Source organism: Mercenaria mercenaria, chromosome 9 (assembly GCF_021730395.1).
Source record: "Mercenaria mercenaria strain notata chromosome 9, MADL_Memer_1, whole genome shotgun sequence".
Taxonomy (NCBI): Eukaryota; Metazoa; Mollusca; class Bivalvia; order Venerida; family Veneridae; genus Mercenaria; species Mercenaria mercenaria.
Window position 1 is genome coordinate 30,951,810 of NC_069369.1, and position 134,899 is coordinate 31,086,708.

A 134,899-nucleotide genomic window follows, 5' to 3' on the forward strand; every position below is an offset into this window, starting at 1 on the left:
CTATATAGATCGGTAACATTTTTGTAATGAACAGCTTTGAATAAGTACTATATTTTACATATTGCAGGTCGTATTTTGCGGACAAACCGTTGCCGTTTGTACCCAAGGCGTTCCTACCACCAGTGACAGACAATATACCTCGTGTGTTGTACGAGGAAAAAGAGATGGAGTGTCAGGCAAAGGAAGAAACAATACAGGTAGCGCTTCTCACATTATTCAGAATCATTGGTTACAAAAGGGTTAAGTTCTCTGTTTTAAGGGACATGAGCTGATTGATTATTAACCCGGAATATTCTGTATTACATTTCGTTTTTTTGCCGATGCATCATCTAGAATAAGTTTTAGAAGCAATTTCTAATACTAAGAGGATACTTTCTCTACTTCTTAATGTCAGAGTTAGTTCAGTATTCTGTATCACTTATGTCATTAAATTGAATAACAAAACATGAGAAAATCGTGCAGTTTCGATATGTGCTGGCTTCATTATAGGGAATTGGGCAGTAAGATATTTTTTCATTCCGATCCTGTTACATTAACATGAAATTTAGCCAAATGCTTTATTCATGGCCTGATAACGGATGTCAAAGACGCATGTGGATTTCGGAAATAGCCTATATCCCGTATCTGATTGTAAACAAACCATGCAATATTGACTACCTTTAAGACCTGCTTATGATCCTACTCAATCCGATTTATGTCAGCAATGCGGCAGCCATTTCGTATAAATTGAAGGAGGGCCGTCAACAAGTGTTATGGGATCATTATCTTTAGTATCGTCTTTACAATACCAGCGTTACTTAAATTCTAGATTTATTCATATTATTGTCTAGCCATGCACATGTATTTCAAGATTATAGGCATAGTCTTTAAATATCATTCGGATTGTTCGGTTTTTGTCACAGATGCAAGGTGCGCGTTACGTCATAGCTAGTCGTATTGTGCGTTATGGAATTATCAGGTCAAAAAAGACGTCTGTTCGCCAACAGAAATGCCAGAAACATAAAGGAGTGATGTAAAATGTAATATATTTATTATATTTATTATCATATACAGATACTCAATGCCAAGATACGTCGATTGGAACATCTGCTGCACTTAAAAGATGTGAGAATAGAAGACTTACACTCCACCCTGCAACATAGCATAGGCCTCGGATACTCCACTAGGAAGAGATAATTACCTCCATGTTAACAACATACATATTGTATATTAGCATAGACATCTTTTGTTTCTACACCTATTTTTCCACATTGTTAAAGAATCTGTGATATTTTTATTAGTCGCGACGTCTTTTGCACCGTCTTCATAATATATGCTAGGACATTCTTTAAGATAAGGCTTACAACAATATTGATGAAATAGACATGTAAAACAACTGATATGAAACAAATGATTCTGCAAGAAAGCATTTGTTATAGAAAACAGTCGTTGACACATCAGATTGTATAGACCCCACATTTACATATAGCAGAGCTTGAGATCTGTGATCAGAGCTGATGACTTAAGTTTTACGGAAACTAGGGCTCTATGGCTTGTATGTTTTAGATTTGGGTGTCTTGGATTTGAGATCCCGAAATTACTTGCTATCAGTCCGAATATACCTCATATTTATTTCTGAAGTTCAGTATTTTTTTAAGAAGCCATACCGGTATCTGATCTTTGATCTTGATTTTGGCAAGACTGTTGCAAAACTAGTAAAGAATTAAGATGTGTCATTGTCTTCTTTTGTATGGTAATTCTTTTATGTCTCATTCTGGGACGTTGCGACAAAATTATATGTATACATACATTAAAATTTATCGACATTCTAATGTATATCCACCATGTATGGAAGCAATTCGAAGCTTTATTCTGTGCAAACGAAATGTTCAAAGTTTGTTTATTAATTGTTCATTGTTGCATGTTAACCACTCTTTTCATTATACTAAAACAAGATACCTTTATACGTAAATTAATCTAAAGCTTTCGTCCATTGTGTTCCTTCATATTAACAGTAGATCTCGTACTAATATACTTCCATGACTGTGACTGGTCTGCTGTATTTTGCTCTAGATGTAAACTGTATGCATGGCATATTTTTGTATTGCCACATATGTTCCCTCGGTGTGTATTAAAATCATAATATAAGCATAATATGAATTTATTTAAAAATTTAACGATCAAATGTCCGTACTTTGCCAAAAAGAACTTATAACATGATATTTAAAGATGCTGTTGCTTTAAGGACTCTTATCACAACGGCATTAAGAATTCATGCAAGACTTTTTTTCAGTATCTTATCATTGTCGCTTGCAAGCAACTTGTTGATAAGCGATGAGAAAAAAAACTGAGATATGACGATAAATGTCTTGTTGTTGGTTATAGGATGTTGTAACAGAATTGTTCGTCTGTCTGCTTTTCCGTTTCGGTTTCGTAAACAGAATGTGACGATTTAAAGGTAGAGGAATTGTACAAATAGAAATAGGTAAATTCTTCATTGCAGAAATCAGACATTGTAGCTTAAGGAGTGCATGCTATATTGAAACACTTAAAAGATATTTTTCTGAATTGCACTAGCGCTAATCAGCGAGATGCTTTAGCTAATTACACGTCGGCCATTTATTATGACGGTACAGATGATGTCATAAGTGATGTTATAAGTTGGGTAGAAGATTATATATACTAAGAAGTATGTATTTCAACATTTAACAAATTTTGAGAAAAAAAAATCTAACTAAATCATTCCTTAATCTAGTCACTAGTCTTATCATTAACTCATTATCTCCCTTTGCCTTCTTTGCTATTTGTACTTCCATTTTTCTCATTCGGTGTATATCTTCTTGTTATCTCCCGTTTCGAATCGTTGCCTCTCTTTGTATTCATCATTTTGTGACGTGTCTTGTCATTTTTGTTTTCATATGTAATACTCAATAAACGTAACACTGGATTATAGGTCCATTCTTTTATGATGTTAGGTATCTTTTGTTTATTTTATCACATGTTTCATTAATATAGATAATGATGTAGATGTTTTTACTTTATCTAATATTTGAACAACTTTGAGAAACTTGCCGTGGATACATCCTGACAAGACGTTGTATTCTGTATATCACCTTTGGCAATGCTATTTTTACAGAGTTTTGCAAAATATTGTATAGTGCAGAATGCGTTTTATGTTTTATACTGGACATTTATGATGCACTTTGTAGCTGTGATACGGTATATCGACATTCGGCGATTTCCGTTGGATTACGCATTTTCTGCATGCGACTTTTCGGTATTCCTCGGGTGATACGGAAAGCCATGTATTCGTTAAGACCGAAAAAAGCCGAAGAAGCATGCGGCAACTCATAATTGAACGGAAATGGCCGATGGTCATTATGGATGCACTTCCTTAACTGTGATATGGAATAAGGACAATGTATATAGATGATGTTTGAAAAACAATCAAATGTAAAATGCATAATTGTTGTTATACAAACACATTTTATTACCTATAAACGTGTTTTAGATACATGTAATCACTGGCTTTCGTATGTGTTTAAATTTTATTTTTTGTTACGTATTGTGCAAAAAAAAAATCAAGTGTATATTGTTTTTAAATGAACTAGGAGAGTATTGAAACAAAACGAAACAAATTAAAACTAAAATTATGATACTTTGGTTTTGAACTTTTCTGTATAAATATAGTATTTATTTATAACTTAGTTGCTACAAACTGCCAAAAAAAAAGTCGGATAAGTAACTTGTGTTTAATGTACATAATATTTATGTAATATACGTTTCTTTAAATCATTTAACCCTCATTTTATATTATAAGAAAATTGTTTCAGTAAACAAAAAAAAATGTTTCTCTTACAAAATATTCAAATTTGTAATCAGTAGACCTTGCCCAATGGGTGGGGATTTAAAATATGTGCAACCTATAAATCCAATAAACGTGACGTAATGATTATGCTGGTGACGTCATGTATCCTGTATTCGATTACCGTAAGTTTATATTATGAGTTATTCCATTTCTTTAGTTGGCAAAGTCAAGCAATCAAAATTCTAACATATTGTTATATATAAAAATGTTTTTTTTCTATGTACATAATATAGAATTTTATTTTTGTATTTATGAGACTTAAGTCATGTTTTGTACCATAATTATTGAGAATAATAAAGTAATAGAGTAAGACATTATTTCTTTTATATTTACGCAACTACAAAGATTTTGAGGAAGATTTCCTAAAGAAAGTCACTTGTGTTTGAAATATAATGCTACAAGATCGAGTCAGTTTAAGCGTAATTTCAGGGGCCTCCTTGGCCAAGAGGTTAAGGTCGCCGACTTCAAATCACTTGCTCCTCATCGATGTGGGTTCATACCCCACTCAGGGCGTTGAATTCTTCATGTGAGGAGTCATCCAACTGGCTTACGGAAGGTCGGTGGTTCTACTGACCTGGGGTCTTCCTCCACCCTCAAAGCTGGAAAGTCACTATATGACCTATGATTGTGCCGGTGCGACGTTAAACCCAACGTAATAAAATAAATCAACGTAATTTCAACATATATTTCGAGTTGAGCGCAATATAACATGGCCAAAATGGTCCAAGCGATAGAAACAACCAAAATCAACTGAATGCATACTCCTCTACAGAAATGCATATGTGAATGTGTATATCACGAGAACATACTCAATAATATATAAAATAAAACTTCTAATTAACGAGGACGAAAAAAGCAATTAATGGCTCACACTGTGGAGCACCGCTCAAAACGACCTCACAGGCAGGTCGTTCTGAGCGGTGCCCCACTGTGTGAGTCTGGAGTGGGGTGTGGGTTAAAATAAATTGTTTACCTCACTCAATCCTTGCCATTTTATAGGACCGGACGGTGTAAATAAAAATTGTTACCGCAATGTGAATTCTTTGAACACGTAATGGTAACAGTAGGCACGGTATGAAGAACAAAATCAAATTATATACAGTTGACATCGTACATGCCACCACCTTTATTAAGCGACTTTTTCATTTAACGACCGTTTCAAATCCCACCCAAACGTTTTTACTACATACATGCATTCTGTTAAACGACTTTTCCATTACGTGACCAGCGACCATACAACATATACCAGGTAACCTATTGAGCGGTTCTGTTATTTTCACATCGAACAATTTTAACAAATATATACAGAAAACTATCAATCAAACAAACATTTCTCGGTATCCTGACTGTTTTTAAATGCAAACTAAAATTAGAACAAAGGAAAACCCAAACTATTTCAACCAATCAGAATTGGATATACCATTCGTTGTATAGCCATTAAAATGCTGCTCAAATGTGACATATCTTGATAATTTGCATGTTTGGATATATTTCAATTGTAAAGCCTATCGTTATGATTGTACATTTGCCTGTTCTGAGATAAATGATTGTCTTTAGTAAAAGTAGGAGAAAATCCGAGCTCTTGGAGTAATTTATCACAAAAACAGCCAGATGTTTTCTTTGTTATTACGTTAAGCGAATGCTATCAAAAATGACATGATAACTGGTCTTTGTTTTAAATTCAATATACGCATGTATTCAAAGCCTTGGCCGAAGGCATAGCATCGCTAAAAAGACCATTAAGGCCACGACGAAACTGACCAGAAGACAGTTACCAAAGCAGCTCGGACACAGTGGCATTTAAAACAGAAAAAGTAGAAACTCCACATGTCGCCCAACACGACAAAAGGCTCGGTTTGATTGAGCCTGTTCACGGACGGTAGTGGAAATGGATGCTACCGTCCACGCTCTCTAGCCCCGGGTTGAGCAAAACTCAAAATTTACACATGCTACAAGTATAAAAAAAACAATTTAGAGACATCCACAGATGTGTTCATACGGCGTTGCGTATGGAACCTTCAGTGATTATTATCTAAAACATGTGACAATATATTAGTGTTATAATTTACAGGTAATAACAATCATGACTTTCTATGCCATGCTTATATCAAAGATCACATTACACATCTCTATTTCGCTTTTTATATTATCCCTGGTATTGGTGTACATGTCCTTGTGTTTTCTTCATGCTTGCCTATTTATGTTTTTATGCATCATGTTATTACCGTCATGTTGTGCTCACTTTTTACCGAAATGAATCTTTCTTATCTACCTAGGAAATAAAACCAGTTGTCCTAGCATGGCAGTTTACTAGTAGTTGTCCGCCATCAGCTATGTCAACAACTCTAGTCCATTCTGTCTTATTTTTCTGTCTTATTCTTATAAGATGCGTCGCAATATAAGGAATGCAGCGTATCAAATTCCTTAATTCATTGTACAGAATCATACAAAAAAATATTCACTGGTAGCAATCCTTGTCAAGTGCAAAATGTAAATCGCACTGTCCGCCCGTCCGTCCGTCCGTGCGTCCGTGTGTGCGTTTTTTAACATTATGTTCCCTTTCTTTGGAGAGTGGAATATAACATCTTCATCTACAATGCACCTACATCGTTAATTATGCCTCTTTTGGTTTTGTTTGTGTAGTATTTACACGGTCATGTTTTGTGTGTTTTAAATATCGAGCTATTTATGTAAGAGAATCACATGACGATCATTACTTTATTAACAATGTCCTTTATTTCTGGAGCGTGGGCGGAATAACGAGTGTATGTAAACAATTTGTCCGGTAAAACTCTTCATGTTTTTTACCACTACATTCCAACAAGGCGATGCCCCAGTGTCTTCCTTTATTTATTTGTTATGTCTTCGTCGTTTGTATGTTTAACTTCCTTTATGTAATTTTTGTTTGTATATATCAGTTATACACACGTCTATAGGTTTCTGTTTAAAAGGGATGCGTTATTTGCTACTAAATCTTTGTCTTTGTATTTGTCCATTTCTTGTACAGATGCCCTGCTAATGTTTTAGTATAAAGTTGTAAGTGCTAAACTGTGCTACCCTAACGAGGGGGGTACCGACCAAGTAAGCAATACATCTTTGATGGCGGTGTTTGTGGTCAGACAATGAAAGATTATAGCGTTAGATGTTTGTCTATCTTTTTGTGACTTTTTAAAAGTTAGGTTGATGTAAAATAAATAAAGTCATATGGTCGCAAAGTTTTGTTTTGAAACTTTGATATGTTACCAATAGAATAGTGTTAACGGAAGTCACATTTTAAAAATGTTTTGTTTAGTTCTAAAGATACAGTATAATTGATAAAATGGCAAGTGTTGTGTTGGAGTTTAGTGTTGACCAAGCAGGCACCGTTTCGAAGACATTTTCGACCACGAATTAGTTCATCATGTGGTTCATATCAGCACGTGGATCTCCGACGGCCACTTTTAACAACGAAGATACATAAATGTTACGACCATTATCATTGTTGGGTTTGTTAGTTACCATCCATGGAAATACTAGTATGTTTGGTCAGTGTGATAAATTGGGGTCGGGTCGTTAGCCGGCTGCCCATAATTACCTTACTGACCGCAAAATGTTCCGTTCATGAGTAATGTCATTAGATCGCATTCTCATCTACATGTTTCAAGTGTATATGTAACACAATCATTGCTGGTGTTGATTCAGGTTCAATCGCCAACAGGTGATTGTACCGGAAAATGAGCGGGTAAATACATGTAATGCTCATTGTAGTATATATTTGCAAGAAATCAACAACGTTTAATGTCTGTACGTTTGTGCCATGACATGATAAAAGACATTCAACATAGTTGTGATGATTTTCAAAAAAAAAATAAAATAAATAAAATTTGTCAGTCGTGCACATCTTTACGCACAAGATACATCGAATTCTTTCCCCTGGACTACTACTCAATGTTTGTGACTACTGAATGTGTATTATGCAAGTATTTTAAACATAAGATGCCCAGTTCGTATTTAATAATTGTGTATATTTGCCGCTTCTAATATATATTCTTCAAATTATTCATGTCTTCTCCAGACAAACTATCTATTGTCACTTATTAACTACTTCTTCCATAACGTACTGCCTCTTGTATCCTTAGCCTGCTCTTTCTCTGTATTAATCCTCCGCGCACGTGCTAGTGCCATATTCAACTTATCTACCTTTTTCTCGAGGACTTGCAGTTTCGCATGTTCGGATAAATCCTTAGAAGCTGAGACCATGTTACTACTTAATGGATTATCGTTCGCTACTAGCTCTATGCAGCACATTTCGTGAAGGTCTTTTAATTGGTATTTGTCGGCAAGACCAAGGTGGCGGATTGTTTCGTCTGTTGGTACGCAGCCTGCTCTGCGACCCCTCCTCTTTTTGAGAAACGACTCGGTGACGGTCCGTTCTGATGCCTTCTTCAGAGGGGCAATATCGTACTCTTCCGCTATAGGGAGCAATCGAAAAGCATCCTCATCTGTAAAATAAGGGTTGACTATGACAGATTAGTCATTTATAATAACGATTTCTTTGTTCCTAGGAAAGTTGACCTCTAAATAAACGATTGAGAAAATGTTTTCAACATGCGTGGACAAAAACTAACGTCAGAAAATAAGTGATTTTACCGCAACCACCGACTTAATAGTAAAAGAGCATTTCTATCATGCTGCTAAAAAATGAGACATTATTCTATTGTGGTTCTAAATCAACAGGCCTGGAAATATGAAAAAATCCAGGTGAAATAGATGTATGTGTAAAAAGGATGGAGGGAAATAGCTTTTAACCCAATAAATCAAACTCTTCCAGTACGAAATAATAACTTTCCAAATGTGACTCTTTTTTTGAGTGGGGCAGTCTTTTTAAGAAAAGTCAAACTGCACGCAGGAGCTGCTTCCCTTCAACTTCAGAAATCTCTACCTATATGTAAGGGAAATCACTTCGTAGAAGATTAAAGAAAAGAACTATTATTTTATTAGTTTGATAAACTTATTTCTAAAGCATCAACTTCAAATACTTATGCGGCATTATCATTAATTTAACACATTTAAATGCACAGCAACCGAAAATTGCTTTTATAAAATATTCACCGAAAACATACCATGTGCTGTAAGTTACGCATAATGCCACTTTAATATTCTTTCACCTATGGCTATGCCAGAGCTTTTACAAATAACTAGCGGATAAACTATAACGTATAAAAATATTATAATTAGTTCATATGTTAGGTACAGATATTTAATAATATATTCCTTATTAAACAAGTTAAAGCATAGTAAAAGTTCCTTCTAGGGCACATCAATATGAATATATAATGATCATCTTGTAAAATTTTGGTTGTAATGTCTGTTTTAAATATTGGTCATCAGCGTGTGGAATCCCAGGGATCTCAAGGACAATATACCATTATATCTTATTGACAAATATCTTCGCTTTATTTTTTCTTTTTATTATCCTATTGTAGTGATTTGATGCGCTTAACAGTCTACGTCCCTGCACACAAAAAAGTTACGGTAGTCATTGATCACACGGGTGGTAAACGCGCAATCCAATTCCCACTGGAATACGCTTAAAATGGGTTGCGCGACATCCGGTGCTGGTGTTGCGCGTAAAAAAGACGAAATTGAGGTATGTGAAGCTATGATTTTGCTTAGTATGAGACAGGAATAATTTTTCTCGAAAAAAGCAAAATGCTATTCGACACAAATATGATAATACATCGTATATGTACGTTACGATTCGGCTCTATTATCACAAAAACTCTGGCGACACAAGGCGGTGGAAAAGTATGAAATCAACAAAAATGGCAGTGTCTGACCTCATATGCCTAATCTTAGGACATCTGATGCTTTTTATGATAACTCAACTGTTATAAAGTAACGGATATCAAAATTATTTGCTTGAAATCCTGCTTACGGGGACATAATTGACAAAAAATCATAGGGAATGGGGTTGCGCACCGGGAATGGAGTTGCTCGTATACATCATAATGCATATAATGTATACGCGCAACTCCATTTCCTGGGCGCAACCACATTCTCGATTATATTTTGCCAATCTTTCCCCCAAAAGCAACATTTCATTCAAGCCTATGTAATATTCATGACTGTTTTACAGGTGTTTGATCTTTAGAAGCGCCACATTTCTAGAAAGAAGGCACAAGAGTTAGAAACTTTGCATTTTTCATGATTCCATACTTTTTTGACGGTTCTAGCCAGCAGAGTTTTCGTGATAACAGGGCTGATTCTTAAATTAATAAGTTGGTATTGCACACATAATTATGATCTTTATTCATGTTTGTGTAGAATAGCATTTTGCTTTTTTTTCTAAAACACTCGTAAATGTGGCATTATTTACAAAAACAAAAACCCACCTACCTCGATTTTTTATATATTGATGCGCAACACCAGCACTGGACGTCGCGCAACCCATTTTAAGCGTATTCCCAGTCTGAATTGGATTGCGCGTTTAACACCCGTGACGTAATTCACGGCTATAATTTAGTAGTATCTTTCCGAAATCTCGTGAATGAGACATCCGGTCGTTCGAAGCGTGAATTTGTTGCGCACAATGAGAGGGTCGCTATGGGGTTTGTTTTCACATAATGTCCGTGCATTCGAAGGTCACGACGTATGTTAACCTTTGTGATAAATAAGATGTTTTGGCATGTTTCAACAACACCGCTTTTCCATCCTCAGGTTTAGTAATATGTAATCCGCGGAGCGCGATCAGCCAGAGAGTCGCCTCAATTAGGAAAGCATAATTTTAACGTCAGAGGTTATTTCTAAGGTCAACTAGTTTGATTGGCCAGCTTGTAATTACAACAGTTTGCGAGGTCAGTTGCGAGGTCAAATGTGACTTACCAATTCTAAATGTTCTTTCTCAATAGAAGGAACAATAAATATCCTTCTATGGAGTGGACTTTTAAAAAAAACATAGACATTCCTGACTCCTGGAAGGGGAAATGTCTCGATACCCTCAGCTCCTCTAGATCTCAATATCAATATACCTACTCACTTATTAACTGTGACACCAACATTAAATCGCCCTTATTTGATGTACACACGTATTGAGTGTACAATATACTGACTAAAGGTTAGGGTTAGGTTTAAGAGTGTACATTCAAAACAAGGATAAATATAAAACAGGGAATGCCACGTTCCAAAAACGCAGCTTTCCCAACACGAAACCCACAGCCCGCAGATGTGCACACTTTAATACACTCACTTAAAAAGCAAACACACGAAGACAAAACAAACAAATAAAGGAACACAGCGGGGCACCATCTTGGAACGGTCAGTGGCAAAAACACCTGTAGGGAGCTTAAACCGGTATATCGTGCGGATCCAACCTCACTCTTGCCGCCACCATGTTCCAACGTCATGGGACAGTGTAAATAAAGGTAGTTCCCACCAGGTGAATCTCTTACACACGCAATGGAAACAAAAGGCATGGCATGTCAAACACAAAAATGCTCCTGTATTAAAAAGAAAACCTTAAGAACCAAAACTGTATAACTCAATACCTTTGCAGAGAGCAGTGCATCAAGAGAAACACCCTTAAGGGTCCGGCGAACCAGACCAATAGACAGAAATCAAAACAGTTCAGTCAAGGGGGATTTAATAACTGCTTATTATAGAGTCCTCCCACTCTTCCTTCAGACACAGTCAAAGACGGAAGCGTAGTGGCCTCACTATAAACGAGTTGAACACTAAACATGAGGTGTGTCTCAAAACAGCTGTGTCGTAACCTCTTTTGATAAACGTTCTATACTTTTACCAAATACAGTTGGAAAATTACCACGACTCATAATCTTACGAAGTTTGTAAATCAAATCCCCATTAAAATCGGGTTTTGAAATATTTTCTCGCAAAAGTATCTTTAAATTACAATTGATTTTTAAAACCAAATTAGAATTATGATAGTAGAATTTAGCCAAATATTTACGCAATTTGTAATAACGTTAGCCTTGCAGAAGAAGTTTATTGTAATATATTGATTACATTCATTGAAATCCTCAACATGACTACACGCTCTGGCAAACCGAATTAATTGAGAAATATATATCCCATAACATGTAGCCCGAGGTACATCCCCATACAAATGGGAAAAAAATTACAATACTAAAATTAAAATCATCATTTTTTCATACATTTTGGTATGTATATTGACATAAAAAGAGAGATGTAAATATAAAAAGAAGCAGGAGTATCCGAATCGTTAATTTTATATAACTGGAGGTCCCGGGGAAAGATAGTATCCACCAATTGAGCAAAAAAACGGATTATCCCTATTAAGAATATCATACAGATAGCGCGATGTATTATTAAAAGCAATAATAATGTCTGCCTGCGTATCTGGAGAAAGGCTCAACATAAAGTATCTTGAAATCATAACAATATAAAAACAAATCTGCAACAAAGGGTGCACATTTTTCCCCACGGGAATACCAAGTACTTGTCTGAAAACTGCATTCCCAAATCTGACGTAAATGTTGTTCAATAAAAAGGAAAGGGCTTTACAAACTTCGTCACAGGTCCACATTGTATAATGTTTAATAATACAGCTAGTAAAGAATGCGTGCATTCACTTAATGCGGGAGAATTAATGCTGAACTTACCTGTGAGGTCGTAAGGTACTCGAGGGTCAATGAATGACAACAGCGCGCATACGTCTCCAAAGGTATGATGCGAAAGGTCAAGGTCTTTACTAGCAGCAGTTTTGCCCTTTCCTTTACCGACATTGTCGTCAGATAGCACCTGCATAAATTTTGATGAATTGTACGAGAGTAAACAGCTATTAGAATATAGTTGTTTGTCTCCGACCTGTAAAATGAACAGAAAGAACTTGAAAATAAATTGTCTCAAACCCGTGAAATGAACGGAAAGTACCAAAACAAACAAGTTCATTTTGACAGCTCAATGAACATTAAAATAAGTTGTCTCAAACCTACGAAAAGGACGAACAATATGTAAATAAGTCCAAACCTACAAAATGATCGGAAAGTATACAAACAAGTTTAATTAAAAATATTTAAAGAACGTACAAGTAAAAACAATTTCTTAGTGGTGTATTACAGAAGGCCGGTGCGCTATGCTAGATGCCAAATGCTAATTTTTTATTACCAAATTCTTAATACTAAATAGTAACTGCAAAATATTAAATGCAAAATGCAATGAATGTCATATGCTCGTTACTTAGAGCTTATTCGGAAAAGGACGCAAATTAGCACAGTGCTATAGGAAAGGAAGAATCATTCTTTTTATGTTCGTTGGCCTCGAATCGATTGTCTCCCTAAAACAATTTAACATTCATACGGCCGGTAGAGCATGCAGTTGCTTTATATCATACCGACAGCTCATGAAATGAAGTTATCAAACCTATATAAAAAGATACAGATTTATTCTCTTTAAAATTTTAAAAAGAATGACAACTTGCATTTGGTTTTCAACATACGGCATTAATCATTTTACATGTAGCGCTTATTTTGACTGGTGCAATATGTTTCTCTACACAATCACCGTGTATATCCAGTAACACAAACATTCGCAAATAACAGATCATTCGCGCAAAATATAACACTAGAATGCGCAAATAAATGGCGGAAATCACCGCAGAAAGTACACACGTTGAGTAAACTGGCCAATGTCCTTTGTACTAATCAGTATGGAAATAATTGAATACGTGCAAACGGCTGAGAAAACATTGTGTTTCAATCGGCAATAAGTAGATGCTCCAGAAAACCATTGCTTTTTAAGATTATTCGTGAGAATGACGATCTGGGAACCGTTTTGAAGGTGAATTTTGTGTTTCGTCAGCCTTCATTGATACAGTAATGCATATTTTACCTCATTTTATTGACAGTCTGGTGGTTAATTACATGAGTCGAACGACTTGTGACATTTAATAATGAAAGGGAATAGATAAAATGTGTTCCATGCACTTTTTATGAGGTAACACCGATATGTGGGAATGAAGGATCAGCGTAACACCAAAAATAGAAATTTTGAATATCAAAATATTGAATTTTTACAGGTTATCGTCATCAAATTTCGGCAAAGTAGTAGCTTTAACTTGAGTAAGCCATATGCTTAAAGTATCTTTATTCATGTGAAGTACGACTGTATATTTTAGACGCAATTTGAGATGGTTTGATTTATTACTATTGTTGTATCAGGGTTGTTGTGTCCTTCCAAGGAAGTAGGTATGTCGATAACATTATCCGGAAATATGTTTGCAGTCTTTCCTGCATACAGACACAGTGGCTGACTGAATTCTAAATTCATCATTTGTTAAGACTAATAGCTAATGGTCCGGGGGCTAAGAGGACACATTTTCACCGTTTTTATACTTTTCGCCGAATGTATTTTTAAAATAATAGTTCACAGTTGTAAACTTCGAAAACGAAAGTTGAATGTTTTCTTTTGGCAATTCTATAGCTGATTTGTGGGCCGCTAGCTACAGTTTCACTCCATATTTTGAAATGAACTTTTTGTTTAGATTTTGTGAAACAAACACAATATAGATGTATGGCGGAAAATAGGTCTATAAAGAAAGTACTGAAGGGACTAAATTTTACATGAAACAAAGAAATAACATTGATTTCACTTTCAGATCTGTTATAAGACTGGGTTGGCCGGCATTTCCCAGGGAATTTCCGGCGGTTTTTTCAGGGAATTCACGTCCTGGGAAATACTCTTAAAATTGCAAGAAATGGGAAACAGTGGAAAATATTGCAAAATGACTCCAAATTGAAAATGCTGTTTATTGTGACAAGATCAAATATCTTAGTGATAATTTACATTTAAACGAGCACCGGCATGCGAAAAATACTGTATATGTATAAGTACTTAGCTCATTATTCAACATAGTTCACTTTTGAGAAAATGGACTCATTTTTACATAGTTCAACCATCATAAGACTCGATGATATCTAAAAACATTCGTGCAGAATCCATAGGTTGCATTTTCACCCCTATCAAATGATAAAATTCTGTCTGAGTTAAAACTGTGTACATGTATTTAAATTTCATTAGTATAAAACATAATTGAATAAATGTTAGGGCTGAATTTCATGTTTTCTTGAATTGATTTTATCTTTCACTCAAAATGACCATATTGAATAATGTAATATTTATTTTGAGTCAACACAACTAGAACTGGTGAACATAAGCACTTACAGTTTTACAACCGTCCATGATAAATAGTAGTATTAATATAAAAAGTATAATAGGCTGTAAAAAAAGAAGTGTAAGAATGATCTGACTTGAAATAGCAGTCAGCTGACACAACTTTCAGACACTTTACTCTTTATTCAAATGCTAATGAAATATGTATGGATGTCAACAATGGGCTGATAGAGATTTTCAGCTTACTTCGACGCGTACTGCGGACCATGGACTGCGAACTTACTATAGGGGTTTTCTCAAACTGTATAATTATACGTCTTTTTATGCAAAACTGAACAGCGGCATATTTAGCATGTAATACTATCCGAGAAAAGACAGTTATAAGATTTATTAATATCCTTTGTATTGTATATATGAATAACCGATATACATGTATTTTGTCTTACAAGCATTCTTAACAGCATGGGCGCATTTTAAAAAATATCCTTTTATCTTTTGTATCTTTTTTTTATTAATGTATCTATTCAAATCTTTCGACTACCGTATTTATAAACAAGACATCGCAAACTTATTCGTTTTATGCCCCTCTTCGAGAAGTTCCCCAAAGCCGAGTATCTACACATACCATATGTATGCATGTGTACGAAAAGGTACCCGACTAAGAAGGCTTTGTCAATAATGGTAAAGGTTAGTCTCGATTACTAAGCTGGTTGTATCAAATGACCACACAGAATTGCTCAAATGGTGTCAAAAATATAATTTCGTTGACAATTCTATGCATGCACTGATTATAAAACATTTTTAATATGATCTGAATTTGACCTTGGACACGTCCCATGCCTAATGTTCACGAAACAAATTTCGGTCTCCGCTAGGTTTTAGATCGACATTTTCACAGCCAGTTTTAATAGTACTTAAAGATTAAATTCCTGTTGAAACTGATAATCCATACTGAGTAGTCACTTTAAGATAGTAAATTTAAAACAACTTTTAACATGCAACTCTGATATCAGATTATGAAAATACGAAGTGGCTATTTCCTTTGTTTATTTCCAAATATGCTGATACACGACTAATTCAGCATGTTTTAGCTAAAATATGGTAATGTATTGGATCTCGTTTCGACGGGGTTGAAAGATACATGTATGAGAACTTCCTGTATGTTTAGACAAAGTGTTGAACTAAATCATTCAAGATATTTCAGTAAAACTTCTATTTTATCTAACATTAGATACAATTACCAAAATTAATGAAAAACAATAACCTTTTTCGTTCAGAAGTCTACGAGAACACGGTATTTATACTGTGCAACAAAAATTAAACGGACTTTCATTTCATTTAGAATACTTTATTGTTATTTTTTTTTTCACAATAATATTTTGTACCGCATTTTTTCTTATTTTGTTGCTAGGAAAAACTAGTCTAGGAATTGTATGGACGGACACATATTAAAACCAGGAATGGCCGTTATCTTCAAATCCATGTATGCATGAACATATTAAGCTAAGGTATTATAGTAAAGTAGGTTCGAAACTTCACATGTCATGTCGTTCGATTCGCGTGGAGGTTAAGTAAAGCCAGAAATATCTCAAAACATAAAAACAAAATGCTAAAGCATACGGATAATTGAAGATCCTGCTTAACGCAAGCTTTAAGTAAAATGCGACAGAGTATTTAGATGACATCTGAATATTGCGATTCCGTGTTTTAAATGTAGCCTGTTCACTGTCCATATATTTTCAAACGCGGATATTGCATAAAAGCAGATAATTATATCACAATACACTAATTTGTACAACGAAGGCAAAGGTTACTACACATATAGGTAAAAGAATCATATATACCCTAAGTATGTTTTCTTTTTTGCGAACCTTTAAATATTTTGAGAAAACCCCTACTGTAAGTGCGCAGTCCGCTGTCCGCAGTCCGCGTCAAAGTAAGTTGAAAATCTCTGATAAGACATATGTCATACCTAGTTGAAAGTTTTGAGAAATGAATTACTAAAGTAATACAAACAGGTGCTATTAAGGTGTTTGTAGCATGTGATCTTTTCAACCAGTCAGTACCAGATGCAATGCATTACTGATCACTGTCAAAAGTCATAGCAAAGTAAGTATATCTATCCTAAGCGTTAGACTAACTGAGGAATACGGGCACAGGCCTATTCAACATCGCAGCATGATTTTTTTTTATTTCGAACGATTATAATTTTCTTGACAATTTGTTAATATCATGTTTTATTACTATTTTACCTATATGTAGTTGAGCCGGACTGAAAGAGTTCAGAGATTTTTCTCTATGTTAGCAGTTGCTTATCTGAGAGTAGCATTTATAAAATAAATTTTATATGATATTGTTCAGGTATGTAGTGTTGTGTTATACATTTTAGCTCGACTTTTTTCGGTGTGTCTACTACTGTAAGTACAGTGTTACATGTAAAAAAAAGTTAAATTAAGCATCTGCATAAATGTTAACACAGGAAGGCTTTGTCAGTGGGCTGTAGGCAGGAAAGACTGCAAAAAATATATCTGGATAATGTTATCGACATACCCCTGCTTGGAAGGACGTCACAACCCTGGCACAACAATAGTAATGAATTAAACCATTTCAAATGTCATCTAAGATATGACAATCGTACTTCACACGAATATAGAAATCTTAAGCATCTGGCTTACTCAAGTTAAAGCTACTACTTTGCCGAAATCTGATGACGATAACCTGTAAAAATCCAGTATTTTGATATTCAAAATTTCCATTTTTGGTGTTACGCTGATCCTTTCTCATATCTCGGTGTTACCTCATAAAAAGTGCTTGGAACACATTTTATCTATTCCCTTTCATTATTAAATGTCACAAGTCGTTCGACTCATATAAATAGTCACCAGACTGCCTACGAAATAAGGTAAAATGTGCATTACTGTATCAATGAAAGCTGACGAAACACAAAATTCGCCTTCAAAACGGTTCCCAGATCGTCATTCTCACGAATGATCTTGAAAAGCAATGGTTTTCTGGAGCATCTACATATTGCCGATTGAAACACACTGTTTTCTCAGCCGTATGCACGTACTGAATTTTGCACCGTGTGCACCTTCTCCAGCGATTTCCGCCATTTATTTGCGCATTCTAGTGTTATATTTTGCGTGAATGATCTGTTATTTGCGCATGTTGGTGTTACTGGATATACACGATGACAATGCAAGACAATAGTATACACAGTCTCAAGGATGGTCTATACAGAGGAAAAGTCATTTAGTACAGTGTTGAATTTGAAAGTCGTAGCATCTTGGACAATCTGTGTTACAGGCTCTAAAAGTACACCCTATGTCATGCATTAAAACAACAAATCAAGTTAATAGAAATGATAGGAACCTATTAAAATACGTATTCACTAATATGGAATCCAGCCTAATAAATCTGCTCCTAAAACAACTTGGTACACTAAGGCAATCAGGAAATCAGTCTGACAAACAATGACAATCAGCAATTAGGACATCAGTCTGATAGACTATGACATTAAGCCATAAGAGACTATGACATTCAGCAATAAGGATATTGGTCTGATAAACTATGACATTCAGCAATTAGGATATCGGTTTGATAAAAATATGACATTCAGCAATTAGGATATCGGTCTGATAAAGTATGACATTCACCTTAAGGATGTCGGTCTGATAGACTATGACATTCGGCAATAAGGATATCGGTCTGATAAACTATGACATTCACCTTAAGGATATCAGTCTGATGGACTATGACACTAACCCATAGGAGACTATGACATTCAGCAATAAGGATATCGGTCTAATAAACTATGACATTCGGCAATTAGGATATCAGTCTGACAGACTATGACACTAAGCCATAGGAGACTATGACATTCAGCAATAAGGATATCGGTCTGAAAACTATGACATTCACCTTAAGGATATCAGTCTGATAGACTATGACACTAAGCCATAGGAGACTATGACATTCAGCAATAAGGATATCGGTCTGAAAACTATGACATTCAGCAATTAGGGTATCGGTCTGATAAACTATGACATTCAACAATCACGATATCAGTCTGATAGACTATGACACTAAGCCATAGGAAACCAATCTGATGGACTAAGAAATTCAGCAATAAGGAAAACAGTCTGATGGTCTATGACATTCAGCAATTATGATATCAGCCTGACAGCCTATGACATTAGCAATAAGGTTGCCATTCTGATAAACTATGGCATTAGCAATAAGGATGTCAGTCTGACAGACTATGACATAGCACTTAGGTTGTCAGTCTGACAGACTATGACATCAGCACTTAGGATGTCAGTCGGAGAGACTATGACATTAGCAATTAGGATGTCAGTCTGATAGACTATGACATTAGCAATTAAGATGTCAGTCTGAGAGACTATGACATTAGCAATTAAGATGTCAGTCTGAGAGACTATGACATTTGCAATTAGGATGTAAGTCTGAGAGACTATGACATTAGCAATTAGGATGTCAGTCTGAGAGACTATGACATTAGCAACTAGGATGTCAGTCTGACAGACTATGACATTAGCAATTAGGATGTCAGTGTGATACACTATGACATTAGCAATTAGGATGTCAGTCTGATCTCATAGGCTATGACATTAGCAATTAGGTTGTCAGTCTGACGGACTATGATATATAGCAACATGCGTCTTAGAGACGATGACATTCAACAATTAGGAAATCAGTCCCAAATACTGTGACAGTCAGCAGTTAGGAAATCTAGTACGATATCGCGATGAATTGCGTTTAGGGAAGTTTTGACCTTTGACGCGGCTGACCTATTGATTATGTATTCTTTTCTTTGCTTCGTCTTGACTCTGCCTACATGATATTTTGTAATTCAGTATCACACTATACTCACACTGTGTTGGTGACTAAAGTTTCATATTTCTGGAAAGCAATTGTGGCGTAGTTGGTAAAACTTTACGTATCCTAAAAACTCATTTACATTCTTATCAGTATCGAATAGAACTTAAAAACCAAGTAGATCTTTGTGTTACACATCGCCCAATGCAAACAAAAATGAGAATGATATATAGTCAGTTTTGATTGGCAATATTTATGATAAAATATAATGCTTCTTGATTTGTAGTGGTTTTATTATGATGAATAAATTTTCGCAGATTAATTTTTTCATGAAATGAAACATGATTTGTATTTAGCCTTATGCCATTCAATGTAAAAATTATTTTCGCCTATCAGATTGATATGAATGGAAAATATTAAATTACGTATAGAAAATATTCACCTTATATACTAATCGTACAAAAAAGAGTGAAGTGTTTGGTTCGATTAAAACTTCATGCGATACATTTTATATCGGTGGGTTTGAATAAATAACACATGAACTTAAATCATATTAATTTGTTTAACCGTTTTAATGCAAAAAATATCTCCACGCACTGGAAATTACCTCACAATATTTCTAGAAAATAAGTGCATTCAAGTCAAATTCTATTAATGGTTTTAGAAGCTTAATTTCATTTGCCTTGAATGATGATAGTGACTATACCGAGTTCGTTAATCTAGTAAGATAATTGTGTATAATTGTATTCATTTTTGTTTGTATATTCAAGTATTTGTCTTGAAAGGTGGTTGTTTATATGCGGAATTCATTTGCCGTAAACTGTGTGAGGGCTTTGAAAGATAATTTAACTCAGTAAGGAGTATATTTGTCTCGAAGTGATTGTGTATACTAGTATTATGACGTTATTTGACTTGAACTGAGAGTGTTTCTTTTTATAAGAATTAAGTTCTATTTTGCCTTTATACGGGTTTAAACCATATTGGGACTTCCTGTAAATGCATGAATCGCGATAGCGATTCTTGGAGGATGATTTGCAAGAAGTCCCAATAATGTGATTTATACCTGTATAAACGTACAAAAATCGCAGTCAGTTCATATATTTACATTTATACAATAGCTTGCTATAAAAAATAAGTGGTTTGTTTTCCCTGAAAAGTAGAAAATCAAAGTAAATGTCAGTATATCGATCTTTTCAATGCCACGTTCAGTTGTAATTCATCTTCCGATAAAAATATAGTTCCTGGTTTTTATTTAGAATATCTTTAAATCTAATGAAAAAGTACATAGTGTCGTGTAGATTCAATTTTGATCTTTACAGTGGGAAAAAGAAATAGTTAAAGATATAATTCACTATTCTTTTTTGTAATTCTGGTGTCTAATTTTGAAATAATTGTGTTCATCCTTGAATCCTTGATAACGCTTTTTTCTCTCAATACAAAATATATAGTGACTGTAATTTTTTTATGTATTCAATTGCATTGAAAGATGATTGATTATTTAAGGAAGTTACTTGCCTAAATGTTAATTCAGTATATACAGTGTTTATTTGCCTTAGTGTTTGCATTTTTGTTTTCATTGAAATATAATTCCTTATGCTTATATTGCATTTCATTTGCCTTGAAAGATAATTGTGCACACGCATTTATACTTTCCTTGGTGGGTAATTTATATAAATGCATTAGTAAACCATGTGTACATTAGTGGTCGAATTTTTTTTAGATATTTGGGGTTCCTTGAAAATGTATTAAATTTATTTTAAAGAGGTAATACTCTGCGAAATCAATATGCACTTTCATGTACCTAAAACAACAGATGCAAATATATGGCTACGTCTATAAATATATGGCTACGTCTATAGATCCAGCCCGCCCGCTTAGCTCAGTAGGTAAGAGCGTTGGTCTACGGATCTCGGGGTCGCGAGTTCGATACTCGGGCGGGGCCTATGTTCTCCGTGACTATTTCATAAACGACATTGTGTCTGAAATCATTAGTCCTCCACCTCTGATTCATGTGGAGAAGTTGGTAGTTACTTGCGGAGAACAGGTTTGTACTGGTACAGAATCCAGGAATACTGGTTAGGTTATCTGCCCGCCGTTACATGACTGAAATACTGTTGAAAAACGGCGTTAAACCCCAAAACAAACAAACAAACGTCTATAGATCCATAATTTGTGTGAGCCATTATATTTGGAGGCAGATTTGAACTTGGCAGGCACGGTCTATTCTTTAGCAACATAACAGTAAGTGTCTTTAACCTGTTTTTTTCTCCTAAAACTCACCGACATAGACACTTTTCTTAGCAGAGTTTTGCACCCTAAGTGTTGATCTATATGAAAACATCAATTATTAGTACCATAGGATAATTTGTGTATGGAAAGAATAGTGGAACCACTATCTTACCCTTGCATGATCGTAAATGGTGGCTAACAGGGTCTGAACGTTCAGTTTTGCCGTATCTTCGTGCTTCCAGCAGATATAAAAATTTTGATTTAATACCTCTTCCCCCCCCCCCCACCCCACCACCACCATGTAAATGAGATGTGAAAGTAAAATTTTTAGTTATGGTTAGTGTCATACTACCTGTCCTATACCGGTGCTCTGTAATCAACATTCATTGTATTAATCGATAAAATTAATAGTTTACTTATCAGTACATGGAAGACTCGTATATAAGCACTTCTTGTTCACATTAACCAATTAAAATTCAGCGTACCACAAGTGTTACATCGTCGAACCGGCCCTTCTCAAAAAATGGAAGCGTCTTATCCGGGCTTTTGCCTCGTTTTGGTTTCCCTCTCGGTTTGCGCTTCGGTTCCGCGCCACGGAAAGACGATATTTCGCTCTGTCTGCGTGGGGAACCAGGCGGACTTGACATATCTGTTGCTGAAAACATTTAAGCAAAAATCTTGGTTAAATGTATCAAACGCCCAATTTTCAATTTTAAGAATAACTTGAGAACAATTATTACAAGATATCTATGTCAGACTACAACAAGCATTGCGTAATGTTTAAAATACTACACATTTATGATACCTTTAAGGTATGATTATGGATTAACAGTAAAACTTTATAAAAAAAAATGACGCTTAAGTACAACTGCAGCTCTAAGTATACTTGAATTTATATATTTCTCTAAATACGAAAAAATAAATATATATTTGATGAAGATTATCTTGATTTAAATCAATATCTAATAATAACATAGTTAAGTGAAAGACATTTTGGGTATATCTTTAAGCCTAAATGCACTGACTATTGATCAACAACCCATGTCAATACACTTTTTGTTTGATACAAAACGTAAAATGATAGAAAATCAATGCCATTTTATCATGTCAAAATAAGTCATTTTTAATTCAAAACATTAACTGGCGTTGCGATTTAAGCGAGTTTTTTTTTTTTTTTTTCCATGTTAATATCTTTTCGAAATTTTCACTTTTAAAAGTAAAACGCATGATATTTTCAAAACTGATTTTCTAAATGACGTAATATTAAAACTTTCAGTACAAATATCATTGTCTACATTATAAGTACGCTTAATTCCTTTTTGTTCAAATGGCAGCTGGAGTAGTATTGATATATCTCTAAACATTTTTTAAAAGGATATATTCAGTTATGTAATCGGCCGTTTAGTAAATAAATTTATCGAAAAAAAATATTATCAAACAACAAATGTATAAAGCATACTCACTGTTGTTTGAAATATATTCCAAATTGTCTTAACAAAATAAAAATGTTTAGAAACAACTTATCTCAATGCTGATCAATAAGAATCAATCACATTTCGTATAGAGGAGATACTGAATAGCAGTGGTTGCTAAGTCCATTGATTTTAGTGTTTATTAAAACCTTGTTTACTTTCAATTCCTCTTTAAATGCAAGTAAATATAATCTCTTTCAGTTATACTTCATTTCAGATTTCGGTCCTACTTCAATTTGAAGTGTCGTCCTCATTTTATGAGTTTATAACGGGTGGATGATGTCGAATGCAAACTATTTCGATTTCAATGAAGCCTATTTAAGCCTAACATCCGATGCACGTAAGGTCCGTATTTTTTCAATACCATCGAACTCTACTTTTATGACTTCAATCAATATTTATTTTTTCCATGCCCTCACATACTGTAATCATAATAAATCATTTAGATATGTTATAAATTATATACAATATGACATAAAGATAATCATACTTTTCACTCGTTTCACAAGTAGTTTGTCGGTAAAACAAAAAAAAAGTACAAAATTATTTGACTGAAACCTTTAGCTCAATATATTTATTGTTCTACTTCAATGTGAGAAATAACATTGACCGTTATACTTGTAATATCAATAATTAAAATGATGATAGTATATTTGAATAATGTAAATAATAGTATGTGACTATAAAACTCATGATGATGATTATGATGATGATGATGATGATGATGATGATGATGACGATGTTGATGATGATAAGGTCGCCATGTGACCTATATTTTTATCGGTGCGACTCCACAAAGAGTCATGATGATGGTGATGATGATGATGATGGAGTGCATTAGCTCAGTTATCACTTAGAGAACACAACGCCCCAAGTTCGATACCCGGGCGAGGCAGTGCTCCCCGTGACATTCCGGCAGAGTCATTACATCTGAGGACAGTTGTCCTTAACCTCAGAGTAGTCAGTCAACTGGAACGTTCGCTAGGTTAACTTACAAACGGTACGTAAATATCTAGTGTTGATGAAATGGTGTTAAACCGATATAAAAAAAAAAACAGCTTGTTTCCTTAAATGCAATAATTTTGTTACCAATTACATATTTTTGTCCAGATGGATATTTGTATGCGATTCGCAGTACTAAACACAATTAACAAACTATTTAAAAAAAAAAGAATTTTGGACATAGATAGTTGATAAAAATTAAAATGTATGATTGGCCTTATATGTAAAAAAATATTACATGAGATTTCCACAGCTGTTTCCTGGACAGATATATGCAGAACGATCCATTTAATTGATATTTACATTGCTGTCACGTTTCTGTTTCAACATTGACGGACTTGTTTGCCTATGCAAAAAAAAAAGATCATTTGTAAAATAGTTTGTAGATATCTCAAACTGCAGTAACATTTGTTTGAAAAGGATTTTAATTAGCCTTTTGTCGAATAGATGAGTGCAGGCGTATCTCCTGAAACCAGGGGCGTTTGCACTGTTTATAATTCAATTATTGATATTGTCGCTATAAAATTTTCTTCAATCTACATTAAAAATGCATTTCTCATATATAAATGATAATTATGTTAATCGCAACATGAATATATTAAATTTTATTTGTTATCGATATATCACAACATTTAAGGCAAAAAGATGTGTAAAATGGGCACTGGTTACTCAATTTGTATCAATCAAAACTGATTTCTGATGCTAACAACACCGTTAAAGGTCTATGCACAAGTAACACCATCCTTAAAATTGACACACACATTTGACTTACTGATTGCAAATTCCTACTTCGACAGCATAGTTTGTCGACATCCACTAAGCTTGCTCCTTAATGAAATGGCATCAAGTTATGGTGCACAAAGACGAAGTGTTTTCTGTCTATTCCTAAAGCTGACTGGCAGCAATTATACAGTCTCTATATTTTGCAAATATATAATGCTCTGTTTAATCGCCGGTCCATAGTTTGTACTATTGACCAGTCTATGTTATGTTATGGGCTAAAATCACATCTGACGTCATGTAATAAAACACGTATTGAATGGTTTGCCGGTATTCGTCGGACCTCGGGCAATAGATTTGACTACTGAGCGGCAAGTCATTCAATATGTGTACGATATAAAATATGAAAGAATAACAACAGGGGTCCAAGGTAACCAGAACTTTAGACACTAGTCACAGAACACAGCTGCGCCACTGTCCAGTTAAACACTCAACTCAATATCAGCTAGTCAGAAGCTTGAGTTATGCAGCCAGCAATGCATGTAATTGTAAAATTGAGATACATACAGTCTGATAAATGTCGCCTGTTTGGCCTTTAAAAATGGTAAAGAAGACTATGCACCAGGTGTTCCAGTTCCTGCAAAATATCTTCTTTTCTTTAGACCAAAAAACTCTCTTGAATAGTTTAAAAGTATGGTGGCGGATCTGTTACATCTTTGACTATCCTCCAAACGTCCAACGATGGAGGAATCGCCCAAATGGGTAACCGATGTATACCATAAGATACACACCTGGCGCTATGTGTATTCTATGTCTGTCAGACCTCGTTCGGGTATATACTACAATTTGACATACAATATTATAACTAATAAGTAACACGAGATATTACTGAGAATTTTTTAATTTATTAAATATATCAAATCTGTAACATTCCAAGGTGGGATGCTCAGTGTTCCGTCACTGCAAATATCTCAAATCATGTAATAATATCACTTAATAATTTTGCGCATGTATGACATAAAGCTGAACACAACTTTGAAAATGAGTATAAACATGATCTATACGTATGAATGGTTATTTATATTGGTCGGGTAGAAAACATTTTTTATATCATGCTGTATGTTTTATAAAAGCAAGTGCATATCTCTTTATTTACCTGCAGTAACAATCAAACGATTAACAATTTGACAAATTCAAAGAACAGGAGATCAATCGCGGTCGATCAACGAAGTTCAATATCTATGTCTCACATTGACTGATAAAGAAACCAAGGGATAAAAGTTTCAATGTCACTCTCCGTATTTCGTTTCACCTTTCTCTGTACCCTGAACTATTTGTGACAGTTAATTAAAGCAGAGCTACTTTTCTACTGTTGTGGTATTATTGTCAAACTATTGTCGGACTGCTGTCAAAAAGAAGCTTTTTGCAATGTATAATGAGCAACAGAGCACTTTTCGAAACGAGGCAGTAGGCCTACATTTGAACGTAAGCACATGTGGCATTTAATGTCATGTTCTAGCACTGGCAGCAAGGTTTGCTTATACTTCAATACTTTCAGCTTAAAATTTGCTTGACATGTGCTATTTGTTGCGCTTTAGGTATTATTGTCCACAAAAGAACTTTCCGTACAACTGTAAAACTCTAAATCAGTTCAACTAGTGTGTAATGTTTTCAACGACAGACATGCTTCTTTGAACGACTCTTGTCAAGTCATTTTCATAAAGTAATCCAGTTTTGATTACTTTCATGTAATCAATATCAGAAAATACGAAACTATTTGTATCACTCTGAATGATTATCGCCCCCTAGCGGTTACTTTATTGTGAGGGAGCACAATTGCGTATGAATTTGGCACGATTGTTTTAACAAACTTGTCAGACATTTTTTTTTTCATATCGTCAATACGAACCACATTCAAAATCTTCTTAAAGGAAGGCATAACACAACAATGGCGTCAAGTGATGGAGTTAATGACCAGATCTTAAAATAGATCTAGTTAAAGAGCAGGTCGTTGAAGCAGCTAACCAAGCCGGTAATACTGGTAGAGTAGTTGGTGGTGGTCCTGACAACCTTCATCCTGTCAGCACGCTCGAAATTAGATTTTACCATCTCGTAGTATTCGCCGTCACTAAGTGTAAACGATTTCAAATGTGGGCATCGCAATCTGAAAAACAAGATCGAATATATCAAATTTGAAAAGGTTTGCAAATGATACATTCTCATTCTATATCAATATGTATCAGCATAAAAGTATGTTGTATATACATGTACTAAAATATTTTTGTATGCTTTAAAGCGGCCTATTCCTTCTTTAGCAAAATTATAACAGATGTGCACGAATATTTCAAAGCTGTATTATTTGAGAACAAAAGTCTGTCATTCTCCTTGGACATACGTTCAAATGTCAACGTTGGTGGCATGAAAGAAGGAGTTGCGTGTTGTCTAATTTTCATTCTGTTTCATAACTTTTTTTCTGTTATTTCTTTCATTAGAACAAATGCATTGCACATGAAGAAGAATTTACGTTTTGTACATTCGTGAGTGTGCCTTATTCTGGAAAGGATCTTTTGGTGCTATCAATATGTAACTCGACCCATATAAGTTGATCCATTTGATGTTAAAACATGTAACTCGGCCAATCTGCAAGGTCAGACAAGGACTTAAATTGGCATATGCAAAAAGTGAATAATATGTGCAAAAGTGACATGAATACTGGTTTGAGCAATTTAAAGCAAGATAGCAAAAATTGGAAATAACTTTTCCTTTGAAGGACCCGCAGCAACTTCTACCCATTTAGCCCATGAACCAAGAGAGGTTGCTCAGTTTCGTTGCAAATTGTTACAGCTTTCTGTTCAACTCCTTAACTAATGTTTTGTAAATGTCTCATGAATTTCTGAAATAAAATATGTTTAAACTAGTTTCGCTACAAATCACAACCTACGAAGGGAACAAACTCCATCAGACATAATTCGTCTTAACTACAATTACCTGATATGATCGACAAATTTGTTGCTCTTGTCGCTGAAGCGTATAGTATCTGGGTCCCACTGTATCTCTAGCCTCATTAGGTAGGGACAATTCTGGGCGAAACCCTCAATCACCTGATCGATATGAACCTTCGTGGTGAGCTTGAGGAACCAGCCGTTAGCGGTACCCAAAACACATACCCTGCAATAAATATGTATACAAGTGTGATCGGTGTCATAAAAGAACATATATCGACTCAGTGTCATAAAAATACATATATAGACTCTGTCATAAAAGAACATAATTATATCGACTCAGTGTACATATATCGACTGTGTCATAACAGTACATATGTAGACTCAGTGTCATAAAAGTACATATGTCGACTTTTCTTCATTAAAAGATAACAAATAAACAAAAATTAAAAAACAAAACAAAAAAAAAACATCTTTTACAACCATTGTACAGATGATATAGATTATGCAGATCAGGTTACATATAATGCTTTATGAAATTTTATTCGCTAATTATATTCAGAAAGCATATAAACCTATATATTTCTGGAAAAGACTTTTAAATCTCTAAATGAATACAAATGAAATGTAAAACAAATCCAATCATTTCAATTATGATTACAGAATGACATATATATATACTATAATAAAGACTAAAAATAGGTCGCTAAAAGAAATAAATTGTTTAACCTAATAAGTGTTTCTTGACAAGTAATTGACAACTTTACTGTGCATACAGCTCTGAGGTTAGCTTAGGTGGAGAAAAATGACTTTTGACATACAAATATCTATCAAATTATCACGAAGAAAACTGTCTTGCTACGAGATCGAACTCATGACCTATTTAACACCACCTGCTTATAAATCTACTTGGACGAGCTTGGTTAGCTTGTTCAAGTTGGTGTCCGTCTTACTGGTCTTAAAACACATCATTAAATCGTCTCTTTAATTCAAAACTAACTTTACAAAATAGGTTAACAAATACAAAAGCAGCCAGACATAAATATCTTTGAAAGTCAAATCGCAAAAGACAATACTTAATCAATCTGGACCAAGTAAAAAGTAACTGTATCATGAAGAAGACTGGTGAATTTATTTGAAAACAGAATTCCGGTAAATTCTTTCCACAGAAGCAAGCAACAATGAATTTCTAATATCTCCTAACGGAAACCAAACCAGGAAAGGCTTGTCCTATACATCAAACGACAACAGACAAGCCGTTTTCTCTATCTATTTAATGTAGTTAACTTGTGATAGCTGTATATCTCAAGCATTCAAAGACCCGTATTGATTTTACGTCGGCATGGAGAGCATTTCTCGGAGAAACTATACGCTGAAGGCAATAAAATAATTCCCGACAAATTTGAAAGCTCCTCATAAATGATGCAGATGTGGTCTCCTAAGGTTAAAGTCTATAGGTCTGTAAGCGTGATTTAAATTCTACGATGAGCTACTGTAGCTGCAGAGGTCAAAGTGGTCGTTTTTACTTAAATATCACCTGGTTATCTGTATTGTTTCTATTTAGCCCAGTATTTTAACAGTTTCGCCTCTGATTCACGTGTTACTGATGGAAAATAAGTATGCAATGGTGCAGAATGCAGGAGTAATTAGCAGTACACTTAACTGACCGCTGTTACATACCATTAAGCTAATTGGTGTTGAAACAATGACTATAACCTCAGAGCAAAGAAACAAACCAATTAAACTTTACTTAAATATAATCTATGGTGTCTAATGCGGTTTAAGATGAATATTTAGGGTATGTTTTGCAAAAAGTTTATTACAAATGTGTCAAACTCGATTTGAACAAACAATTAAAAGAGAGACTTACTTGTAATTAACTCCACAAATATAACAATGTTTAGAATACTTTTTACATATTGCAACCAAAGCTAACCCTGAAAAAATATTGTTATTCTACTTTTAAGTGATCGTTACCTCATTAAGAATATGACTTTAGGGGTCCAACAAAGGGATAAGTATGTTCAGTAATACAAACACACAATGTAAATAGAGAGTTTAATGCGAAAGAGATCTAAGTGCATATAAATAAAGAAGTACTTAGACTTCTTTCGCAGTCGCCTCTGGAAGAATTACCTGATGTTGGGTAGGAAGCCAATCACATTGAGCCAGAAGTTTTCTGTGAGCTTCGGTTTCCCGGACAAGACCAGACCGAGGAGACGGCGTCCATGTAACTGGATAAATTGATAGATAGTATTCTCAGACAATCCTGGTGTGGAACTGATGTCTATGGCACGTAATTGCTTAAACTTCCCACGCTGAACCATTCCGTCCAATATCTAAATAACAGAAAAATATAGGATCTGCATTTTCATAAATACATAGATCAGCGTATAACTAGTAACCCTTTAAAGAGTGGAGACAAATTCCGCGAGCTTTGTAGGGGGTAGAAAGAAATAATGATATATCAGCAAATACCATCCTAGTTCCTGTTAATGTTCTGTTTGTAAACATTCTTTAAGTCTGATCAAATATAAATACAGGAAGACGAATATTTAATCAATTATTAAAAGACAACGCTTCAGTCCGGGTTGTCAGCAAACATTTTGAGATTTAAAGTAAATAATGAGTTGAATTTAAGGTTTCGGCGTTTTTCGCTGTATGTCCCACTAGTTGTCATTTGCGAAAGCAAATCCCCGTTGAAGTTTTGTAGCAATATAAATGGTGTTTCTTACAATCTGTCGTATGTTAACAGTTATCATGGTACATAGACTAGCCACTAGACTGATAATAACTGTATTTCTATATTTTTTTTTTGACGAATTCAATTTCTTATAGATAAAAGCCAGTCTATTTTAGAGATTTTCACACGGGACTGATGTTGAAATTATCATGATATATGATATTGGACATAGGATAGAGACTGGCTCAGTTAGCTACATTCAATCATAAAAATGTAAAAAGATATATCATAGTCTAGGAGCTACTCTACATGGTACATTAAGAAGTAAAAGGTATGAGGCCTCTCGATAGGTATTACAACCTCTTGAGGCAGCTTTTATGAAAAGCTATTAAAACAATCGTTTCAAACGTCAGATTATATTAATGTCTTACAACGCTAGGAACTATAATAATTCTAAAACAATTTTTTTGCATACGATCTTTGATATGTCAAAGAACAGAAGGTCATATTTCCCAGTACCGTGATCTCAGGCGTAAGACAGTGTCTAAATGCGGAAAATTACAAAGTTGCGATGAGCAATCCAGACAACTTAGAGCTACATCGGGTTATATATAGACGACTTGCGAAAATAAAATGTCACTATTGATATTTCAAAATGATCATATTTGTGAGAACTGAAAAGTTCCCGATTGGCAACGTAAACGTAAACGTTCTATTTGCTGCTCTGAGTGCATGTGACTTTTAGAAAATGAATATTATAATCTCCACTACAGCTTTACAATATTGCATACAATCCAACATATACATGCATTTCAAATATCTGATATTGCGTTTTTTTCTCTACATACCAGTAGGCTATATATCTACAAGACTCAAATAACCTGTTTGTTCTTTCATAACTTTTTACTGAACCCTCTAAACTCATGAACAGCGTCAGAGGAAAGATAATTGAGCCGCGCCATGAGAAAACCAACATAGTGCGTTTGCGACCAGCATTAATCCAGACTAGCCTGCGCATCCGCGAAGTCTGGTCAGGATCCATGCTGTTTGCTTTCAAATACTATTGCAATTAGAAAAAAAAATCAGCGAACAGCATGGATCCTGACTAGACTGTGCGGATGCGCAGGCTGGTCTGCATCCATGCTGGTCGCAAACGCACTATGTTGGTTTTCTCATAGCGCGACTCGTATGATGTAACGAAAGAGGAAATTGCTACAGTTGTACGTTGATTGATATATCAACCATACCAGCATAATAACCCTACATCAATAACTTATAAAACTTCGGCACTTGAGAAAAAGCGTAAATATATCTAATAATTAAGCTGTGAATTTTATTAAGCAGAAATAAAGGGGCACACGTATGTAGGAAAACAATCAAAAATTGCAAAAGTTGAAAACACATATACCTCATATTTGTATTGATTCTCTAACACCAGTAGCATGTACTATCAAACAATACGTCAATGAATTTGCTTTACAGACAGGTCAATATAAAGCAAAGCCATATGAAACAAACAGAAGTTGCTAACATGTTTAGCTATTTACGAGAGTAAAAATATGGATGGTAGTAATTATGATATGAAAACATGATTAACAAAAAACTCTGAAGAGATGGATTGAGTATGGTGTAAACCACTAATAACAAAATGTGATAATGACAGAGAAAATCATAGCGAAAAGATATCACTTATGGTTTGAACAACAATGTTACATGCGAACTGAGATTCCACAAACCTTTTCAACGGAATGGTATATACCCAAAAAGCAATATTAATTTCAGTGAAGAATATCAAAATAGTTGAAAAACTCTATGGTTTCATAGTCTGAGATAATACAACAAATCTTATGAGCGAATAACTGCCATGTCTTTGTCCACGGTTTGTGGTCAAAAAAGAAGACAAACCTTGACGAAAAGTGAAGAACTCGAAATGACTTGATCCAACGTGTGTAACAAGAAAACATACTATTAATGTTATCAGAAGACACTTGTACAAGATGAATTAGTATATTCAGTGGTACAAAAAGAAAACTGATTTCAAAGAAGTGTACAGAAATTCCTCCGAATTTTCAATGTTACATGCGCACGGAATTTGAACAAACCTTGTCGGTGAAGAATTCGCAATGTCCTAGACCAAGATAAGTGAAGAACGGTATGCGATTCAAGACATTTTCCAGACAGTCTGACGATAATTCTGTGGATGTCAAGTCTAGCTCGTGAACTTGCGCTGTTTCCCAGGGAACATTTACCATGTTCTCATTCTCTACACCTAAATAAGATATAGAAACAGATGAATTTTGTAACGTCTTTAACCTTAACAGAATATAAAACTGCAATATGAAAGGTTTACGCCTTATTTAAATATTTTCTAGGACATAGATTAGATTTATGAAAATTTGAGATCTACATATAAATCAAACTTTAAAAAACAGGAGTGTTCTGGGATGTTCTACACCTACAGAAGCATTTAAAAGTTGTTGTTACCGTAATGCATGTGTAAGAAAATAATGGATCTTTACCTAAATCAAATGCATAAACAGAAGAAGTTTGAAAAGTTCTAAAACTTCTAAACAAAAGGGGGTTGAAAGTGTCTACATATTAATCTTCTTTTTTTTAAAAAAATGAACGAGGTTAAAGGTCATAGGTAAGTATAAAATCCATGTTCAAGACCTCAATCAAATGCAAGAACAAAAACAGTTTTAGGCCTAAATTAAATATAAAACAGACAAACTTTCAAAAGTGTTAGATCTATGTCATACATAGTGAACAGACGCTCTGTGACATTATCTACATCCAGAGTCCATCTAAGAAGAACATTGAACAACTAAGCTTTTCCATTAGAAACTACTTGATTTGTCAAACTATGTGGGAAACTTTCATAAGCGTTTGAAATTATGTTAACAATTGTATTATGGAAAACGTAAAGACTCCCGAGGTCGTTCAACAAAACAAAAATGAAAATGTTGTCTCACAAAATTCTTAGCTTTAAGAGGAATAAAATACAGGTTAAAGACTTTTTTCACCTTAACAAGATTAATATGATAAAATGTAAATATTTGACCAGATATTTTTATGCAATAATTTTAGAACAATTGCTCAGGAATAAAAGGAGTTGCGGGGGTGGGGGGTCATTTAAACTCGTCTAGGTCTCCAACATAATCAAATGTGACTGTTTTATATAGTATGAAGTATATGCAACCCATAATGATTTGCATGGAGATGTAAATGTGGACCGAATTCTTTGAGTTACCTGTGTGCGTCAGAAGAAGGGTCTTCAGTTTCTTGCATCTTTGTATGAGAGTTTTGAATGACGAGCCTTTCACTCGGAGACAGTAGTTAAGAGCTAGACATTCCAGATGGATACAGTTGGATGTTAACAGCTCTATGTGGGAATCATCTATGAATGTTATACCGTACATGTTCACCACACGTAGATTGGGGGTGTGTGCTTTGATCTTGCCGATGTTTACCACCTCATAGACATCTTCGTCGCCTTCGCTTGTCATTTCAAATGTTCCTGTCGAAAAAGTTTCTAATGTTAATTTAAGACATACAAATAAAGATTAATTTGCAAAATTTGTTTGTCTTACGTATAATTTCCTTGTTGAACAATATGACAGAAAATGATAAATATTTTACGTTAAAAAAGTAATATTTTTTATAGAAAATTTGAAATCTTCGAGGAGCGATCAAGTTTCAACTCCTAAATATTGAATTCATACAGCAAAGAGAAACTTGTAGCGACATCTTTGTTGACTTAGTACTAAGAAATGTACTGCCAAAACAGTTTATGGATATGGAACGGGCTACTCTATAAGAAATAATTGATATCCATTAAGGACTTCTCGTGTATCTATGACAAATAACTTCAAACACAGATAATAAAGTAATTTCCGACTTTATGAAGTTTTCTGTGGCGAAAAGTTAAAAGATTGGACAATGCTCAAGTAATACCTACCTATCAGATGAAGGACTTGCAGAGAGGATAAGCAACTGTAGATTCTTCTCATGAATCCTTCGAGAAAGATCACCTCAGACAGACATATGCACAGACTGCGAAGATTGCACGGGAAGGAGGTCAAGTCATTAAAGTCATGGAGTTGCATAGCGTTAGAGAAATCTATTGTCATAAACTTTAAAGACGGGCACTTATTTGCTAACTCATGTAATATTGGTGGTGTGACCAGTTCACATGGAAGTTCAATGTATCTCAAAGTCGGTCCGAACCGAACGTTAATTAGCGCCATCAGGTTCTCGAAACTGTTGACGTAGAGACCATTGTACTCCGGGCGTAGTGATACCACCTTCCATAGCTGGTTGTTGTACGCTAAGAGGCGCCACTTCTTGCAGACACGTGCTAGCTTTCCTAGCTCCCTCTGGTGGAGAAACGAAAAACTGTGCAACAGACATTTGTCCGGTAGATTGTCTATAGTGCAGGTCTGAAAATATAAAAGTTAATAATGAATTAAATGATAAGAATATGACGTCAAATGTCTAGTCACAAAACTATTACATGATCACACAACTACTTTACCCTAAGATTATGTTTAGGTTTCATTTGTTTGATGTTAGGAGTTAACCAAACATGGTCAGTTCTATTCAGTTTTGATTAACGGTAATACGTTGAGTGATTATTCGCAGGCCAATGTCAGGAACTTTGAAGTCTGTGCAACTGAGCTAAATAATATATCATTGTTCTCTGTTCTTCCAAAAATAGATTGAATGTCTGCTTTTGTTCTCAGCGGTTTCTCATTCTATATTCGAGACACGGTGGTAACTATGGCAACCGTATATCTCTATGGGTACATATAACATTGAATGGGCTAATTTAGGAATATGTAATGAAGGTCAAGCTCAACAATATACTGATATATCAAACTTATGAAAGGTCGACAACAAAAACGACTATTAAACAAATGCCCCGCTAGGTGATGGAAAGACGCATAATGTGTGCCTTGAAAATAATTGAATTCTAACAATACACCACGGCCTTGATCCTTTGATTGTACGAAGCGGCACACCGTCTTATCATCGACTACGCAGATCTAAGCAGTTATAACGGTAGTTTATATGAGGAAAATGGACCATTATGACTCTCAGAAACGTGCCATTGACCTCTAAGTTGTCGACATGTCTCTTGCATGCAACGCGTCTTCCTCTTATAGGAGAGGAAAACCTGAAGCTAATATAGTTTTCTGCCCAGTTCCTGAAAAGCTATTTTGTAAATGTTTCATGAATTTCTGAATAAAAAATATGTTTGAAAGAAAAACGTTTTGATGTTTCTGTTGGAAAAGCTAACAGGGGATTAGGAAGGATCTTATATTTGTGTTTTTCACATTAAATCTATTAAACTCATTGATTAAAAAGATAAAATGCTTAAATTTTATTATTTTATTCAACTAGTTTAATATAATCGACACACCCATGTAATATCGTCTTCATACAGAATTGGAAACATGTTCAAATGTATTAAAAGACTTTTACCACAGTGACTGGTATGTTCAATATCATTGGAAGCAAAACACACTCGTTTCTTGGAATCACATTTTACTTCAATAGCAGAAAACATGAAACGGTTGCTATGGAGATGATTTATGGATAAAGAACAGAGGATAATCCATGATTCTCCAGTAATGTGTGCAGCTGAAATGTTTTACTTTTCTCTAAAGAGAAATATACCTGAAATATTATATTCCTTATCTGGTGAATATAATATGTTGCGCTGCCCCTTTAAAGGTAAAAGTATTTTGGCCAAATTACAAGCCAAAATAAATATATCGCATAATTGATTTTGCAAGAAAGTATGAAAGTGTTTAAACATATTTGATTGTTTGCTATAACATTAGTGAAAATGATATTTTACCTGAGAATGTAGATAATGAACAAACTTAATTTTAAGAACATACAGTTCATAAAAAAAGAAAATGTTCTGTAAAACAGTTTTGCAGAAACGGCAAAAGAGTCGACGATCTAAAGAAAGCAAAGAAACAATATACAGATAAGATATTACTAATGTGGTTCCGAAGAAATGCATCTCGACGTCAAATGGTGTGATCAAATATGAATTTTTATAGTAACGTATTCTGTATAAAATAATCTCATGAACAAAAGCCAGAATGCTTATCAGTGATGTTCAGTGCACTGAGTTAACACAGATATTCATAACTATTGGGAAAATGAGGCATACTGCCATGTGCTTATTACAGGTATGGAACCATCTGTGTGTACGCAAGAACACGTTTATAAGAAATGCCAAACAAAACAGCTTAATTCGCACAAATATTTTGATTCTGCACGTTGGTATAAAGAGACAAATTTATCTTGTTGCATGCCAGTATTATCATTATATGGTCTCAAAGAGGCTAAAAACAGAACAAGAAATGAGTATCCGAACAATTCTAATAATGTTACGGAAGTTACGGAATAATATTATTTATGCAGACAAGTATCGTAGATAATGACAATGAAGCAAGAAGTATATTAGACTGGCTTCAAATAATTTTTCATTCTATTCCTATTTGAAACAAAGACCATCAGTGAGATATGCTTAACAATCATTTCGCGATTTTATTTCGTTAGTGTCATCAAGTCAGATCAGAAAAATGGGAGTCACGTTTAGACGCTTAAAAAATGTGAGCAGAACCTGTGAAACTGTATCAGCCTTACTGAAAACGTCAAAGTCACAAGTACTGAGTCAGTATCCTGAGCAAATTTAATACAATTATGGCAAATGTTGTTACTTTTGCTAAAAATCAAGTGCAACAGAAAGAATAAGTTTTTTTTTTTTTTGTTTTTGTTTTTTTTTTTTTTTTCGTTTTTCTTTTTTGTATCTCGATTGTAACGTAAACATCTGTACATTTAGCATGTAATTAATCTGAATTAGTATGCACTGACATGATTTGTAACGTAGCATTTACATTTAACTTTCAATTTTGAAGGTATTTAGCATTTCCATAAAGTCTGATGTTAACGAATATGCTCAAAATGAAGTGCCATTTCACTAATAATGACCTTAATTCTTCTTTCTAGACGCGTGATTTTCTGTCGTTAATCTTCAAATTTCCTGTCCTGTCACAATGTTCGATCAGCTATTGCCGCAGATGTGTTTGTAGACTTTCCAATGTCTAAATAAAATGAAGTCTTGGGAAGGCAAAAAAAAAAAAAAAAAACAAAAACACGAAACGTCATAATTAATGAAAAGGGAGGTAATTTGAAGGATATTCTGTATAAAAACGGAATGTATACAATACGCTGCTATTTATCAAATGAATCTTGATTATTTAGTTGTAATATTAGCCTACTTTCTTTCTCGTAAGCGGGGCGCCTTGTTTTACATTTCCCATTGAAGAATATGATACTATTGCTTTCTTGTAACTAATGTTTATTATTTATAGCTTCTTTTCATTAATAATATATACCCTGGCCTTATTAGACGTGTAAATTTCATTGAGCAAGCTAATATAGGTAAAAATCATATTCCTGCGTTGAAGACCCGTCACAGCATAACAGTGTCTTCCGGAACCTCGTTAATGAAATCAAAATATTTTGATATTTGATTAGATTATCCCTTAGGTAGTTTAACCAAAAGGTTAATAGTTACAAAGCATTAATCACAGAAAAGCAAGGGGTACGTAATGTACGAACCGTTGCACACTGCTCTATTAAAGCATAGGCATTCGGCGCATTTGTTTGGTAAATAATGGTGATATATATTATATTAACATTTATAGACAGAGTCCAGAGCCCAAAAATGACCAAAACAATGCGCCGAATGCCTATGTATAAAAAGTAAGGAACAGTCATTTAGAAATCGTCTATATGAAATAATCAGTTTTAATCTTACATTATGGATGTGATCACGGGTCAGTGACCTTCATTTAGTTTCAGTGTACTTACAGGTTCAAGTCTCTCTCTGTCCGACTTATGTGCTGATGCAATCTGAGAAGCATCCTGAGCTACGTCATAAATAGTAGAGTGAAATTCCATTGTTTTATCAAAGTATTCCCCAGTGAGTATTCACAAAGAATCCCCTAAATCTTCTTTCTGCCCATGATTCTTTAATACAGATTTCAGTTTGTAATTCTCTAAAGCGTACAGCAACAAACAATATCCATGATAAGTCAGCCTAAGTCACGAGTCAAAAATATCCATTTACAAGTCAGCATGTTCACACTGAACTAGATCCCCAAATATAACGTAACCAATCATTGGATTGGCGTCTTTTAACTCAAAATAAATAACTACACACGTATTTTAATTTCCAATAATATAAAGCAATACCAAGAACAATTTTCTCTAAAACGGTGTCGTACAACCTTGATTAGAATATAGATCAAGTGTGGTTGCAAGTTTTGCCTCTTAGTGTTTATACTCTTTTACCGATATTTTTATGCCGTTCGCATATACCTTTGAATATAGCATAGTTCATCTCTGTTAACCAATTCGCCTGTTTTAATAATCTTTTATAACACATACTTGCATCTTATTTTCTTTGTATTCTTGCATTAAAAAATGCCCCAAACCGGAACAAATGGTGAAAGAAATAGGTTTGTCTTCATATTTAAAAGCTGGTATTTATATGTACCTTCCAATTATTATTTGACTCAGTCATTCAAAGTAAATATGATTTTAATTATAGCGTGTGTTCCGCGTAAAGATTCCTGGTTGACCAGCGGTAAGACAGTCTTACATAGTTACAGTGCAATATCTTTATACTCGTTGTATTTATACACTTAAATGTTAATCAATAGAAAACACAGCTTGGTTCAATAGCTACAATAAACATTTTCCTGTCAGAATATTTCTCAGAAGAAACTGATAATAAAATACTGGAGGATTATTTTCCCCGTGAAAGAGTATTTCAGAAAATCACCGATTCTGTAATCGAAAACCATCCAACGAAGTGATTGCAGATAATAATTTAAGAGCTTATAGAGAGCAGATGATAAATTAAGAGCGCATGTTAAACGATTTATGTCTTAATTTCAACAGACATTTTCTGTCGGGGGAATTTATCGGTAGAATCTGCTATTTATAAAATACTGGAGAGCATTACCTTTAATTGTTGAAAAAAATTCTATTTGTAGCAATTCAAAGTGGGAACTTAATTGTTTGTGTGCAGATGAAACTGCCAACAACTCTCGGTGCCATGCCTTTTTTGCCGCTATGGAACGGGTACGTTATTGTTGAAAAACTTTATATAAACTCTTAACTTCATTACCCAGCATGATCAGTATAATTTAGAACCTTTAACATTATGCCTACTTCCTTTCTCATAAGTAGGGCACCAGGTTTTACAATTCCAATAATATTCAGAATTAGATACTGTAGAAAAATTCCTATTGCTGTCTTATAACAAGTATTTTATTGTTTATGGCTTCCTTTCATGAATAATAAATAACTAGCCATGACCTGTTTAAACAGTGAGGTAATATTTTGCAGGTATTTGGGCAATATAATCAAATTCCGTGCCGATACGATTTCTCATATGTCACATAATTGTTACCATATGTCTTTATTACTAAATGAGTGTCCGGGTCACCTTGCTACTGTAACAAAACTATTTTGACCTTGATTCGTCAGCCTTTTTACAGTAGAAAATTATTTGGAGGTTGAGAGACACAGGGAACGGTTTGTAAAAAACATCTTGACCACAAAGAGGAGTAGTGTCACAATTAAGTGTAAAAATGATGTATCGGAACTATAATATTGTCAACATTTAGGAAACTTAATTTGACTGTCAGATCACGATTAACTACGTACCCCGTGCTACTGTATTAATTCTCAGTTAACTTACAGATTCAAATCTTTCCTTGTCGGTCTTATGTATCGAGGCAATCTGAGAAGCATCCTGAGCTGCACCATAAATCGTAGAGTGAAATTCCATCAATATAACAAATTATTCCCTGATGAAGTATTACAACAAATGTCCTTAACGCCTGTTTCTGCCGGTGTTTACCTACTCCAGATTTTTAGATTCTAATTCCCTAAAATGTTTTGCACCAAACAATGTCCATTATGTTATAAGTCAAACATATCCAGTTTCATACTGAATTACTCCACCCAGTATAACAAAAATTACAAATAACATTAAGAAAAATTAAAAAAAGGAGCATCGCAATCATTTTACAGCCAAGATATGAATACTGACCAACTGTACTTGCAAGTTTGGCTCAATATTGACTCGATTAGTAACACATGTAAACTCTCATACCTATATTTTTTCTGCTGACTGAAGTATACCTTTAATATATCATTCCAGTGCCAAAATGTCTTCTCTCCTGACCTTTTGATATACTTAACAGTTTGTTTTAATAGTTTCCTCCGATACATATATCTACAACAAGGTATTTATAGGTAGATTACATCATCTCCCAACGTACCCAGTGCTTCAGGATATAAGGATCCCTAAAACAATTACTGTTTGCTTTGGTTTTGTAGATTAACAATGCTTGATTAAATTCTACGTTGAAAGTCAATATAAAAAAAACATTTCAAGTATATATGATTATTATGCAACATGTGCGCAGTTAAATAAGACTTGACAAAGGCTAAATACTAATATTGTATACGACTGAATTATGTACAGCAAGCATAGACTTTCGTATCTTTTTCATTCAACATTTTAAGTGTAATTCTATTCCTCATCAATTTGCTAGTATCTTGCATGATTATGTTGCATAATCAGAATAGATATATGCAACTTGAACGATTCTCTACACTTTGAAACACGTGCTGTATATACATTCACATTTCACAACCAGAATCAGTGATTCATGTTACTCGATCGATCCCATTTATTTCTCGCCGGCCCCATAACGTATCATACTTTCTTTCCATCCTCAATACATACATATACCTTTTTCTTCCTCAATTCACTAAGGACTTACTAATATATTAAATTTTCTTTCTCGCCCTCAACTTGCACCGGGCCTTATGATATGTTACCATTTCTTTTCCTCCAGCGTTGCCCTTAACAAAAAATGGAAATATCAAATCCGCTTTCCGTCGACACAGGGCCGCCCCCATGCTAAAACGTATCTCCATACAATCCTATAGGCTACATCGGCGCTTATTTGTGGTCAAAATGCTGTCTGTATACCGAAGAGGTGTAAGTCCACCTCTAAGCACTTAACTGGCCTTCATTCTATTACATTCGAGAGAAAGCATATATACGACCAATCAAAGTCTCTGGGATAAAACAACAAATTTAATAGTTGTGAAAACAATTAAGATAGTTCCACTTTCACCATAACAGTAATTGTCAATATCGGATGGTCAGTATTCGTAAGTGACTGGCCCGCAAGTCCTGTTTCTTTCTTGAATAAAGAGAGCCTAATGTCAAGATATGCAAAAGACACTATGCAAATCAACCTTCCTAACAACGCTGAGATGAATAATATGTGTTTGGTGTAAAGGGGTTGTTCTTATGGAGAAATTTATTTAGTGCGAACATTATTAAGTAGGAACTAATTACTAAGAACATTGTCAAATAGGAAATCATCTCCCATTGTAAAGAGGTGCATTCTCGTCTTTATAATAATACCGCTAGTTGGTTTGTTAGTTGATATTTGACTTGCACAAGACACTTTATAAGAAATTCTATCATTTGATAAAATAGTTTATTAGAATTGGAACTAAGGAACAAATCAATGGGTATAAGCCAGAATGCTTATCTGTAATTGTTTGTTCACTGACAACGTAAAAACTCAATCAGAAAGGCCATTTAAAACAGCTCTTTCCTTGGTGTTGACCGTCAAGGTATTGTTCAGTTTTGCCAGAATATGTTGATTCTGTTATATACATTTGCACGGCTACAGCAGCTAACAGCCAAGTTAATCATAATTCATGGTGCATGATAGCATATGCACGGGGTAAAGAATAACCTGAATGGAAAATGAAACTACACATTGAACAGTTGTTATAATGCAGTAAAAGTTATAGATGAAACATATGTCTGCAGAAACCTATTGTAAATACGGCGGACTTTGTAACTAACCAAATATTAGACTGGCTGCTTCAAAAAGAAACAAAAAGTACATCAGTGATTTATTCTGATAAAATTGCTTCCCGATTTTTCTCATTTTGGGTTGGCGTTGTCGGCGTTGTCACGTGTGGATTATAAATACTTTGCAAAATCTCCGTAATAATCTTATACAGGTCAATAAAGGCTGCAGGAATCTGTCTCGTGTTTCGTCTGTTATCTTTACACATCTTCTTTATTTACAAAACTTAATTGTTAATCAATAGAAAATCCAGCTTGGTTCGAGAGCTACAGCAGACATTTTCTGTCAGAAAAGTTCTCAGGAGAAACAGGAAATAAAATACTGGAGAATTATTGTCCATGAATAGACAAGTTCTTCAGAAAATCACCAACTTGAAATTAAACACCACCATCCGTCGAAGCGATTCCATGTGGTAACTTATGTGATTACATGTATGCGCAAGTAAAAGCTTTTTCTCTTCATTTCAATGATAATTTTCTTGTTGATTATATTTTATCATTTAATGTGTAACAATTTATCCCGACCATCTACAACATGCATGGTACCTTCACATCTCAATACTTCGTACATAAGGCTTTTATTATTTATTATTTATTGTTTTCATACCAAATGGTAACGCAATGCCTATTTTTCTTGCGTATTGGGCGACCCATTTTACACTTTTAATTTCTTTTCAAAGTCTAATACTGTAGACAATAATTTATTATTTATTTTTCACGAATATATTACGTTAACGCTGTAATAAGATTTTGTACAAAAACTTGTATCGTTTAATTGTCGTATTAATTTATTCATCGCCTATTGCATCGTTTTGTGAATAATAAATAAACTGACGTGGAAAGACGTGTTAATTCAGGCGAGCAAGCAAGCATTTTACAGGCGTATAAGCAATATATATTCGAATTCTGCGTGAATTGTTTTCCCATAAGCCGCATGTATGATTGATAAGTTACCAGGTATATCTGGAGTTTGAGTTCGCCTTACCTCGCTAATGAAATAAAAGGGTTTACGGTTGATTCGAAAGGCCATTGATTGACAGTTTTGCAGATAGAAGGAATAAGTGAAAATGATTTGTAAAAGTCTACTGCCGTAGAAAAGTATTGTAACATAAAGGTGGACGGGGCAGAGATTGGGGATATGGTAGATATGATGATTTATCAAAACTATATATTCCAAATTTGATATATTTCCTCTGATTAGTACAAATAAATTCTACTCAAAAACAGTTATATTCTTGAAATTCTTACACACAGAAAGAAATCTCTAATATATCGCATTACACTGCATGCTTTTGAGGAATCAAAAGGACTCTGAAATAAAGGTTAAATAGGTCATATTTAATTTCAGTTTACTTCAAGGATCAAGTCTTTCCCTGTCGGTCTTATGTGCCGACGCAGTCTGAGAAGCATCCGGAGCTACGTCATAAACCGTAGAGTGAAATTCCATCATTTTATCAAATTACTCCTTAATGAACATATAGATATTTCCTAAAATTCCCAAATCCAAATTTCAGCTTGTATATACAAAAATCATGACAGAAAGAGCATAATTAGACAAATACCTTCAAACGTCACATAGAGCACCAATCAAGAGCAACTCATTCAGACAGAGCAAAGCGATTGGGTTTTTTTAAGTATTGATCAAGAGTGCTCGATATTTACTCGATTAACTGCATGCACAATCTTCTCTACAGATATTTTTGGTTGATCGCTGTAACTAAATGTAACACCATTGTCATGCCAAAATTCTTAACCTTTGTCAGGTATTACACTTCCCTCTAACACAGATAGCTCAAATATATAAAAAGGTAGGTACAAGGTATTTGTAAATAACCTATACCATAGTGTACCAAGTGCTCCAGGAATAAAATCGTTTCCAAAGCAATTATTGTTTTGTTATGTCCGTGTTTTGGTTCTTAACAAAAAAAAAAATGTTTAATACATAATAAAACAAATGGGGTTAGGATTTTCTCAAGACAATGAAATGCAGCGTTAAACAAACAGCGTGTCTTTCTATCTCATTCAATTAAAGATGTAGCCATTACACAGAAATCATAGATGGAAGTTGATATATTAATGATTCCTCTTAGGCATTGCATGGTGGCCAAGAAATTTCTCCATTAACATTATCTGTTTGACCTGTAACGAACACTGCTGAGATTACTAAATATGTTTGTTGATCAGGTGCAATTAATTTTCCAATGGGAAAGATATCTGCCTTTGTAGAGAGGCCTTACCTATTTGGGATTACTAGTAATACAGCCGAAAAGTGCAAAATATTGGTTTCTTTTTTTTTGTAATCACATAACAGACACGAATATTAAATGATGACTGATCTGTATTCTAGTACAATATGACCTACCTTAATGTACCATCTTATAACAAAATATTCTGGTAGTACTGCTACTTGGGCAAATTGATCAGTTAACATAATTTATTAATGGACTTGATGAAAGAGTAATATTTCATCTGTCCATACAACAGAAAAATAATAATTTTCAACCCTTTTCTGCCAGTGGATCAATGTGGGATCAACTTTGTATAAATATTTTGGATTTAGTTAAACACACTAATCAATCAACTTGGAATAAATGAGACATGTAAATGTTTAATTGTTATGTCAAGTTGGTAGTTGAACTGCATCAGACTTTTAAACGTGAAATGTTTAGATGACATACATTTTTATTTACTAAATGAGATAATAAACCAGGTTCAGATGCCACAATGTTGTAGTCTCTGGTGTCAGTTTCTTAAACAAATGCCGACACCTTTGGTACATGTTACATATTCTAATGTTTAAAGGGACACAACTCCAGCATCCTTATGATTATGTTCTTCATACTAGATTACTGTTACTTAATATATATATATCGCATGCCTCTATGATTCAAGATTATTCTATTGTAAAGCTTACTTCAATAAACATGTATTAACATACTTGATGTTCATCTCTTTATACCAACAAAGTATAACATGGTGTCAGAGTCAGTAAAGGACTAACATGCTCACTGTGGACTAAATGTTAGATATCCAGTGGAATATTAACTTAAATTTGTGGCATTTATATCAGTTTGTTCATTTTGTGCGACGTTTTGCTGAGGATTAATTTCATTACCATTGAATAAGATGGATTCAAACAATCTAAGCAGCCAACTACTCCAAAAATGAACTGGGAGACAAAGGACTTGCCTAGTGCCTTCAAAGCATTTAAAACTCATGCAGAGTTCATGTTCGGAGGACCGTTAAAAAAGAAAAGTGAAGCTGAAAAATGCAACTATCTCATGCTTTGGTCTGGAGACCATGGCAGGCAATTATATTCCACATGGAAAATATCTGATGAAGAAAAGAACTCTCTCGACACATACTTTAACAACTTTGAGCAATACTGCCAACCGAAATCAAATAGAATTTACGCACGTTATCGGTTCAGATCGAGAACCCAGCAGGAGGGAGAAATGTTCGAACAATATGTTACTGACCTGAAAGTTTTACTTAGGGACTGTGGCTATCCAGTCGAAATGAACGAAGACCTTGTTCGTGACCAGATAGTTTTCGGGATACGATCACAGAAGATTCGTGAGAAACTGATAAACGAGGGCTCAGACTTGACACTACAGAAAACGCTGGACATTGCTAGAACTGTAGAGATGAGTCAAGTTCAATGTCAATCAATGACAAAACAGGACATTGATGCTGTCAAGTTGAAAACAAAAGCGCAGCAACCCAAATCCTTTTGGAGGAAAAAAGAAGCAGCAAGTTCGAATCCACATGTGCGGAATCCAAAGGGGAATCAAAGTCACCAAATGAGCAAACAATGCGGGAACTGTGGTAGAAAAAGTCATGCCAAAGGAACTGTGTGCCCAGCATATGGACAAATTTGTTTATCATGTAGGAAGCCTAATCATTTTGCTAAAGTGTGCAGATCCAAAAGGAATATCAGTGAACTGCAAGTAAGTGGTCTACTTCCAGATCTAGAAAATAACTTTATCGTTGATACCATTTCCCTTGACCAGACCCAAAATCAAGCCTTCATTACAATTGAAGTAGGGCCAAAATACAAGGATGTCAAATTTAAGCTTGATACAGGCTCACAGGTCAATATCATCCCAAGGTCAATTTGGAATTGTCTTGGAATACATGATCCCTTGAGACCCACAGACAGAAAGCTCACTGCTTATGATGGGACTTACCTCAAAGTTGATGGTCAAGCAAACTTAAAGGTCAGACATAAAGATACTGCCGTAGTCAGTCTTGAAGAATTTTACGTTGTGAACACTAGTTCCACTCCACTTCTAGGTTTAAAAACATGCATTTCCATGAATCTGATCATGATTAATGTTGACAACTTAGATATGGCATTGAATAAGGAAGATGTTCTCTCTAGGTACCCTGACATATTTCAAGGTATTGGTCAATTGCCTGGAGAATGTGAGATACATTTAAAGCAGGATGCCATTCCTGTGATACACCCCCCTAGGAGAGTACCAGTAGCGGTACATGATAAGCTCAAGGCTGAATTACAAATGATGCTAGAAAAGAGGGTCATTCAAAAAGTATCAGAGCCCACAGAATGGGTAAACAGTTTAGTTACTGTAGAGAAGGGGAACGGTAAATTGAGAATTTGCCTAGACCCCAAGGACCTTAACAATGCCATTAAGAGACCCCACTATCCATCTAAAACTCTAGATGAAATATTGCCTGATCTGGCGGGTTCTTCTGTTTTCTCTAAGCTAGACGCGAGAAGCGGATATTGGTCTATTAAACTGACTGAAAAGTCGTCTTATCTGACCACTTTCAATTCTCCATTTGGGAGATTTCGTTCCTTAGGCTACCGTTTGGTCTTTTATGTAGCCAGGACATGTTTCAGCAGAAAATGGACGAATGTCTGGAAGGACTTCAAGGTATCAAGACAATTGTAGATGACATTGTAGTTTTTGGTAAGGACAGGGCTGAACATGACCGGAATTTTGACAGACTTATGACCAGATGTAGTGAAAAAGGTATCAGACTAAATCCAGAGAAAATGGAGATTGGAAATCTCAGATATCATTCTTTGGACATTTGCTTACTTCTGATGGACTTAAGATGGATCCTTCCAAGGTCAGAGCAATCAAGGAGATGCCACCTCCTACTTGTAAGTCTGAACTTGAAACTGTATTAGGTATGGTGACCTATTTACAGAAATTCGCTCCAAATCTTGCCGAGTTAACTAGCCCTTTGAGAGCTTTACTTTCCAAAGACGTGGAATTCTCCTGGGATAAGCCCCAAATTGAAGCATTTCAGAAAATTAAAGAGGTTATCACACAGAACCCTGGTCCGGTTTTGGTCTATTTTGATCCTAATAAGGAAATAACACTCCAAGTAGATGCCTCAAAGAATGGCCTAGGTGCTGTACTTCTGCAAGAAGGAAGGCCAGTGTGCTTTGCATCTAAGTCTCTTACCCAAAGTGAGAGAAACTATGCCCAAATAGAGAAGGAACTCTATAGTATAGTTTTTGCATGCAAGAGATACCATAATTACTTGTATGGTAGACATGTGAATGTCCAATCCGACCACAAGCCCCTGGAGGCTATATTTAAGAAACCCTTGCATAGTGCACCCCCACGTTTACAGCGTATGCTATTGCAATTACAGAAATACGACCTAGAGGTCAAACACATCAGTGGTCGTGACATTCCAGTTGCGGACACTTTGTCAAGAAAATTCTTACCCGACACTGATACAGATTTATGTCCAGACATGGATATACATGTACATGCTGTTATGTCCAATTTCCCAGTCAGTGATCAGAAAATGAGACAGATCAGAGATGTTACCGAGACAGACCCACAGTCACATACCCTAAAACAAACAATTTTTGAGGGTTGGCCTGACCAACGAACAGACTGTCCAGAATCTATCACAGAATTTTGGAACTTTAGGGACGAAATGTCTGTTGTAGAAGACATTATTCTAAAAGGGTCGAAAATCTATATACCAAAAGGGCTGAGAAGCGAAATGCTTGACAAAATTCACAGTGCACATTTAGGCATTGAGAAATGTACACAAAGAGCTAAGGAGATAATGTTTTGGCCAAAAATGTTTAATGACATAAAACAGAGAGTTATGGAATGCCCAGTATGTCTTGAACATCGGTCAGAAAATGTGAAAGAACCTATGATTCAAACACCTTTGCCTGATAGACCATGGCAGACAGTTGCAACCGACATATTTACATGGCAAGGTAAAGATTTCATTGTTCTAGTTGATTACTACAGTAGGTACTTTGAGCTTAGTCAGTTAACAAGCACAAGAGCTCAAAATATCATCCAGAAACTGAAAAGCTACTTCAGTAGACATGGAATACCTGAAACCCTGATAAGTGACAATGCTAGCTATTACACGTGTCAAAGCTTTGCTGATTTTGCTAGAGAATGGGATTTTAACCACAGAACGTCAAGTCCAACGTACAGCCAAAGTAACGGCCTTGCAGAAAAATTTGTTTCTATTTGCAAAAATCTGCTTACTAAGTCCACACAGGCGGGTACGGATCCCTACATAGCACTTCTTGAGTACAGGAATACCCCTTTAGCTTGTGGTAAGACACCTGCACAGTTGCTTATGTCTAGACAGCTTAGGTCAATTTTACCAGTAATGGATTCAAACCTTGAACCCAGAATACCAGACAAGTCGAGTGTCCGAAACAAAATGCAGAACATAAAAAACAGGTCAAAATTTTACTATGATAGATCTGCCAGACCCATGAAATCCCTTGAAAAAGGTGAAGGTATTAGGATAAGACATGGTAAAACTTGGCAACCAGCTGTAGTTTCTAAACAGGTTAATGATAGATCTTACATTGTGAAGACAGAGGATGGTGGTATGTACAGAAGGAATAGACGTCATTTATTAAAATCGCATGAGAAACCATTTGATGAAATTGATTTTCCATCACTTCCAGCTACCCCACCAGCTCCACCCCTGAATTTTCAAACTCCACAACCTTCATGTCCTAAAATTTCTCCAGATCCAATTAAGCAGGAAAATGTTACAAATTATAACTCTAACCCAGATTCACCTGCCCTTTATCAAACTAGATCTGGAAGAAATGTGCGACCACCAGATAGATTAAATTTGTGAAACATAATTAGCTGAACAGTGCTTTGAGATATTCTACTTATGATGTTGATAATGTAATTAGCTGAGGAAATACCTAGACATAAACACTTACATTTATTAGATAACAATTATGTGAAAACTACTAAGCTGGAAATTGCTGTGACATTTTGATAACTTGAAACTGGGATTATTTGTGTTATCTGAATTTTATTACATTTATCTATAATGGAATGTAACAGACCCACCTTGTCGTGTGAAACTGAATTTCCCACACACTACTTTCAAGTATAGTGCTGAATCAGAAAAATGCCATTCATAAAATGATATCAGCTATGTATTATTATTTTTTTTATTCAAAAGAAAGGGGATGTTACATATTCTAATGTTTAAAGGGACACAACTCCAGCATCCTTATGATTATGTTCTTCATACTAGATTACTGTTACTTAATATATATATATCGCATGCCTCTATGATTCAAGATTATTCTATTGTAAAGCTTACTTCAATAAACATGTATTAACATACTTGATGTTCATCTCTTTATACCAACAAAGTATAACAGTACACTACAAATCATGGGCCCCCTGGCCTTTGACCCGTTTAAAATCTTGACGGAACGCTCTGTTTCTGTACTGGAAGAGACGTATGAGTGGCAACCTTTGTATGTAAAAAGGTGAAACATCTTTGTATGTGTTTTGCATAAATAAAATGCTATACAAATCTGGTATAATATAATATAGTATATAATTGTATGTATGAACATATAGGTAAAGGCAAGATCAATGGCAGTGACCTCAAGGAGATGCTCAAACTAACACTAATGAATTATTATTGCTATGGACGAGAGAAATTCTAGTTGTTTTACAGGTGTTATCAAACGGTGTTATCAAGTATAAAATGTATAGAACAAACAGATGGTATGAGCAAGAATGCATATCTGTAATATTTGGTTCACTGAGTTAACATAGGTATTCACAATACCTATTTATTATCGAAGATAATCGGGCTTATCGAAGGTATGGAACAATTTGTGTAAACTCAATAAGAAAGCTTATAGGTTAAAATCAGATTTCTGCGTTAAAGGTCCACTACAGCATAACTGTGTTAATTCGCACGGAACCTCGTTAATGAAATCAAAATATTTTTATATTTGATTTTATTATCACTTAACAGGTAATTAAAACAAAATGGTTAAGCTATGGAGGAAAAGTGAATGGTTAATATTTACAAAACATCAATCACAGAGTGGAGTAGAGTCAAAAGCAAGGGGTACGAAACGATAACCTGGAATCTAAAGATAATGTGTGTACTATCGAGTACAAACCGTTGCATACTGCTCTATCATAGTAAGGAAACGTCATTTAGAAATTGTCTATATGAAATAACCAGTTTTAATCTTACATTACTGATGTGATCACGGGTCAGTGACCTTCATTCAGTTTCAGCCTACTTACAGGTTCAAGTCTCTCTCTGTCCGACTTATGTGCTGATGCAATCTGAGAAGCATCCTGAGCTACATCATAAATCGTCGAGTGAAATTCCATTGTTTTATCAAAGTATTCTCTAGTGAGTATTCCACCACAAAATCCCTTAATTCTTGTTTCTGTCCTCGATTCTTTTATACAGATTTAAGTTTGAAATTCCCTATAGGGTACAGGAACAAACAATTTCCATAATTCAGATTTGCAGATAAATTGATAAGTCAGCCTAAGTCTCAAGTCAAAAATATCCTTTTAAATGTCATCATGTTCACACTGTACTAGATCCCACAGTATATTGGACTGGCGTCTTTAAACTCAAGATAAATAGCTACAAACGTATTTTAATTTACATTAACATAAAGCAATACCAAGAACAATTTACTCTAAACCGTTTTCGTACAACCTTAATTAGAATATAGATCAAGTGTGGCTGCTAGTTTTGCCTCTTAGCGTATATACTCTCTTACCGATATTTTCTCTTACCGATATTTTTATATACATATACCTTTAAATATAGCATATTTCATCTTCGTTAACCTAATCGTCTGTTTTTATAATCTTCTATAACCATGATAACACATACTTGCATCTGACGATAAATATAGTTTTTTCTTTGTCTTCTTGCAGTAAAGTTTCGTTCGTTTCTTGTATAACAAAAACATGGCCCACAACGGGAACAAATGGTGAAAGAAATATTTTTGTATTTATACGTACCTTCGAATTATTATGTGACTCAGTCATTCAAAGTAAATATAGTTTCAATAGGAGCGTGTGTTCCGCGTAAAGATTCCTGGTTCAACAAATTACATTGCCACGCACACTTTATAATTATTTTGAAATGTCATCTTTACCATAATCATTAACAGCTGTTTAATTCATCTGTAATAAGGTTTCATACAGTAAATGTCAATAAACCAGCAAGAATGTCTTACGTGTTCTTTTATCTTTATATTCTTTGTATTTATACACTTAAATGTTAATCGATAGAAAACCCAGCTTGGTTCAATAGCTACAATAAACATTTTTTTCTGTCAGAAAATTTCTCAGAAGAAACTGATAATAAATAAAATACTTGAAGATTATTTTCCCCATGAAAGCGTATTTCAGAAAATGACCAATTCTATAATCTAAAATCATCCATCGAAGGGATTGTTGGTGATATTTTAAGAGCTTATTTGCAGGTTAAATGTTTTTTGTTCCTTTTTTCAACAGGTATTTTCTGTCGGAGGAATTTCCCAGTAGATAAAATACTGGAAAGAATTACCTTTCGTCTACAGAAAGGAATTGTTGAAAAATCAGTATTCTTAGCGATTCCAAGTGGGATTAACTGTTTGTATGCAGATAAAAAGGGATATGCAACCTACACAGTACCAACACCAATTTTGTCACCATTGTCACGTCTGCGGTAAAAGTATGCTATTGTTGAGAAACTTTATATAATTATAACTCTTAACTGAGTATAATTTCGAACTTTTAACATTATGCCTACTTCCTTTCTCATAAGTAGGGCACCCGGTTTTACAATTCCAGTAACATTCAGAATTAGATACTGTAGAAAAATTCCTATCGCTGTCTTATAACAAGTATTTTATTGTTTATGGCTTCCTTTCATGAATAATAAATAACTTGTCATGACCTGTTTAAACAGCGAGGTAATATTTTGCAGGTATTTAGGCAATATAATCAAATTCCGTGCCGATACGTTTTCTCATACGTCACATAATTGTTATTATAATTATGTCTTTGTTATTAAAAGAGATTTCGGGTCATCTTGCTACTGCAACAAAACTATCTGACCTTTGATTCTTACAGCCTTTTTATAGAAGAACATTATTAGGTTAGAAGACACAGGGAACAGTTGAAAATAGTTTGTAAAAAATAGTCTTGACCACAAAGAGGAAAAGTGTCACAAATAAGTGTAAAAATGATGATGTATCGGAACTATAATATTGTCAACATTTAGGAAAATTTGACTGTCAGATCACGATTAACTACGTACCCTGTGTTACTGTATTAATTTTCAGTTTACTTACAGATTCAAGTCTTTCCCTGTCGGTCTTATAAACCGATGCAATCTGAGAAGCATCCTGGGCTACATCATAAATCGTAGAGTGAAATTCCATCAATTTAACAAATTATTCCCTGATGAAATAATTCAACAATTGTCCTTAACGTCTTTTTCTGTCAGTGTTTCCCTACTCCAGATTATAGATTTTAATTCCCCAGTGTTACCAAACAATGTCCATTATGTTTTAAGTAAAACATATCCAGTTTCATACTGAATTACTCCACCTAGTATTATAAAAACAAAAACTGGAACTGCCACTTTAAATTACAAATAACATTCAGAAAATAAAAAGGAGCATCGCAATCAGTTCACAGCCAAGATAAGAATACTGACCAACTGTTTTTGCAGGTCTGGCTGAATATTTACTCGATAAGTAACACATGTAAACTCTCATACCTAAAGTTTTCATCTGATTGAAGTATACCTTTAATATATCATTCCAGTGCCAAATTTCTTCTCTCCTGACCTTTTGATAGTCTGCTTTTATAATTTCTTCTAATACATATATCTCAAATATATAACAAACAGGGTATTTATGGGTAAGCTATATCATTATTCAACGTATCCAGTGCTCCTGGATATCAGGTGTCTCTAAAACAATTATTGTTTGCTTTTGTTTTGTACATTAACATTGCAGAATTAAATTCTACTATGAAAGCCAATTGCCGAAGAGGTGTAAGTCTACCCCAAAGCAGTTGGGGCCTTAATTTTGTCACATTCGAGTGAAAGCACACGTACGACGAATTAGATTCTCTGGGATCCAAAAAAAAAACAAATTTAATATTTGTGAAAACTTTTAAAATAGTTCCGCTTTCACCATAACAGTAATTGTCAATATCGGATGGTTTGTATTCGTAAGTATCTGGCCCGTAAGTCCTGTTCCTTTCTTGAATAAAGAGAAGTTTTTTGCCTAAAGTCATGATATGCAAAAGACACTAGGCAAACCAACCTCCCATGAATAACATGTGTTGGTTTAAAAGGGTTGTTCTTATGGAGAAATCATAGTTTATTTATTGAGAACATTATTAGGTTGGAACTAATTAAGAACATTGTCAAATTGGAAAGCATATCCTATTGTAAAAAGGTACATTCTCGTCACTATATCTATAATACCTCTATTTTGTTTGTTCATTGATATTGGACTTGCACAAGACACCTTATAAGAAATTGTATCATTCAATGGAGTAGATTATTAGAATTGCAAAGATCCAAGTGAACTAAGGAACAAATAAATGGGCATAAGCCAGAATGCTTATCTGTAATTGTTTGTTCACTGACTTAACGTAGGTATTTATTATTAATGAACGATAATCGGAGGTAAACTGCCAAGTGTATTGCAGGTATGGAAGCAGCTGTAAAAACTCAATTAGAAAGGCCCAACAAAACAGCCCTTTTGGTGCTGACCGTCAATGTATTCAGCATTGCCAGAACATGTCGATTCTATTGTATACATTTCCATATAATAATCATATTCATGGTGCAAGATAGCATATACACGGATAAAGAATAATCTGAATGGAAAATTAAACTACACATTAAAAAGTTCTTATAAAGCAGGAAAAGTTATAGATGAAAAATGTCTGCAGAAACCTATAGTAAATACGGCGGAATTTGTAGCTAACCAAATATTAGACTGGCTGCTTCAAAAAGAAACAAAAAATGCATCAGTGCATTATTCTGATAAAATTGCTTCTTTGGGTTGGCGTTGCCGGCTTTGTCACGTGTGAATTATAAATACGTTGACAAATTTCCTTTACAGATATTTTTAAAATGGCTTGCACACTTAAAACATGTCAATAACGGCTGCTGTTTCATCAAGCAGGAATCTATCTCGTGTTTCGTCTGTTATCTTTATACATCTTCTTTATTTAGAAACTTAATTGTTAATCAATAGAAACTCTAGCTTGATTCAAGAGCTACAGCAGACATTTCCTGTTAGAAAAGTTCTCAGGAGAAACAGGAAATAAAATACTAGAGAATTATTTCCCTGAATAGATAAGTTCTTCAGAAAATCACCAACTTGTAATTAAACATCATCCGTCGAAGCGATTCCATGTGGTAACTTACATGCTTACATGTAATAATTTTCTTGTGGATTAAATCTTATTATTTTGTGTTACAATTTATCCCGACCACCTCAGCATGCATGGTACCTTCACATCTCAATACTTCATACACCGTTGCCTTACTGAATGGCTTTTATTATTATTATTTATTGCCTTCAAACAAAAAAAAACATAACGTTAGGCCTCTTTTTCTTGTATATTGTTCGACCAATTTTACACTTATAACTTTTCAGAATATAATACTGTAGACAAATATTTATTTTTCACGAAAATATATCGTAAATGCTGTAATAAGATTGTGTAGAAAAACTTCTATCGTTTAATTGTCTTAATAATTTATTCGTCGCCTACTGCATCGTTTTGTGAATAATACATAAACTGACCTGGAAGGACGTGTAAATTCAGGTGAGCAGGCAAGCATTTTACAGGCGTGTAAGCAATATACTCGAAGTTTGTGTGAATTGTTTTCCCATAAGCCGCATGTACGATTGATAAGTTTCCAGGTATATCTAGAGTTTGAGTTCGCCTTACCTCGCTATTGAAATAAAAGGGTTTACGTTTGATTGGAAAGGCCATTGATTCACAGTTTTGCAGATAGAAGGAATAAGTGAAAATGATTTCTAACAGTAGACTGCCGTAGAGCAGTATTGTAACAGAAAGGTGGACGGAGCAGAGACTATAGGGATATGGTAGATTTGATGATATATCAAAACTACATAAAGATAGTTTAAACTTAATACGTCCATTGACTAGTACAAATAAATTCTAATCAAGAACAGCCATATTCTTGAACTTCTTGCATTAACCTTGTCTTTCATCTACAAAATGTAAAAAGTCTCTAATATATCGCATTACTCTGCATGCTTTTGAGGAATCAAAATGAATACGAGATAAAAGTTTAAATAATTCTTATTTAACTCCAGTTTACTTACAGGGTCAAGTCTTTCCTTGTCTGTCTTATGTGCCGACGCGATCTGAGAAGCATCCTGAGCTACGTCATAAATCGTAGAGTGAAATTCCATCAGTTTAAGAAATTACTCCTTAATGAACATATAAATATTTCTAAATTAAGCCTGTTTCAGGCAAAAATTCCCAAATCCGAATTTCAGCTTGTAATTCCCTAAAGCGTACTAACAAGATATTTCCTTAATACAAAAATCCAGGCAGAATGAGCATGATTAGACAAATACCTACAAACGTCACATAGAGCACAAATCAAGAGCAACTCCCTCAGACAGAGCAAAGCAATTGGTTGTCTTAAAGCTAGGATGAAAATATTAATCAAGAGTGCTCGATATTAACAGCATGCACAATATTCTCTACAGATATTTTTGGCTGTTCGCGGTAACTAAATATAACACCATTGTCATGCCATAATTCTTAACCTTTGTCAGTTTTTGCACTTCCCTCTGACACGAATAGCTCAACTGTATAGAAAGGTAGGTACAAAGTATTTGTAAATAACCTATACCATAGTGTACCAAGTGCTCCAGAAATAAAAACGTTTCCAAAGCAATTGTTTTGTTATGTTCGTGTTTTGGTTCTTAACAAAAATGTTTAATACATAATAAAACAAATGGGGTTAGAATTTTCTCAAGACAATGACATGCAGAGTTAAACAAACGGCGTGTCTTTCTAACCCATTCATTAAAGATGTAACCATTACACAGAAATCATACATGGAAGTTGATATATTAATGGTTTCTCTTAGGCCAAAGAAATTTATCCATTAGCATTATCTGTTTGACCTGTAACGAACACTGCTGAGATTACTAAATATGTTTGTTGTAAAGAAGTTGTTGATCAGGTGCAATTAATTTTCCTATATCTGCCTTCCCTATTTGGGATTACTAGTTATAAAGCTGAAAAGTGCAAAAACATTGGTTTCTTTTTTATAATCACATAACAGACACGAATATTAAATGATGACTGATCTGTATTCTAAAATAATATGACCTGCCTTAATGTACCATCTTATAACAGAATATTCTGGTAGTACTGCTACTTGGCAAATTGATCAATTAACATAAGATATAAATGGACTTGATAAAAGAGTAAAATTTCATCTGTCTATTCAACAGAAAAACAGTTTTTTTAACCCTCTTCTGCCAGTGGATCAATGTGGGATCAACTTGGTATAAATATTTTGGATTTAGTCAAACACACTAATCAATCAACTTGGAATAAATGAGACATGTAATTGTTTAATTGTTATGACAACTTGGTAGTTTAATTGCATCAGACTTTTATACGTGAAATGTTTAGATAACATGCATTTTTATTTACTAAATGAGATAATAAACCAGGTCAAGATGCCACACTCTTGTAGTCTCTGGTGTCAGTTTCTTAAACAAATGCCGACACCTTTGGTACACTACAAATCATGCGCTCTCCTGGCCTATAACCTTGGTTCATAGGGCCAGGTCAGGTCAAGATCATGCCCTGTACATCTTGACGGAACTCTCTGTTTCTGTACTGGAAGAGACGAATGAGTGGCAACCTTTGTATGTAAAAGGGTGAAGCATCTTTGAATGTGTTTGCATAAATAGGATGCTATACAAATCTGGTATAATATAATATAGTATATAATTGTATGTATGAAAATATGAGTAAAGGCAAGATCAATGGCAGTGACCTCAAGGAGATGCTCAAACGAACACCAATGAATTATTATTGCTATGAACGAGAGAAATTCTAGTTGTTTTACAGGTGTTATCAAACGGTGTTATCAAGTATAAAATGTATAAAACAAACAGATGGTATGAGCAAGAATGCATATCTGTAATATTTGGTTCACTGAGTTAACATAGGTACTCACAATACCTATTTATTATCGAAGATAATCGGTCTTATCGAAGGTATGGAACAATTTGTGTAAACTCAATAAGAAAGCTTACAGGTAAAAATCAGATTCCTGCGTTAAAGACCCACCACAGCATAACTGTGTTAATTCGCACGGAACCTCGTTAATGAAATCAAAATATTTTGATATTTGATTTTATTATCTCCCAACAGGTAGTTCAAACAAAAGGATTAAGCTATGGAGGAAAAGTGAATGGTTAATATTTACAAAGCATCAATCAATAAGTGGAGTAGAGTCAAAAGCAAGGGGTACAAAACGATGACCCGGAATCTAAAGATAATGTGTGTACTGTCGAGTACAAACCGTTGCACACTGCTCTGTCATAGTAAGGAAAAGTCATTTAGAAATTGTCTATATGAAATAACCAGTTTTCATCTTATATTATTGACGTGATCACGGGTCAGTGACCTTCATTCAGTTTCAGTGTACTTACAGGTTCAAGTCTCTCTCTGTCCGACTTATGTGCCGATGCAATCTGAGAAGCATCCTGAGCTACATCATAAATCGTCGAGTGAAATTCCATTGTTTTAACAAAGTATTCCGCCGTGAGTATTTCAACACAAAATCCCTTAATTCTTGTTTCTGTCCACGATACTTTTATACAAATTTAAGTTTGAAATTCCCTATAGGGTACAGCAACAAACAATTTCCATAATGCAGGTTTGCAGATAAATTGATAAGTCTGCCTAAGTCTCAAGTCAAAAATATCCTTTTAAAAGTCACCATGTTCACACTGTACTAGATCCCACAGTATACTGGATTGGCGTCTTTAAACTCAAGATAAATAGCTACAAACTTATTTTAATTTCCAATAACATAAAGCAATACCAAGAACAATTTACTCTAAAACGGTTTTCGTACAACCTTGATTAGAATATAGATCAAGTGTGGTTGCAAGTTCTGCCTCTTAGTGTAGATACTCTTTTACCGATATTTTTATGCCGTTCGCAGATACCTTTAAATATAGCATAGTTCATCACTGTTAACATAATCGTCTGTTTTTATAATCTTCTATAACACATACTTGCATCCGACGATATATATAGTTTTTCTTTGTCTTCTTGCATTAAATTTTCGTTCGTTTCTTGTATAACGAAATAATAATGCCCCACAACCGAAACAAATGGTGAAAGAAATATTTCTGTCTTCATATTTAAAATGTGGTATTTATATGTACCTTCGAATTAGTATTTGATTAAGCCATTCAAATTAAATATGGTTTCAATAAGACCGTGTGTTCCGCGTAAAGATTCCTGGTTCAGCAGTGGTAAGACAGTTTTATATAGTGACAGTGCAATAGATGACATTGCCACGCACACTTTATAATTATTTTGAAATATCATCTTTACCATAATCATTAACAGCTGTTTAATTCATCTGTAATAAGGTTTCGTATAGAAAATGTCAATAAACCAGCAAGAATGTCTTACGTGTTCTTTTATCTTTATACTCTTTATATTTATACACTTAAATGTTAATCAATAAAAAACCCAGCTTGGTTCAATAGCTACAATAAACATTTTTCTGTCAGAAAATTTCTCGGAAGAAACTGATAATAAAATACTGGAAGATTATTTTCCCCGTGAAAGAGTATTTCAGAAAATCGCCATCTCTGTATATTAAATTTAAAACCATCCATCAAAAGGATTGCAGATGATAATGTTAGAGCTTATGGGCAGGTTAAATTATTTTTGTCTTTATTTCAACAGACATTTTATGTCGAAGGAACTTCTCAGTACAAACTTATGTTTATAAAATAATGGACAGCAGTCCACTGAAAAGAATTGTTGAAAAATCACTATTCGTGGGAAACTTAACTGTTTGTGTGCAGATGAAAAGACATATGTGCTACCTGCACAGGAGCAACACCCCTCGGTACCATGCCATTTAGTATCTATGGTAAGAGTACGTTATTGTTGAGAAACTTTATAATATATAACCCTTAACTTCATTACCCAGCATGGCTTTTAAAAATGATCAGTGTAATTTAGAACCTTTAACATTATGCATACTTCCTTTCTCATAAGTAGGGCACCCGGTTTTACAATTCCAATAACATTCAGAATAAGATACTGTAGAAAAATTCCTATCGCTGTCTTATAACAAGTATTTTATTATTTATAGCTTCCTTTCATAAATAATAAATAACTTGTCATGACCTGTTTAAACAGCGACATAATATTTTGCAGGTATTTGGGCAATATAATATACTCTTAACTGGGTATAATTTAGAACTTTTAACATTATGCATACTTCCTTTCTCATAACTAGGGCACCCGGTTTTACAATTCCAATAGTATTCAGAATAAGATACTGAAGAAAAATTCCTATCGCTGACTTATAACATGTATTTTATTATTTATAGCTTCCTTTCATAAATAATAAATAGCTTGTCATGACCTGTTTAAACAGCGAGGTGATATTTTGCAGATATTTAGGCAATATAATCAAATTCCGTGCCGATACGTTTTCTCATACGTCACATAATTGCTACTATTAATAATTAAGTCTTTGTTATTAAAAGAGATTTCGGGTCATCTTGCTACTGCAACAAAACTATCTGACCTTTGATTCTTACAGTCTTTTTATAGAAGAACATTATTAGGTTGGAAAACATAGGGAACAGTTGAAAATAGTTTGCAAAAAAAAAAGTCTTGACCACAAAGAGGAGTAGTATAATAAGTGTAAAAATTATGATTTATCGGAACTATGATATTGTCAACATTTAGGATAATTAATTTGACTGTCAGATCACGATTAACTACGTACCCTGTGTTACTGTATTAATTTTCAGTTTACTTACAGATTCAAGTCTTTCCCTGTCGGTCTTATAAACCGATGCAATCTGAGAAGCATCCTGGGCTACATCATAAATCGTAGAGTGAAATTCCATCAATTTAACAAATTATTCCCTGATGAAATATTTCAACAAATGTCTTTAACGCCTTTTTCTGTCGGTGTTTCCCTACTCCAGATTATAGATTTTAATTCCCTAGTGTTACCAAACAATGTCCATTCCAGTTTCATACTGAATTACTCCACCCAGTATTATAAAAACAAAAGTTGGAAATTACTCCACCCAGTATTATAAAAACAGAAGTTGGAACTGCCTCTTTAAATTACGAATAACATTCAGAAAATAAAAAGCAGCATCGCAATCAGTTTACAGCCAAGATATAATACTGACCAACTGTGTTTGCAGGTCTGGCTGAATATTTACTCGATAGGTAACACATGTAAACTCTCATACCTAAAGTTTTCATCTGATTGAAGTATACCTTTAATATATCAATTCAGTGCCAAATTTCTTCTCTCCTGACCTTTTGATAGTCTGCTTTTATAATTTCTTCTAATACATATATCTCAAATATATAACAAACTGGATATTTATGGGTATGCTATATCATTAATCAACGTATCCAGTGCTCCTTGAAATCAGGGGTCTCTTCAACAATTATTGTTTGCTTTTGTTTTGTACATTAACATTACTGTATGAAAGTCAATAGCCGTGTAAGTCCACCACAAAGCAGTTGTGGTCTCAGTTTTGTCACATTCGAGTGAAAGCACACGTACGACGAATTTAATTCTCTGGGATCCAAAAACAAATTCAATAGTTGTGAAAACTTGTAAGATAGTTCCGCTTTCACCATAACAGTAATTGTCAATATCGGACGGTCTGTATTCGTAAGTGTCTGGCCCGCATGTCCTGTTCCTTTCTTGAATAAAGAGAAGTTGTTTGCTTAAAGTCATGATATGCAAAAAACAACCTCCCTTACAACGCTGTGATGAATAACGTATGTTTGGTGTAAAGTGGATTTTCTTAATGGAGAAATCATAGTTTATTTAGTGAGAACATTATTAAGTAGGAACTAATTACTAAGAACATTGTCAAATAGGAAAGCATATCCCATTGTAAAGAGGTACATTCTCGTCACTCTATCTATAATATCGCTATTTGGTTTGTTCATTGATATTGGACTTGCACAAGACACCTTATAAGAAATTGTATCATTTAATGGAATAGAGTATTAGAATTGCAACGATCCAAGTGAACTATATATAATTAAGGAACAAATAAATGGGCATAAGCCAAAATGCTTATCTGTAATTGTTTGTTCACTGAATTAACGTAGGTATTTATTATTGATAAACGATAATCGGAGGTAAATTGCCAAGTTTATTGCAGGTATGGAAGCAGCTGTAAAAACTTCAATTAGAAAGGCCCAACAAAACAGCCCTTTTGGTGCTGACCGTCAACGTATTGTTCGGTTTTGCCAGAACATGTCGATTTTATTATGTACATTTGCACGGCTATAACAGCCAAGTTAATCATAATTCATGGTGCATGATGGCATATGCACGGGGTAAAGAATAATCTGAATGGAAAATGAAACTACATATTAAAAAATTCTTATAAAGCAGTAAAAGTTATAGATGAAAAATATGTCTGCAGAAGCCTATTGTAAATACGGCGGAATGTGTAGCTAATCAAATATTAGACTGGCTGCTTCAAAAAGAAACAAAAAATTCATCAGTGCATTATTCTAATAAAATTGCTTCCGGATTATTCTCATTTTGGGTAGGCCTTGCCGGCGTTGTCACGTGTGAATTATAAATAATTTGATAAATTTCCTTTACAGATATTTTTAAAATGGCTTGCATACTTGAAAAATGTCAGTAAAGACTGCTGTTTCATCAAGCAGGAATCTGTCTCGTGTTCCGTCTGTTATCTTTATACATCTTCTTTATTTAGAAACTTAATTGTTAATCAATAGAAACTCTAGCTTGATTCGAGAGCTACAGCAGACATTTCCTGTTAGAAAAGTTCTCAGGAGAAACAGGAAATAAAATACTGGAGAATTATTGTCCCTGAATAGATAAGTTCTTCAGAAAATCACCAACTTGTAATTAAACATCATCCGTCGAAGCGATTCCACGTGGTAACTTATGTCCTTACATGTAATAATTTTCTTGTGGATTATATCTTATTATTTTGTGTTACAATTCATCCCGACCATCTACAACATGCATGGTACCTTCACATCTCAATACTTCATACACCCTTGCCTTACTGAATAGCTTTTATTATTTATTGTCTTCAAACAAAAAAATAACGTTAGGCCTCTTTTTCTTGCATATTGTTCTGCCCATTTTACACTTTTAATTACTTTTCAGAATATAATACTGTAGACAATAATTTATTATTTATTTTTCACGAATATATTACGTAAACGCTGTAATAAGATTGTGTAGAAAAACTTCTATCGTTTAATTGTCTTAATAATTTATTCATCGCCTATTGCATCGTTTTGTGAATAATAAATAAACTGACCTTGAAAGACGTGTAAATTCAGGTGAGCAAGCAAGCATTTTACAGGCAAACAATATATTCGAATGTGAATTGTTTTCCCATAAGCCGCATGTACGATTGATAAGTTTCCAGGTATATCTAGAGTTAGAGTTCGCCTTACCTCGCTAGTGAAATAAAAGGGTTTACGTTTGATAATAATAATAATATAATAATAATTACTTTATTTAAAGAAGGTAACACATATATATAACAGTGTTAGAACATATTAAACATCTTAAATTTCAATGTGGCCTTCTGTAATATTAATAAAAACAGTTCAACACACAAAAATAGATTAAAACTAATTATCTAATTATAATGTAAGACAGAATTAGAATGATGAACATTTAAATACAGCATTCACTCTTGACAAACACTCCATTTAATTAGAATAAAAAATGTAAATATGATTGGAAAGGCGATTGATTCACAGTTTTGCAGATAGAAGGAATAGGTGAAAATGATTTCTGACAGTAGACTGCCGTAGAGAAGTATTGTAACACAAAGTTGGACGGGGCAGAAACTATAGGGATATGGTAGATTTTATGATATATCAAAACTATATAAAGATAGTTCAAACTTAATGCATCCACTGACTAGTACAAATAAATTCTAATCAAGAACAGCCATATTCTTGAAATTCTTGCATTAACCTTGTCTTTCATCTACAAAATGTAAAAAGTCTCTAATATATCGCATTACACTGCATGCTTTTGAGGAATCAAAATAAATACGAGATAAAAGTTTAAATAGCTCTTATTTAACTCCAGTTTACTTACAGGGTCAAGTCTTTCCTTGTCCGTCTTATGTGCCGACGCAATCTGAGAAGCATCCTGAGCTACGTCATAAATCGTAGAGTGAAATTCCATCATTTTAACAAATTATTCCTAAAGGAACATACAGATATTTCTAAATTATGCCTGTTTCAGGCAAAAATTCCCAAATCCGAATTTCAGCTTGTAATTCCCTAAGGCGTACTAACAAACTATTTCCTTAATACAAAAATCCAGATAGAATGAGCATGATTAGACAAATACCTACAAACGTCACATTAAGCAAAAAACAAGAGCAACTCGCTCAGACAGAGCAAAGCAATTGGTTTTCTTAAAGCTAGGATGAGAATATTAATTAAGAGTGCTCGATATTAACAGTATGCACACTCTTCTCTACCAATATTTTTAGTTGATCGCTGTAACTAAATATAACACCATTGTCATGCCAGAATTCTTAACCTTTGTCAGCTTTTACACTTCCCTCTAACACAGATAGCTCAAATATATAGAAAGGTAGGTACAAGGTATTTGTAAATAACCTATACCATAGTGTATCAAGTGTTCCAGGAACAAAATCGTTTCCAAAGCAATTGTTTTGTTATGATTGTGTTTTGGTTCTTAACAAAAAATGTTTCATACATGATAAAACAAATGGGGTTAGAATTTCTCAAGACAATGACATGCAGTGTTAAACAAATGACGTGCCTTTCTATCTCACTCAATTAAAAATGTAACCATTACACAGAAATCATAGATGGAAATTGATATATTAATGATTCCTCTTAGGCATTGCATGGTGACCAGGAAATTTAGCCATTGTCATTATCTATTTGACTAGGCTAAGTTAGTCGGACATGTCTTTACATAAAAATTGTACGTATGTTTACTCTCTGGCCTTGCCTGGTCAGGTCTGGTCTGGATTGGCATGACCAGATAAACCCGATTCTTTAAAAGGACAGGTCAGTCGAGGTCATGCTAGATTTATCTAAACTTGCACAGATATAAATATCCATATGTCATTCTCCAGACAGGTGTGTACTGAAATGTACAATGACTGTAAAATGCATATGTACCCGTCATTTCCAACAATTCATTAGATGCCTCAGGAGAATCATAAATTATATCAACATTCATCTAATTTCAGTGATTGCCGTTACAACTTGCAAAAGATATAATACAGTTGAAAAGTACAAAAACTTTGGTTTCTTTTTCTGCAATCACGTAACACACTAGAATATAAAATGATGACTGACCTGTATTTTAAAATAAGACCTGCTTTAATATACCATCTTATATTAGAATATTCTGGTAGTTAGAAGTGACGTATTCCTACTTGTTTTCTTAGTCGTGCCCTTAAAAGTTAGGCTCTTGTTGCTCTGACTTCAGACAAGTTGTTGAGTGCATTGGTGTAAATATACCTTAAATTTACCTTAATTTTATGTTTTGCTTTATTTATCTGTTATTTTTGCACTAATGTTAGAGCCTTTCTCAGCGGGATTTTATTTACATTGTGTTGTTTAACTTGTTGAAAATAGGGTAAGTGCGATGTTGGCATGCCCTAAACGCGTTTAAATCCCCAGTTTCCTTTATATAGGTTACTGACCGTTCCAAGGCGGTGCCCCTATTTTCAACTGGTTGTTTTGTCTGTCTTGTATTGTCTGTTGCGTATGTTTTCTTGTTTGTTGTAAGCGTTTTTCCTCCGCCTCACTCCCCTTATTGCCCGCTCCTTTCCCTTGGATTTACATTACTTTTTGCATCCCCTCCCCCTTTACTTTTAGTAAGTTTTCGTGGCTCCCCTTTGTTTTGGCAGCCGAATCCTAAGACGTTACATGACTGTTTTTTTCCTACTTGTGTGGTTTCGTTTGTATGCTTGTGAGTCTATAACGGTGCCCTACTCTTTTCTTATGTGTTGCTTGTTCGTTTTTTCTATGTTATTCAGTTGATCGTAGTTGTATGTTTATCTTTGTTACATGAGTGTCTGCGCTACTGTGGTTTACGTTGTAGTGCGACTGTTTCTAAAGAACTCGGCATTCCGTTGTATGTTCGTCCTTGTTCAACTTTCCCCTTCGGGTTCCTCCACGCCCCCCCCCCCCCTCCACCCCATTTCGCGCTTTACTATTTCCTTCCCCTCCATCAATATTTAGCACGAATTAATATGTACTTGTTGGATGTTTGAAGCAACCCGTCTGGAATATTTTTCCATTACAGCTTCTTTTTGTTGTTGGCAAATGCGTGACTCTGGGGCTGTGTTGTTGGTGCTCTGTGCTTCCGAGAAATCTACCCTTACCTATTATCTTTTGCAAATTGATCAATTAACACATACGATATTAATGGACCTGGTGAAATAGTAAAATTTCATATGTCCATTCAACAGAAAAATAGTCATTATTTCACCCCTCTTCTGCCAGTGGATCCATGTGGGATCAATCTCTGTATAAATATTTTGGATTTAGTCAAAAACACTTATCAATCAACTTGGAATAAAGGAGACATTTAATTGTTTACTTATAATGTCAAGTTGGTAGTTGAATTACATCAGACTTTTAAAAGACATGCATTTTTATTTACTAAATGAGCTAATAAACCAGGTCCAGATGCCACACTCTTGTAGTCTCTGGTGTCAGTTTCGTAAAAAACATGCCGACACCTTTGGTACACTACAAATCATGGGCTCTCCTGACCTGCCCTAGCTCGGCCTTACCCGTTCAAAAATTGGGCTCACCGGCCAGGTCAGATCAGGATCATGTCCTGTCCATCTTAACGGAACGCTCTGTTTCTGTACTGGAAGAGACGCATTAGTGGGCTGGCAACTTTTGTATGTAAAAAGGTGAAGCATCTTTGAATGTGTTTTGCATAAAAAAAAAAATGGTATACAATCTGGTATAATATAATATATATAATTTTATGTATGAAAATATAGGTAGGGCAAGATCAATAACAGCGACCTCAAGGAGACGTTCAAACTAACAACAATGAATTATTATTGCTATGAACAGAGAATGCAAGTCGTTTACAGGTATTAATCAAACGGTATTATCTAGTATGAAATGTATAGAACAAACATGGGTATGAGCCAGAAGGCTTATCTTTAATATTAGGTTCATAGGTACTCATAATACCTATTTATTATCGAAGATAATATGTGGAACAATTTGTATAAACTCAATAAGGCCAAACCAATTAGTTCTTTCCATTATTCTTTTGCTCTGTGTTGACAATCTAACCCGGTTGAAAACTACATTAATCTTAGCTCATATTGTATGACATTTACCCGGTGCGTTCACATACAAATGTATATAAATGGAAATGAAACGAGTTATTTACCCATTCTTAAAATTCTTTCAAAGTTACAGAAGAAAAATATTTCTACAGAAAACTATTGCAAATAGAGGTGAATGTACAGTTAAAAGAACAGAACACCGGCTGCAAATAATCATTACTATCTTCAAAGAGAAAAAATGCCATCAATGAATTATAATAACAGATTGCTTCCCGATTATTTTCGTGCAACATAAATACTTTGAAACATCTTCTTTAATTAGCATTTAGTTGGTATAAAAATACTGTTTTGATATGTCTTGAACTAGTATAATATTATTACTATTATTATGATTATGATTATGATTATGATTATTATCATTATTATTATTATTATTATTATTATTATGACAGATGTACAAAGCACCTTTGCATGATAAACACGTTCAATGGTGCTTTACATTTAAAGGCAGCCAGTCCGAAAGGGCGCCAAATCCATCTTCTACCAATACAAACACGATCTGTCAAAATTATAGATTTTAAAAACAGGTATATCTTTAACAGCTTCTCTAAATGACCGGTGTGTATCACCGACACAAGCGAATATCTCTTTCCTGAGAAGAACTAGTGCTGAACTATTAGTTGGGCTGGAGACGCTCAATACATCTCATAAATCTCAAGTGCCTGGTTCAAAGCCCAGGTTCTCTGACTTGACAGGCGTGTTACCACTAGACCATCCGTCCACCAGATAGAGATCGACAGAACATGTCAGTAAAGACTGATGTTCCTACAAGCCGAATCTTTTCTGTTAATCCTTTACCCTATGTGTCTGTACTTAGAAACTATGTTAATAAATTAAAAATCCTGCACAGACATTTCTGTCAGAGAATTCCTCAAGGGAAACTGATAGTTAAATACTGGGAAATTAATTTCCACTTGTAAAAATCACCAATTTGTGATCGAAGGTATTCCATGAGGAAACTTAAATACAAGCAACTATATACATGTGTGAAAAATATAGGCACAAGCTAGTTTATGGCAACGACGCCAGGAAAATCTTCAATCTAACTATGTGTTGTTACTGACATGAAGTTATAGAGGTGCTATCAAATGGTGTTATAGAGAATGAGTTTTCGATATAGAACAAATGAATAGGCACGGTTTCTGCTTCAGAGATGTTTACTTACTCTTCTCGACCATCAGAAAAAGTATTAGTTATGGTAATCGTACCTAGGTGTAAGCCAGAAAGCTTTTTATCACTGAGATGACACAGGTATTCATAATAACTGGAAGTTAATGAGGTAGTGCAGGTATGGAGGCATCTGTGAAAATTCAGTAAGGAAGGCCAAACCAAATAATTTCGCCCCGATTTCGCTCGAATATGTTGATGCTTAAAATCATGTGCCATAACAAATAAAAAACGGCAAAATTTGCAATTATTACTGTGTAATCAAAGACATACTGATAAAAGAACTACATTTTCTGCAGGCACCTGTTGCAAACGTGGGAGAATGTGCAGCTAACTGAATATTATACTGACTTGAAATAATTAGTATTGTGTTATAAAAGAAACAAAAAATGTCTTCAATGGATTATACTAATATCGCTTTCCGACCTTGCTCGTTTGATGGCGTTGTCGCACATGGAATATAATCACCCTGATAGCTCTTTTTCATTTTTTTTTCAAATAAATTAATATCTATTGTCTTAAGCTGCATGCACACAGAATATGTCAGTAAAGGCTGCTGTTTTTTAAAAGCAGGGCTATGTCTCGTGTTCTGTCTGTTATCTTTATAGTTGTTCTGTATTTAGAAACTTTATTGTTAATCAATAGAAAATCCAGTCTGGCTCTATAGCTCAAACAGACATTTTCTCAAGAGATACTTCTGATCATAAAATCGAGAACTATTTTCTCTCAAGAAAAAAAGAGCTGTTGAGAAAATCAACAAGATATGATTTAAAACCATCAATCGAAGCGATTCCAATGGCGGGGTGAGGGGACTTAAATTTGTACAGATTAGAGGCATATTGTCAGATCAAATGAAATATTTAAATAATGTCGGTAATCATTTAAGAAATTATTTTTCCGGTGTTCATGCGAAATGAACGACAGAATAGGATCGGCAAATCCATGAATCGCGCTAAACGTGTCCGCGTCTGAAACCTGCACGGTACCCACACCGTTCAGCACAAACTATTGATGTGTTTACGGTGCCAGTAGTTTTTGGTAAGAACATTTTTTCTTGAAATTTCTGAACGGCTTTCAATAAGGAGAATCTTGGTTTAAAAATTATCTTAAACCTTTAAAGGTATATTAGACTAACATTACATATTTGCAAATATGGACAATGGCTACATTAGATTACTAGATTATGTAAACATAAGACTAACACGTTTATGCATGGTACGAAATAACACACATTATATACATAACTGAACAATGTATAAATGTGCATTATACTAAAAACTGTAAGTTTCTTTTTAACATTTCATTTCTTTTCTTTTTAACAATCGATGGTTACATGCATGTAGCTCTATGTTTCCATTATGATTAAAAAAGAACTGCCAATAACAAGATTATATCTATGTTCGTTACAATTAAAGGAAATCATCATTTAAGCAAATAGTAAACTACCGTTACTTAGGACGTAAAAATTTGACGTAACATAAAATTCTAAAACAAACCCCTGTTTTGTGCGTTACGTAATAACGCTGGGAGTGAATAAACTTTAGCCTTTACTAATTTTCAATGGACTTACAGGTTCAAGTCTCTCTCTGTCCGACTTATGTGCCGAGGCAATCTGAGAGGCATCCTGAGCTACATCATAAATGGTAGAGTGAAATTCCATTGTTTTAACAAATGAATAATTCAACACAGAATTTCTTAATGCCTGTTTTTGACAATAATTTCCCGACCCAATTTTCAGCTCGTCCAGCAAAAAAACAATTTCTTTAATGCAACATTCCATAAATGTCTCGTGTCCAAAATATCCAGTTATAGTTCAGCATTTTCCTACTGAATTATATTCCACAGTACGGAAAAAGTCTTACATATTTAGAAAAAAGGCCCATAGCCACAGCCGTCTTTAAATTTCAGTAACATTAAGTAAAAAATCAAGAACAACTCATACCAGATGGTTTTCTTGCTGCCTTGATTAGAATATAGATCACATGAGCGTGCTCAATAGTTACTCAGTAAATAAAGAGCGAACACAGATAACTGAGAGTTTCTGCTGTTTGCTATACCTTTAAAAATAGCATCAATGTTTTGCCAACATTTTTTTCTATTAGTGAATATCGTCTGCAACATTTTTATAGTAACATAAAAGATGTTTCTCGTGAAATTAAAGCGTTTCTCAAGTCAGTGGTTACGAATCGTTTTCGTTTTATGTTGGATTCTTTCAGCACAAAATGCTATAAAATATGAACGGAGTAACTCATGTTTTTAAATGTTATAGATGCAAACAATATATATAGTGTCTATACTAGATTTCTAGTCTATTCAGTTTCAGATTCAAAGTATCTATGGTTACCATAAGACGGCAGATTGATATTTGCTGAAATGAAACTCTGCTTTGAAATTCAATATAAAAACAATTCATTATGTTGTTAATAACTATAAATGTACACGCAGACGTGATGATTTCCTGTTCTCTGGCGTTTAACTGTGCACGAGTGGTTACAAAATAATACAACTGAAACATTGTTGTACAGTGTATCCTCATTTCACTGAACTTCGAATGTAATTCGTTTTCTCAAAATACAATTCTTTAAAGCATAATATATTTTACATGATGAAATCAGTTCTAACCAATCATAGATGTCGCCGGACTACATCAAAAACCAAGAAAATGAAAATAACAATGCAGTGAACCTTCTATTACTGCTTTAATTACTTGCATATTAAATGATAAAAATCAATATAAACCGTACCTAGCCAGCGTCTACATTTTACCTAAACCGCATAATTTATTATTTTCGGCCTAATAATATTTCTATCGGTTGTTAATGGGAGATAACTCTGTTTATTCTGTTCAAACGGTACTGTCTTTCATAGTTTCCCTTGAAACATAATATACGGGTACTACCTAGTTTTACTTCTTGGCAACCCCAAACATAATATACGGGGTACTGCTTTCAGAAATAACCTGGCAACCCATCTTGATAATCAATTTTAGGTATAAATTCTATGAAAAAATACAAGCAGAAAAGTTCAGTCAGCACTAACCTAGCATTCCTTGTCATGTTACAAACATATTATGAGTAGAATCATGCCCAGCATAATTTACATTTGCATATTATTTGCATATGACCGCTTTTCACTTCGAAAATGCAAAGAACTAAACACTGTGAATCATTTTTTTTTCGACATTACTTGCGAAAAGTTCATGTCAAAGTTCAAAAAAAAACATTTGATTATACATATTATAGCATGCCTATCTTAAGTAGAAAACAAAAACTCTGACGGGTGTGAATTTTACCCGCTATTTTTTCTTACATGTGAATGTCAGTTAAAAACAAGTATTATTATATAGCTTGTGAATAAGCTAACTTATATTGTTCACAGCATCTGAACGTATTTAACCGGGCACCTGAATATGTTTTTGGTAAACATGCTGACTGATTTTATGAATTTCGACATAAACCTATTTATGAGCTCTCCTATTTGGAAGTTAAGTGTAAATGGGATATTTAAAAAATCTCAAGTTGTATGAATTTATATAAATCTTTCAGCCTTGAAATTTGTGTTTTATTCAATGTGACAACCTTCCTGTAAGGGAAGAAGGGAAACCCCCTTAGCTGGTTTCCAGAACAGGAAGTTTCGTGTAAAAAAAATCGTTAGTTGTTTTACATGGCGTAACGTTAGAAAAGCCAATATCTTAAATGTATGGATTTATTTTGTTTAATCTTGTTAAATGGAAACAGTCAGATCTGAACCGTTCCTGTTAGAAATAGATATATCGTTCTAGAGCTACACACCTGGAGAATTTATCCGATAACGATAGCAAAGTGTATTCGTCATCTCATTAGCGGGAAAAAATCTCTTGCGAAACTAAGAGTGTTAAAATTGTTTATGAATCAGTATTCTAAATAGTAGAATTCAACAAACGTTCATAATAACAAACAGTTTGTTTCTTTATTTCACTGATTTTATGGCAATTCAACGTGACATAAGAATATGGAACTATCCAATGGTAGCTTTACTTGAAAGATAAGGTCAAGGTCGCAAATGTTGTGATTCGGATGCAAGCGTCTGCAAAATGAAGTTTGAACTTATTTTATCTTGATAATACAACTGATTATGGCTATATTTCGGTATTTAACCTTTCATATATTCATTTGTCTCATATATGTGACAGTGTCAAACTCGGAAATTCATCGCGCGAAACCGAATGGGCAGAAATATGGAGTGAAATCTTCTTACTCGCAGGACGAGTCTTACGTGGCGGAGACACTTGATATTTTGGAGGAAGATACTTTGTCAGAGGATACTGAAAAAAGGACTATGTATGACTCAAAACTTGAAACATGGATTTTCTCAATATTTGGAGCTATGTTAGTCGGATTGAGTGGGATATTTCCACTTCTTGTGATACCTATAGAGGCAGGCCCTGCACTGAAACATGGAGGTGAGAGTTGTCTCTCTTTAACTTCAAAAGTATCCGTTTCAATTATAGGCTGATCACAACCAAATCAAATGTAAGCCTCCGCCGGTCTTGTAAACAAGTAGTCCAAATATATAGATATAGACAAGCTTACTGTTGTTGAGTGGCTGCTTTTTAATTTCTGACTTTTACAGTTTGACCATCACAATATAAAACAAACTGTATACATCGGATTAGTTTGACTAAATTGACCATATCGACATTATTGATAAATCCCGTTTTCCGGTATTTGTGTACATTACTAAGGGTCAGGGGGGTCGGCGAGATTAACCGATATAAAGACCGTGTACACTATGAGCGATTATTTTTGCCAGAAGATAAGAATTTATGAAAGATCTTACTTTCTCACAATGGAAATACTATTCTACGACTTCGGCAACATTGTTTTTTGCAAAAATAATCTGTTTATCTTGAACAATGCAAAAAATTTCACACCTTCGGTATCGAGCCACGGAAGCGGCAGTGTAGAATAAAAGATAAAATTTCAAAAATAAAGTAAACTTTGAGGATATTTTTGCTATATTTTAATTACAACAATGTTTAATGATAATCTGCAATACTTTTTTTATTCATTTTCTTTGTTTAAAACTTTAAAAAAGGATAATCTAAACACTACAGCCATGTAGCGTAATGGCCGATACCCCCCTCACCATGAAAACGGGAACGGGCGTTTATTAGTGGTTTATACCGGAAAACGGGATTTTATCCATAATGTCGATATCGTGAATACAGATGGAGCTGATATTTTTTCCTTTCCTAGTGCTAGTGCCTTTTCTCAATAGCAACATGTTAGCTTTTACTGTACTGCGTTTCAGTATGTAACAATTTGTATTCTATCGAAATCGGCATGTTCCTATCGCATGCTAGGTAAAAATGGTGGCGTAAGAATTTAATGTGGTGAAAAGAGAAACTGCAAGAAGTGAAAAGGAGAAGTTAACACCCTCTTTTTGTTTTTCTAAAGTAGCGATATAGTTCTTTATGGGGATATAAGTCTCTGAAAATCTGATATGCTATGAAATGATCAAAAAAAAACGTTTTATAAATAGAGTAAGTGGATTTTATATGAAATAAAGAACAGCCAGATTTAGTGGTGTTCAGCCTGTTTGATGGAAAATGATTATGTAGGTTAATTAGAGAATTTTGAAGGGTATCAATGGCAAGGGCTTTTTAGCTCGACTATTCAAAGAATAGTAGAGCTATTGGACTCACCCATGCGTCGGCAGCTGCGTCGGCGTCCGCGTCCCGATTTGGTTAAGGTTTTGTATGTAAGCTGATATCTCAGTAACCACTTGTGGGAATGGATTGAAACTTCACACACTTATTCACTGTGATAAACTGACCTACATTGCAAAGGTTCCATAACTCTATTTTGCTTTTTTACAAAATTATGCCCCTTTTTCGACTTAGAAATTCTTGGTTAAGGTTTTGTAGTATGTAAGCTGGTATCTCAGTAACCACTTGTGGGAATGGATTGAAACTTCACACACTTTTTCACTGTGATAAACGGACCTACATTGCACAGGTTCCATAACTCTATTTTGCTTTTTTACAAAATTATGCCCCTTTTCGACTTGGAAATTGTTGGTTAAGGTTTTGTATGTAAGCTGGTATCTCAGTAACCACTTGTGGGAATGGATTGAAACTTCACACACTTACGGACCTACATTGCACAGGTTCCATAACTCTATTTTGCTTTTTTACAAAATTATGCCCCTTTTTCGACTTAGAAATTCTTGGTTAAGATTTTGTATGTAAGCTGGTATCTCAGTACCCACTAATGGGAATGGATTGAAACTTCACACACTTGTTCACTGTCATGATCTGACATGCACTGTGTAGGTCCCATAACTCTACTTTGGATTTTTTTTCAAAATTATGCCCCTTTTTCGACTTGGCAGTTTTTGGTTAAGTTTTTGTATGTAAGCTGGTATTTCAGTATCCACCTATGGGAAAGGATTGAAACTTCACGCACTTGTTCACTTTATGAGCTGATAAGCACTGTGAAGGTTCCATAACCTTTTTCCCATTTTTACAAAATTATGCCCCTTTTTCGACTTTCGTATTAATTCAATTGACAAGGCTGTTGAATAGTCGAGCGTTGCTGTCCTCCGACAGCTCTTGTTTAAAGTAGAAAGAGGTACCATATTTAACACATATACAGGGCTGGTTAGAGGTACCAGTAATCAATATGAATACTGAGAACGCATATGGAGAACGGTATTTACCAAAACGGGAGATGATTTCAAAATTTTGTTCTCTTATTTTTCTCGTTTAAATACATGATAAGTCACATGAAACAGAAGTATTTATAATTCTTTAATCCTGGGAAAAATACAATCGCAAATTTGACAAATAATTGATAGCAATTTGTACGCCGTGATTGGAAGTTTTTATTGTTTTTCTTCTTTTTCTTGGGACTGATGAATAAAAGTAATTAACTTAAATTAATGTTTTCTTTAGTATTTAAGACATGGATTGCATGCGGTTCTAAGACATGTAAAAATATGTGGAAAATGGAAATGTGTTTGGCAGTGGCATAAGGTTGATGGCTAAAAATCATCAGTGCATATCATTTGTCTTATTAATACACAAGTCCTTATATAAATCAAAAGCCCATTGTTTGTTATACCAGTCAGTAGCTAAATGGTCTGAAGTCTAAAATTTAAGAGAAAAATTTGAAACTTTATTTCTGACTGTAAGAAAACACTTATTTATTGAATATTAATCCAGTCATTGTTGAATAGTAAAAAAATTGCCCCTTGGTCACTTGACTGCTAAGTTATTAATAATTCAATAAGTGTATACTACTGAAATATTGTTTTATTCATAAAAATTGAATATGTTCAGTTGATGTACCTGTATTTATTGTAAACTTAAAACTTTCGTTTATATAGTATACAAGTCAGTGCCAAGCAGAAGTACTTTTCGACAGTTAATTTCGTCTGAATGATTGTTTGGGCTTTTATTTGTCTGTTTCATTAAATACCTAATCATTCCTTGACATGTTTATGAGATTTTGTAGCTTACTTGAAAATGATTTCTGTTGTTTTGGAATTCCATAGATTGAACATGTTAAAGGGACATGCCTGGTACTGTACAAAATTTATTTCAGGTTGCTCAAAATCTGCATGTACAATGTACTTTCATAACTGTATCAGTGATATACTACATAGGAAATAAAAAAAAGAAAAACAGAGTATGTGATTCAGTGAGGTCTTAGACACAGTATTCACTTGCTCTTACACAGATGGCCACCTGAAATATACGATATGATCACTCATTGTGTAGGGTCAGTAAAAAGAACATGCTAAATTGAATTGTTGTGATTGGCATTCATTTGAAGGGCATGCTACGGCTGTACTGAGCTTGCATAGGCAATAGGATATGTAAAAAAAAGTTGTCTACTGAGTTAGTCACACAGTAAAATAATGTAAACCAGCAGGTTTTTACTGCTAGTAGCAGTATGGTTTTCATGAAGTATCATGTAAAAAAGCTTATTCTGGTATAAATTAATGCAAATTTTATTTGGAGTTAAAGAAATCAGTTGGTATTTTCAGCTCTATGTATTCATCAGGGGCATGCCTCTTTAACGACAAAATGAAACTTCATAAGTACTTATTATCAGAATTCGTATCTAATTCTGGTTTAAATCTTCTTTGGGTTTTGTCTGTATTTAAGAATGATCCATATGCCAGGCATGCACCAGGAAGTTCATGTACTCTGTAGACAGCTTAAATATATGATCAAAGTTAGAGGAAGTTGTTTAACAAATTGTAGGGTTATTACCTATAAGTAAATCAGTTTAAACTATTTCAAAATCAATAGCCTTATACTTTGAAAAGGACAGTTGTGATTTTTTTTTAGAATGTCATGATACAAAAATTGTGCCAATATGTCACAATGTCATATGTGTCCAATTGTACTGCTTGATAATTGCACAGTAGCAGAGAATTAAGGTTTACTTGCTGACAATTGGTCTTAGAAATTATTTTTTAATTAACAACAGTTACTGCTATGGGGGCGAATGTACATGACAGAGAATTTTATACACTATAATAATAGTGAATTTATAAAGACATTTATGTATGTTTGATTCACATGTTACTTTAATGTCTTTTCAAGAATAAGACAATACCATTGATATTATGGTAATAGGGTTAAAATATATTCACCAGTTTTGAATTTTTCTTTAAGAAAAAATAAGAAATTTTACATAATATTTTTTTACATTTGCTTTCGTTTTAAATAGTTATTTTTGACACACTTGTCATTTTTATCCATTAAATTAAAGTTAACGTTATGCAGTATATAGAGACAGGTCTTCTAAAGGCAGACCATCAACATGAAAAAAAAAATTATATACAATAAATGTAACAGATCTACATTCAAAGCAGACAGAAAAACTACAAATTATATGAGCCGTGCCATGAGAAAACCAACATAGTGGGTATGCGACCAGCAAGGATCCAGACCAGCCTGCGCATCCGCGCAGTCTGGTCAGGATCCATGCTGTTCGCTTTCAAAGCCTACTGGAATTAGAGAAACTGTTAGCGAACAGCATGGATCCTGACCAGACTGCGCGGATGCGCAGGCTGGTCTGGATCCATGCTGGTCGCACACCCACTATGTTGGTTTTCCCATGGCACGGCTCAAATTATATGGTTTTATACCTTCACAAAAATACCAAGTACTGGTATGAAAAGCTATAATTATTATTTTCATAAAAACACCTACCGATTCTCGTTTCTTAACATAAATTCTGTCTGAAGCCCTAGAAGCGAATGATGCACTAGACAATTTTCCCTTCCCTCCTCCGGGTGCTAGTGACATTTTCACAAGTTTTTTTTTTTTTATTTCTTACTCAACAGTGAGATTAAATAGCAGATTCTGATAATTTCTAAATGTCACTTTTTTTTCAGACTTAAACTTCCTTTAGAATGGAACAGTTCTGTTTAATTTTTCTCAGAAAAGAAAACACTTAAAAGTTCTAAGTTACATGTACTGCATTGTTACCTGTTATAAACTTTCCTTAAATAATCCAAACGTAGTATATGAAGAAGAAACACTCAAATAAAACCTTGCGCTTTTTAATTTCTCAAAATAAAACAATATAACTATTCAGAACTCTTTGCCTGATTCGAAAAGATAGCAAGCATAGCCAACATGTTATAGACAAAGCTTGTAGTGAATTACTTCTTTCAAAACTTCAGATATTTTCACTGTACATACTCCTTTTGAAATATTTTAAATTTATTCCACCGAAAGGTAATATTTCACATTTGGAATGCTAAGGAATTCCGCTAATTTCCATGACGATGTGAAAGCATCACATGTAGAAAATGCAAGAGATTTTTTACGGTTGACACCTAAACCCGTATATCATTCACCAGCACAGGTACAGGTACACAAACACAATCATCTATCTACATCTGTCTATCTATCCGGCTAATTTACATGTTGCCAATATACAGGTATTATCTTTTCTGTCTGTCAGTCTTAATGATAATCAGTTGTTTTTGGCTGATAGCTGCAGGTCTCTAATAAAAGACATTACCAGTGACCAGGAAGCATTATTTATATAACTGTGTTCATATCCTGGTCAGTACATTGTATATGAGCCATGCCATGGGAAAACCAACATAGTGGCTTTGCGACCAGCATGGATCCAGACCAGCCTGCGCATCCATGCTGTTCACAGTTTCTCTAATTCCAATAGGGTTTGAAAGCGAACATTATGGATCCTGACCAGACTGCGCGGATGCGCAGGCTGGTCTGGATCCATGCTGGTCACAAAGCCACTAAGTTGGTTTTCTCATGGCACGGCTCATATGATTTTGTCTGACTCTGTCCCAGACTTCAGTCAATAAAATTAATGCACTTCAAGTAATAGGGTTAATTGTGTTTCATTAACTAGATAACAACAAACTGACAGAAATGTTCTTGATGTATTCTTGAACTGTTCAAAACCAGTTCAAGACTGGTGTCTTATAAAGGATTGATGAACTTATCTTGAATAGGTTCATGAAATGAGTGCCACCATGCAATTCATGGACAAGTATTCTTGAACAATTCAAGAACAGTTCATGAATTGTCCTTCAAAATTTCTCCGGGGTGGAACAAAATGTTCAAGAAGTGTTCATGAACTGGGCAAAAACAGGAGTTCTTGAATTGTTCAAGAAATGAAATCAAAAGCATTTAGCGAACTATTAATTTTGTTCTAGTTTGTCCCATTAAACATTTCTTAAAATTTGCCTGAAATGTTCTTCAACATTTTAGAGTCTTTTGTGGAACTATTCAATGACATGAACTTAGTTATTGAATAATTCAAGAAAATTTCTTGAGCTTTCCTGTAAAGTTCAACAAAGCATAATTATAAGCCTTACAATAGGATGTTGGGATATTGTCAGTTACTTATACTGCACAGTTAGCTATTCAGTCAGTAAATTTTCAGTGAACACCTCTTTGAGGAATAAGTGGTATTGCCAAAATTGAATGATGGACCAGTCCATTTTAAAAATTTAGCAGGGTAAAGGTTAAAGACTGCAATATATTGCGAACATAATACCAGTTGAAAAAAAACCAATGGTAACACAGCATCTCAAACAACCCCTGCTTAGAAAAGAGCTGTTTAGACTGACAGAATAATCATTATTAGTCACAAAACTCCTGTGTAGCAGCATAAGGTTTAAAATTTAAACTTTAAATAATTGATTATTTTCAGTGTTATAATGTTGATTATCAGCACATTTTATATCAGAACTGAGCTTTCTTTTAATAATTGCTTCTTTACAAACTTGTATGACATGTAATATGAAGTATGGTGATAAATATAAGTAAATTTAGGCAAATTTTGAGCGCAATCTAAATTTTTGTTTTACTGAAGGCTTAGCTATCAGAACTAGTCATGATTTTGTCTTGTAATAGTTTTACTATAATATAATAATAAAGTATTACTTGTAGCTGTGGTTTAGCCACTGGGTACTCAGGTCTAGAATATCTACCCCCTCAAACCCATAGACCAAACTGCATCATCTTGAATTGGGTACTACAAGGTTGATTGTTTTTGCATAAAATAGATTGGATTCAGTGGCATGACAAATCTCACTATGATTCACACTGACATTATGTTCCATTACTGCTTTCAGGCATGTGGCATTAATTTAGAAGCCTGAAAATCCCGACAAAATCGGGCTTTAGCTGGAAACAGGTTTATATAGTCTTGTCTCATACAGTACATACAATCTTTTACTACATTTTACTCTGAACCATTCCAACAGAAGATGTTTATTCAAAACTCAGCAACATGTTTGTGACTTTTCTATATTTTTAATGACTAAGTCATTTTATTTTAACATTTATAACGATGCCATATACAAAATGTACACACAGTGAGACTGTAAACTTATAAGCTCCTAAACTATGGTATATAATATTCTTTTATTTATTTTCAAGGTTGTGAATATAGACTCTCTATATTCTAGGTTCAATATCATGGTAATATTACAACCGGTTCTCTAAGAAAAATTGTAAAATAGACTGGCATATTTGTCACTAAAATACATAAAATAAAAGAAAAATTACAAAATCCTGAAATTTTGTGACAATATATCAGTCTAGTGGTTTAGTCTACTGTATAAGATAATAGTCTGAAACTCAGTATTTCATTGATAGGTTTTCTGTTATCTTTTAGAACATGGTACATTGTGTACCCACATTGCTACAGATGATGAATATCATTATTAGTGATCATGAAAGTGATCAGTTGATAAGAAAATACATGTTACATACTAATCTAAAACACATGGCAATTTAGCAAATCTGTTTACATTGAGTATTCTCATAGAATAGTCTGAGAACTATTAGAATGCCTCTTGAATAAGTGGTGAACATTCCATCAGTTTCTATAGAATGGAGGAATCATGAGTAGGTTTTTCTAGCTACATCTTGTGCTTTCAGAATATCATATGTTATATGTTCAGTGCTGATAATTGCAGTAACTGCAGCTCCAGGGAATAAAATATTTCTTTAAGACATACTCATAAAACAATTAAACAAATTTTCAATTAAAATTTTCCAAGTGGTGAATGTTCCACAAACTGCACATTGCAATTAAAAAATCTGTGAAACAAAACAGATAGGAAACTTTCACAAGAACACAAAGCAAAATCTTGCTAAATCTCATAAGTACCATTAATGATATTGTGTTAACTGATGAAAATATTTTTTTTGTTTTTAACTAAATGTATAAGCATCTAGGTGATGATTTATTGATCAGGGTGGTATGTAATTCTGCAAGTAGTTCTGATTCTATTTATTATTTTTATGTTAGGGTATATTAACCAATTATTATTGAATGACAATCTGTAATTTCCGTTTGATTTTATTGCCTCCACGTGATTCAATAAATATATTGAATTGAATTGAAATTGATTCCCACATTTCCAGTTGTCACTACAACCATTCCTCGTATGAGGTATATTTTTACGTTCAGCTCAAATTTGCTGAAAAAGTAAATGGTTATGAGACAACTTCCTTCCCACCATTATTTTCATCTGGTCACATGCTTAAAAAGTATACAAATGTTTTAGGTCAGTCAATTTCAAATAATACAGTACAGGTCACGCAAAGTGTGCATTTTTGGTCAAAATTTAGTATCCAGAAAACATAGTTTTACTCGTTTTTAACATAGAAACAAAGGAATCGGCAGGCTGAAAATGTCACATGATGAAGTGCTATATATAAGTATCTGCAATACATCAGCTCAACACTGTCCAGGAATTTCTCAAAATTTGATTTTTAGCTCACCTGAGCATGAAGTGCTCAAAGGTGAGCTTTTGTGATTGCCCTTTGTTCTTCATCCGTCCGTCCGTCGTCAACAATTTGACTGTAAACACTCTAGAGGTCACAATTTTGGCCCAATCTTAATGAAACTTGGTCAGAATGTTACCCTCAATAAAATCTTGGACGAGTTCAATATTGGGTCATCTGGGGTCAAAAACTAGGTCACCAGGTCAGATCAAAGGAAAAGCTTGTTAACACTGTAGAGGTCACAATTTTGGCCCAGTCTTAATGAAACTTGGTCGGAATGTTACCCTCAATAAAATCTTGGCCGAATTTGATATTAGGTCATCCGGGGTCAAAAACTAGGTCACCAGGTCAAATCAAAGGAAAAGCTTGTTAACACTCTAGAAGTCACAATTTTGGCCCAATCTTAATGAAACATAGTCAGAATGTTACCCTCAATAAAATCTTGGACGAGTTTGATATTAGGTCATCTGGGGTCACAAACTAGGTCCCCATGTCAGATCAAAGGAAAAGCTTGTTAACACTCTAGAGGTCACACTTTTGGCCCAATCTTAATGAAACTTGGTCAGAATGTTATCCTAAGTAAAATCTTGGACGGGTTTGAAAACTAGGTCACCAGGTCAAATGAAAGGAAAAGCTTGTTAACACTGTAGAGGTCACATTTATGGCTATATCTTCATGAAACTTGGTCAGAATGTTCATCTTGATGATCTAAAAGTCCAGTTTGAATCTGGGTCAGGTGGGGGCAAAAACTAGGTCACTAGGTCAAATCAAATGAATAGCTAGTTAACACTCTAGAGGCCACATTTATGAACATATCTTAATGAAACTTGGTCAGAATGTTATTCTTGATGACCCATAGGTCAAGTTTAAATCTGGGTTAGGGTGGTTGAAAAACTAGGTCACCAGGTCAAATCAAAGGAAAAGCTTGTTATCATTCTAGAGGTCACAATTTTGGCCCAATCTTAATGAAACGTGGTCAGAATGTTACCCTCAATAAAATCTTGGACGAGTTTGATATTAGGTCATCTGGGGTCACAAACTAGGTCACCAGGTCAAATCAAAGGAAAAGCTTGTTAACATTCTAGAGGTCACAATTTTGGCCCAATCTTAATGAAACATGGTCAGAATGTTACCCTCAATAAAATCTTGGACGAGTTTGATATTAGGTCATCTGGGGTCACAAACTAGGTCACCAGGTCAGATCAAAGGAAAAGCTTGTTAACACTGTAGAGGTCACAATTTTGGCCCAATAGTAATGAAACTTGGTCAGAATGTTATCCGGAGTAAAATCTTGGCCGAATTTGATATTCAGTCATCTGGGGTCAAAAACTAGGTCACAAGGTCAAATCAAAGGAAAAGCTTGTTAACACTGTAGAGGTCACATTTATGGCTATATCTTCATGAAACTTGGTCAGAATGTCCATCTTGATGATCTCAAAGTCCAGTTTGAATCTGGGTCATGTGGGGGCAAAAACTAGGTCACTAGGTCAAATCAAATGAATAGCTAGTTAACACTCTAGAGGCCACATTTATGAACCTATCTTAATGAAACTTGGTCAGAATGTTAGTCTTGATGATCCATAGTTCAAGTTTAAATCCAGGTTAGATGGGTTGAAAAACTATGTCACCAGGTTAAATCAAAGGAAAAGCTTGTAAACACTCTAGAGGTCACAATTTTGGCCCCAATCTTAATGAAACTTGATCAGAATGTTACCCTCAATAAAATCTTGGACGAGTTTGATATTGGGTCATCTGGGTCAAAAACTAGGTCACCAGGTCAAATCAAAGGAAAAGCTTGTTAACACTGTAGTGACCACATTTATGACCATATCTTAATGAAACTTGGTCAGAATGTTAATCTTGATGATATATAGGTCAAGTTTAAATCTGGTTCAGGTGGATTTAAAAACTAGGTCACCGGGTCAAATCAAAGGAAAAGCTTGTTAACACTCTAGAGGCCACATTTATGACTGTATCTTCATGAAACTTAATCAGAATGTTAATCTTGATGATCTTTAGGTCAAGTTTGAATCTTGGTCATGTGGGGGCAAAAACTAGGTCACAGGGTCAAATCAAAGGAAAAGCTTGTTAACACTTTAGAGGCTACATTTATGACCATATCTTAATGAAACTTGGTCAGAATGTTGATGATCTTTAGATCAATAGGTCAGGTGAGCGATACAGGGCCTTCATGGCACTCTTGTTTATGATTTTTTTCGCACTTACAAGGAGGTATCAGAGCAGATTAAATCTTGTGGAATTTTCAAAATTACTGTCCCAGTTGCCCCTACACTGTATCAGCACAGATTTGTAGAATTTTTAAATTAACTACTGTGAAAACATTAATAATCGTGGGTGACTAATTTTCGTGGATTTCGTGGTTTACTCAATCCACGAAATTTAATCCCAACGAACAAGTAAAATTCCCATTCATTCTATGTTCAGAAGTTGAAATCCACGAATTCATATCCCTACGAAATTGCCGTTTTGACCAAAACAACAAAATTTCATGCCCACAAAATTAAATGATTTTACAGGATCCCCTATCCACAGATTCTTTTATTCAGAAGAATTATTTCACCCTTATCTGGGAATATAGGAAGGGGCATAAATAGTTTAGCCCTTAATGTGAAAGAAAATTTTGTACTTTTAATTATGAGAACTACAATCATCATGTTTAGAGTTCTACTACAATTAGTAACATTATGATTACTTTGAAAAGTCAGTTGTTTTGCTAGCTCAGGAGGCAACACTTAAGTGAATTAGTTTATCTTTTAAATTGTTATTTTATTTTTTCACTTATATTTTTAACCATGTTCACAACTGAGATCTGATAAACTCTTGTAGGCTGACAGGAGTGCATCATACAGTCATGTTTTGAGAACCAAAGAGATTTGGTAGATATTTGAGTAGTCTGCGAAATTGAAGGCAAAATTTTCATTTCTACAAAACTTAAATAAATGGTCTGAAAAAAGACTAGCATCAGATAATAAATATCAGTATCTTCACTATCTCATGATTGTGTGAAGTATAACAGTGAATGTCATGGCAGCATCATATCTAAAGAAGCATTACAAGCTAACCAAACAGGCTACATCTCCAATATCAACTGGTAGTTATCAAACATTATCTCTGTACGTTGCCCAATGCTGCAGAACTGTCAGCAGATCCTGTATGATAACATTACCTCAAGAGATCTCCAGTACCATTGTTATAAATCAGACAGATCTCTATGTCCTGTCTATAGATTAATAAAATTGTGAATGTATCCCAGACCCCCTGAGAGATCACTATATTAGAGATGAGATCTCTATGTTCAATCCACATAATTATTAATAAAATATAATGGCTTTGCATCCCAGACCCCTTGAGAGCTTGCCATACATTGTTATAATTCAGCCTCTCATTCTAAATAATTAGCCAGTAGCAATAATAGATTAGATTATCACAAGTTTATATGAAACAAGTTGATTAGCTCATAGTTGTTGAAAGGGTCAATGGAAGCAAAATAGATGGAATCACTTACAGATTTAGGTGTTTCTCCGTGTGTATACATAGTCATAATGTATATACAAATATATCCTTATTATTCTCACAACACTGACATTATGTTTATAATGATGGCTGAACCTCGAGGTGCAACTTGTTATGTGAATGTTTGTGAACGCATGTAGAATACATATAGATAACATATGGGAATGTAATGGCATTACATCTACTAATTATACTACTAGAGTACCTACATATTCTGTCTGTAGGTGTTTTTTTTTTCATGCAAAAAACCTTCAGAATGTGATTATCCTTCTATGTTGTACTGTAATACCTAACTTTTTTTCAAGAAACAATTTTGTATCTTAATTTTGTATTTTAATTTTGTGTATTACCTTCAGCTGTTGTGCCCTGTCCTTTCCATTGATCATTTTAATGTCATGACCATGGAGCTAGTATCTTCGTAGTTTTCACTATCCAATTTATTTTCCTCATCTTGCATGTCAAGGTACCCATTCTTAATATTTGCCCAAGATATTGGGAATCCCCTTGAATTTTTTGGGACAATTTTCTTATCTGTTCCCCTCCATTGGCATGTCAGGGTTTGAGACTAACTTCCCAGTAATTCAGACTTAACCCCTTTTCCTCCTTCTTAAGGATGTAAAAGCCAGCTAGGAAAGATTGCTTTTCATTTGCATGCTTAGGTCAGAGAATAATCTGTGAAGTTTTCAGGAGAAACCCTTTATTTCCACACATTGGTATAATGTCAAATTACATCTTAACAGTTTTCAGGGTAACCCCTGGTTTTTCTTATATGAGTGCCTGTGTACGACAGGGTTTTCCCAAACCCAAGGGGCAGCATGGAATGTCCCAAAGGTTCACTGGAAAACACCAGTCCTTCCTTACTCAGGCAGTCTTGTTAGATCATTTGCCTGTAACCTTTGATATTATTCCAATATTTTCAAAGATGTTATAAATAAAAAATCGCTCATACACTGTGACATCATAAGATGTCAAATTATGACATTGGTATGATGTCAAATTATGACATCAGTATGTGCATGTGTAGCTTATCTTTTCCCTAGGGAGGGAAAGATAAGGTGATCTCCTAACTTTAAATGTCTTTCCCCACTGGGTAGGCAAGATAAGGAACATCCTAACAATTTTCAAAGTAACCCTTTGTTTTCCCCTTTATTGGCATATGTGACATGGCAAAGGAACATCCCTGCAGTTTCCAGGGTAACAGCTTTATTTCCAACCTCCTTCACTGGCATGTCAATATCATGGCTGAAAGTGGGTCATCTGAGGTCTAAAAGTAGGTCAGTAGGTGTAATCATCAAAATCCCTTGTAAACAAACCACAGTGCCCTTAATTTCACCTGATCTTGAAACTTTGCAAGAATGTTTGTCTTTAAATCATTTAGGTCAACATTGAAATTGGGTCATCTGTGGTCAAAACTAGGTCATTTGAACAATATATTGCAGAGCATTCATGGTCCTTTAGTTTTCTGAGTAATTTTATTGCAGCTGGCTGTCTGCTACAAGAAAATGGTACTAGTTTATATTGTGTCTACAGTATACAGAATAAAGGATGTCACTTAACTACTAAGCACTGACAGGTGTAGGTAAACAAAAGTTTATTTGCTTAGGTTCAGAATTCTATACCTAATAATGTAAGTTCAAGAGTGGATTCAAGGTAATGCCAGGAGAGTCTTCTTCTCAGCTTGTCTCACACATTTGCGTGCAGCTTTTTACATACAAACGTTTTTACCAAAATAATGGCTTTGCATTCAGTTATACAGTCTGATAGATTTTGAGGTAAAATATTAAATGTTCCCTTTGATATAGTAAACTAAACAAACACCTTACATCACAAGATTACTCTGAATTATTATATTATTGCCATGTCAAAATATTCTGAATAGTTGAATTTTTAGAGTAAATTGTCAGTGATTTTGTCTAAAAACTTGTGCTCTTCTATTATTGGGCCTTGCAGAAAAGCTTAACTCCATATTATGTTTCCTGTAGAAAACAATTAAAACAATCACTCAAAATGGTTGTGCTTAAAGGCTCATTTATATGCCTTTGTTTTAAAAAAATGTGGCTTACATATAAACAGTAAATATGCTAATTTCTTGTTAAATCCTATTTCCAATTAATATTTGTCAGTTTATTCTGCCTTTGCGAACAGAGCAGACCAAGATGATCAGCCTGCACATCTGTGCAGTCTGATCATGGTCTGCACTGTTTGCTATTCAGTCAGTAAATTTTCAGTAAACACCCCTTAGAATAATAATTGGTACTGCCCAAATTGAATGATGGACCTGTCCATTTTAGAAATTTAGCAGGGTAAGCCCCGGTTAAACTGTTTTTAACATAAAGCCTTATAGAACTAATATAATAAAGTGTCAGTGAATGCAACTATTAAGTTCCAACTATGCTTTTAAATTAAAGTAGATACAATACAGCTCACAGTCCAAGTAGAGAATATGCATATAATGACATGAGTAGAAAAGCTGCACATGATCGTTACTGTCAGGGTCATAAAGGGAGGTAATCCAAGATACTAAATTCAAAAATACTTTGTACTGTATGACTGTATGCTTAGTCTCGTCTCAAACCTATAAAAAGTTAATATCTGAGATAATATTAACCCAGTAACAGGAAAGATAAAAAACAGAAACTGAAGTATTTTAATGTTCATAATTAAACAAATAATGCTACAACCACATTATTTACAAGGCTATTGTGACCCTTTAATTATTTTAGTCCCATAAGGCTTTAAATTTTATATTAAAAATAAATAATAAAGCTATCCAAATAGATGTTACGCATAATTACATGATTAGAAAGGCACTACTTGAAATATTTCACATAAACTTATACAGTTAAGGGCTGTAAAGGGAGGTAATAAAAAACAGTGCATTCAATAAAACTTTATACTATGTTAATCAATATTCGAACTTTTGACAAAAATTAATAGAGAAAACAGTTACTGAAAATATGATTTAACAAGAAATTAATCAATTTTTTGTTCATAATAAAAAATGTGGCAGTAACGTAAACGTTATGAACAAAGGCATTATGAGCCTTTAACTTAAGTTACTTTAATGATAACTTAGATGTTTTATTCTGTTAATATAGAAGTGTTCAATTTAGCGTCACATCCCTTGTACGAGATCTTGAACAAAATTTTATCTAGGTGATTAATAAACACATAGAAAGGAAATATGGCAAATTTAAGATTTGTCTGTCTCTCAAAATGTATTGTGCTGAATTATAATGTCAAATTGACTTGTACATATATACGAGAAATGGTTGTACTTTACCTTTTTTTGACGTCTTTCCATTATTATTCCACACAGTAGACAAAACTATAAATCATAAACATCCATTGCATCAAACTGTTGTCACATTTACGCATAATGCACAGATTGTTTTATCGTCTTAAAATGCCTGTTCCGTTGTACTATTGTTTTAACAAGAATATTTTATTGATGTGTTTTCTGCATGTGAGTGCTATCCTGTTGAATGGAAATGCTGCTTTTTCCATTTGTCATGTTCATTGTTCATATCAATATTTGATTAGAGACTGTGTGTCCATTATTCGTATTGAAAATTTTATAATTATAATGGAAGGTAAACTCCCCATTGAAAATACACTTTACAAAAAGTAACATCAGGAAAAGAACAGGCATGCATCGATTCAAATGCGTCAGAACTTTATAAAATAGATTTTATGTTTTCTAAGCATCATGAAAACGTCATTCAAAAAAATCTTTATCTAGTATGTAAATTGTTTCTGTTTTTGTTTCAAGTGATAAACATAATAATTTATTATGTACTACGAAATCATATTTATTTGTGGGAAAATAATTTTCAAAGTTTTGTAGTTGCACGTATATGATGCAAAATTAAGTTCCAACAAAAATTAAAACGATTTTTAAAAAAACTCCTTTTTTTAACTATAATCTGTCTAAACCTTGAAGTCATTTAAATTCATATTTCCTCTGCAGTCTTTTAATCCATTTAATAGAGTAAATTTGATAAAACATGCATTGTTTTCTCTGTGTTTTTGATGCCAGTACTCTTTTATTTGTATCAAGTGATAGAATATACAAACATGTAGACTTCAAGTTGAAATCATATGATGTATCATTGTTTAAATCCAGTAACAGAGAGTAATTCAATAAAACATATAATTCCTAGTGTCATATTTCATGTTTGTTTCAGCATGTTTGTATAAATATTTTATTAGCTTTCCATGTATCATCATTGGAGCATGCCAATTATTGAATTTTATTCCTGTTAGCCATGAATGTATATGTCTGTTAGACTGGTTCAGTCTTAAATATAGTTAAAATATTGAGCAGTCAACCTTTTGATCTTTGGTGAGCAGCCATTGCTCAGAACTGTCACAGAACTTTATTAGACTGGAACTTCTGTTATTGAGTTTTTGTCTTAATATTATAGTGACTTATAATAGTCCATTATTTCAGTTATTGTGTCATAGATTGGCACTTTTTTACTGAGTTTTAATCTAAATAGCATACTTATCATAGTATCAGACTGTGTCCTTAATTCCAGTTACTTTTGCTGTTATTCTACTCTACATTAAGTTAAAATAAATATTTTCATGTTAGGCACTTCTGCAACTTTATATCTAATACCCACAGACAAGAACTCTATATGACTGTGAATGACCTTAAGCCTTCTGACTGCAAGTGATTCTACCTTTGCAACCAGCGCAGACCAAGATCAGCCTGCATATGTCTGTGTAGGCTGGTCATGGTCTACACTGTTTGCTATTAAATGGTCAGTAAATGTTCAATGAACACTGGTACTCTTCGAATAATAAGCAAATAATAAGTGTTACTGCCCTGGGTAAAGGTCAACTTATTTTTAATTTACATAAGACTATAATGTGTGTCCATTAGTTCAGTAGCATCCTGTCAATAAATGAATGTACAGATGAAATATTGAGTAGAGGAAGGATTGATCTTTTAATTGTATCCCCATTCCATTGAGTCCTGTAGACTGGATTTCTCCATTGAATTTTAATCTTAAGTATACAAGCGCCAGTCTATATTTGTCCATAATTCCATTGGACTGCATCCCATCAAATTATAGATGAAATATTGAGTCCTTGAAGGTTTGCTCTTTGGCATGTGATCAATACATCTCTCATACTGTTTCATCAATAATGATATGTCACTTTCTTATACCACAAGCCAGTTTTCAAATCACTCAGGGATCATTAATTCCTTTTGTACTGCAAGACTTGCTGCAACATAATGTTTTTGCTTCACATGTTATGCTGAAAGGACTATCCTCTACAATTTACTTAGGATTATATTTACAGGCAATGGTGATTGCTGCTTTTTACACTTATAATGATTTAGGCTTTAACGAATAACATTCTGTCTCTCTTTGACTATTTCCATTGATTTGGGAGGGAGGGAGGGATGGACAGATGGACAGACAGACTGACAGATAGATGGATGGATGGATGGATTGATTAATTGATTGATCGACTTGTCATTTCATTTCATTTATTGGTTTCCTTAAGGTATCCGATCCCAAAATAGATAACATTTCATGGCTTGGTTACCCCATGTTTTTTTTGGTATTATTTGAAAGCTTTTTGTCTGCTGAACAGGAATTAATAAAGAAGACTATAATGATATGCACTATAGTCAAGTTTTTTGACTGCGAAATGATCAATCTTAACACTGTAATAAGTGGATTTCTGTTGAATTGAAAACGTATAATAAAGTAAAAAAATAAAAATTCTATAACATATTTTTGTCATGTACCGTCATCATACAAGTATAGGTCGCATTTGTGTATAAGACGCAGTGAAAAATATCTACTGATTTCTGGAAAAATGCTTACACCCGTGTATTGGTCGCAGAAAAAAGGAATCTCAAAAACATGTAAATTTGTAAGGAAATGCGATTTTCCCAGTTGGCCATTGTTGCGGCACCCATAATTTTAACAAAGTTGTGAAAACAGCTTATTAAAATTGCGAGGTGAGATGCTATTAAATTGATAGTATCAACACCTTCTCAAACTTCCCTGAACGCCACCTTCTCGATCTCATTACCTTCTAAAACATCTCCTAATCATCAACTTGTGTGTGTGTGCGGCAACTTGTAATTACGGTTGGTTTGATGTACTTGCAAAATGTGTTAAAACACCAACTTGAGAAAGTTTTACACTGGTTTTGCCAGAAACTTAATGATGAGTTATAGTAATGCATTGTAGAATATATTTTAATGAAAAACAGCATTTCTTTAATGCTTTTGCAAGAGCTCTTAATTTTGCATTTGATACAAAATTTATTTAAGACGCCGGGTACCGTTACCCGGTCTTTTACCAATGCCCGCATCATAGTTAGTTACTCCCCATGAATTCTCTGCCTACCCTTATGAATTATCTTCCCTATTGTCAGTGTATGGTCAGTTTATGCCTAGTGTCTTGCCAGTGAATAAATTGTCTTAGTAATAAAATATAAGCGAAAAGGATAAGATCACTTTTAGAAATGTTCTAGCATTGTTCTTGAATTAAGTGTTCATGAACTTTACTAGAGCTAGTCTTAAAGTGTGCAAGAACAATTCAAGTACAATTTTAGAAATGTTAAATTGAACAAATTTTCAGGAACAAACTGTTCTTAAAAATGTTACAGTTTCAGTTCAAGAACTTTGTTTTAGGAATAATTGTCCTCGAATTGTTGATCTTAAGGTATTAAAGGATGTTAAGTCAGATCACTGTCACCCACATTTTTGTGAAATTTAGATATAGATGGCTATTTATGTCTCTTTCCCCTCCCCCCTCCCCAATGTTGAAACTTCATAGGATGATTGGTCATTCAGAGAAGATGACCCCTGTAGATTTTGGGGTCACTCTGTTAAAGGTCATGGTCACAGGGGCCTGAACATTGAAAACCATTTCTGATCAATAACTTGAGAACCACTTGACCCAGAATGTTGAAACTTCATAGGATGTTTGGTCATGCAAAGTAGATGGCCCCTATCGATTTTGGGGTAACTCTATTAAAGGTCAAGGTCACAGGGGCCTGAACATGGAAAACCATTTCCCAGTCAGTAACTGGAGAACTACTTGACCCAGAATGTTGAAACTTCATAGGATAATTGGTCATGCAGAGTAGATGACCACTATCGATTTTGGGGTCACTTTGTTAAAGGTCAAGGTCACAGGGGCCTGAACATGATTTTAAACTGTTTACGATCAATAACTGGAGAACCACTTGACACAGAATGTTAAAACTTCATAGGATGATTGGACATGCAGAGTAAATGACCCCAATTGATTTTAGGGTCGCTCTATTAAAGGTCAAGGTTACAGGATCCTGAACATGGAAAACCGTTTCCGGTCAGTAACTTGAGAACCACTTGACCCAGAATGTTGAAGCTTCATAGGATGATTGGTCATGCAGAGTAGATGGCTCTATCAATTTTGGAGTCACTCTATTAAAGGTCAAGGTCACAGGGGCCTGAACATGGAAAACTGTTTCCGGTCAGTATCTGGAGAACCACTTGACACAGAATGTTGAAACTTTGTAGGATGATTGAACATGCAGAGTAGATGATCCATATTGATTTTTGGGTCACTGTATTAAAAATCAAGGTCACAGGGGCCTGGTCATGTAAAATCATTTCTGGACAGTAACTTGAGAACCACTTGACCCAAAATGTTGAAACCTTAATAGGATGATTGGACATGCAGAGTAGATGACCCCTATTGATTTTGGGGTCACTTGATCAAAGGTCAAGGTCACAGGAGCCTGAACAATAACTTGAGAACCATTAGGCCCAGAATGTTGAAACTTAGTGAGATGACTAGACATGCCAAGTTGATGATCCCTATTGCAACCAACCATCAGTGTCTCTTTGACTTTCGCTCCTTTCCCCTTTTGACTTCTTGCCTATACGACTATGCATTGGAGGAGACACGCGCTTTTTTACAAAAGCATCTTCTAGTTCAAATCATGTTGTTGGTATTCTTCTTCAGCATGAAATTTTGTATGTGTGTAGGTTGATATCATTAAAATACATTTGTCCACATTGAGGATAAAACTAAAAACGAGGCCCCTCCATTTTATTTGTTAAACAGTCGGTTTGGTCAGGAAAAGACCAGCAACTTACCAATACCGCTTGGCTCTGCAGTATTAATTTTGTGAAAATCTAGTTGCCAAATATTGAAGAAATTCACAGAAATATGATTATTTCTCTCTATATGCATTAGAATGTAATAATATGTTTAAACAGAAAAAAAAGCGCTGGAACTTCTTGGCATATGACTTTGATGTATCACATTATTAGTGTCAGTCTTGTTTATATTATACTTATTTGTTTAAATATACTAAAACTTAGAAAGAACTGACAGATACATCTTTAAACACTACTCTCTTGCTGAGTCAGAATGAAGTTTGATTACCTAAAAACATTTCTGCACAATATTCATGAATTGTTTTCATGAGAAATGACTGAGATAACTACTGGCATGACATGGTGTCTCAGATAAGCTACCTGTCTTTAATTAAGATTATACCTGTCTTCATCTAATAATAGAAATAACTGGCAATATGTTTCCAGCATTGGTGTAGCTGACACTGTTCATTTTTGGTGCCTGGCTTCCTATTCATCACTATAGTTAAAGTTGACTGACTGTCACCAAACTTGTTGTACAGTTAACTTTGTTGAATTGTATTTGGGGTTGCTGCTACTTAAAATATAAAAATGGTTCCTCTCAATATCTTTAGTTTGGGTACATTCTGTTGTCAGCAAACTTTGAGTGTTTTGTTTTTGTTTGACGTTTTGTCACATGGACACAGTTGGTTGTTATATAGTGACTTTCCAGCAATTCATGGTGGAAGAACTTTGAAGACACCTGAGCCCCTACAGGCATATTTCATCATGGGTTAGCACCTGGGTAGAACCACTAACATTTCATAAACCAGTTGGATGGCTTCCTCATGCCTCGAGTAACTGGCTCAACCCACATCAATGAGGGGCAAATGATTTTGAGTCAGCGACCTTAACTACTTGGCCATGGAGGCCCCTGTAAACTTAGTGTGTAGATAGCTTTTAAGGTAGTTCTGCACGTTTGATAAACGGGAAGTGATGGCATAACGTCATTTATCCGGAAAACGTGGAATAAAGCCTGGATTCGGCGTACGGAAATGAAAATCATTGTATGAATTTATAACAACCTACATGTATGAGTAAATGTTTTACAATGGCACTGTTACTGTCTATCAAAAGTTAATTTATGATATTAAAACATCTGACATGTTAAAACTTCAAAATAATGTCTTAAAATTAGCGTGAAAAGTGCGGTTCACTTTCATCATGATCAAATATCTCAAAATTAAGCACATGGACATATACATTATATTTCACCACATTATAGGCAATATGTTTATTTACAACTGTGAGAAGCTTCATTAAATTCTGCATTGTAGAAAAATTTCTACTCGCGAAAATGTTACGAAAGTTATGATTTTCCCATACACTTCCATTATGAAAAATGCGTGAGGTCTAATTTTTTCAAATCAGTTTAGCAAAAAATCAAGCACACGACCCTATCTTTTTTATTTGCTGAATTTTCTAGGTATATTCTGAAGTTTTGAAAAATCAAAGTTTAATCAAATTCTACATTGTAGAAAAATTTTCGATCCAAATGTGCAGAACTACCTTTAAATGAGACAAAGGTTGAGATTGTATTTGGGTCAAGATCACAGTGTTTCTAAATATAGATAGTATTTTCCACTCATTATCTTTAGTTTGGTTAGACCTAGTGTTACACTAACCAAACTTTGTATGTAGATAGCTTTTGCTGAGACAATGATTAAGATTGTTTTTGGGTCAAGGCCTCTCTTACTAAAATAGAAAAATGGTTTCTGAACACTGAACAGTGTCCTCTTTTCATGGCATTAACGTGTTTCTTGTCTTAGACATAAAAAGATAAATATAAATCATTTAGAACTGTTACTTTAAAGAAAAGGTACAGTAACTTCTGATATATTCTTAATGGGGTTCAGTACGAAAGCCAAAGTTTCTCTACCCTCAGATCCATTGATACATCAGTGTGACTACACATGAAGCTGAACCCAAGATACGCCACTGTTAAGTCTATTGTAATCTTTTTGTTTTTGGAACTTGTACAAGAAACACAGCACTGATTTTTTGCACCATTGTTATGATTGTATAATTATATCTTTCCATGACAATTTACACTTACAAACAAAAGATTGGAAACATCAATATTGCTGCTATTCATTGAAGATTGGATTTGGAAGGAGACATTGTTTCAAGCTTTTTTTGATAGCATAAACACTCTTTTAATATAATCCATGTTCCTTATGGGGATGATGTTAGTTCTGATCTGATTTGGGATATAGCTTGCAAAAAAATGTTGGACCATCAAATTACCTTATCTGACAGTCTTAATCGATGGTATTAAATTGTTATTATTCCAAACAAAATAGTTAAGTACATGAATATTAATGAATGCTATGATTGCAGTCTATTCAGTACAGTATATTTTGGCAGCATTTTAGAGATGATTAATTGAAAGAAACCTCCCTCGCTTGTTCTTTTTTGTAGACAGCTGAGTCCTGTTAAGTACCATACACTGGCATAATTTGTGCACTGAAAATTTTGTGGTATCGGTATTAGGATACTTAGTTGAAAATACAGCAAAAGCTTTTAAAGAGAATTGCCTAGGAAAAACTGTAATAATATATTGCCTCAGCACAAAAACTGGACATGGACTTAATGTGCTGAGTTGACGATATACTTGAAGAACAAAAAACAAAAATACCTGCTTTCAGAAAGATTAGTTTTCCTAAGAAAAATACCTGTGGTGAGTGCCTTTGTGTTGAAGGAGCTGTGTTCTCCAGACTCCAGAGGTTCCAGAACGTACAGAGATAGCCCTGTTAAGGGGACACAATTCTTACTGATCTATATCCATTATCCATAGCCATAGCTAGAGAAAAAGCCATATCTGATGTAAATAAGATTTTGGCAATTGTTTTAATGTTAAGATATAAAAGTTGAGGTGTCATAAATGATTGGTGATTTCCAGAAACAGAAAAACAATAGATATTTTGATATTAGGTTGAGTGGTCAATATTCTGCAGGTCACAAAGCTGCCTTAAAAGGTCAAATTCATTACCTTTAATCAGTTTAACCCTTATCATGCAGGACATGATTGATTCTGCCTTTGCGACCAGTGTAGATCATGATCAGCCATCACACCCATGCAGTCTGATCAAGATCTGCACTGTTCGCCATTCAGTCAGTATGTTTTAAATGGTAAGCACCCCTTTTATCGGTTAATGGTAATGTCCAGATTGAATGATGGGCAAGTTCATTATTGAAATTTAGCAGGGTAAGTGTTAAGCGGAACTCGGTTTTCTATTTTTTGTCGGCAACCTATATTTAGGAAAATTTCGGGCAAGGAATCCAGAACACTGTTGATTAGGGGTCATTATTAAGAACTGGAATTATGTTGAAAATGATAACTGTTTAATGTAACGTATTGTTTTGACCTTTTCATACCTTCTGTTGTAGATCTAATATATATCTTCCAAACTCAGGCCATGCAGGTTAAAGATATAGGACACAAAATGATAACTTTAAAGATATAGGACACAAAATGATAACTATCTGATTAGTGTGGTTCAATGAGCCAACAGTTAAAGGCCTTGAATTATCATCAACCTATTTCCTAATTTACCTTATTCATCAACTGCTTGGCACATCAAGGTCCTATGTGCATTTATCATGATTTTAAGAAAATACTAAAGGTTTGAGACTGTCATGTCAAATAACTCCTTTTTAGCTCATCTGATTTTTTGAAAAAAAATGATGAGTTATTGTCATCACTTGAGCGGTTGTCGGCGTCTGCGTCGGCGTCGGCGTCTGCGTCGGCGTTGCCTGGTTAAGTTTTATGTTTAGGTCAGCTTTTCTCCTAAACTATCAAAGCTATTGCTTTGAAACTTGGAATACTTGTTCACCATCATAAGCAGACCCTGTACATCAAGAAACATAACTCCATCTTGCTTTTTGCAAGATTTATTGCCCCTTTTGGACTTAGAAAATCAGTTTTCTGGGTTAAGTTTTATGTTTAGGTCAGCTTTTATCCTAAACTATCAAAGCTATTGCTTTAAAACTTGCAACACTTGTTCACCATCATAAGTTGACCCTGTACAGCAAGAAACAAAACTCTGTCCTGCTTTTTGCAAGATTTATGGCCCCTTTTGGACTTAGAAAATATCAGATTTCTTGGTTAAGTTTTATGTTTAGTAAACTTTTTCTCTTAAACTATCAAAGCTATTCCTTTAAAACTTGCAACACTTGTTCACCATCATAAGCTGACCCTGTACAGCACGCAACATAACTCCATCCTGCTTTTTGCAATAATTATTGCCCCTTTTGGACTTAGAAAATCATTTTCTTGGTTGAGTATTATGTTTAAGTCAACTTTTCTCATAAACTATCAAAGCTATTGCTTTAAAACTTGCAACAGTTTTTCACCATCATAAGTGGACACTGTACATCAAGAAACATAACTCTGTACTGCTTTTTGCAAGAGTGATGGCCCTTTTTAGACTTAGAAAATCATGGGTAGGACAATATTTCTATTACACAAAAAAAATCAGATGAGCGTCAGCACCTGCAAGGCGGTGCTCTTGTTATATGCCCGTCTCTGAAAGAGCGGGAGGTATTATGTGAACACCCGTGGCGGCTGTCGGCATCAAAAGCATGTCCGCTCTCTAAGTCAAACAGTTATCATTCGATCTTCACCAAACGTGCTGACAGTGTTTGTTGGCATAAAATCTCGGCCAAGTTTGATAACCAGCCAAATCGCCCCCAGCACACTTGGATTATGGCCCTTGAATTACTCGAAAAACTGCAAATTTAGCCTTGTCCGCTCTCTAAGTCAACAGCTTTCATCTGATCTTCACCAAACTTGCTTAAAATGTTTGTGGGCATAATATCTCGGCCAAGTTCGATAACCAGCGAAATCGCCCCAGGCACTCTTGGATTATATGTTCCTTGATTTACTCAAAACTCTGCAAATTTAGCCTTGTCCGCTCTCTAAGTCGAACAGTTTTCATCCGATCTTCACTAAATTTGCTGACAATGTTTGTGGGCATAATATCTCAACCAAGTTCGATAACCAGCCAAGTCACGGCAGACACTTGGATTATGGCCCTTAAATTACTTGAAAAACTCGAATTTAACCATGTCCGCTCTCTATTAGTCAAACAGTTTTCATTTGATCTTCACCAAACTTGCTGACAATGTTTGTGGGCATAATATCTCTGCCAAGTTCGATAACCAGCCAAATCGCCCCAGGCACTCTTGGGATATGGCCCTTGAATAACATGAAAAACTGCAAATTTAACCTTGTCCGCTCTTTAATTAAAGTCAAACGGGGGCATATTTTGTGACAGTCTGGCACTCTTGTTGCAGTTGAATTATGTACTTCATTGATTCAAACTAAAACATAGTATTACATCAAGCACCTTGATGCAGCTGAATTACGTGACTTAGGTGTAAGATTAAAACGTGCACCTCGCATGGTGATCGATGTATGGCAAGTAGCACCTTGATGCAGCTGAATTATGTGGCTTATATTTAGTGTAAGATTAAAACGTGCACCTCGCATGGTGATGTATGGCAAGTATAAAGCACCTTGATGCAGTTGAATTATGTGGCTTATAGGTGTAAGATTAAAACGTGCACCTTGTATGGCAAGTATATCCTTGATGTAACTGAATTATGTCCTACGGTATCAAAGTAAAACACGTAATACTATTGTGGTGCTAACTTCAGATAGTTCTTTGATGCATGAACAGCACATGTACATAGCAATTTTATGCATAATCATTGTGACGCATTTGCAAAATTAATCATCTTTCATCTTGCTGGAAGCACCAGAGTATCTTCATGCTAGTAGAACTTGATTAGTACTTTCATCCATTTCAGCTGCTGCAGCCCGTCTCAAACTGTTGTTGAGTTTTGCTGTAGGTGGACTACTGGGGGACGTCTTTCTTCATTTGTTACCAGAAGCCTGGGCACACCTTCATGCTGGTAATTTTAAGATTTCTTTGTAATTAATTAATTGATCAGTACATTGAGCTTTAAATACTAATAAATGAAAATTCTGAAAGCACTTTAAAGCCTTAACATTGTTATTTGTAAGTCACTGGTATACTTTTCACAAGAATAGAGAAAGTTTAAATATGAGTCAGAAGTTGTTTCAAACCATTCTGCCTACATTTAATTACTTGGCTAGTTGTTCTGAATTAGATTCAATAGAAATAATTTAGGGCCAGTTGGAAAACAGTAGAAAAGGTCAATGAAAAGATTGTTTGCTTAATTCAGAAGTCATTCAATATTCAAAAGCAATTTCTTCTCTTTTAATTCTTGTTTGTTTTTTTAATTTAATAAAAGCATCAAGTGAAATAACAGTTTGAAGAATTTTTTGTGGAATTCTGTAGAATCATTAAAATTTGTAGCGGAATGAATTTTGTGGTTGTGTAAATCCATGGAATTAAATCTAAACCAACAAAGAAAATTCCCATTTCGTTTGAAATCTACAAACTAGAGCACCCATGAAATACTGTGAAATCATTAATATTCGTGGGGGACTAATTTTCGTGGTAGAGTAAATCCACGAAATTTAATCCCAACGAACAAGTAAAATTCCCATTCATTTTATGTTTTAATTAAGTTGAAATCCACAAATTCATACCCCCATGAAAATGCCGTTTTGACCAAAACCACGAAATTTCATGCCCACGAAGTAAAATGATTTTACAGTAGTCATCTTGTCTAAAGCCATAAAATTTAATGCCATTTTTTTTTTTTTTTTAAATTAAATGACAATTTATTGTTGCAGTTACATGAGATTTTAGATGAAAAAATTAGTTTGAATTTTATATTATACTCAGCACTGTACCTGAAGATTTGTTTTCCAGTTGGCGGTGGGCATGATGCACATACAAGGCTTGGACTGTGGGTGATTACCGGCATGTTGTCATTTCTTATTATAGAGAAAATTTTTGCAAAGGAGGATGAATTTGAACATGTAAGTCAATGCATCACTTCTTAATTCTGCCCCTTTAAAATTTGCTGGTTTGATTCATGAAATTATTTCAGGTGATTGCATAGCATGTTTGTATGGGACTTAATTAAATTATTTTTCAACATCTTAAGGTTATGTGACAGTGGTTAGTTAACTTAACCATTGCTCCTGGATTCCATGATATAGTCTCTTTGTCTGGGAATCAAATTGGAGACCTCTTTCTTGAAAGATATTTTGCTCTTTCTACTGAACTTGATGGGCTTGTTTAAAGCGAAATGGTATATACAGTTGAAATTCAATTATCTCGAATACGCTTTTCTCAAAATACCAGTTATCTTGAAGACATTTTCAAGTCCCATCCCAAAAACATGTGCACAAAGTATTGTTTCAAGTTGAAATTTGGTAACCTTGAAGTAAAACGCTCTTACCGTTGGAATTCGAGATACCTAGTTTTATTTGTACTTCACTTTTTTTGAAAAAAAAAACATAACAAAACCTTTTGACATTATGAGGGATGGGTAATTATTCATGTTGTCATCACAACACCACAAGTATTCCCAAAGGTTTTAGACAGTAAGACTGTTTTGAAAGATGTATTATATACATGTAGCTGAAACATGGCATACGAGTGTTGGCAAAGAGCTTTTGAATCCTTACCAAGAGATCAGGTTTACTGTTGAAACCACTGTGACAGTCTGGCCTTTGGTATGCTTAAGCTTCAGCCTGAACCCTTGTAGTACCAGTAGCAATAAAAAAAATGAAATAATGTTCCTTACTGAATGTTAAAACATTTGTTAAACTGATGTAATTATTCTAAGTAAATTTATTTGGAGAATCTAATCCGTTTTTGTTCTCTTCAGTTACAAGACGAATGTGCTGAGGCAGAAGAACATGAGAGACTACATGAAGCAGACTACCAGTGTCAGCCATTACATAAAGACTTGAATGGTTCTACAAACTTCCACACAGACTGTGTAGCCAACAGAACCAGACAGAGAACCCAACTAAGTCAAAACCAGACTGGTTCTTCAAATAGTGATAGAAAAAATATGAGAACCAAACAAAAACTTGACAATAAGACTGGTGCTAAAAGTAATGACACAGACAGTGTTCTTAACAGAACTAATAAGCAGACTGCTCAGAATAATTTGCCACATAAAAGTATTCATAAAGCAAATGGTGCTGTAATTAGCAAACAAGAAGATACTCAACCATCCAGTATAAAGGTAGGCTGAACTTTTTGTCTTGGTTATTCAATGAGGTAAAATTTTCTTATTTAATTTGGGTAGTGAACAGAAGTCCCCAGTTAGAAAGAATGGAATGACTTACTTCTAGTGGAACTCATGGCAAGTGTCACATATACCTCCCCAGCAACCAGTCTTCTTTATGTGAAGTGACTCAAAATAGAGATTTTTCCCCCACAGACTCCCATTTTGAAAATTTGTTTGAGGTTGAAATAAAAAATTGTCAATGTAGCAGAAAATTATAGTCAAATGACCATACCTTTTTATTGGCTGGATTTTTTAAGTCTAAAAAACATTAAATTGTGTTTTCTAAATCTAAATCATGGGAAAAATTGATCAGAATGTGCAGAACTGTCTTTCATATGAAGAATATTGAACATAGAATATACAATACTTATTTGACATGGGAAAAGTTATCTTGTGTCAGTGCACTATACTTACTAAATGTAGCTAATCACACATATATTGACCTTGATACAAATTTATATCAAAGTTATACACTAATTTACTATAAAGTGCAGTAATAAATGAACTTTATTATCAGAATTGATAATGATATGTAATTCAACATACATGTAAGTATAAGATAAGTAAAGTCAAAATTGAGCCGTGCCATGAGAAAACCAACATAGTGGGTTTGCGACCACCATGGATCCAGACCAGCCTGCGCAGTCTGGTCAGGATCCATGCTGTTCGCTAACAGTTTCTCAAATGGCAATAGACTTTGAAAGCGAACAGCATGGATCCTGACCAGACTGCGCGGATGCGCAGGCTGGTCTGGATCCATGCTGGTCGCAAACCCACTATGTTGGTTTTCTCATGGCGTGGCTCAATTATTTTATCTTACACCTAAAATCTGAGGTCAAATGTTAAGTGTCACGACCACACCTTCTCATATGACACCAGTGCTGGTCTTTCCAGGAAGCGGATTCGAGAGTGGTTCAAATAAGCTTGAAGCTTTCATCACAGTCGAGCTAAAATAATTTAGTATAAACTAAAGTAAACTAAAGTGAGTTTTTGAATGAAAATGAATGGAAAAATGTGGACTTTAAAGACTCATATTCAACCATATTTTCTTTTTAGCTCATCTGATTTTTTGAAAAAAAATGATGAGTTATTGTCATCACTTGAGCGGTTGTCGGCGTCGGCGTCGGCGTCTGCGTCGGCGTTGCCTGGTTAAGTTTTATGTTTAGGTCAGCTTTTCTCCTAAACTGTCAAAGCTATTGCTTTGAAACTTGGAATACTTGTTCACCATCATAAGCTGACCCTGTATAGCAAGAAACATAACTCCATCTTGCTTTTTGCAAGATTTATGGCCCCTTTTATACTTAGAAAATATCAGATTTCTTGGTTAAGTTTTATGTTTAGGTCAACTTTTCTCCTAAACTATCAAAGCTATTGCTTTGAAACTTGGAATACTTGTTCACCATCATAAGCTGACCCTGTACATCAAGAAACATAACTTCATCTTGCTTTTTGCAAGAATTATTGCCCCTTTTGGACTTAGAAAATCAGTTTTCTTGGTTAAGTTTTATGTTTAGGTCAGCTTTTATCCTAAACTATCAAAGCTATTGCTTTAAAACTTGCAACACTTGTTCACCATCATAGGCTGACCCTGTACAGCAAGAAACATAACTCCATCCTGCTTTTTGCAAGATTTATGGCCCCTTTTGGACTTAGAAAATATCAGATTTCTTGGTTAAGTTTTATGTTTAGGTAAACTTTTTCTCTTAAACTATCAAAGCTATTGCTTTGAAACTTGCAACACTTGTTCACCATCATAAGCTGACCCTGTACAGCAAGCAACATAACTCCATCCTGCTTTTTGCAATAATTATTGCCCCTTTTGGACTTAGAAAAATCATTTTCTTGGTTGAATATTATGTTTAAGTCAACTTTTCTCATAAACTATCAAAGCTATTGCTTTAAAACTTGCAACAGTTTTTCACCATCATAAGTGGACACTGTACATCAAGAAACATAACTCTATCCTGCTTTTTGCAAGAATGATGGCCCTTTTTAGACTTAGAAAATCATGGGTAGGACAATATTTCTATTATACAAAAAAAATCAGATGAGCGTCAGCACCCGCAAGGCGGTGCTCTTGTTAGAATATGGTTTCAGAAAAAAAAAACATTCAGCGCAATAATATTGTAATATATACATTTGTGTAGGTACAAAGTCCTATATTTTGAAACCTATACTATATTTCTTTCTGACAATAATCAAAACTTATGAATTTATAAGTACAATTTTGTATTGTATGTAGTATTTCAGTATATTTCATGGATAATTTATGTTTATCACATTTGACATTTTAGGAGTTTAAAAAAGCCATCTCATATTTTTGGTATTATACTAAACTTAACATTGTTTCAGATATAAAATTATAAAGACAAGACCCAATGTCAATGTTTCAGCAAAAAAGAACTTACATGACTTTGTGGTTAAAAGATTTCATCATAATTTTGTGTCTTTCCACATGAATTTATTTAACTTCAACATGTTGAATAAAAGTGAAAAAATGCTCGGCAAAACCTCACATTTCTTTCTCTTATTCAATTTCTGTAATGAATTCAGTATATAAGACACTCATGTGAGATCCTCTTTATATTTTTATGCTCCCAAAGGTGGGCATGCCATATTAAAATCGCACTGTCTGTCCATCCGTGTGTGTGTGCATCCATGTCAGTTATTGTCTGGGCGGTAACTTCAGCATTCATAAGGGGATTTGAAAATAATTTGACACAATTGTTAACCATATTGAGGTGTGTCAAACTTATGACCAGGGTCTCTCAGGTCAAAGGTCGCGGTCACAAACCTACCCCTAACACAAATGTTTGTCTACTCCCAAGGGTTGCTTAGGGGGCATTTGTCACTAGTAGTGACAGCTCTTGTTTACTCTGAATTTCATAACTTTAACATGTCCAAAACATTGCAGAATGATATTTATTTCACTTGGGTATTGATTACATTTTACTCGGACTTTATCATAGACTCCCTGTGTAAAATCTCAAACTTTTAACTGAAATAAAGGTATTAAATCAATATAATATTTCAATAAAACTTCAAAGTTTTGATGTTTGTAGCATCATCTGGGACATGTGCAGTGAAAGATCTTAATTTGATTTCTAAAATAGTGTGATATTTATTTCTAAAGTCACTATATGTTCATTGTAAATATACTTCGTTATACCCAAGTGGAAACTGGCAGGTACTTGAAAATGCAGCTCTCTGATTGGTCAGTTAGAACCCCTAATGTACTGTGATGTCAGGATAAAGTTATGAATTAGAAGAGGCCTTTATAAGTAGAGTTCCCAATATGAGAAAGCTTAAAGTGGCTTGCATCTAAGGTCGTTGAGTCTGTGTAGGTGCCCATCTTTAATTGAAATAACGCCACCAATTTTAACCCAATAGAAATAAAAACAAACTATAAATAAGAGGGTTTTGCCCAACTATGTAAAACTGAGCAGGGGATTTTGATCTTCATATTCAGACTGGCATATTTTCAAGCTTTTATGAAAGTTTGCAATCACATGTTCAGAAATATCAGAAGGAAAATTTATAAACATTCTTCTGCATTTCATTTTGGCAAAGAGCTGTTACATTTTATGTTTTTATCAGTTCTTTAAAATCTGCTGTATGATTGTATCTTGCATAGGAAGTTTGTTGATAGCATATACAAGTATATTTAATGTGGAACAACTCTTATCACAAATTATTTTAATATGCAAATAGACGCAGCTGTTGCATTGAATCTTGCCAAGTAGTTGTTCTCTTACAACTCTCAATAATAATTTATTCTAAGTCTTGATTGAAGTGAAATGCAAATCTACAGTTTTTTTGGCCAACAAAATTAAACACTGTGTGAGTATATAAACTGATAGATAAATGGCACTAGGGGGTTTAAGTGGTTAAAGTGACTGACTAAAAGTCATTTGACCTATGCCACTGCTGGTTTGAAACCCTTTCAAGGTGTAGACTACAGGTACCTTCATGTAAGAAAACTATCCAAACTTGCATCTGGAAGGTTGATGATTTTATGCAGGTGCCTTCATGTTCACAAAATGATACTTGGAGGGAGTGTCACTAGGTGAATTTTGCTGGCTTGTTGTTTTATGAACCAATTAAGGCTGACATAGTGGTCTAGTGGGAACATTGCCTGACTACAAAACCAGTGGTCATGAATTCAAGCCCCTGCTCCTCCAGATAAAATTACTAATATTGGGATAAGAGTCCCATGTATGGGTGCTTTACACCAGGTGGCATGCTAAAGAACCAGGGAAGCTTCTGGAATTAAAGCGTCTTCTGTATCTTGCAATATCCTTCCACTTGATTTATAGTACTAACAGTCTTCTGGAGGAGTGCCCATATGAGTTACTGGTGGCAACTGTAAATAAACTTATATTTAATCAATATGAACCAATTTGTCTTTGTATCAACCAGACAAACAGAACACAAAAAGTAATTGTAATTACTAAAAGAGCAAAGTTTAACCCTTAGCCTGCTGCAGGAGAATTTAACAGCCTTTGCAAACAGCTTGGAATCAGATCAGACGCCGATTAAATCGGCGTCTGATCAGGTTCCAAGCTGTTTGCTACTCTGACAATATTTCTTCCAATTTTGGAGCAAATTGAATGAACATTACAATTTTAGAAGACGACATTTCCAGCAGACGACAATTTATCTAGCATGCTAAAGGTTAAATGCAGTATATTTTGTAATTTTCCTAACATACAGATAACTAATACCATATGCCCTGGTGCTCTTAATAGTATAGATGGCTCTCCTGGCTAGACACTAATTAAAAGAATTCAAAGAATCTACTAATGTTCCTCAAGATATTTCACCTAGGTCCAATTTCGGACTGTTTCATTTTTACCATTAATCAGTTTAGATTTATTTTGTTTACCATTCAACATTTTAACAATAATTTAACTATTCTGTCTGGTCTAATTTTGTCATTGTCAGTAAGGTTGATGAATTTATCATGAGCAAAATAACACAAAATAATGTTTGTCATCCTTCGAAACAAAAAAAATAATATTTTGACAAAAGGTAAATACATGTACTAATATTTCAAAAGGGACCTTGAAGTAAGACATAACTTTATAATTTAAATATGATGTTGAGAAATTCATGCAACTCTATTAAAAAATCATACTTATATAGTATACACATGTTCATTTGAAGACGTGCAGAAATCATGCATGCAGTGCTTGCATTTAGTGAAAACATTCTCTTCATGTCTTTCTCTGATAAAGAAAATTTGAGAATTTCTGCAGTTTAGATAATGAATGATGCTGACCTTGAAATGATGTGTCTTATTTTCAGGTTAGTGGATATCTAAATTTAGCAGCAAATGTGATAGACAATTTTACACATGGCCTTGCAGTCGCAGGAGGCTTCTTAGTCAATAGTAAGGTATGTAGAGTTGTCCCCCTTTATCTTTCTTCAAATATTGACTTGAACTTTCAAATTTGACAAATATTTTAGTAATAAAATACAGATTATATAAAACTCAAAATATCTGAACTAATAGAATATATTTCCCAATGGTAGGTATAGCAGGTTACTGTAAAATCATTTAATTTCGTGGGCATGAAATTTCGTGGTTTTGGTCAAAACGGCAATTTTGTGGGGATATGAATTCGTGGATTTTACCTTTTGAACATAAAATGAATGGGAATTTTACTTGTTCGTTGGGATTAAATTTCGTGGATTGACTCAACCACGAAATCCACGAAATTTAGTCCCCCACGAATATTAATGATTTCACAGTATCAGCTCTCTTAAAGTTGTAGGTTGTTATGAAGTTGTCCGCATATTTCTTATTATAAGTCGTTTATTTACAAACTTACCTTGCTTGCACAGTGGAACAACAAAGAAAGGTTGTAAAAACTTGATCTGTAGTTTGTTTGTTTTCACTGACTGTAAGTGACAATGGTTGTCACCCAGGGTACATGTCAGGGTATTTTTTGTTAGAAACTTGCTTGCTAAGCATAATTTCAAAGCAAAATATTTCAAATGTAGCCTTGACATTATTTTGAAGGAAAACTTAAGGTATATCTCAAAAGAACAAGGATATACAATGTTTTTATCTAACTATTTGTTGGTCAGAACTTAAACCAATCAGGATAAAAGATCAGTATCAATTTCCTGGTCTTTTTTCTATGAACAAGTTTTTCAAGTGACATAAATGATCTTTTTTTTTATCCTTTTTGTAAGATGACAGTTAACTTAAGAAAATGTTAAAACAATTTGTAAACAAAGTACTTTTCACAGTTATCAGTTGATCTTCTGTTGTATTTTTATACTTGAAAGTTATCAGAAAGAAAAATCACATCACTGTGGAAAAAACTATTTCAACAAAATTACGGCCTGAGGCAGCATTGGTTCATTTAACAGATCGAAGGTGATACTATACCAGGATGTGTCCTCACCATCCTTCCATGACTTGTGATGTACAATTTAGGGTCATTTAATACATTTATATACTTTGTTCTGAAGTAAAAATTAAAAAGAAAAGGTATCATTATGGCCTACATTAATCAGGCCAATTGATCTGTTTCACAAGCCTGCCCAGTTGCTTAAATGTGTATAGTGCAGGACTTCCTTGTAGGAGCTCACAGGTTTGAATCCTGGTTGAGGCATACCTGTATATGTTATCTTTGGTGATTGGCTGAAGAATGTGCCCAAGTTTATTTTTGTATTCTGCTTGTGGTCAGTGTAGAAAAGTTGTAATGTGCTTTTAAATATTAATCACACAGTTATGTTGCTTTTTTCCCCCGCAGGTTGGTTGTGTGACATTATTTGCAATATTATTACATGAGGTGCCACATGAAGTGGGTGACTTTGCGATATTACTGCGGTCAGGTTTTGACAGATGGAAAGCTGCAAAAGCACAGGTGAGTCACTAGTACGATCTACCAGTGCATCTGTTCAGGAAAACTGTTCAACCCCATAGGGTTTTTTTGGTTTTTTTTTTTTTTTCAGCTTTTTCCTTTAGGTTGGGTAATTTACGCATACTATTTGATTAGGCTTTATTTAGCAACTTATGGTAAGTAGTCTTACAATACTTACGATGTTAAAGCTGCTCGCCCACAGTTTGGGTGAAATTTTTCAGCATGTTCATTTCCAAGTTTGGACTTCTCATTTCTTACTTACAGTTTCCACACTTCCAAGTTTGGCTCTGAATTGTTATATGACACTGAAAAATGATAAATTTGATGAAAATGAAAGTTAGATACTGGTAAAAAATACAAGAAGAATGTAAATTTTCTGCAATATTTCTAAAGCATTTTAACAGTTAACTACCTTCTGCACAATATTTTTGGTTACTTCTTGCAAAAATCTTATGTCAATAAGTCTGTACCACTAGTCACTTTCAGAGTACACACTTTTTATGGATTTCTAAGAGAAATTATTTTTCACCAAAAATGTGCAGGTCAGTCCCTTTAAGAATGTACGACAGCATATATTAATGTGTTTTAAGACATGATGCAGAGTAATATTCATGAATATTTTGAGCTCGAGTTTTGCATTATTGGTGAATATTAGTGAAAATAAAACTGTCACTTTACATTATGCATCCTTAGTGTATCATTATGGTCCTGAAAATGCAAACAATATTTTGCTATCCCAAATGAAATATCTCTTTAAAATGAGGCATGATCAATCTGTTTGTTACAGTGAAGTATTACTGAGGCTTGAACTTAGGACTACCAACAGGACTGGTAATGCATAGAGCAGTTTTGATGATACAAATTATGTGTTAACTACCATGTTCAGAAATACATGTAACTATATAAGTTTTTATTATGAAATCAACAGTGTTTGAAATATACTATGAAATCATTACCGGTATATGTGCAGAACTTATTTTATTGTATGGGTATGACCACAAAATCAGATATGAAGAAATAAATACTTTTCAATTTACTTCAGCTTAAAAATATATAAGCCACACATTTATGTTTATCAAGATTTAGTCATTTTTTGTAGAAACCACAACATTTTTAGCTCACCTGAGCCAAAGGCTCATGGTGAGCTTTTGTGACCGCTCAATGTCCGTCGTGTGTTGTGCGTCCGTCAACATTTTCTAAAAAAATCTTCTTCTTAAAAACCACTGGACAGAATTACACCAAACTTCACAGGAATGATCCTTGGGTGGTCCCCTTTCAAAACTGTTCAAAGAACTGAATTCCATGCAGAACTCTGGTTGCCATGGCAACAGAAAGGAAAAACTTTAAAAATCTTCTTGTCCAAAACCGCAATGTGTAGAGCCTTGATATTTGGTATGTGACATCATCTAATGGTCCTCTATGAAGATTGTTCAAATTATGTCCCTGGGGTGAAAAGAGGCCCCGCCCCGGGGGTCCCAATTTTTACATAGACTTATATAGGAAAAGACTTTAAAAATCTTCTCGTTTAAAACCACAAGACCTAGGCTTTTGATATTTGTTATGTAGCATTACCTTGAGGTCCTCTACCAAAATTGTTCAAATTATAACCCTGGGGTAAAAAGAGACCCTGCCCTGGGGGGTCTCAAGTTTTACATAGACTTATATAGGAAAAAACTTTAAAAATCTTATTGCCTGAAAGTGGAAGGCCTTTACTTCTGATATTTGGTATGTTGCATTGCCTTGTGGTCCTCTACCAGAATTGTTCAAATCACCTGATTGTGACCTTGACCTACTGACCTACTTTCTTGTTTTTTAAGATTCAGCCTTGAAATTTGGATGACATGTACAGTTTCGCACACCGATTGTAAAACTGACTTTCATTGACCATGAATATGACCTTCTGACTGACTGTCTAATATTTTAGCATCATTTTGCCATTTTAAACATGTGGCTCATATTACTCAGGTGAGCGATTTAGGGTCATCATGACCCTCTTTTTTTTTATGTAGTCCAAATGAAAAGATTTCATTAAATCTTTTGCTAACTTGCAAGTTTCATAAAAGTAGGGTATGGTCCATAATGAATTTAAGATTGTGAAGGGTGGTTATCAAGTTATGACATTGTTACACTCATTGTTGTATCAGATATATACAATCTAGAGTACCATCTTACAAGTGCAATTATAACACAAACCTAGTTTTTCATTGTCTACCTATTACATGTACAGGGCTTGACAAATCTTTTCGTCCTCTCGTAAATACAGTCGAGTAGAAATTGGCTCCGAGTGAGTGAAACTTGCTGTAGTACTCATCCAGGACAAGTGCAATTTTTTACCAAAAACATAATTAATCCAATTATAATGGAGCCGGGAAGAATGAAGCCTGTTAGCCAAAAATCTAATTTGATTATAGCTGTTTTTAACAGACTTTAATATAGCCGCTGTTGGTAAAAAATTGTTTTCTTGGTGAATTACAGGACAAGTACAAGTTACAGCAGGACGAGGGTGCAAATTCTTAGCATTCCATTCTGCAGGTCGAGTTGCTTTCAAAGAATTTGTCGAGCCCTGATGTATATGTATAACTTTGACCTAAGAACTGATGCACAACAGTGTACATGCAGATTAAATTCCAAAGAACATTCTTGCTATTTTTCTATTTTATTTTGTGTATAAATAAATCTATTTAGTGTCCTGTGCTACCAAACAACATTATTGCAGACTCAGTTTGATTGTTCCTGAGAGGTTAGGAAATGTGCAACACCACTCATGCCCACTAGCACTGACCAGTGGAATTCTGTTTTAGTAAAAATGAATGTACACCATGATCCCAGAGGACTAGAAAAATTGTCAGTAAACTTAATAGGATAATTGCCTGTTGTCAATTGATGGCCCCTATTGTCTTGGATGTGAGTAGGGTAAAGGTCAAGGACACAGGGACCTCTAGCCTAAAAAAGATTTTGTTGGTTTCATAATTAAAGAACACATTGGTTGCCTGTAGTCTATCTAAGTCAATAGATAGTCCCTGTTGTTTAAGGTCATTTTATTAAAGGTCAAGGTCTCAACATTCAAAGTACAGACCCACTTACCTTGCATCATTTAGTGGAGGAAGGTGCACATGTATTTTACAGACAGCTTTTGCTAAATAATTCCCTTAAGTATGTTATAAATATATATATATATTACAGGTATGCACAGCTGCTAGTGGGGTTATTGGTGCATTGACTGCGCTCACTGCTGATTCTGCTTGGGATGCTGGTAATATATAAATATTAAATGAAAATTGTATAGAGGATACTTGTTTGTTTCTGTGTCGGATCAAAATATCTTAAAGGGTGAATGCTAAATGCAATATCTTGTGTTTGTGATAGATAATTCCACTCATGAAAATGAAGTCTTGTGTTTGTGAGTGAAAGGTATTTTGAACTTACACTGAAACAAACAAATTTTCTTTTTATTTCTTTTCTTTTTTTATGGTTTTAACCATATTCGGTACATTTGAACCATGTGAATTCGAGTGTAACTCACGACAACACATACAAGACTTGACATCATATTGTTCACATTTGCAATGCTTGGTTCTTTTTCTCCCGTACATGACAGAAATACTGTTGAAAAATGGCGCAAAACCCAAAACGAAACCTATTATTTATAATTCAGACTCTTCATTGTGTGATCATAGTTCCGTAGTTGTGAAATTAATGTTTTGATAATCTCACTGTTTGAAACAGTGAAACTTAAAAAATATTATCTAACGTTATATTTTAATAAATTACCGAAAAATACCGGTAAATGAACAGATAGCTTCAGTGTCATTTAGGTGATAGTCTGAACTAGTGTCTGTCTTTCACACAAATAGAGGAAAGGGGTCTCCTATGCCAAGTGGTTACGATTGCTGCCTTTGAACTATATATGTCCTTTACTGATATGAGTTCTAAATCTCACTTATGACATAGAATCCTTTCATGTGGCTCCCAGGAGGTTGGTGGTACTACCCCACATGCCCACGCCTGAAATGATACCATTAAGGGCACTTGGGGTCTTCATCTTCCACCAAAAGCTAGACAGTCACCATATGACCAAAAATTGTGTCTGAATTAGTAGAAACACATCAAAACAAGCAGACAAACGTTAAGTTGAGATTATTGTGTTAGTAGCTCAATATACAAGGTAGTTTCAATAATTGAAGGTGAAATTTCAAGTGTTTGAAAATTCAGTGAAGTTATTGATTTCAAAATTTTACAGAAGACAGAAATATTATATTTAATTTTCAATAAATAGTTATGTTAAACCATTTTGTAGGTGCGAGTACTGTGTGGATACTGCCATTTACATCAGGGGGATTTATATACATTGCTCTTGTCACTGTTGTACCAGATCTGCTGGAGGAAATACATCCAAAGTAAGTAAAATTAAACATTTCTGAATCAAGAAATTAATCTGAAATCGTTTATCTTCAGATTAATTTGAAATCGTTTTAGCTCACCTGAGCAAGAAGTGCTTATGGCTAGCTGTTAGGATAGTTGAATGTCTGTTGTCCACAGTTTCTTTACAGAACATCTCCTGGACTAACTGAACCATCAAGTCAGTTTCAATATAGTGGAAACTTCAAAAATCTTCATGTCAGAAAGTGATGGACCAAAAATTATTTGAGCCATGCCATGAGAAAACCAACATAGTGGCTTTGTGACCAGCATGGATCCAGACCAGCCTGCGCATCCGCGCAGTCTGGTCAGGATCCATGCTGTTCGCTTTTAAAGCCTATTGGAATTGGAGAAACTGTTAGCGAACAGCATGGATCCTGACCAGACTGCGCGGATGCGCAGGCTGGTCTGGATCCTTGCTGGTCGCATACCCACTATGTTGGTTTTCTCATGGCACGGCTCATTTCACAGAATCTGATATATTCTTTCAGCAACCATCTACCAAAGTTATTCAGGCAAAGTGGCATTCTTCAGTCTAGGACCGTTCGTAAATTTAAAGTTTTTATTAACCCATATCATGCTGGACACAATTGATTCTGCCTTTGCAACCAGTGTAGATCATGATCAGCCTGCATATCCATGCAGTCAGATCAAGATCTGCACTGTTTGTTGTTTAGTCAGTATCATTTTGGTAAGCACCCCTTTTAACAGTTAATGGTACTGTCCAAATTGAAAGACAGTCAAGTCCATTATAGGAATTTAGCAGGGTAAGGATTAAAGAAAGAAAGTCAAAGTGGGGATTATGTCTGATTTGGTGAATTTGGCCATCATAATGAACTTATGACATTGTGTTTTACAACAGCTCTAGTTTCGTAAAACTTAATTGCTCTGGACAAAACATATTGTTACAATTGTTGGGAAAAATTTATTCTAGATTCCCATTTCTGTTGATTTGGTTAATGCATATTAAAACTGCATGTTTGTTTCATGTTTTCAGGGAGTCAAGCAAACAGATTTTGAGTTTACTAGCAGGTATAGCATCTATGTATGTTGTTACATGTGTACATTAATGTAGATGCTACAAGAGCTGAAACCGAAGATTTCCTGGCAGAAATGAAAACATGGTTTATACATTCGGATAAGATTTGAAGTACCGTACACGTGATACAACTGAGTAGCAGAAAAGTTTCACAGTATCCTTGTAGTGGACTACAGGAAACACTTGAAATTGGAATTAACCTGTTGGTTACGTAATTTTTTTTTCTTGGGGGAATTTTTTGGCAGTAAGATGAAGAAAAACAGATAACAGAAGATCTACCAGACTGATTTAGGGACTTTACTTTGCTAAAATTGTTGTCTTTATTAAATCCTTGTATTATAACCGCTATGCCTAATTAAAGCTCTCCAGCAGTTAATATATTATTTTCATATCACACAGAATTGGGAATCTCTGTGGAATGACTGTGTTGTTTTACTGGATCTTTGATTGTGGAAGAATGATTTCAATAATGAGCCGCGCCATGAGGAAACCAATATAGTGCGTTTGCGACCAGCATGGATCCAGAGCAGCCTGCACATCCACGCAGTCTGGTCAGGATCCATGCTGTTCGCTTTAAAAGCCTATTGCAATTAGAGAAACTGTTAGCGAACAGCATGGATCCTGGCCAGACTGCGCGGATGCGCAGGCTGGTCTGGACTATGTTGGCTTTCTCATGGTGCGGATAAAATCATTTTTACTTTTAGTAATACACACTGCTACAATTTTACATACAAGACAGAGTAGAATTGAACTCAGATATAGCTATGCCTTTGTGAGGTTATTTGGTGGAATATTTGACCTCTCTGTTGTGTGATGTTATATGATATTTTGGTTGAAATGTGAGTGAAATTAATTTTAGGCATTTTGTTTAACCATAGAATTTGGACAAAGGGGGGATTTATTTTGGCCAGATAGTATTAAATCTATTTGTAAAAGTTAATATTTTGGGTATTATATACTAAATTGTTTCAAGAATGACTGTAAAAGATTAGTTTTTTTGGGGCAGTGTGTGTTTAAGCATTTTATAAAGGTGTCATTTTGTACAAAATTCTATGTAGGCATGAAAGCCATGTTTGATATGAAATACGAAAATTGTTACGATTTCTCTTTAGAAACAGATTTTTAATTTAATTTGCCAACTTTGAAAGAAACATGTACTGTTGTTACTGTTAAAGGTATTAGCAACCTGTCCAATGTTGTTAGTGTATAACGTAGTTCAAGCAGAAATCCATTGTTATCTACCTATTTTTACTTTTTTATCCATTGTTATTCTAAAATAGTTATGTGATGTTAATGTTTGTTCAAGAAAAAGGGGTAATTGCTTGTCATAATTGCATTGTTGTTAAGAGTGTAAAATCAAAATGCTGTTGAGCGCACCCCATACCTGTATGAAGAAGATGGGGTACATTGTATTGTTCCAGTCAGCCAGTAGACTCGTTGCTTTCTGGTCAATACCTAGAGAATCCTTTGGCATACAGTGGTCAAACTTCATAGGATGAGTGTATATGGTCACAAGATGGCCTCTGTTGCTTTGGGGTCAGTTGGTCGAAAGTTGAAGAGCAACAACTTGAGAATGATATGCCTAAGGCGTGAAATTTCTTAACCTTTGGGTCAAAGGTCAAGGTCACATCTTACCAGAGACTGTAAATTACGTACTCATTTACATTTGGCAGGTCATCAGTATTTGAAATAAAGCATAGATTATTAGAATAGTGTTCAAGAGACTGTGTCATTTGATCAAGTACAAAACAGATTTTACTTTTTAGCTCGACTATTCGAAGAATAGGGGAGTTATCCTACTCGCTCTGGCGTCTGCGTTAGCGTCACACAAATGTTAAAGTTTGTGTACCACCTCAAATATTTTCAAAGTCCATTGAGGTATTGCTTTCATATTTTGCATACTTGTTTACCATCATGACCCCAGTCTGTAAAAAGGAGGAGGCAACTCTATCAAGCATTTTGACTGAATTATGGCCCCTTTTCGACTTAAAATATGCATACTGTAATCTTAAAGTTTTACTCATAGCTTATATTGTACTATCAAGTACTGAGAATAGTCGAGCACGCTGTCCACTGAAGCTCTTGTTTTAAGTTAGGGGCTTAGATAATGATATTAGAGAAAAATGAAAAGCTGTTTTAAGCTGAACATTTTTTTTGGAATTCATGATTTAAGAGAAAATGGTTACTGCATAGAATTGTATGTCATTGCATTAAATACCGGTAGTAGCACTTTTATATATTTTTATAGATAATATTTTGCTAAAGAAAATTGTGTTAGCAGAGTTACTTTAGGAAATATTTTATACAAACAGAATATACGTTATTTTTCTAATTTTTAAGTATTTATGCTTGACATAATATGGTAATATCAGATATATTTGTGTAACCATAATTTTGCAGATTTAGTAAATTTACATCGGGTTTAGTCTCCCAGTAAGCATAAATTTTTCTATGAAAAGTAAATAAAATGCATGTTATACAGAAGGATTTAATTTTTGCAAAATTATATATAGCAAAAATTTATCCCTTGCAGATATTTTTGATTTTACGGAAGTTGTAATATATGGCTCTTTTGAATGTGTGCAATATGTTTAATGACAAATTTAAATTGATTTAGTGCTGTATGTTATAAACTTAACTACATTATAAACACAAGTTTTATATACTCACACAAATCATATAATTTCATGGATGTAAATTTTATTTCATAAATTTTGCCTTTCTATTTAGGACACAAATTCATAGATTTTTAATGATAAAGGCTCAATAAATAGGGACTTTATACATGTATATGTTTGTTTGGATTGAATTTCATAGATTGAGGCAATTACAAAATGCATGAAAATTAATCTCTCACGAATATTGCTGAATTCATAGTACAAAATGTACATAGGTCTGGGCTACTGCAAGAATATAATTGTGTTGGAAATATATCTAGTCATGTGCTTTTTTATACAGTGTCATTCAGAATTCCTTTTATACTATGTTTAATTCTTAAAGTAAGGCAAAAATGAAATTTCTTGAAAAAATCGTATTGATTTGAGAATCTTTTCTTGGTAGTCAAAAATTTAAAAGCCTATCAAACAGAACTTACAAGATCTGAGCTCCCAAATAGTGCTTTAAAGGATTGTCATATACTAGTATCCAGAAATAGTGAGAAATAGTTAAAATGAAACAAATGATTTTCAGAAATCTATTGTAAGCATATTTTGTGGATTTTAGATTTGTGTCATGCACAAGTTCTGCAGTGGAAATATTGACTCAAGAAGTACAAAATTTCTCTGTTAAAGAACAGATATATTATTCCTTGCAGTAAAGTTAAAGTTAATTTTACTGCTTGCTTAGTAACTCTGATAGATGATATGAGCCGTGCCATGAGAAAACCAACATAGTGGGTTTGCGACCAGCATGGATCCAGACCAGCCTGCGCATCCGCGCAGTCTGGTCAGGATCCATGCTGTTCGCTATTTAAAGCCTATTGGACTTGAGAAACTGTAGCGAACAGCATGGATCCTGGCCAGACTGCGCGGATATGCGCAGGCTGGTCTGGATCCATGCTGGTCGCAAACCCACTATGTTGGTTTTCTCATGGCACGGCTCATATAGATTCTTTCAAAGTCAGAATGTAATTGAAAAGATCAACATGAATAAACTTTTTAATGCAATGCCTGATGTTAAAATATGGACAGAAATGATGCCACACACCTGATATGAAATGCGGAAAATCTCAACATTTATTTAGATTAATTGAGATTACAACATTGTAACATGATAGAATTTTAAAATGAGTATGTAACAACATCAGATATGTCATTAAACATGAAGGGTGATTTACAACAAAAATGATATACTGAAATGCTAATTTGAATCTTTTACAGATTATGCCAGCGCATTGTTTATGACTGTATACAAGTCTAATTTTTGAACACTTTACATACATTTTTGCATTTGATATTTACAAACATTTTTAAATTTCTTGATATTCAGTGGAAATAGTATATATGGAGCTCTGAATGGCATTTGGTTGTTATAATATTTCTTTATATATATTCTCGGGCTTATTTATAAATGTGTGTACAGGTTTGATGCCATGACATTAATGAGCCATGCCATGAGAAAACCATCATAGTGGCTTTGCGACCAGCATGGATCCAGACCAGCTTGCGCATCCGCGCAGTCTGGTCAGGATCCATGCTGTTCGCTTTCAAAGCCTATTGCAATTAGAGTAACTGTTAGCGAACAGCATGGATCCTGACCAGACTGCGCGGATGTGCAGGCTGGTCTGGATCCATGCTGGTCGCAAAGCCACTATGTTGGTTTTCTCGTGGCGCGGCTCCTTTATTTTTCTTTTCCATTGTGTTGTCTTTAAGCTGATCGGAAGGAATAAAAGATATTTACAGCAAGAAAATGAGTAGTGTTGGGATGATTATGGTACTTTTTTGTTTCTTTTGTTTATAGATAATTTACTTATTTAAATATCGTTATAAATTAATTTAGGATTATTTTATGTTTATGCATTATTTTGATTCAGAGTGAAGAAAAAAAACTGGGAAAGAGCATATCAGTGTCAGTTAGCCTGCCAAATTAATTTATTTTCATTTTTATGCAAATTTTGTTACAAAAATATATATGAAAATACGTTGAAAAGTATTTTAGTATGTAATTATTTTTTGTTACATGTGTACTTGTGAGAGATGATGTTAATACATTTTGTTTGTTAATTCATTTTGTTGCTTGTGTACTTGGAGAGATGATGTTCTTAAATTTGTTTGTTAATTCATTCTTATATATCTCAAGCCAGATGAAAGGTCTGTAAAATTAAGGAGTATATATAAGGGACAGTTTTAAAGCAGACCAATTGTTTGTTAGTGACCGTATATGCTTTTTGATTTCGTTATAATTTTGCCAAAAAATGAATACAGTAACACTTACGTGTAAAGACCATATTTGGTAGAGCCTAAAAGTTTTTTTTCTTGCAGAGTTTTGTTTTAACTTTATTCAAAGGTTAAACAACACTGCAAATGATCCAAGGTATTCTGTTAAACTGCTTACTGCTCAAACAACTTTCTTTCTTCACTTTTTAACTTAATAAAATACTGTCATTTCTATATCTTCTAGGATATGAACACAGTAACTTTCAACTTTAAATATATAAACTTGAAGTGAACTATGATTTGTGCAAAGTAGATGAATTCCTAGTTGTTGGAAAATGATTTTAAACATTGTTAGCTCAAAATAAATCTTATCCATAAAACTGGAAACAGTAACTGTTTGTTGTTTTTAAGGAACAAGTTATAAGGCACATTTCCGTTTGTATTTCTTGGCCAAATGTTTATTGTACTTACTTTAAATAACATATCTCTGTCTTCCCATGACACTGTGATTTAATTTTTAGTATTTTTATTTGAATTTTGTAAGGTAAGGACAAATTAAGCTCTGTGTTTTTAGCTCATCTGAGCATGAAATGCTTGTTGTGAGCTATTGTGATCATTCATCGTTAGCCCACACTTTTCTACAAACAACATATCCACAGAAACCTTCTGCTGAAAGTTGATGAAACTTTGTCTGGATGTTCCTTGGATGGTCCTCTACCGATGGTGTTCAAAGAATTTTAAACATAAAAGAAAAACTTGAAAAATTTCTTTTCAGAAACCTCTTTCCTGATACCACAATTTCAGAAATGTTCCTTGGAAAACTGCTACCAACATTATTTAAATTATTCTGGTCTGTCTAAAAACATGACAGTTAAAGGGGATGGTCACATGTAATGGGAGCTTCGAAATCTTGTCAGAAACTGCCCTTGTGATTTCATGATATTTTCATGGAAATGTTCCTTGTTTGACCCTCTACCAAGATTTTTAAAATTTCCTGATTTGTCATAAAACATGGTCGACACCAGGCTTGGTCGCTTTATATATATATAGTGGGAACTTCAAGAAAGTGTTCTTGTCTGAAACTGTTGCTTCAGTTTTTAAACAGTTTCATCAAAATATTTCTTATATGTTCATATTGTTTCAATTTTTCCACGTTAACATTACAGGAATATTATTCAGCATGTGAACTTATGCACCTGGGGTTTTGTTAGACATATTACTCAATCAGACCAGAGTAATGGCCCTTGATTTAGTCACCTATAATAGTGTTTAAAAAAGAGCAGACACCACTTTTTAAGAGACCTTCCAAAACATCTCAACCTGCTGAAATTTTCTGTGTGGTTTTTTCCACCAAATTTTAAAGACCCTAAGAAGCTTCTAGTGTTTGAACTGTTTGTCATTTGTCACACTAATTTATGTACTCAACTTCTACTGCCTCTGGAATCTTCGGCATCTGAAGCATATCTTGGTCCTCTTCCAAAGTTGCACACTCTCAAGAATGTTTCAACTCTGAAACTCAGGTGAGTGATCTAGGGCTGTCATGGACTTCTTGTTTGTGTTTATATGCAAATATCGTATTTTGCATGTTGTATATCATATGTTGCCAGTAAGATAAAAAAAAATGTGATTGATTTTAGACTTGCAAACAAATTTTTGCACTTTTAAATAGATTTATATTTTTATATTTTAAGCAAACACTGCTTATATGGGCTTAGATATAGCATTTATATATTTGTAACTTAATATTCCGCTAGGCAGTTGTAAATGAAAAGCTATATTGTCAGTCTAACTGTCTCGGAGTTACGTACATAATTAAATTGAATGAAGTGGGTCACAATGGCGAAAACAGACTTTTTGTCTGTTTCAGATGTTTATCAAGATGCATGTCCCTTAACTATTATTTATTAGTTTTCTACATTTACAGACTACAAAAAAATGCAGTGAATGAGTATTTTCTGTAATAATATTGTATGTGCTTTGTCATCAGAAATCCACATCAGAAGATGTTAAACTTAATGTGAAATGTGGTCTAAATTATGTAGGCACCAAATGCAATATTTTCACAAGTTGTGTTGCAACAAGTAAAGATGTAAAAGTTGGTGTTAAAGAGAGTAAGATATTTTTACATGTGACATGTGAACAGATTTTCTTTATATTTCATGCATTTTCAATGGTTGTAACAAAATTTACCCATTTTGTAGTTCATTATCCGATATACTTCACTCTTATATTTCAATGATACTCAGAAGAACATGTAATAAAATGCTCTAAGAACCTGTACTATTTTGGATGAGTCATTTCTGCATTTTTGTAAAATCAGTTTGAACAGTTATATTTTACCATTTTGCAACACATTTAGAATTTGAAATTCACATTTAGTATTTGCCATTTTTAACATTGTTTGCCATTCACTAAATATGGCAAGTTAAGTTGAAGTACAAAATATTTTTAAGATGTAATTTTATTGTATTTATGTATCAGAATATTATAGGAAGTTATTGCATTAAATTTTGTTAGATATTAACCCTTTTCTTGCTAGACACGATTGATTCTGCCTTTGTGACCAGTGTAGATCAAGATCTGCACTGTTTACCATTCAGTCAGTATCTTTTTGGTTAGCAACCCTTTCAACACTTAATAATACGGTCCAAATTGAAAGATGGACAAGTTCATTATAGAAATTTAGCAGAGTAATGGGGACATTGATTATTTTTTAGAATGATAAGATGTAAAAAAAAATCCACTACAATAAAAATGCTGAAGTAGTGTTTAATTTTGAAATCCAGGTAGGTGTAAGTGATAATTTAAGTTCATATGATCATTTGGTGATGTAAATCATTTAATGATAGTGTATGTTATTGCATAACTTGTGTATATATTTGTTATTTGGAGGTTGTAAAGATTTGATAAAAAATTGTTGATTGTTATAATGATATAATCATTACATGGTTAAAAAAAGTTTAGTCTTCATTCAAAATTCTTTTTGTCCCGCTGTTTTGGTATTATTCTAACATTTTAAGGTGTTTTGTTATATATTGATGTACATGCACTTATTAGTGTCATTTTGTACATATTGATTCTGTTATATCACATACATTTTGTGATCACATTATTTTGCAGAAGGCACATGAAGGATTTACGTATGAAAATGGCCCCAGATATCTGAAATTTCAAAAGTTAATGATAGTATGCAAAGTAACTTGCTTTATTATTACAATGATGTCTTACCAGATAAAGTAGGTCACAAAAAGCATAAAAATATTTGATTACTTCCAGTAAAATACATAAAGTTTTCATGTTACCACTGATATAGAAAGTTTGGACCAATTTTTGTGTTAAAAGCTTTCATCTTCAGAATTTGTTCTAAATTATTTTACCATCAATCAGGAGCTAATAACTTATGAAAAAAAAAAGAAACTATGAAGACTGACCTCCTTTGAAAAAATATTGAGGGTGACAGTCTGATGTTTTTAACACAAAATGAATGTCTGTGCTTATGGACAAATATTAATGTGTAAATTGAACTGTTTTTTGAGTCGGCTAAAGGCTGAAAGCCTTTTGACGAGTCCTTGCTGTTCAGCGATTCTCTAAATGGACCGAATAACACGTGAAGGGATGTAGTTCCATTAGATTTCTCAAATTTCAAACAGTTCACTGCATGAATGAAGTTAAGTTGTGTCAATTCCCTTTGCTATGACCAATATACGCTGTAATCTGTCATATTTAGAACTTGTAATTGTGCAATACTCGAATGTAACTCATTAAGCATAAATGTGCATTTTAAGAATTGCGCAGGCTTACAAAGCATGCGTAACATCCAACGAAAGACAAAAAATAGTTCCACAGGGCTCCAGATAAGATGCGTATTAGCGTAAATTACATATAGAAATAATGCAAAAACGCATGTCTAATAATTTCTAAGCGTATAAAAACGTATATAAAATTACAGAAACGCACACATTGCTTTTTTAAAAACAAAATCTGAATCGTCTGGATGCGTTAGGTAACATAGCCGATCAGCCTTAATTCTTCCACATTGAACGTATACACGCATCGTATGATCTCTATAAACTTTGCGTGGGTTGAATTTTGCAGTCAGTAAACGGATAAATTATCGAAAGAAGAAGCTCTTACTGGTTTGTTTAGTTACTACTGATATTAAAAATGATTTTAATTCTTATTTTTCGAGAAATAAACAAATCTGCGAAACATTAAATTGTATTTTCTTGTAGTTTTTGAAATCGAAAGTAGATCGTCTATGTTTGGCTGCTTTCATGAAACGAAACAACTTTTTTATGAAAAGATTTAAATAAGAGGTAATTTAACCGTAAACTTCAATGTCAGATACTGCCAATTGCTGCTAAATGTCTCCGTATCATCACAATTTGTAAAATATATTGTTGAAACTGGAGAAAAGTGTAATCGTATCCGGATATACAGTGCTTTAGGGTATAGCGGATTTTAGGGTATAGAGGATAGGTTGATAAATTTTATATTTAGACTTGAATTATTGTATAAATTTTCATATTATTCTTTTACTGGCATGCACACAGACATTCTGACATACATTTTAAATATTTGCTTGTTGTGTTATTTTTCATATGTCATCAAATGTAAAATAAAGCTATCCCTTACAGACTAAATCAGTGTATATGTAAAAAATGTCAGTGAATGAAAAGTATTTGATAGTAATTTAAAAAGCTGAATGTTTTTGAAAAGAGAATACATTATTATTCTGATTTATAGTAAAGAAATCTCGGAAAGTTTGTTAAGATGTGGATTTTAAACTAATAATGGAAAAAACGACCAAAGCTATCCTGTACACCCCGAATCAGCGCATATGTAAACAATGGCTTGGAGAGAAAAAACACATGAATTTCTATTAAAAGCTGAATGTTTTAAGAAGAATAGATGTTTTCTGTCTGATATACTGAAAAAAAACTACTATTTTCATTTCTTTGAATTGGAATGTAGGAAAAATTAGTTAGCTATCCGCTATACCCTAAAGCACTGTAATATTTTGGGTAAATATCGAGCTGTGTTATGAAATTTTAAGAAAAAAACTAAAAACAAACTGAAACTGGTAGACTATACTGTCAGTACATCAATCATTAGCCGACTCAGGCCCTTCAGGCCTTTGATTTATGTGACTTTTTTTCATTAGATTGGACATCAGTATAATATAAAGCAAGATATTTTGCATGCTGTTACCAATTTTTGGGATTTTCAAAATTTAGGGGCCATTTTCTTCTGTTAATACTATGTACCCCTTTAAAACATTGTAAGCAAAGGTTAAACTTCATGTTATCTTGTTTTCCAAAAATGTAAAAGAAAGGTATTTACTAGGTCTAATTTTCTTAAATTAAGAAACCATGAATTCACTGAAAATTGATACCTAGTTGGTATGTTTGCTTTTGCAGTGCATTAGTAAATTGTTGATAAACAGCACCACTTAACTGTTGCTTGAAGTAAAAGATGGCCTATCAAATTATTAGAATGATTCGAAGTAAGTCTGTAAAAACTATTTTTTCTCTTTTTTTTCAGGACAGTTGATATATCAGCCTAAATTTCTGTATATATTATTTAATATATAAAATTATGCCATACATGTGAAATTATGTCTTAACGTATTGAGCTATTTTGCTGAAATAAAGATGTTGCCAGTTTTATCCAGTGTTTCAGTCTTCTTATATATTTTTCTGATCTGGGTCTAAATATAACTTTAAATCAAGTCCTGATAGATGCTTAGAATCTAGAGTTTGTTGTCAAACACTGTGTCAGTGGTTCAGATAGGTTAATATAGGTTAAGGAGAGCTGTGGTCTAGTGGTTAAGGTGTTGGCCGCTCAACACGGGTTGTGGGTTCGAGCCCCACTGGGGTCACGACCATGACTTCTCAAATGGCACCAGTACTGGTTTTCCAGGAAGCGGACTCGAGAGTGGTTTAAATAAGCTTTAGGCTTTCTCCACAATCGAGCTAAAAATGAATTAATATAAACTAAGCAATAAATAGGTTAATAATGGACAAGAAAAAGAGTCTGAACCCCACTTGTGGGAGGACTGTAGAATGAGAAGGCCTTAAAGCTGGCTTTCAGAAGGTTGATGCTTGAAACAATGTCTGCCTGAGCACTTGAGATCTTTTCTACATAACCATTTAAACTGTTAAGCTTTGATATGGCATAAACTTTGATTTTGAGACTCAAAACCGATCAAACACAAGCAAACGCTTTAGAATAAGTGCATCTTCCAACACCAATGACACATACCTTTGCCAGTTTGGCGGATTTATATCTTACATAAACTGGCTGTTTCCATATTTACAAGGACATTTTAGTCCTCCATTTTACCTTACTCCTGATCACAAATTTGGTGGTCTTACCATACATATTTTTTAAATTTGGTTGACATCTACCTTATATTAATTTAGTGGTTTTTAGCTCGACTATTCGAAGAATAAGTAGAGCTATCCTACTCACCACGGCGTCGGCGTCGGCGTCACACCTTGGGTTAAGTTTTTCGGTACCAGTCCACATTTTGACAAAGTCTTTTGAGATAAAGCTTTGAAACTTTCAACACTTGTTGACCATCATCATGGCCAGTTATAGGCAAGAGCACATAACTCCATCAAGGATTTTGGCTGAATTATGGCCCCTTTTGACTTAGAAATCATGGTTAAGTTTTTCGTACCAGTTCATATTTTGACAAAGTCTTTTGAGATAAAGCTTTGAAACTTTCAACACTTGTTTACCATCACCATGGCCAGTTATAGGCAAGAGCACATAACTCCATCAAGGATTTTGGCTGAATTATGGCCCTTTTTGACTTAGAAATCTGGGTTAATATTTTCGTAACTACCAAGTCCAACTCAAACTTGACAGACTTAGTCATTTGTTTTGAAGTATAAAAGTCTTTTGAAAACTTTGAAACTCACCTTGTTTACCATCACCATGGCCAGTTATAGGCAAGAGCACATAACTCCATCGAGGATTTTGGCTGAATTATGGCCCTTTTTGACTTAGAAATCTGGGTTAATATTTCGTACCAGTTCATATTTTGATAAAGTCTTTTGAGATAAAGCGTTGAAACTTTCAACATCTGTTTACCATCACCATGTCCAGTTATAGACAAGAGTACATAACTCCATCAAGGACTTTTGGCTGAATTATGGCCCTTTTTGACTTAGAAATCTTGGTTAAGTTTTTCGTACCAGTTCATATTTTTTGTAAAGTGTTTGACATATGGCTTTGAAACTTTTATCTCTTGTTTAGTATAATAGTCTCTATCTGTAGGAAAGAGAACATAACTCTGTCATCTATTTTGGCTGAATTATGGCCCATTTTGGACTTTGAAATTGGTTCTGTTTTCATACAAGTCCATGTTTTGTCAAAACTATTTGACATATGGCATTTAAACTTTGAACACTTGTTTATCATTATGATTTCCATCTGTAGGCAAGAGTACATAACTATTTTGACTGAATTATGGCCCTTTTTGGACTTTGAAATTGGCTCATATATTGCCATTTAGTGCAAGACTTATCAAAATCAAAGTAATACAGGAACATTGTTTGTCTAATCTATTTATTTCTTTTGTCTGAATATCCGTGGAAATATTTTGACCCCATTCTTCAATCAATTCTCCGAATAGTCGAGCGCGCTGTCATCAGACAGCTCTTGTTTAGCTCACCTGTCACAAAGCGACAAGGTGAGCTTTTGTGATCGTGCGTGCGTGCGTAAACTTTTGCTTGTGACCACTCTAGAGGTCACACTTTTCATGGGGTCTTTATGAAAATTGGTCAGATGTTCACCTTGATAATATCTAGGTCAAGTTTGAAACTGGGTCATGTGCCTTCAAAAACTAGGTCAGTAGGTCTAAAAATAGAAAAACCTTGTGACCTCTCTAGAGGCCATATTTTTCACAAGATCTTCATGAAAATTGGTCAGAATGTTCACCTTGATGATATCTAGGTCAGATTCAAAACTGGGTCTCGTGCCTTCAAAAACTAGGTCAGTAAATCTAAAAATAGAAAAACCTTGTGACCTCTCTAGAGGCCATAATTTTTATAAGAGCTTCATGAAAATTGGTCAGAATGTTCAACTTGATGATATCTGGGTCAAGTTCGAAACTAGGTCAAAAACTAGGTCAGTAGGTCAAATAATAGAAAAACCTTGTGACCTCTCTAGAGGCCATATTTTTCATGGGATCTGTATGAAAGTTGGTCTGAATGTTCATCTTGATAATATCTAGGTCAGGTTCGAAACTGGGTCACGTGCCTCAAAAACTAGGTCAGTAGGTCTTAAAATAGAAAAACCTTGTGACCTCTTTAGAGGCCATATTTTTCACAAGATCTTCATGAATATTGGTCAGAATGTTCATATTGATGATATCTAGGTCAAGTTCGAAACTGGGTCACGTGCCGTCAAAAACTAGGTCAGTAGGTCAAATAATAGAAAAACCTTGTGACCTCTCTAGAGGCCATATTTTTCATGGGATCTGTATGAAAGTTTGTCTGATTGTTTATCTTGATAATATCTAGGTCAAGTTCGAAACTGGGTCACGTGCGGTCAAAAAGTAGGTCAGTAGGTCTTAAAATAGAAAAACCTTGTGACCTCTCTAGAGGTCATACTTGTGAATGGATCTTCATGAAAATTGGTCAGAATGTTCACCTTGATGATATCTAGGTCAGTTTCGAAAGTGGGTCAAGTGCCATCAAAATCTAGGTCAGTAGGTCAAATAATATAAAACCTTGTGACCTCTCTAGAGGTCTATGGGATCTGTATGAAAGGTGGTCTAAATGTTCATCTTGATGATATCTTGGTCAAGTTCGAAACTGGGTCAACTGCTTCAAAAACTAGGTCAGTAGGTTTAAAAATAGGAAAACCTTGTGACCTGTCTATAGGCCATACATTTGAATGGATCTTCATGAAAATTGGTCAGAATTTTCACCTTGATGATATCTAGGTCAAGTTCGAAACTGGGTCACGTGCCGTCAATAACTAGGTCAGTAGGTCAAATAATATAAAAACCTTGTGACCTCTTTAGAGGCCATATTTTTCATGGGATCTGTATGAAAGTTGGTCTGAATGTTCATCTTGATGATATCAAGGTCAGGTTCAAAACTGGGTCACATGAGCTCAAAAACTAGGTCACTATGTCAAATAATAGAAAAAACGATGTCATACTCAGTTCAAAACTGGGTCATGTGGGGACAGGTGAGCGATTCAGGACCATCATGGTCTTCTTGTTACCTTAGCTACATGCTTCATAAATTTTGTAATCTATGTAAATTATTTGGCCTTGTACCTTAAGTGAATTAGTACTTTTATACCTCATGTAACAAGTAACAAAATGTTGGTAGTTTTACACCAAGCATTTCATTGACGAGCAATCATTACCTACACTTACGTCAATTAAGTGAAGGCGTGAACATTCGCGGTCAGTCCTACAGTCAAGTCAAAGTCAACAGTATACTACTTTATTCCATTGACTATAGTCAGAAGTATTCCTTAAAATATTAGAATTGATTTTCGGAGTATATATAGATATGTAATAGAATAAGTGGAAAGTTTATTAGATTTTATAGCTTTATACCTATGCTTACATACAGTATATTTAATGTCAAAGAACTGCTGTTATTTTGTGTGTTTACAGATTTTATTAACTACCACAACATCAGTCTTTAAGAGAGGTGTTTGTAGATGTAGTTTTGTAATATATATATTTCTTTGCCTTTTTTAGGATGTCTGTGTACTGACCGGGCACGTTAAAGAACCAGACTGTCTATTCGAAAAGAGCTAGGCTAAGTTAGCCGGACACGTCTGTATCTGAAAAGTTCTCTCTGTCTTTTCTGGGGGCTTTATCTCACTCTGTCCCTCTGGTCAGATCGCTCTGTGTCTGTACTAGTAGAGGATGATTTCGCGCCCTGTGTGGCTGCAGTTGCTGTAAAGCGCCTTTGAACGTGTTTATCATGAAAAGGGCGCTATATAAATCTGGTATAACAATAATAATACTGAAAGCTCATTGTTAACGTGTCCCAATAAGAAAAGCCCAAATTACAGATATATCCATGAAAACTGACTTTGGATAGAGATTAATTGAGTTTTTTTTTTGTGTTTGCAGTCAACAGAAACTTAAGCACAAAATAGTCACTCACTTGTTTTTCTTCAAGGACTTCTCATATAATCTCTAAATTTAGCTTTTGGACATAAATCACATTACGTTTTGTTTACAATATTTGCTCAGATTTATTGTCAGAAATGGCTAAAATGCACCTTTTTTGCCTTTTGGAATTTCCACGTTTCTCGGGAGAGACCCCCGGCATCTCTACTTGTACTCGAATTATTCCGGCGAGTGGTGTATACATTTCAGATATTTTGTCAGAAATGACTTAAAATACACCACTTTGCCATGTATAATTTCAAAATTTCTCGCGCGGAGGACCCCGAACACCCATCTTTAAATGTACAAAATTTATGCAGGGGGTAGTCAGGACATTTTAACATGAATTGCTAAGATATTTGTCAGAAATAAGGGTACCATTTTGTCTTGTGTAATTTCAAAATTTCACGGGGAGAATCCTGAACCCCCGTCTCTACTTGTAATCCAGTTATTCAGGCGTTTAGTGTTTGCATTTCAAGCTGAATGGCTCAGGCATCAGAAATGGCTTTAAATGCTCCATTCATCTTGTATAATTTCAAAATTTCTCGGGGAGGACCCCGACCACCATCACATTTTGTATCCAAATATGCTTCATTTCAACCTGATTTGCTCAGATGTTTGTTAAAAATGGCCTAAAATGCTCCATTTTGTCTTGTAAAATCAAATTTTTCTTAGGAATGACCTTCCCGAGACCCACATGTATACTTGTACTCCAATTACTTAGGCGAGTGGTGTTTACATTTCAATCTGATTTTCTCAGATTATTTTGTAGCAAATTACTAAAAATGCACCTTTTTGTCTTACAGAATCAAAGTTTAAAATTCCACGGGAGTACCCCTGAAGCCCTGAATGTATTCAATTTTTTCATTTCGATTTGCAAAATTTCAAATTTTTATTTTAAATGTCTGACCTGGCCCATAATAATGACATCAGATTAAAATCACAAACGAGAAAAAGTAGTTTCACTAGAAGAAAAGAAGCAGGAAAGAAATCAAGGAGCAGAAAAAGAACCAATTTTTGCCGGACATCACGTGGAAAATTCTTTTCGTTTACAGTCTGATGAATGCGCCAGAAAGAACGTGTTTTTTCCATAAACTCTAAAATATGCATTTCTCAAGCGCATATTGATGGCTTACCAATTTTATTTCAAATGTAAACAAATCTAAATATTTTGCATAGTGTGTTACAATAATGACCGTTTGCGTAATAATATTGGCGGTAGCTGCGCAAATGTTACTCGCTGCGCGTTTTGTAAATCGCTCAGCGCGAATAACCAATTTCCTTTTAAACTGTGAGTTTCACGCCCCAGGGCGGGATAAAATGATGTCTGTTGTGTTTCATTCATTGTACATCTTAGTCCTTCCTCATCATTTAACTTGAAAATATCATATAGTGCCCACATCCCTGATTAGACATTTATCAGAATAATGGTCTTGATAACATCTGAGCTAAGTTTGAAACTCAGTCATTTCGGATGAACGACTACGTAAGTCTGATTTTAAGAACAACGTGTATACATTTCATTCCATATATCGAAACTTACGCAAATGGGTCATGATCAGTCAATAAATACGTCACTAAATACAACAATAAAAAACCTGCTCACACTACAAAGGCAATGTTTTTTTCGCCAACATTTCTGTTTGCATATGGACAAAGACACTATAGTCTGTCCCACCTAATTTTGGAGCTCCGACACTTTATTTATACTGCATGTGAAATTGTCAAAAATAGCATCGTTAATACCAGAAGGTTAATATCTCTAGGCACCTTTTTCATTTTTTTTTTTTTTTTTTTTTTTTGAAAAAATAAATGAAGTTAAAAATCAAGATTTTATGTTTTTCCCACTTGTGTTGTAAATTGACGTGACGTCCATTCCAAGATGGCGGCATCCATACAAACGTCATTTGGGGGTTTGCTCACAGTTCGCGACGTCTGATATATCTATTGTTGAGAGACATGGAAAATTAAAACAAACTTTGTCCAAAACTTGTACGGAAGGCCCTGAATTAACATTTTACTACAAATTAAGCAGTTATTTCCGTTTCAGGTTTTCAGCTGTTTTCTGAAATTTCGTTTGTACTTACTCGTTAGTATTGACGTAAAATAAATACATGTCTCAAGTCAAGTGCGTATCATTGTTTCAGCCATATATCATAATAGAGGTGGGGACGGCAGAGATGCGCGCAACCCATTGAACTCATTTCCATTATGGGTTACTTTTGTTTCCAATTATATCAAAAGGTTCGGATGATAACAGTCTGTTAAAAGGTTATTTTTAGATAGCATGAATACATGTTTGAGTACTGACTGGTGCTTTCTGTTACCTATGTGCTGACTATTTTTATCGTAGGTAAAACATTATTCCTCAATGCAATTAATGATTTAAAATATACATATTTCAATTTAAGACAACGACCTATATAAGGGACAACGTTAAACAAATTGATAATTGCCTTTATTCTTTATAATAACATAATATCTATTTTATCAATTCTATCCTCGCGTCTTTATTTCTCATGATCGACCGTTCAGTGAAATCCGAAGTAAAGTGGCGGCATGTTAAAACATTTTTGTGCTATTGACAGGCATGGTAGATATATAGAAAAAAAATGATAAAAATATGACCTTTGAAGGGGTATTTTGTTCTTCAGCATGTTCAAGCGCGTCAGTTACTTTCATTTTCGATGGTGTTAAACACACTTGAGTTTTTGTTGTTGTTTTTTTCTCGCCAAAAAGTACTATACGAAACATAACGGAGGCAGTACATACTAGTAGCTATATTGAAAAAAAAAAACACGTTGAACGCAAAAAAAAGTGTTTCCCTTAAAAATGATTTGTAGCAATTCAAACTTAATATAGATATTCTGTCGAAAATTTCGTACTTGCAGGAACTTTACCGTACTGTGTATAACTAGCTTATTAAATACATCTACCCATTTCATTATAAAAATATACTCTGGCAAAAATGACGGAATCAATTGCCACAACTTGTAACTAATGCAACATATACACAGAATATCACTGCGGCCATGTATATGCCGTGATATTTTTGATGGCGGAATAAGACCGGACATTATTTCATCATGGATAAGAACCTAAGTGGATCGACAGACCTTCCGAAAGCCAGCTGGATGGCTTCCCAACATGAAAGAATTATACACACTAAAGGATGTTTCGAGCCATTGTCTCAACCGCATGACCGAGAAGCCACCTTAACGGCGGCTAATTGAAATACACTCCAAAAACTGTTGAAATTCTAATTAACAGTTATAAGACATCCTTAATGCACGTGTCATTTAAAATATTTAATGAAATTTCAATAAAAATTTTGTGAGATACAGCTATTTATAGTATCGTTATATCATCTCCTGTTTTATCAGAACTACATACACTGCTTTGTTTGGCGCGGAGTTTCCTTTTGCTGCATCTTGCAGCAACTTTTGTACTTGTTGTCAACTTAATTTGCTCAAAATTTGTTATCTGTAAATAGCTTAAAACGCACCATTTTGTCGTGTAGAATTTCACAAAGTTTCTCAGGGAGTACCCCTGAGCAATCACCATAATTTATTCCACAGTTCTATGTGCTTTATATTGAATGAAGAAGAAATGTTCAAAATTAATGTTGACTTGTAAAATCACAGTTTTGTACCTAAGTCCATGTAAGCAACACTCTCCCGAAAAAATCTGCCTAGATGTATTTTCAGATCTGGCGGCTGTAAAAAAAGTCTCCTCCCGTACTTTGGCTTGGTTTTATGATATTTTCTGGTCGTTTTGGATCATGGACAACATTCAGTTTTACTAGAATAGAATTCTTTTTCCTACAAATCTACAACGTTATTTGCTTTTCTTTTATGGTGATTTTAACTTAAATTTTAAAGTGACAGTCTGGTAGAGCTTCTATTGAATCAGTAAATAGTCAAACATTTGGGTCCAGACATAGCCGCCATCCAAATTTATTGTTACACAATATAATTACAGATAGATACTTTATTTCCTTCAATGCATTGTGTTATTTTTCTGTATTCCAACCTTGCTGAACTTCTGTACTTCCGGTATGCTGCATTGGAAATATTTACTTTTCAGCACATTGTAATTAAGCTATTATCGAAGTTTTAACAAATTTACAATTATATCAAGCATCGACCAATTTGAAGTTGTTAAGAAAAAACTTACTGTATATTTTTTTCTCATTCTGCATGAGATTATGAAAAGGATTACCAAACGTAATTTTTGAAATAAATAAATAATGGACTTATATGTATTATTTCACATGTTAAAGGTTATTTTAGTTATCTCGGAATTATTTACAGATTGTTTTGCAACCGTTAAATCTACAAGTAGCAAAGGTTTGTATAATCTCTTCCCAACTTGACAGTGATTTGTCTTTGAATAAAATGAGCCGCGCCATGAGAAAACCAACATTGTGCATTTGCGACCAGCATGGATCAAGACAAGCCTGCGCATCCGCGCAGACTGGTCAGGATCCATGCTGTTCGCTAACAGTTTCTCAGATTGCAATAGGCTTTGAACGTGAACAGCATGGATCCAGACCTGACTGCGCGGATGACTTTATTCAAGAGAATATCACTGTTTGAGATATATCATTTCGATTCTAACACAAAATTATATTATTATGTACATCCTTGACGACATCCACCACATATTTTCATGTTGTTTGTGGTTTTCTTTTCTAGCGCGCCGCTATCACGTCTGACGTCATGACGTAACAATTTTGATGTATAATCATATATTAAATTTTGTTACATAATAACACAAAGTTTTTCAGTCATTTTTAATAAATTCGGAACAAGCGTTAAACTACTGCCGCCATAATAAATGTCTTCAGGTGTGACTGGAGGAATCCCCGACACATTTATATCAGCTTTTAAGACCAACCAAGTCATTTTCATATTTTTTCCTTCTTTTATCTTCTCATTTCAGGCAATATTAAACCAGTCTATTATTGTAATAGAATGTAGAGTTATCATTGGGAATTATTTCTAAAAAATAATACACGTATAGTAAACTTTGTCAGAAATGCCGATCGTTCGTGTGAGAAAACAATTATTACGTATTATATGCATCGCTTATTTTCCTCCACGAATCCAACGAACCATGTGTAACTCTTCTTCCGTTCTTCCGGTTTGCGGCTTATTTTTTAAAGAAAAAAAAACCCCACAACTTTTACATTTGTGGAGCTCTTCTATTATTAAAGTATTGTAGCACTTTTAACGAGTTCAACGACTTTTGCGAATCTTGTAAATCCAATATTTTAATCGCACCATCGTAGAGTAAATGTTGGCTTTTTTCAGTATTTCACGAAATAAATCATAATGGACCTGT

General features: G+C 34.3%; 4 protein-coding genes across 19 annotated transcripts in view; 2 read left to right on the forward strand and 2 right to left on the reverse strand.

The window, feature by feature from the left end:
• The window catches only part of LOC123546839 (sperm flagellar protein 1-like), a 21,538-nt gene extending 17,374 nt beyond the window's left edge, over positions 1-4,164 (forward strand). For all 7 annotated transcript variants that reach the window (XM_045333437.2, XM_053551150.1, XM_045333435.2 and 4 more), the window contains 2 exons: positions 68-197; positions 1,054-4,164. In XM_045333437.2, the coding sequence (XP_045189372.1) occupies positions 68-197; positions 1,054-1,176 (253 nt within the window). In that variant the 3' untranslated portion in view covers positions 1,177-4,164. The remainder of the gene's footprint in view (positions 1-67; positions 198-1,053) is intronic.
• Positions 4,165-7,579: 3,415 nt separating this feature from the next.
• LOC123546840 (uncharacterized) lies at positions 7,580-23,918 on the reverse strand. 2 transcript variants are annotated; one of them, XM_045333444.2, is made up of 4 exons: positions 23,676-23,918; positions 22,531-22,700; positions 12,469-12,673; positions 7,580-8,328 (listed from the first exon to the last, which is right to left on the reverse strand). In XM_045333444.2, exons 2-4 carry the CDS (start codon positions 22,690-22,692, stop codon positions 7,928-7,930), a joined length of 768 nt encoding a protein of 255 aa, XP_045189379.1. In that variant the 5' UTR covers positions 22,693-22,700; positions 23,676-23,918; the 3' UTR covers positions 7,580-7,927. The 2 variants fall into 2 exon arrangements, with proteins under 2 accessions (XP_045189379.1, XP_045189378.1); XM_045333443.2 differs by having other exon boundaries at positions 23,509-23,916.
• A 2,204-nt stretch (positions 23,919-26,122) lies between these two features.
• Positions 26,123-89,509, reverse strand: LOC123546841 (F-box/LRR-repeat protein 7-like). Of its 9 annotated transcripts, none has more exons than XM_045333453.2 (7): positions 89,120-89,509; positions 34,823-35,303; positions 34,115-34,381; positions 32,967-33,133; positions 30,318-30,520; positions 28,228-28,407; positions 26,123-27,403 (listed from the first exon to the last, which is right to left on the reverse strand). In XM_045333453.2, the coding sequence occupies exons 1-7, from the start codon at positions 89,138-89,140 to the stop codon at positions 27,232-27,234; spliced, it is 1,491 nt and encodes a 496-aa protein (XP_045189388.1). In that variant the 5' UTR covers positions 89,141-89,509; the 3' UTR covers positions 26,123-27,231. The 9 variants fall into 9 exon arrangements, with proteins under 9 accessions (XP_045189388.1, XP_045189387.1, XP_045189380.1 ...); XM_045333452.2 differs by lacking the exon at positions 89,120-89,509 and adding an exon at positions 85,829-85,983; XM_045333445.2 differs by lacking the exon at positions 89,120-89,509 and adding an exon at positions 78,229-78,906.
• On the forward strand, positions 72,664-117,918 carry LOC123546842 (zinc transporter ZIP13-like). Its single transcript, XM_045333454.2, has 9 exons — positions 72,664-73,458; positions 99,815-99,919; positions 100,810-100,919; positions 101,777-102,142; positions 107,495-107,584; positions 108,955-109,068; positions 112,249-112,318; positions 113,363-113,462; positions 114,482-117,918. The coding sequence occupies exons 1-9, from the start codon at positions 73,131-73,133 to the stop codon at positions 114,552-114,554; spliced, it is 1,356 nt and encodes a 451-aa protein (XP_045189389.2). The 5' UTR covers positions 72,664-73,130; the 3' UTR covers positions 114,555-117,918.
• The last annotated feature ends 16,981 nt before the right edge of the window (positions 117,919-134,899 follow it).

Coding starts and splice junctions, on each gene's coding strand:
- LOC123546840 (XM_045333444.2), bottom strand. CDS start 22,692: ATGTCAAGTCCGCCTGGTTCCCCACGCAGACAGAGCGAAATATCGTCT. Junction 12,674..22,530: donor TCGACGATGTAACACTTGTG/GTACGCTGAATT, acceptor TTCATTTTACAG/GTCGGAGACAAACAACTATA. Junction 8,329..12,468: donor AGTACCTTACGACCTCACAG/GTAAGTTCAGCA, acceptor CTTATTTTACAG/ATGAGGATGCTTTTCGATTG.
- LOC123546841 (XM_045333445.2), bottom strand. CDS start 78,324: ATGTCACTAGCACCCGGAGGAGGGAAGGGAAAATTGTCTAGTGCATCA. Junction 35,304..78,228: donor ATGTTAAGAAACGAGAATCG/GTAGGTGTTTTT, acceptor TTATATTTTCAG/ACCTGCACTATAGACAATCT. Junction 30,521..32,966: donor GCGAATTCTTCACCGACAAG/GTTTGTTCAAAT, acceptor TCTGTTATTTAG/ATATTGGACGGAATGGTTCA.
- LOC123546842 (XM_045333454.2), top strand. CDS start 73,131: ATGGCTATATTTCGGTATTTAACCTTTCATATATTCATTTGTCTCATA. Junction 100,920..101,776: donor AGGAGGATGAATTTGAACAT/GTAAGTCAATGC, acceptor TGTTCTCTTCAG/TTACAAGACGAATGTGCTGA. Junction 107,585..108,954: donor GCTTCTTAGTCAATAGTAAG/GTATGTAGAGTT, acceptor TTTCCCCCGCAG/GTTGGTTGTGTGACATTATT.